A 124,615-nucleotide genomic window follows, 5' to 3' on the forward strand; every position below is an offset into this window, starting at 1 on the left:
TTCACCATTAAAATTTATTACAACATAAACTGATCTTCTGGATTGTCATGTACATTTCATAAAATAGTTTGCTAGTCACGCTACCACTCTGCAGGGACCCAAAGAAAATAGTTCTTTCAAAACGGTCTAAAATTGCTTACTGTTGTTTCAAAATTATACGTTTTGTCTGGTGGCATGATACCACCTACTTCTTTTTCCAAATATAAAATATGAATGGGATTAGATGTTGGTACATTTCCAAAAGGTTTTTGCTGATTAAGTTTTTCTTTTTTTTGTCTGGCTGCACTTTCTTTGACAATGTCGTTTGATTATAGGTTATACCTGTGTTATTAGTGTGTCTTGTTTTCTTGTGGATGTTGACTAGAATTTCCTTCTTGCTGTTACAGATTCAGAAGAATATGTATTTTTTCACTGGGAAATATTATGGTATTGTTTAGTAGATGTTTTTCCCATAATTTCTTTGGCTGCAATGTGGGCCTGTTTATTGTTGATGTAAGTGCATTTCGGTATGCGTCTCCCAAACTGCTGAGTGATCACTCCTCTGGCTGTTACCGGATCAAGAGACATTGTCATTGCCAGTAATAGTTTAGACACCATTTGATCTGAAAGTAACTGAGTGCACCTTCCTGCATCAGCTATTTTCACTGTGCATCAAGTAAACACACATTTAACGCCAATATGCCACCAAATCATATATTGAGACGCATATTAAGTCATTGAGGCTTTATGATAAAAATCCAATTAAAAACAAGAGTGCACTGCTTTGAGTTGAGACATTGACTTTTCGGTGTACCTGTATGAATGTAAAGTCTAGGTGGTAGGTACAGTTTAGTTAATATAATTGGAGTAGAAATAGGTGAACTAACAATAAAAATTCTATTGTAATCTGATCCCTGTGACAAAATATTATCTGGGGAAATTGTCACTGTGATTATGTAGACCGATTTCTCTGTTTAATCCACCGGTTTTATCCCCTCTCACCATTCCTATTGTTTTTTCGCTTGTGTGCCCATTGCTAAACTTTATATAGATTTGACAAATTACCACAACAAATAGTGCTATTACCACCCATCATGTTTTATTGTTCATTATTAATTTAATTTAAAGTCACTGTAAGCTTGTAAATGGACATAAATGTAATGATTTTAACTGACCCACAGCAACCACACACAAAAGCTCTTCCTGTTCCCAGTGAAACATCTCGTGAGTTACTGTGATCCTCTGCCTCAAGGTTAACAGCTCATCGTTGGCCTGCAGTAAAACCATCCTCACACATTGGACACATTTTATAGTGTGTATGATTACAGTAGTGGGCTGCACCTGTCTTATTTTTAATTTAACATATGAATTATTTGAACACTGTGTGATACCATGTTGGGCAAGAATTGAGCAAAAAATTGTCCAACTTCTTCTAGCTTTATGTGTATCTGCCAATTGTAACAATGAAACCCTATTGACAGATTATTTATTTATCAACATAGCATATGCATGTGCAACCTGAGTGCAGAATGCGCCGCTGTTTGTGTGGTTAACATGAAGTAACACTAGCTAGTATTGTTGTCAGCACACTAAAACAGTTTATCGCTGTGTGATAAAATAAGCTATGATGCTAAATGAACATTAGTCAGTGGGATACGTCTTAATGACCCATATGCGTTAAATGCAGGTGAGTGCGTAAATGAGGTGAAGAAATGGTTCAAAATTTTGTAGTTGGACATCCACTCATACCTGATTGATACACCTAGCCCCGCCCCCCAGGAGAGCCTGAAATCTGCTGAAATCCTACAAGACACTGACATGACACAAATAGAACGGCAGCTCTTTCTACAGAAGACATGCACAGAAGACATGTTTGCCCTTCTCTAGCTTCTGGTGCTGGAGCCTAATTAGCATTAGCATAGCATTAGCACTGCAACTTGTTAATGTTTACTTATTCAAATAATGTATTTTGAGTCCAGTTACAAGCTGCTCTGTTCATGAAACTTATTAACCCGAGCCTGCTAGCTCCGTTGGCGTTTCACTGTGGCTAACTGTTTTCAAAGGTTCTGAAACACACAGCTCTCCTCAGTGGGAGGAGGCGGCCTGAGGATGGGAGCTGCAGACTGATGCATGCTCTCCTCAGGAGCTGGCTTCGGAGTGCCCCCTGTTGGTGTGGGGCCTCCGAGCACAGCCCCAAGGCCATATTAGAATTGAGTGGCGATATTGTATGAATGTAAATGGTGCAATGATATTTTCTTCTGAAAGAGCTCCAAACACATCTAAAATCTGTTAAATGTAATAGTTCTAAGCAAGAACAAATCTGGCCCAGAGTCCTGATCCAACTGTTAACAGTGGAGCTGTTTCCAAATATCGAATATATTAAGTGCTGTGCTGTAGTGTTATAATAAAATGTATTTGTAAAATGCATTTAGCTTAATTCAAGTGTTGTTTATTACAATGTTTTAGACAGGCACAAAATAAGAATCTTAGAATTAGTTTGGGATTTGGTACAGAAAAGTATTTATTTTGTGGGGAAAAGTTTTTTTAACTGACAAAACTGATACTGTTTGTGAACAGTGCCACTACTCTTTTGCTTGATTTTACTTGAGTTAATTTGTGCTGAAAGTACAAAATTGCAAAATTATTAAATTTTTGCCACCCAAATGAGTTCTTTATTTCCAAATAATTGAGCAGCCCTACTCCTACCATTAAAATTCCCATACATAATGAGTATGAATGATTGTCTGTCACTGTTGCAATGTGTAATCAATTCCCTCTTTGTACCCAACTCCAAAGTTGCACCTTTGACCTTTGTATGTGGGAAAAATAAATAATGAATAATGATTGATGAGATGTAATGTATTGGGCATAGGACGCTGAGGTGAACCGTTATGTCCTCAATGCTACCTAAAACAGTCCAGTCAACAGCCATCAGTCTTTATGAGTCAAGGGCTTGGACAGGGACAGGGCCTGTGCCTCTCGTGTTACTCTGCTTAGTCATACAACCAGCTGATGAGCTAGAGTTCGGGTCAGGCAGCTCTGTCCATCTCTTAATATCCGATTCCATTTTGTGACCTATCATTAAGCTTTTGTAACAGGACATGGGGGCATGTTAAACTATACAGAGATTTAATGTACTCTGTCCGTTGTATTGTTTTGAATGTTGTGGGTTGGTTACAGTTAAGGCTTGTGATTGATATCCCCCATGCCAGCAGATTATAACCACTAAAGTCTTTGGCTGGACATCGTGTGCCCACTCTTCCATTATAATGATTATTAGCACTCTGGATATTGGCAGATCATGTTGTGCCAAATGGCAGTTTGAACATGATTTACTGCTTTTGGTTATGTATAGACGATGAATCCTGTTCTTAAACATTGAGTCGTGGGGCAAGAATGGGAAACTGTTTAAACATTTTGAAAAAAAAAAAGGTCATTTTAAGTTTGATTCTTGACATGGCAAGGACAACAATGAATAAGTACTAATCATCATCATCATCATCATCATCATCATATTTTTATGTTATTATTATTTTGTATTTGAGCTATTAAAAACTACTCAGTTCTAATCAGTACCATTTACCAAAAAATCAACACAAAAATGTTAAATCTTTTCCTCCAAAGTGTAACCCTCTGCTCCAAACCAGATGTTTATCTTAACTTATGGATAAAAAAAACACAAGTGTATCATTGATGATTATTAATTGCACAGTCCTACTTGCAAGGCTAATATTCAGGTATCACTTTGAAGACGGATGTTGTTTTAAAATGTTGACTACATTTGGGGCATGTGCTGTTAAATATACTGTTAGAAAAACTATCTGTAACTCCAGGGTCAGTGTGGTTTATACATACTTGTTTTGTGAATGTAGTTACAGAAAATGTTCCCATTATGCAAACAAGATAGGGGCTTATTATTTTTAGGCTACGACCTCCTTTTTTTACTGAATGAAGAAATAGAGCAATTTATTTCTTTAAAATCTCCACAGAATTGAGATGGTATAGTAAACAGACAAAACTAATTGATTAACTTTGAAACACCAATGTTTGGGTTGGGGCAGGCTTTCACATAGACTACTAAAATCCTTGGGAATAGGAGAAGGTGAATGCATACTAATATGGGTAAATTGACTTCTTGCAGTGAGTATTATTCTTCTATTGGCGCTACTTCTTCGGGCTGAGAGTTTCAGGAAGTACACTGCTCCTTTGTGTGCTCTCATCACGTTAATGAAAGTGGAGAGATTTTGAAGTCACTCAAAGGAAAGCCAATTAAGAAGCCCACATGAGTTATTGTCTGTTACAAATGCATTTCTGGCTGCAAATTCACACAGATTTTACAGCTTCTTTTAATAGCTCAGTTGATTTTCGCTATAGTTCTGAATGACGCATGTCCCATCCATAAAGCAATTTACAATTCTTTGCTGTATAACATTGTAGCTACACAAACTCACATTGCAAATCTGGAGCTTATCAAATGGTGGTATATCTTATTGTAAATATTCTGTATTTAAGCTCAAATAGTCAGATAAAGCTAGTTGTGTATCTTTCAGTGGTGCGATGGAGCGCTAACAGAAAGTCAACAGTGTATTTTAATGCCTGAGCTAATAAACAAACATGGCTGGGTTCCTCTGGTCTGTCCTGTGTGAATATTTAAAAGCTCTTTTCATGGTCAAATGTTGAATACAGATTCAGAGTTAAGCAGGTAAACAATTTCTGTCCTCTGAAATTGAAAAATAGTTGTTTCCCAAGAGAAAATAAGAACATGTGTAGGATTCACAATTATATATATTACAATTCCAGGAATTAAGCAAACACTTTTGATGTGTACCTTTATCAGTCTATGAATTATTTTTGTTTGCATACATTTTTGGTTTCTCTAGTGTAGTCACAACCTCACTTTTTGTAACATCTGTTCAAAGAAAAGGTCTTATTAATAAAATTAAAATCTACACTAAACAACATTTTTAGTAAAAAACACTTGGCAGGAGGTTAAGGCACAGCAATAACAGGTGACGTTTGGTTCTTCAGCACAACTGATGGGGTCATGAACATGCTTCTACTCTCTGATCTGTTTAACCCCCTTGAAACCATTGGTCATTTCTTTTAAAGACTCCACACTGACCATAGGGTCCAGCACACACATCCACATTGATCAGATGTATTGGGGGTCCGCCTGCTCCTGCTGTGTGACGAATGGACCTATTAGAAGAGAATTATGCTCCGATTAGGCTGATGGAGGTGGTGACAGGGTGAGGGATGTACTTCACTGAAAACACACGGGGGGCATGGCTAATAGTGTTTTAGCTCTGAGCCTGTGCTCATGACTGACAGCTCAGATCAAACAGAGGATTCGTCACAAAGAGCCCACAGTCGTAATGCCCCCGCAGAAATAGATAGTTCTTAATAGCCTTTCTGGTGCACCACTTTGCCCAAATAATTGGTTGTCTGGGGTTTTCTTGCTGAATAAGATGCCAATCCAGTGGGCCACGAACTACACAAACACAACTATTTGTTATTTTGACCTATCAGAGATTTGGTATGGCAGGGGAGGCGGAAGGTAATTGAAGCTATATGAGCTTTTCCTGTACTTATTCAGTTACGCATAATACGTAATACTATTGAAAATACTAACAAAAAGGGATTGTTTTGTGTGTTTTGAGTCAAAAGGGAAAATTGAATGGTATTATTCTGTGTTCAAACTGCGGCATTAGAGGTGTCGGGTTTATATGCAAAGTCTATGGGGCATGCACGTCTAGGCTGGTCTAGTGTTTCATGTATTCAGCCAGCACATCACAAGCGTTCATGAAGCGTGTTTGTGCTACACACAGCTCCTCATGATTGAATCCTTAATTACAAAAAGGCAAGTCTTGGTTATCTCAAAACTGATTAGTCCATCTTTTTACTACGCATCAGTTGACCCAGATAAGCATTCAGACCTTAACCTGTTTTCTGTAGGTGCAATATATATTCTAAATTACCCCTTGTTGCATAATTCTATGATGTTGTATTTCGTTGACCTGGGGAAATTCACAGAGAGTCACTGATTCACTAAACACTTAAATATCTTTGGCCAGTTTGAGCCTGAAGCTCTCTACCACGCCTCTGATACCAAGTTTTATTAGAGTTATTAGATCTTTATGGAACCTTTTTGGCAAACACTCATATTTTAACAACCTAACAAGTCTGGCATTTGTACTTTATACTCCTTTAATTTTGCCCTGACCAAAATCCTGTAGCGCTCCAAAACTATTTCCCCTCATGTGCTTACCTGTGCCAAACGAGCCTATTTAGAAATATCTGTGCTGCTGGGGCGCCGCAGCTGTGCCGAGTGGCGTTGTGGCGATGACTCTGCCTGCAGGAATTCATTATGTTGAAAGCAAGCGTGGCAAAGACCAGGGGCAGGTGGTGCGGGTAATTTCACATTTCTCTTTGCCCTGAGAGTGAAGATGCCACTTTGTATTACCGCTGTGTAGGAGTAGATGGTCTGTGCGGGTCGCCCAACTGTCAGTGCATTTGAGAGGAGCCAGCTTTGATAGCCAGAGCTGATTAGATGACAAGACCACTACAGTCATCCATCTCCACTCTGTCCAAGTCAAATGCCGGCTGCAAGAAGGAAACACTGTTCAGCTTTTATTACAAATGACATCTCAGGTATTGTGATGTCAAACAAAGAGGGGAACAACAGGCAGACTTGTTTGTTTTTTTACAAGGTGAGGTGATATGCAGCTTGGATGCTCAAACTGGGAGTAATCCAGTCTAGACAAGTAATAAAGTTGGAGACGTTTTACCCACAGAACTTTACTTATAATTTAAATGTGAACAAACTTTTCCTGAAATTGAAGAAAATTACACAACCCTTTGTCAGGAAACTAATAGCAGTTGTTTAGCTGTTTAACTTATAATAAACGCTTGTGGAGAATATTGATTTTCAAAGGCGCTGTACCTTATTTTTACTTTCTTAAAAACATGAAAAATAGAACTAGTTCATTTTAAATGGCTTGCAGTGGTTCAAAGTTATTCCTCACTTACTTTACACATTCTGAGTATTACAATCATTCACTGTGATGACTTTAAAAATGCTTTTCATAACTTTCAGAGAGAAAGTTATGGTAAAGTTAAAAACAACTACCATGGTAGAGCGCACTTCCTGATTATCAGACAAAACACTTAATTAGATGTAGACAGCTGTCATATTTTGACCTTAAGAGCTGCTTATACAATATATCTGTATGGGGTAAGACGCATTTTGCTCATATACATGGGGAAATCAGGTGCAGAGCCTCTACATTTGTTTGGCTTATGATCATTAACTGACCAACATATTAGTATTTAAGTACTTTGACTTTGGTAAAATAAGAATTCCTGGCATACATTGTACAGTAGTTGTGATACTGTCCCACCCAATATACCACCTGCAGCTGTACTCATACCTTCCTCTGTAATCTCTCATTGACTAAACTCAAAGATCCTTCACACTAATGCAGTTTGAGCTGATGGCCTCCTGCACCTGCTGCTCTGCTGGTGGTGGTGACATTTCTTATTCGAGACACATTTGTGCCACATTTGCAAGAGCTGATCTATTAACAGTAGAGGAGTTATGGCTCCTTCCAGACCCCAAAAATCATTTCCCACTACACATAATTTAGAATATAGGCTGCTGTCTAAATTCAATCTGTTAATATTAGAGAGATTCAGAATTATTTGATCATCAACAATCTACAAATATTGTGCAAATAATGAAGTTAGTTCTATTGTGATTGTGGTGATGGTGTTGGTGATGTGAGCATTACATTGACTGAATAAACTGAACATTGGAACATCTCTGTACGACTATACATGTCACTTTTCTGACAGAATACCTTAAACACCTCCGAAATTTCCAACAGAAATTAGCCCAACTTTACCATTTTTGGTTGAAAGACTCTTCACAAGGATTCCCTGTATACGATTATTCAAATCTCCATTTCAGTTATTGGGTGTAACTGTGACTGGGCTTATCATGTGCGCTATAAACTCTGCTGAGGAGTCAAATAGTAGATTAAAGAACACTGCGGCCAGCTGACAATGTTTGGAACGAATGAGAATCCAATTTAATTTCAGATAAATGCATTATTTATACTGTCAGTTTTACATAAACATCAATACAAAGCCACTGCTATGCATCACACAGCATTGTTTTCAGCAGTCTTTATTACTTGCCCTCTTTGGATGCCACTTCCACTAGTTAGAAATTAATAAATGGCATATAAAACTGGAGACGCTAAACAAGTATGATCAATGCATAAGAAAGATTGGAGTGATGACTGCTATAGGGCGCCATAAACTTTGCACAGACCAGCAGAAGTGAATGTGTTTTGCAAGTTTTCATCTTTTTAATATGGGCCTGAGAATGACTGACAGTTTTGTGATAAGAAAAAGTAATGTATGTTTGCCAAGCTGAACTGCATGCCTTCCATTCTTATAGATAGACTGGTCAGTAGTTTCTCATTTAGCAGCATGTGTCTGTAAATATGCAAATGAGAAGTAATAATATTGTGTTTTAGCAGCACAATTTTGGGTCAGAAATTAAAAGTGTTATCTCAGTTTGCCAGTAACCTGCAGTGTGATTTTACACACATAAACTAAATAATATGCTGCACTGGCATTGTAAAAAAAAAAAAAAAAGAAAAAAAAAAGATTGTTATTTTAATGCTGGAGCTGAAAGTTCTAGAGTGTATTTATAACAAAAAAAATAAATAATAAGTATAACATTTCTGGTAATAAACAAATATTTTAGGCAATGACTAATTCTGCCCATCTGTCATTATAAGTAACATCCTGTTACTTGAATGAAATCGCATGATAAATATGACAAATGACAACTCTTTCTCTGAAGTTTTAATGGTTACTACGACTGCTGGGAGTTGTAGTTTTTTGCTAAGTTGTCAGTATATAATGATAACAAATATCCGTATCTGTGTGACTCTGAGGAACTGTCATATGAAGATTGAAGAACTTCTTTGTCTAAAGTTTTCTGCATATAAATTAAAATGCCTTTGAGAAGGTTTAATTGATATATTCATTTGCCTTCTATGGCAAGCACAACTTATCACAAATAACTTCTGGGCCATAAGCAAGTCAACAAAGTCAAAGTTTAGTCTAAATTTCTGAATGGATAAATGCTGTATTTTCCCTACACCAAGGTTATTACAACTTTTAGCCAGTCAGATTTGGACATACAGATGTACTGCTCCAAATGTTATCTCTGTGTAAGTGATTTATTCAACATTTCTAACAAGGACACAGTGTCACTTGATATTTACTTGCCAAAAACGCCTCATTACATTACAGAGGCCATACTGTTGCGATAATAGAAAGCATCAATCCCGCTCTGTTTGTGTCCACAAGTGAAAAGGTCAAAGGACACAGTGGTTATGTCAGTTTTCCTTGTGATATGACAGCATTAAAAACTGGATATACAATATAGCCATAGCATTCACTTCATGATGTTAAAGGGCCCATATTATGCAATTTTCTGATCTGTTATAATGCTGTTATTTGCATATTTTGGCTCTTCTTCTCTGAAATGGAAAATATTCTGTTCCACCTTGTGATATTGTGGTGAAAGAGGAAATGCTAAACTGTGTTTTTAAACTCCATACACCTTTATTAGAATCATTTGGATGATTATAATCAACTGTCTTTTACCTTTAGTTCAGTAGAGATTGTCAATTCCAGGGCTGAAATTATACAAATGATTCTAGTGAAGAACACAGTGGAGCACTTCCTGTATTGCCGCATGACATCACAAGGAGGAGTGTTTTCTTTTGTTTCAGACAAGAACTCAACCTAAATATGCAGCGTTTGTGTGTTAAATGTGTGAATGAAATAAACCACTCCAGGTATGTTTTTTTCATGTGGAGACAACATTATAACAGATCAGAAAATAGAATTTGTATAGGCCATTTAAGTCTGGCAAATCACAATGGAGGAACTCTCTTTCATTTGCAGGCTTCGAAGTACCTCATATGACTTCTTTTATCTAGATTTTACCACTTGTGTCTCATCCTTGAATAGTAAATACAGCGTCTGAGTGCAAGGCAGGACACCGCATTCCTGGCATAAGTCACAATCTGAATATTTATACTCAAATACACTTATCTGTAGTAGTTAAAGAATATGTGAGTACAAAGTGTAATGTCTCAAAATCAGACATCATAAATCTGCTCTGGTCGTTGAATTCGCTCTTTTCTCATGAGTGACATGTCAATTATTCTCCACTCATAGACACCATCCAGCTGACACCTTATCTCCGCCATCTTGGGCCTGAAGACATCCCTCAACAAGGCAATGACACATGATTGATGCTCGATGCAGCCTACCTGTTCATCGGAGCCTGGGATTGCTCCTGATTTGAATTATTCATCCCGCCTGTTTGTAATCTCAACGCATTAACCTTGAGCTAGAGCTGTGGGCGCCAAATTGGAAAAGCAGTGACGACTTTAGCGCTGGCTCCTTCTAAGGCAGCTGTGATTACAATTACAGGTAATGACAAGTTGTTTGAAAGGTTGAGAGAGGTCTGTGTTATTGACTGCGCAGGGATACATCCGTCAGTACAGAGGTGAATGGTGTCATAGCAACCACACACATCAAAACTGGCCCCTCCCTATCGCAAAGGCTCTCGGGTAAAAAATTGCTGGACTATGCAGTTTGTAGTAAGCCTATGCACAGTGCATAGCTGTCAATTTGTTTGCCATGCTGACAAGGGGAATGGAGTTTAGCGCTGGGAAATTTAGAGCTTAATATCTCACCCCTCGACCCAGCCAAAATGCGTGGCGTTTTGTCCTCCATGATGTACGGAGGGGGTCATAAATCGAAGTTGGGCTTGTTGTTTTGTTTTTGGATTGGAAGTTGGACTAAATTGGAACTTTTCTCACGATGTACCACTTCAGAAAGAATATGCTTTTAATGTTGTTGTGCACATGTAGTAAATGGACTGGCACCTCATACTTCACATATTAACCTTATGGCCTAAAGTCCTGTAAATCTAGTGTTTTCAGTTCAACGGATCTGGGGGCTGTGACCAAAAGTGGTTAAGGATTTGGCTGGTCTCCAGTCTCCATTTGCATGTCCCTTGTGGTGGCACCTTGGGGATTACATTACATATTGCTTACAATTTCTGGGGCAAGATCATTTACACATTAACATTTTTATTTTAGAAAGAGTACATAATGAAACTGTTAAGACTTAGTAAAAAACTTACTAAAACTTACAAAATAATATTGTAGAAAAGTCATGGGCTTGTTATCAATCACTGTGGTTAATGGCAGAACTTTCTAAAGTCATTAAAAAATAATTTCAGTTCTGAACTTTGTGACTTTTTTGTTTCATACTGATAGGCACAATAATTACAGAGACATTAACTATAAACTAGGTCAACAAATTTGCAATCTAACAACAAAATCCACCATAGATTTCTGACCAGTCGTTCAGCTCAATGTTAAAATACAGGGATAGAAAGTTCCTATTACCAATTATAATTATGACAAACAGTAACTTGTGGCATATGTTTTTTATTACTGCGCAGCCCTCAGCACAACATTGAGCATATTACCTCATTTGATTCAAACCTCTCTGGTCCGTGAGCATCAGCAGTTGTTTCCTCTGGTTTTCATGAATCAGATACGAGGGGCTGTTTGTTGTTATTGACTGGAGCAGTGACTTTGTGTTACGTCCTGTGGCTGAGCTGTGACTTACAGCCTGAACAGGAGATGGCTCTGTGGATGAAGTATAATTAATATGTTGATGATGGCATATTTTATGCCTGGCCGGCACTTCTGCTGCTGGAGTAATCGATAGCCTAACCAGAGGGGACGTATATTACAGGACAATCAATACAAACGCACCCATATTTTGCAACACGGCCATGGAGGGATTTAAAAAGCTTAACTCTGTATTTTCTTATTTTTCTTTTCTGTAAATTTAGTTTTGAGTTCTATGTACCAATGTCAATTTTAAGTTAGTAGAGTCAATTACCTCAGTCCAAATAATCAACCATATAAATACAGGTTGCAATAAAGTATTATATTTATTGATGGCTTTTCTTATGATTGGGTTAGTTTGCAAATTTACAATAAAAAGAGTATTAATACAAACTGAACACACAGGGCTGATAATAAGTGGGCTCCATGTTGTATTATACCTGATTCATCACATTTAAGCCCAAACTCCAAAATAACCTAGATTTCTTGAGCCTGTATTAATCACAGGCTGAAGCTGAGGAGGGATTTAAAAAGCTTAACTGAGTATATTTTTCTTTCTTTCCTTGATTATGAAAGTTTAGTTTTCAGTTCTATATACCAATATAAATGTTTATTTTTTTAAGTAATTTACTTCAGTCCAAATAATCAACTGTATAAATATGAGTTAAGTAATATTTGCTGACAGCTTGTTCATATTTACAATAAAAAGACTGATATCAGGACTGATCATTTAAACAAGTGGGCACCATGTTGTTCTATACCTGATTTATCACATTTAAGCCCAAACCCCAAATTAACCTACATTTCTCAGGTCTTTATTAATCACAGGCTGAAGCTGAGTGAAGTCATCTGTATTCCCCCTGCCTCCTCCACAGCATTTCCTCATATGTAATCTAATACATAGACACCTGCGCTGCACTGTAACCTTGCCAAAAGGGATGGGAATATGTCATCAACTTTGACAGGGAGCTTCCTGGTGACTGTCAAATCCAATCTCAGTTTATGGGTGAATTCATATTCACTGTATTTAAGAGATAAACAATCCAATTATGTGGAAGAGTGTACTCTAATGAAGGGGTCCAGAGCAGTCCAGATTAATTAATTTATTTTTATGTGTTAAAACAAACATACTCAGAAGAGCATGCATTGTTTTTAACTTTAATGTTGTTACATTTATTCAGTTACAAGTTTTTTTGTTTGTTTGTTTTTTTTACTACAAATCTGTAGTAGTATGTTAAAAGGCATACTATGAAACATTCTAGGTCTCCATGGAGATGAGCAGATAACGGGTCCTCCAGGAAAGTTACACAGTGCACCTTAAAAATGTTCTCTGCTTATTTATATGTGGTGACTTGTTTTGTAAGAATTCCCTATTCGTATCTGTAAATATTTTACTCATTTCATTTACAGCTAGCATTTACTTAATTAAAACCAAAATTCAATCTCATCTTTACATATTACATGATTAATTTTTTTTTTCTGAAAAGCTGCAGTTATTCAAGGATGAAACACTGTTAATAGGCAGAGCTCTATTCAGAGGGTGAGAAATGTAATGCCAAAACCTGTCCTGAGCACATCATACACTGCACACAAACAGCTTATCCCTTCATGTGGCTGGGTGACAAATGGACAATAGCACTGCTTAGCCTCAGGGTCAGCCCCACTCACCTCCAGCGGACCGCCTCCACGTAACACACGACATCCTTCAACCCAGGGACACGCTTTACTGTCACATCTGTCAGTGCATTTTAGCCCAGGGTAGTTCAGAACAATGCCTAAAGGATGCCATTGCCTTATACTGCCAAGAGACAAACAGGCAAGTATACATCTAATGAAGCTTATGTGAATTATTGAAGCATCTGTCTGTTGTTACGTAATAAACTCTTCTCTTCACATGGAATAATTTAGGTCAGATTTGACTCCAGCCTGTTTTTCAAAAGGTTGAGGGCGAGGGTGAAAAGTCATTGGCCATCAGGAGATAATGGCCCTCATGAATAAATTATAAACCAAAGATTAGGAATACTAAAAGATATATTTTAGCTAAATGTCACAGATTAATGTGAATCATGAAACAAATCAGATCTCATAAATTGCAGCAATGCCGACTCCCCAAAGTCTAAAGTCTCGACCACAGTCAAAAAGAACATGGACAAGATAATTGGCATAACAAAATCTCACATTGTTGCTCCATACATAACATAAAACATAACTACACTGTCCAAAAAGATGGCTAAATATAAAATACAGGCAAAACATGATATTCACACTCCACAAATAGTATGAGAGAAAATGATCCATATAGAAAGTATTTGTGCAACTACAGTGTAAATGAAATCTACAAGAAACACCATAATTTGTTTGCTTAACATCAGAACTGCCAGAGATTTTGACTGCTGTTAAATTTTGTAGTGGAATTACTCATACTTGGATCGATTTTTGGTGTGCCTAACTTTTTGCATTTCCTTTATCTGAATGTATTTTACTTCTTTGTTGAGATTTGAGAAAGTATTTGCTGAAAGGATCTACTGGTGTTATATGAGAATACAAAGGAACCCAAAACATGCTACAGGTCTCCATGAACAGTTGATAGTCAAGGTCAATACAAAGGTAGGTAGGTAGGTAAATACAATCAGTTCAGTCAATCATTGTGTGCCCTTAGGCAAGACACTTCACCCACATTGCCTAGTATGAAAGTGGTCTGTGTGTGAGTGATGGTGGTGGTTGGAGGGACCGATGGCGCCAATTGGCATGGCAGCCACGCTTGTGTCAGTGTGCCCCAGGGCAGCTGTGGCTACAGTAGTAGCTTACCATCACCAGGGTACAGAGTGAATGAATAATGCTGAATGAATGAATGCTGAATGAATAATGCTCTGTAAAGCGTCTTTGGGGACATAAAATGTCTGTGAAAAGCGCTATATAAAGAAAGACTTACTTACTTACTTACTTAAAGGGACGTCCAATCTAATTACAACTGGTAGCTTTAAAGGATCCATATTTCAGTATTTTCTGATTCTATGTTAATATGTCACTAGAATCATTTGGATGATATTGACCCTGGAATTGCTTATCTCTTCTGATCTGAAAGGTAAAAGGTAGCTGTTAACTTGAAAACCACCACTACATTACATCACAAGGTGGAATAGAGCATTTTGAGCTTTGGAGATATGGATAGAATAATAAAGTTTCATTGAAACATGTGTGAATGAAACAAAACACAACTCCAGGTATGTTTTTCAGGAAGTAACATAACATTCTAACAAGGCTTAAAGCTCACAAGAGTCAATTTTGTGTAATAGAGAACCTTTAAATCATATAAGCTTCAAGCAATACTAATATTGACATCTAACTTGCTGAAAACCATAGACATAGACCAGCACCTTTTCAATATTTTCTTCACCCTTCAGTTACCTCTTTCAACACTAATGTACATAGACCTTATCTAATGGTGACCTGCCGATGCATTGACACAGTCTCATTGGCTGTCACTGATTACAGAGTGTGATCCACAGAGGTCTGCTGTAGTGGAGATCTTTAACATCACTATTGATTTTTTCATTTTGCCTGGATTTGTATGGGGACATATTCTCTAGGCTGGAAATGTGCAGAGAGGCTCATAGCTACTTAAACGCTGACACATGCTGAGTCATTTGCCAGCGCAATCATTAAACAAGTAGTACTTTAGATAATATTCAGCTGAAAGTATGCATTATAGCATTACCATTTAACAATTGAAGATTTACGCTTAAACTTGGTAAAATATACACACAAAACAATACAATTTGTCATTCAGATCAGAAAATTGGCAATATGTAGCAGTGGTGAAAAAAGTGCCATTTCCAAAATCAACCTTAATCTTTATAAATTGACAAATCAAGTCTAAAAAAAACTATGATTTTCTAATACTAGATATTTTATAGGAATTGTATATATTTGGGAGAAATAGTGGGAATTCTAAAGGTTTTATTCTTTTGTATAATGCCCTCTCTTTAAGTTTTGTATGGCCAAATCCCAGCATGCCGTAGTTTTACATATATTCTCTACGGTACAGTGGTGTGCGCGGAGAGCGTGCAGCCACCACGCCTCCTCTCCTTGACACTTCATTGCTGTTCACTTTGTCTAACTTATTTGTGCGAGAGAATCTTCTCAGAGCAGCTGTCTCTGTGCAGAGCTGATTCCCCAAACGAGAATAAATAAACACATATTCAAAGTGACACCGCTGTGGCCTGGCTCCAAATACAGCGGTCATGTTGGATTGAATCTTCGACTGGTAAATTGCAGCTGGAGAGACACAGGTCTCTGATTGGATGACACACAAGACTGGCTTTCCATACCTATTGATACTTTGCAGCAGATGTCCTCAACATTCTCTAGGGGTGTGAAGCTAACTGGAAGCACTACTCTGTTAGAAGCTCTGTTACTAAAGTTAGACTTAATCTGAGTTTTATTTTAACGCAATCTGAAAATAAAGAACTGACTTAATTGGAAGTACAACAGGTGAGAGGATCTGTGCTGTTAAACAAGTCCCTCTCAAATAACATTACAGCCACAAACTAACTAGCACTAGCCAGTAGTTTTTCAATAAGTCACTCTCACTCTTTTGATTGATCACAGGCTCCTGAAACGGTGTTGTTAAAATCCATTTTGTACTTTTTCTTGAGTTTTCAGATTATCTTAAAACTGTTTTGGCAGTGTTTACTAATGTGTGCATTGTGTCATTATGGTAACTCCCAGAGGTGGGACCAAGTCGTCGTTTTGTAAGTCTCAAGTCTTTAACCTTAAGTCCAAGTCAAGTCCCAAGTCAAATGCATGCAAGTCCAAGTCGAGTCTCGAGTCACTGGCCCATAAATCCAAGTCAAGTCCAAGTCGTCTGCTTTGAGTTTCAAGTCATTTCAAGTCTTTAAACCAAAATACAAAATATAGTTTAGATTTTTGCCATTTATATGACTTTTAAACTGAATTGTACTTAAAAAGTCATAGTATATGTATATATAAGTATTTATAAAGTATGGAAGAGTTGCAGAAATGCAAATTTTTCTTTTTAAAAGATCAGACAAGATTAGTGTGAATCATTACAATCAGAACAGAAAGAATTTAGATTTAAAAGTGCTTCTCAAGTCTGAGTCAAGTCCCAAGTTACTGACCTTCAAATCCAAGCGAAGTCCCAAGTCTTAGTCCATTTTATCAAATTAAGTCTCAAGTCCTAAAAATAGTGGCTCAAGTCTGACTTGAGTCAAAGTCATGACTTGCAAGTCCCCACCTCTGGTAACTGCAGACATTCCACCAATAGACATACATGTAGAAAACCCCCAGCGTAATGTCACTGCAAAGTATAAATTCATGTCAGCATCACATTCTCTAGTCCTGTACATTTCAGCAGAAAAGGGGAGGGACCAAAATGTGTTGCTCATGTTGAAAAATCTAAACCTATATACTAAGCAATCTGTTTCAATATTGCTGGAGTTACCTTTGTGAAATAGGCCATATTAAATTACAGTACAATCAATATGAAAAGCTAGAATTTGAAAATGACAAATCCTTCTCTTGCTGTGGGTGCCATTGTTGTTTATTTTCATTTTTTCTTTAAATTAATGTAATGTAAAATCAATCTGTGAAAAGATGAAAAGTCTGAGCCCATTGCATTTTCAAAAATATTTTACATTACATGACCCCTCTTTTTTATCATTGGCTCTGTGAAATCCCTCACCTACATCTGTCTATGTTTTATGTATTTAAAAATCCTGGCATGTTGTAGCCTCTAACATAATATTCTATGAAAATGTATGTTCCTGGTCCCTTATCACTGTTGCAGATCGTGTGACCTTGAGAGGTGTCAGTCAGTCCAGCCTAGTGTTTCTGAGGCAAATCTATCTATTGATCTCACTTGCTACTTGAATGTGGTAAGTCTATACATAGCTTTTGAAGGGCAGTGAAGTGAATGACTATTTAATGGTTTGGACTGAACTATGTGTCATTTATCTAGTCTTAAAGGGTATATGTTAAATGGGGGTGGGTGGTCCGAGGGTGAACTGGGAGTTCTGTCTGGCATGAAAGAGACCAAAAATCTATTAAGCATGCGTGATCAGCTCTATCCTTGATCATATTTTTATAGACTATGCAATGGAGTGAAATCCTGAGACATTTTTGACTAACTTCCCTCGGCATTAAAATCAATTTTAAAAGTTCAAAAGCCAATTTAATTTCATTAACTCAGCAGCTCCCAGTTGTCATTAATAGATGAAAATGCCAAACTTTAAATATCACTATTGCTACTTCAAAGCCGCTGAGACGATAAGTTAACAATTTCCCAAACAAATTGTGCAATGTTTTTAGGGGAATTAATTACAATCAAAATGAAAAGGTTACTTAACTTACTTAACTGTTTTATAACTTTGATAAAGAAAGTTCTGCATTTAATGGGAACTTAATATGACTCATGGCCTAAATATCAACTGAACAAAATAAAATGTAAGTACCATTCAGTTCTATTGTGTCCTTGAACCAAGGCTTGAACCTGGGCCTCTTTAGTTGAAACCAAAGTAATTAATAAATACTGCTGAATTTTTGGTCTCTCTTTAGTTATTTGTTTCTTCTTTGCTCACGGTGTCATCAAAATCAGTCAAAAACTGCAAACCAACATGATTAAACTACAACTTTACACTCCTATATAACGACTTGGGCTGGATCACAAATCTATTTTTTTCCCCTCATTTTGATCTTAAGTTTTTGGTAAATTCTACTACTTTCTACTTTCCAGAACATAAGCAACATGGACTTTTAACACAAAAATGTTACATTTATTCCTCTAAAGTCTGAGCTCCAACCCACGTGCTTTTACCAACAGAGAATTGACTGTAGACGTCTCAATTAAAAAGACCCAACCGTATCATTGACAATTAGAAACGGAGCTCAATTAAAATTTGATTAATTGCCCTAACAACAACTTTCCATAATACTTTTTTATTCCTCAACAGGTTTTCACACACAGTACTGCTTCGAACCTCTGCTTTAAATAACCCAAGGAGACCTCATTAATTACTCAGGGACTCTATTAACAGCAACAAAAAAATCAATAGTGAGGAGCTTTTTAGGTGTAACAAATGCCTTTTGCTGTGGACGCTCAGGGTGAGGAGGTGAACCAAAGAACACACGCCCCTGTTTTCCCCAAGATGCTAATTATGTACTTTGCATGATCAGTCACAGTCAGTCGCTAGCCAAACCTGCACAATGTGTACACAATAGGAGCGGCTGATTGAAGGGCCGTTTTCCTCTGGGACCTAATTATTAATTACAGTCTGTTGCCCAGACTCCTTCCACGTTTTCGATTTCATGGATCTCTCTGACCTCAAAGGCTGATTGGCTGATGTTGTGGTGTGTTAAGAGTGGTTGCGGAATCATCTGCCAGGTCATGTCTCAACTGAAGGGACCTCTCTCAGATGGAGACTGCTCACCTGTGTCCAAAGCGTGAAAAAATGTCATTTAAAGCTGTCTCATGCTCCATTATGCAGTCTCTTTGAAATAGTTCAACCTGAAAACATGACAAATGAGTAAACCAAGTGTGGTAATTATTAAAGGGCCCATATTATTCTAATTTCTATTCTATGTTATAATGTAGTTTCCACATAAAAACATACTTGGAGTTGTGTTTTGTTTCATTCTTATATTTAACACAAAAACCCTCCATCTTCAGGCTGAGTTTTTCTCTCAAACTCTGTTCCACCTTGAGATAATACAGGTGCTCCATTGAGTTTATACACCTTCCATACACCTTCATTTGGACATTTGGATTTCAACTCTGAAAATGCTAAACTCCACAGAACTAAAACTTGAAAACTAGCACTTCATGACATCACAAGGTGGAACAGAGCATTTTGATCTTTGGAGATGTAGACAGAATAATAATAAAGCATTACTCAAACATGTGAATGAACAAAGCACAGCACAAGGTATATTTTTGATGAGGTAACAATATTCTAACATGGCTTAAAGCTCACAAGAGTAAATTTTGCAGAATATAGGACCTATAAACTACACATTGAGTGAGTAATAGTAGTAGTAAGTAAGTAATTGGGTTAGTAGTAAGTAGGGGTGGTTGTAAAAAAAAAACAACAATATCAGATATAAATCAATACTAAAACTACCATCAAAACAAGATACTCAAAAAACTACAGAAAGAGGACAAAGTTTCTTTCCTGAACTATCATAGGACTACTTTAAATCGAGTTTGAAATTTCAGTACTGTGATCACATTATAGTGGGCGATATATTGTGAATGTTGTTTTGAAAATATGCAAAACTGGAATAGTGGAAGGGTATTTGTTTATAGTAAGAAACGTAAAATGCAAATAGAGAAATGAAATGAAATGAAATGGAACAAATATGTGTTCTAATATTTCAAACAGAAGTGCAAACTTATATTTTTGCCCCTCCATAATTTGTACAATCCTTTCATATTTGTCTACTTAATATGTCTATACTTAAAGCTGAACTAACATTTCAAGGCATTTCAGCATATATTTGAGGAATTGCAAAACATCAGCTGAATTTCATTAACGAAAAAAGAAAAAATTTGGAGATTAAAATTTTTGTCTATATCGCCTACCCAGAATTGTAAGTCTATGTGTTTACATCTGTTATTAATCAATATATACACTGTATTGTCTAACTGAGCACTATTAATAAAATGCAGTGTTAACTTATATCTCTTATGGACTTGTCTCTTAGTTTCTACAATTTGAACCGTATTTGTTGTTTGAAGATTGACCAATTGCTCTCTGTTGAAACTTAAGGTGCACTGTGTAACTTTTCTTGTAGAGGGTCCGTCAAATGCTTTTCTGTTATTGCTTTGTCTGGAATGTTTCACAGTATGGCATTAAACCTTTCTATCTTCATGGAGACCAAGTCAGACCAAATTACAGGTCAGATCTGAGGAGAGGCAACCCTGCTTACAGTCAGAATGTCTCTTTTTCTCTGTATTTTTGAACTATAAAACCACCTGTAATTGAATAAATGTAAGGTAGAGCTGTTTATTGTCATAATGTACTTAGAGTTACATAGTGCACTTTTTAGAAAGTGAAAAAAGTAAATGCACCTGTTCTACATTTTAACACCATTTTGCAGCTGCCATATGTGCAACAAACTCAAGTGATCAAAACCATCCCTGCATCTGTGCTGCTAAACTGTTCCATTAGCAGAGTCCTGGTGGCCCTGTGTGGAGGTACATGGAGCTTTTGTGGTACAAGCAGCTGACTCATGATGGCCACTTTTGCTGCCCTGTTCTTCGCATGGAGACAGATGTTTATTGAAGAGGACCGCTGACTTGTCTCACACAGCAACAGCAGTCAGTGTAATTACCATCTGCAGAGGATTATAACAGCATGTCTATTTCTGAAGAATCCATATGTTCTCAGCCAAACCAATTTGATCAGAATAAGCAGCAATTTGGAGTGAACAAAAGACAAATTTATATTTAAATTAAAAAATAAATGAAATCAATAGACAATAAACAATTCGCCATTGATTTTCTTCCTGTTTTAATATTTAACACTTCAAGAATCTGCAACCAAAAAGATTAGCCACAAGAAATTGTGAATTCCCATGTCCCCATTGTATGTCCATATTCAACCTTTATTAATACTGTAAAAGGAATAAGAAGAATTACATGAAGAATTACATGTAGCCACTGTACAGCTACATGTAATTTACAAGTTTGCGTCATGCATTTTGAACACTTTTATCAAAAAATATTTAACAGGACAATTAGCAGAGGCATTTCTGTTTTAAAATAATAACTTTATGAAATTTAATACTTTATTCATTAATCAATTCTTTGTAGCTTGTATGCCAACAGAAATAGAAAATATTAAGTTTGCTAGTGTAGTTCATTAGAGTAAATTTATTTATTTTTATTTAGTTTTCAGTTTGTAATCCAGATTGTGCCAGTGAGGCGTAACGGGCATACTCTAGGGATGGGGCATACTACTTTAGTCATCTGAAAAATGTAATAATGAGATTAATAATTTGCCATGGACTCGCCAATTTTAGTACAAATAATGAATTAGGATAACTTACTCTGCTTGTTAAAGCCACATTTTAAAATTATAATATGTACCACTATTGCACCATCTTTACACTAATCAGTGAAGTAGTAGAAACTTTTAAAAGCAGCAGACTTTTTTTGTCTCCCTGTGGCAGTCATGTCATACATTGCAGCTCTATCTTTGATCTGCTCCTGTATATTCAGTGGACATCCTAATTAGGTCTTGATAATTTTTTAGCTTTGATCATGTCCCAACAGAACCCGGACATGCAATGAACTTTAATCATGCACCCAAAATTTATACTATGCTAATGACTGTCCAAAAATTGCCCAAATTTTCTAACATGTCAGAAAGCGTGTCTATGTTTTGATCAGCAAGAGCCTGTTGACTCTTGGGAGGTGATGCTTGATTGTGAATGGTACTTGAGGGGCTCATATGGTCTCATCACAGCCTCTCGGAGAAATAGGAAACAAGGCTTGCTCGCTGTTGCGGATTAGTTACGAAAAGGTATTCTCTGAGGACTCACGGATGTCTTCTGCTGATGCGAACCACTAAGCCCCCGTCATAAAATCCCCTCCGAGAAAGCTACTGCCCAGAATTACGCTCACCACACTGCCTTATAGACCGATACAATGCAATTCATTTGACTGTATGTTGAAAATCAGCCAGCTATTGCATTTAAATCAAAATGGCGAGAGGAGATTTATCACAAGTAATAAAATACAATGGCTCTCAACAGCTTCCCAAGATGAGGTTTTTAAAGTGGACTGGACGCATATGAATTGATTAATATTCTGCAAGATGATCAAATATCATAAATATTGTCTGTTTGTAGTAGTATTTGTAGTATTTTAAAGATGCACTGCGCAACTTTTCTGGTGCATTTTTGCTTTGCCTAGAATGTTCTATGGTATGGCTTTAAACATATCCATACGTTTATTCATTTCAGGTGTTTTTATTGCTCAGAAATACAATAATTCATTCAGTGAACAGGGGCGACTCCACAGATCTGAACTGTGATGGAGTAGTGCTGTAACCTGCTTGTCTCCCTCGTGGAAGGTTTCATTTATACTGTGGAACATTCTAGACAAAGCAATAACATTTCCTTGGAGACATCGGGTGGCGGACCCTCCATTAGAAATGTTCCGCAGTGCACAACTGAAGAAGTAAGAAGTAGAACAATTGTGCATTGTAGCCAAAGTTGCTAAAACAATGCAGTGAATTTCATGGGCGATTGTGTGCTTTTGTGGAGACACCCAGCGAGGTGCTCATTCCAGTTTATGGCCATTGTGGATGATGGAGGATTGTTATATGATGTGGCTCGTATCATAAATGTTATGCGAGGCTTACTAACATTTTACAACTCAGCCATTTTGTATTTTTCCTGAAAGCTTCACCAGCGACATGATGTGGTAATGGGTCTATCCACATTCTGCTGAACCTGAAGTCATGGGGAATAAATTTTTTTAAGGTTCATCGTTAAACAGTTCGACTTGAGGAGAGAGACAAAAAACATGAACAAAAACTATACAATTTCAGTACAAGAGCTGAATTCTATAATAAACCCAAGAAATAGCTGTAGGCCTATTGTAAGCTGCTACTCTTCTCATCTCTCACAACAAGAAGGTTCAGGGTCCGACTCCGTGGCTGCATGGGGCATTTCCGTACACGGTTATGATCTCTCTGTGTCTGGGACTCCAATTCCCCATTATTCTAGCTGAAAATCTGGAGTAGGGATACAATGATCCAGCTTTTTCTGTTCTGATACCTATGTTGATACCGTGGCTTTAAGCATAAATAATCACTAGGGCTGAGACTGAAAATATTATTTATTTCCTTTAAACACAAATGGTTCATATTTATCTTATAAAGTAGCTACAGAACAGCTTTGAAAAAATATAAGTTCAGTATTACAAGGTGTTTTGGGCCAACGTTGGCAAGTAAAACATCTTATTACATCAATTTATAGATGAAAATGGGATATTGACTGAACCGTTATCTTGGATTTGATATCCGAGTCATCAAAATGTTTAATATCCGTGCTGATATCCACCGATATCCACCGATATCCGCACCAGTATCGTATTACTGCATCCCTAATCTGGAGATGGGTCCCTAGGTGTGGCTGCCAACTGCTCCTGACAGTGGAATATATCGCTCAAATGGACAGTTTTAATTTCCTTATAGGGATCCATAAATTATACCTTAACATTAAAAGAACACACAAGAACAAAACCTGGCAAGCATCTTCAAAAGCTCAGTTTGTCACTTTAGAAATCACAGTTAAAAGAGAGGTTTAAAAAGATGTCTGGGCTGTTTATATTGTACTTTTTCCCCTTTGCAAGTGAGATAAAAAGGCATTTCTGTACAAGTAATGACTTTGTATAGCTTTACTTAGACTTTGCCATTTGCAGCCCAGTGTGTTGTAATACCCTATAGGCAGATCGTTTGGGCAGTCAATTCAAACAGTTCAAATCCCTCCCAGAGACCTATGCGACCACGGATGGATCAGACGCAGAAATGAGACTGTTTATCAGGAGGACTTTGGAGATCAGTGGCCTTTGAAAGCAGCTTTTACACCCCCCCCACTGGGCAGGCGAGGGGAATTAGATGTCATCCAGTTTTTTTTTCTTCAAATAAAAACAGCTGTTAGACGAAGTTAAAGCTTTGTAAAATCAGCAGAGACATTCAGCTGAGTGCTACAATTGGGATTAGAGTTTATTAGGGATGCCATGACATTGTTGTGATTGGAGAAAATGTGCAAAACCTGACATTGAACTGTACATTTATACTAATATAAGAATTGTCGATACATTTTAATATTAAAAATGAAACTCTCACACACAATTGTTTAGTCTAAGTCGTACACCAAAACAAGGTACTCTTCAGTAAAGGAATACACCAATGATTTTAATGTTTACCCAAATGATATAAAATTCTATGGCATTTCATTTCCTCAAACATGGGAGTAAAAAAGTTTCTGTAAAATTATGACATTTTTGAATTGGTTGAGAATAACAGAAATAACAGAGAAAAACAAATAATTTACATCTTTCATTTTACTGTTTGACTTTTTAATATAATCACAAGCTGATTTTATATTTTCAAACTTATTAAACATACCAATCTATTTCAGAATATCATATAAGTCCCATCTCAAACAAAAACATTTCACAGAAACATCACCACATATCTGCTTGCCTGTCCATTCTAAGTCTTCCTAAAAGCTCCATTGTGCCTCTTTTCAGATCCTGACAACAAATTCAAGCGACGGCACATCCAATTTGTGTCCATCTGCTGAGGAAGCCCATTCTGTCCGCACTTAACATGGATAAGTGACCTCCTTTCTGCTATTTCCTGCTATTGTGTTCGAATGGCAAAATGAGATAGGGGTCATCTGGCTGCCTGGGAGGTGACCAACACAATAAATCTTTCCTTAAATCAATATTGCATATACATAACCTTGGGATTTCAAGATAGTGTGTTCGTGTGTAATATATGGTTTAAAGTATTTCATGATTTTGGATGAAGGATTGTCTAAGAATCTAATAATAGTAGTATATAACCTTCTATCAATAACCGAAAATGACTTGAAATGTTAAGATTGATGTAGCCATTGCATGTAATGATCACACCATTAACCTGCCAGTTCATGTGTTTAAAGTTAGATTCCCATTCTTTCAATCAGAATAACTGTCTCTGCTATGACCCCAACCATTATAAATGCCACTGGGGACAATGTAACAAACAATAGTAAAGCGTGCGGTGGAGTGATTTATTTGTTAGAAAATGCTGTGGTGGTAACATTGTTAACCGCATTCACATTTGTCTAGACGCTGACAGTATTCCTATAGGCGAGTGGCTTTCTGGCGAGTAGTTTAATAGGGATATGTTGATTTGATCTTTTCACATATTATTTTCAATTTCATAGCAAATCAATTTCTTCTTTAGGGCTGCACCTAACTATTATTTTGTTGATAAATCTAGCAATAATTGTTTTGTTCAGAATCAACTGTGATTTTGACTCACAAGATGTAGTACAGTAGCCAGGCTGGTGCCACCTAGTGCCACCATTCAATTTAATTTCTCTCCAGCAACTAGGTCGGGAATCAAAATAAAATAGATGGTTCGCAAAAACCCTGGAAGTGCAAGTTCGGGACATACATTCAGTGTTGTCAATGATTCCTGAGACTGAGGATTTAAAGCCGGAATAAAGAGAATGTTTGGTGAATTTCATCAAGGGGAAAGACGTTATTTCCCTTCTTCCTATAGGATTTGGGAAAGGCTTAATATATCAGGTAGCCCCGTTACCGGCACATTACATACGTCATGACCAAATATCAGTGATTGGTTAAATGATAAAAAGTACCCGCCTACCGTCGAGCGAACAAAATCTAAGACTGTGAAGACAGGCGGTTTGTACGAAGTGAAACAAAGTAAAACTGGCTGATGAATCAGGTTAGTAGTACAGTATATTTACAGACAAAATTTCAGTTTCCCACTAAAAAATGTTGGGGTATTTCAGTCTAAGTTATGGAAGATTGGAGAGAAAAATGTAGTTGAACTTGCTAAAATGCTATAGGCAAACCCATATGCACTGATGCTGTGATGCAAATAGAGGTAATTTCTCCATCAGCAGTAAAAGTGCATGACGATGGAGACAAATATAATTGCGACAGGTTAGAGCAGGATCAGAGTGTTCAGAATGGCACTAATTATGTATTTTTGAAGGAGCTTTTACTAATGAGGCTTTGTAAAGTTATGATGAAAGACACTCCCAGGGTTAGTCCATGAAGTTAGTTCCTACATAGGCAATGGCATCTGAGTACTGTATATTCAAGGCAGATATTAATTATATCTTTGGAAATTATGCACAAAGCCGAGTGGATAACAACTCAAATGAGGGTTCATTATTTGTGACTACCAGTTCTCTAATGTGGTAGAAGCCCATACCTTCTCCAGTTTTTCTTTATTGCAAATTTATGTTTTCACAATTTAAATGCTGATTTTAGATGAGTTCTGAGTAACTAACAATAATATGACATACTTCTAATAATGTGTGTAGATTATACACATTTTTTAATAATGATTGATGTGATATACAGTCAGGGCAGGAGATCTAAATGTTGTTCTGAGACATTTTTCAGGTATTTGTCATTCTTTGGGTTAGACCTGGTTTAGAACAATTTACTCATGGTTTAGATTTTAGACTTGCATGGTTTAACCCAGGATTAGACCTGTTTTACTCCAAATAGACCTGGTTTAAATTTGATCATAGCAAAATATACACTTGTGCTTTTTTGGTGAAAAGTTAACCACTGTCCTAATACATAAAACTGCATAAGCAAATGCAACAGAATGCCTCACACATATCTGCCCCTCATAGCCTGCCCTTCCTCTTATATAAAGCAAATATTGACATTTCCTCTATTGTGCCATATTTGTTGTGTGGTGCTTTGAGAAATCCATTTGTGATTCTCAACCCCAGGTCACGTCCCACTGCTGTCTGCGCTTGGCTGTAGGTGATACTCCAACTCTGTCACACGTGGACTCCCTCAGATTTTAAAAGGCGCTGTCACAGAGGTCAGACTGAAAGAGCTCTGGATTGGAGAGATTATAAATGCCATCATCGTGGTACTATTTAAAATGCTGATGATATTATACTGTATGAAGATTTATTGCTGTGACACAGTGATGTGGGAAAGCTGAGCAAGGTGTATCTGTTTCTCAATCAATATAAAGAAGCTTCAACACTATTATGTGTCAATATCAGGATAGAAGCTCAGTGGTATAGACTATAATCTCTATAAGTAAATATTTATTCTTTTTTTGGCTGTGTTGTTGTGATACAAAAATGTAAATAGACTTTTGATACAAATGGAAATGTTCAATTTAAGAATGATTATTAAAGGTGCACTGTGCATTTTTCTGCTGGAGGGTCTATCATCTGCTTCTCTCCATGGAGATATTGCCTAGAATATTCCACAGTATGGCATTATACTTATTTACCTCTACAGAGACAGGTGACGCCATAGGGCCAAATTATATATCAGATCTGTGAAGAGGCAAAATCACTCACAGTTAAGAATTTAAGTTTTTATGTCAATCAGACATAGTTTAATTCCAGTTGGAATGTTAAAATTGACTCTCACAGAATCAATTTCAATATTTTCTCAGGGTTTATATGAGTCCAATCTGTTCTAGAGTTAATTTAACACTTTTGGAAATGTTTATTAAGTAACACTGGACCAAAGTTTTTTTAATCCCAAAATCAAGAGTTACATTAATGTTTTGAGAGCAAACAGATAACACTTTGTAGGATTATACTGATTTAGCTAAACACACAGAGATGTTTTATTTTTACACTTCATTTGAGTAAATTTAACATTTTGGGGAGTGGTAACTACACATTGTAAAGTGTAAATTAAGGTGCACTGTAAAAAAACACACCAAGTGCATGTAAAGTTTTTATTTTCTTTAAAACATTGTAAAGGATGTAATTCTGTACAAAACTGGTTCAAACTGGTCTTCTCTCACGGGAGTTTGAAGTGGTGGGTATGAGGTGACAAATTAACACTAGGGGAAGTTGAATTAACTTCAACCAGATCAATCCCAACTTGAACCCCCATTTAACTTTCAGAAAGTTAAAATCACACTTTTTCATGTTATGACTCTGAAATATTTTACCTTGAAATTTTAACCCTCCAGTTTTTTCTGTGTATGAGATAATGTAACTTGCAACATAAAACATTTGTAGTTTATTTAATGTGTGGTCTTGGTATGATTTACAATAGTATCAGAGTATTGATTTTGACAAATTTTGTGGAATTGAACTCATAACTCTGCATTAGAAAACATAGCATGCACAGTGATAGAACTATTTAAACATGACTTAGATTTTTCACCTTTCTGTTGATGTAGTGGTCTGCTCTTCTCATTGACTTCACGTGTGTTTAATTGCAGTCAATTTTCCCATGCCCTTTGCACACGTCCCCGAAGCCATTTCTCTACCTTTGTGCGGGTTAATTGAAGCATAGGCCTCTCTCAGATCTACACTCAAATGACTCATAATTCATTTTCACCTGACCATTTCATAAGACCACTCATGTCACAGGGAAATGCCTCCTGCCCTTTATTGAGTTTAATAATGTGGAAATGGTTAACCAATTAGATGGCACGCTTTAGGACTTCACTTATTTATGTGTATTTATAAGCTACAAACAAGCAATTATTATTCAAATGTTGTCGTAAAACACAGGTGAGAGGAGGGATGAAGTTCCAATTTCAACAACATCATCGGAAAACATGCCCTTAGTATTTGAAGGAAAATTTATATATGCAATGAATATATAAGTCACCAGGCTACATTGCCAAAATTACAAATACATAACATAACATCAACCAAATTACAATCTTGCTAGTCAATCAATTTATTTTCCTGCATGTTAGCTAGAGTGCATGTCCCAGTAAATTAGCACAACCTCCCAAATGTGTTCATAATAAGATTGTACTCATTAACATCTAAGGCTCCTTTGACACATGGCATTTCAATGTAGGGGAAATTACCAGCTGTCATGGTGTGGCTTTTATTACTTTATTACATTTGCATTTAGTGGTTCGTTTACATCAGCTACTCTGTAAGACAAATTGTATTGATTATGGCCTTAATTCTTGCCTAGCCAACAAGCTTTTCATCTTCTCCAAGTTTAAACAAATCTGGCCAGTGAGTATATCTTTGTTATTCGAAGCAACTTTTTCAGCTTAAGTACATTGCCTTCAGAAAAGCAAACACGCCGACACAACTTTGGCAGAAAATGCAGGCCTGCTTCACTCTATAGCACCTTTGCTCATTACTGAAAATGGTCTAGTTTTGGCTTTGGTCTGGTGCTGAGCTGCCAACCAGACGACCAGTGGTTATTTATGATCACTGTAGAGCTTTCATTGCAGCTTAAATACTTAAATAGAACATAGCTTTTTCCAGTCAGCACTTTGAATTGACTTATGCTGTTACTATTTCAGGAAATCTGCATGTATGTTATATATGTAATATGTAGAAATGTCCTGAGGCAACAATGTCAAGTCCATCATGTATGTGTCAATCAAAATACTCCAGGGATACTTCGTGGATCATTTTTTACAGTGAACTAATAACATGTAAAGGTGTCTTTGTAATCCATCTGTCATCCAGGTAGGGTCCATAGCAAAAAACATTTTCAACCTTCTTTTGCTAAAGGTATAAATGTATATAACACTCAGAAATCAAAATTAAAATGTATTATGTGTACTCTTACATTTGTGTTACTGTAGTACTGCAAAGATCTGATACATGTGTGTACAATAAATTAAAATACACATTGTAGTTACTTTGAGCTTTGGGAGTGTAGGAGTGAGCTACCTTCCATGAAAACAAACCAGTGTCATCTTCTTACATGACATCTGCCGCTAATCTCTTGCCCTTTACATAGTGTGCGCTGACTTGAGCTCAGTGTTTGTGACATCTTTGGCAACCCTGTATTTGTTGTGTCCATTTCAGCAACATCTTAACCCCAGAGCTCCCAGCGGTGTGGACAGAAGACATGTTAGCAGCTCCCAGGTGAACCAAACTATTCTTACCTGCTCCACTGCAGATAGACAGACCACCACACTTGTAATTCCCAGTTAGAGCATGAAAACTCATCTCTGCAGGGTGGCACATCCGCTCCCCTATTGCACTACAGTGGACCTTGTAAAAATACATTCTGTCAGAAACCCTTTAGCTGTAAACTTGGGATAAAGTTTAGGATTGAGTTCTATATTAAAACTTTTGTTCATTTCATTTTAGTTCAAAGTGGAAGTCCTATGTTTATATGTTCCCCTAGGGTTTCTGAGGGGCATTAAAAAGAGCATTAAAAAGCATTACATTTCATTTTAAGTGGCATTAAAAATATTGGCAGTTCTTCCAAAAATATTTCTTGTATCAAGCTAACATTTATTACAATACATTCAAGGAAGTAAATTTTGCTGTTGTAAATATAGCCTACATGTTGCGCATAGCACGACCTGGAATGTTTACGTGCATACGCCAGTGGTGGGCCGTCATGGCCAGCAAGACCTTCTCTGCTGGCCTAAAAAAATATCTGAATCACAGACTGATGTTAATTATATTATTATTATTATTAAATAATTCCAAATGGTCTGTCCACTTCCTTTCATAGCTTTTCCGATGATTGTGCTGCTTCCACACATGTGTTTTCATATTAAAACATTTGACCAATCACATTTCAGCCATCATTTGTTGCCAGGCAGAGTCAAAGTCAAAGAAGTCTGCCTGAGGCCTTCACAATCCGTTCTGCAGACCCTCGAACAGAAAATAATTGTCGATCAGATTTTGAGTTGGTGTCCCCAGGGCCTTCTAGCAGGCGTACTGCATCACCATATTCAGACCCGTTTATTGGACAGTCAGAGAGCAAACCAGCCAAAGCAGCAAACTGGCTAACATACAGGTCCTGGGACCTATACTGATGGTAAATAAACTGCATTAAAACTCTAGAGTCATGGCTCTTCTATTCTACTCTTGAGCTACTACAATTTATTTTACAACACTGACTTTTTGACTTCTGAATTAAATTTACTAATATCTTAATAGTTGGGAAGTTAAGAGTTTGATAAATTGCCAAATCCATAAAGTGAAGTGGGATGATCTGTAACTGTATTTGAGTCTGTTTAGCTGTATTGCTTAAATAACATAGTCCTTTACTGCACATGACTAATTGCTTGTTGTTTTACCTCCACAAGATGGTGTTGGCTGGTGAAGCTTTTAAATTGTGTGTCCCTGTGGTTCAGTTCATTTCAGGTCAGTTGGTGGGAGTGGGACAGAAAGGGACGCTCCAGCAACACGTTTGGCCCGGACACTGCACTTTCCCCAAAGAGTTATGGCTTTGGCCGAGTGAATGGACACGCTCTCAGCCTCACTGTGGAACAAAGACAGTATACGGTCTGCTCTGTTGTGTTTCTCAAGATAACTGCTACATTTTGCCTTTATCTAGACTCCAATTCTTCCCCAAAAGTTTTTATGTAATTATTCACGAAAAGTCTTGTCTTCAACAGTTAAAGACTTTGATGACATTTCCACTATCGGATGGCCTCACTGAAAGAAGATTGGCCCACAGTGAGGACCGTAATCCTTGAAAAGGTCAGTGACATATCTGTGCTCTATATGCTTTTCCAGCATTTACTTAAACTGAAAGAAAAGTGAGTTAAGTGATGTGAGGCTATTATTCCTTTTGGTGGTAAATAATCTTAAACTCAGACTTAACTAGACAGATATTTTGATCTAGTATTTTGATCTTCTAGTATTTGCAACTGTGTTTTGAACCAAAATCAGAGCAAAATAAAAATGTTATTATGTGAACTGGACAAAAGTGGACAGAATTGCTACGGATCATACTACTAGACAATTACACAGACAACCCAAATCATAATTTTCTGTGTAACTTCTACTTTGGAAATATTAACATAATAACATAATATTTCAGTACATACATACTGTTTCTTACAGTACTCAATACTTTAATAGTATTTAATAGTATTTTTAATAGTTGTACTTTAAATTATGGCTATGTATCTCCAATAGAACCAAGTTAGTATTTCTGTTACAGTACCAGGCCGACTCATATCTATAAACTTTAATAGTTTCTTGGCAACCAGTTAAGTCAGAAGTACTCGCTATTTCTGTCCTGGCCCTGCCTTTGTGAACCTCAGCTCACTCACCTCAGCATCAGGGATAGCTCAAGACTCTCCCTCCTTTCATCCACATTACTTGTACAGACAGAGAAGGCTTAAAAACAAGAACTACTGCTTGCTCGAAGTTCATGCTTCTCACTGGAGATTCAAACTTGTGAATGTGAACTTGGAAAAAGGAGGGAAAAGCTTTTTGTTTATTCACTCCAGGTTTCTGGAGGTGAATCTTTAGTTTAGTTGTATTGATTCAAAGTGAAATGGGGCAGTTGGGACGGCCAGATAATTTTGACAACGTGAGAGGTGCAAATAAGGATGTGTGTGTGCAGTGATAAATTATGATGAGCCTCAACCCAATGACCAAGCTGTAATCTGTCTGTCAGAAGAGTAAATATCATTAAAATAGAGTTGTCCATCAGTCAATGTAATAGCATCATCATTGAATTGAGTAAACAGACAGAGGTGCAAGCAGTAAATAAAACTGAACTTTACTAAAAGTAAAAGAGACAATTTGACTTTATGCTATGATAGACACAAATATACTCAACTCAGCCTAAATAAAATAAAGAAATCTATTTAAAATATATATATATTTTTTTATGTATTTGGTACTAATATTTAGGGATATAACAATAACCGAAATATCGTGATATCATTTCATCAAAGTTATCACAATATATTGAACTACAAGTCTCTTTGTTTAAATTAAGAGTTATGGTGCAGCAATAGAGAAGAAGACAGAGAGAACTACATAGACCATGATCCTTGTTCAATTTCAATGTAGACGACATGAAGAAATAACAGTTCTAAGCACTTTTAAGTCTTAGTTCTTTGGATTAAGTCTTGTCAAGGCATTTTAAGAGGAAAACATAGCATATTAACAGTTCTTTTAGCCTCTACAAAATATCGCAATAAATATCGCACTGTGAGGTTCATACCATGAGAATATCGTATCGTGAGACTTGGATATCGTTACACCCCTACTAATATTATTCTCAGGCAATTACTATAAAGAGTTACATGTGACTGACTTAAGAAAAAGTATTGAGTTACTTCTGACAGATAAACAATACACTTGACTACCTAAGCTGACTCAGAGGGCATCCAGTATATTCTTTAATCAACTGCATGTAATTTAATTTTTATAACTTGATTTGCATTGGCCTGAGACAAAGGCTACAAACATCTCATCATATTGTCTCTGAACAGGCTGCCTATAATTAAGTATTTACACAAGCCACAAATATGTTTCCATTATCCAGCTTCATTATCCAAAGATGTACCAAGATAACTGACTTCAAAAGAGATTAAGACAAACACAGCACAATATAAAAAAAACATTTAATGCATCTGTTTTAAAATATGTACATATACTTTTTACGACTGCTATATTGGAGCTATACAACTTTTGATTAAATCTATGGCCTATGACTGCGTGGTAAACACAACACAATGTTCGTTATACACACACTTTATTAATGTGAATGTAGTACACATACTCTAAATCTTTGCTGATTTTTATTTTTTTTAATTTAAAATGAAATTATTGAAATGGAAATTAAAGCTTACAATGCCAAATTTCAAAGAAGATTTCCTATTCTCACAAACTATCACTCATCATTCAGACAGTGTTGCTTTTATTTCACCAAATAGGGGAAAACTAAAGGTACTCCAACCCGAACACTCAAGATAGGCTGAACTCAAAAAGTACAGATAGTTGATACTCTTACCGCATCTGTGTCGTGTGTGTGTGGACCATTTAGCAAAGACCATGTGGTAACTAAATAGAAGTGGATGCCACAGTCATGACAAACTGTTCAGATGAAAATACATGCTAAGAAAAAGTATTGCCCTGCAGCCTCCAACTTCCTCCATTGCTCCTCCATTTTGAAGGAGTGAATAGATGTAAATGGCATAGACTGGAGTTCTGATTTATGACATTTTGCTCCGTCATAGATTATGGCCATAGCTTATGTTGTGCTCATTTCTCTGTGCCACTGTGTAATATATGGTGGAGCATATACATGGTAAAGTGCCCGGCTGCTGTTAGCTGTGAATTATCCATACATCAGGATCACATGATGCCAGTGGTTGTAAATTCACACACATTACTTGGGCCTGTCCCATTAGACAAATGTCAGCGTTTTAATCATAAAAGTGTGTTTACACCATGGGCTCACACAGGCTGGCAGTCTGAGTAAATCACATGCCCGACTTTGCTGTGCTTCCAATCAGATAAACATAGATAGAGTCTTATATTCTAAATTGAATGCCAAGAAAGAACTAAAAGGAACCATTAAAAACAATGATGTGCATTATTTTTGTTGATTAACAATATTAGGCTATGACTACAACATCTGCTACTGATATCTTTGCGTGCTATCTGACCCTGCACTGTTATAAAAGGAAATAGAATTGAAAATTGTATTTGTACTATCGTGCAAAGTTATTATGATTTGAATTTTTTTTTTTTTTTTTTTATCTCAGATGCCCTTCCTGGCACAATCCTCATTTATTCAGACACAAAGAGCATAATGTCTTGTGGCACTGTCAAGCTAAATAACACATTTTATTATTAACACTATTGCAGTTTGCCTGTCTGAGATCCAGAATACATAATTGTTCAGTACTTTACGACGATGTGAGTCTGGTCAGAGTGAGTTGAATGTCTGAGTTCAGAAGGGCATGATTGACAGGTGGATTAACCAATCAGGGACATGCATGGTTTGTCTGTATAAAAACATATATGGTTGCTTGAAAAAAATATTACTGGGGATTGGGGACTGGAAAACAGATTTATGCAGAATCAGTGACAAAAGCCATAAACTCTGCTAATCTGAGGTGAGAGATGTTTGGTTTTATTTGTAAATGATGGTGACCAATAAAGAGATATTCTGGATTTAAAGGGCAAAGAATTTACACTACACTTAAATTCTCTACAAATTAATGTACTTAAAATTTTGATTCTTGTTGTAGTTTTGTCTGGTTTAAATGGTGACATGTAGTTCTAATTTACAATGGGACCACAGCAAACACAAGCTCCAGCCCAGTGTCAGGAGATGACACTGATAGGACACACATGACAGTCCTCATGCTACGGACACTTAAACTTAAAACCCAAATGGTGGCCTCTGTTTCTGGGGAGTTTCGACAAAGCAGTACAATTGGAAATCAAAATGTCACATGGCAAAAGACATAGAAGAGAAGATTAGAATTTGTAGGAAGCAAAAAACCAAAGAGGTTTAAAAGAAGCCAGCACAGATATTTCCAGGAATCCTCCAAAAATGTCAAAGTGGCATTTAAATTGGATTCAGTCAGATCAAATCCACCATAAATGGTTTTGCTCCACACAAAATACACCAAAAGTTACACTATTCCCCAAAAAGCAATTCAAACAAACGCGACATTTTACCAGAGGAGTTATTTTCAACAGCCTTGAACAAAAACATAGGAAATGAGACAGAACTTTGAATTTGACTAAAAGCTCCAAAATGTGACTCATTCAAATATGTTTTACTGGAATACAATTTTAAAAGTCCAGACAAACCATGAGTCATTATTGGCTTGATTATCTTGGACAATCCCACAACTTTGTCAAATTTTTACACTTCAGTGCAAATGTTTGTGAGTGTGTTTTCATGACCTTTCTGTCCTGAGTTGACCCAAGAGCCCTATGGTTTTAATACATTATCAAACTGTTTTTTTTTTTTTTTTCATACAGTCATGATTTAAAATAAGACACTGTTGCCCCCAAGTGGAGCTGAGAAATACTGTTGGGCTGGTCTAGTGAGGTTTATAATTCAAATATTCAAGTTGGAGACATAATGTTTAAACAGAAATGGTGCCAATCACTGATGTTGGGTATTGGATTTTTGAATGTGATGATATCATACTCTAAAATGTTCATTTACAAATGTTGAACCTGATCATTTCTATTTGGGACTAAACCCTGTAAATCACTTATTTCAATACTTGTATTTAATATAATGGCATTATTGGCCAATGATGACATCTGAAATCCAACAACTAGTCTCAGATTAGGTCATTATGTGCTAATTTTTTAATTTGTGCATATAAAAGTACAGTGGAGCTAAACACAGACTGGTAGTGTTGTATAATGTGAAAGGAGTCAGATTTTCAGACAAATAACAGACTTGTCCTGCCCCTGAACCATTACTGATATAGTACCAGAGGTCTCTAGCATCCTCGCACATAATAATTTAAGAAAAATATAAATACATAAAATCTGTGCAAAAAAAAGAAAAGAAAAAAAAAAAGAAGAAAATTGTAGTGCACATTTTAAACACCTCTGGAAGCATTAACATTTTGGATCACGCTGAACTCAATGAAGTTCAGCCAAATGTGGTTGCCAAAAATGGGTATTTTGCATTTTATATTTTATGTTTTTTATTTAGTCCACTATTAAAATGCTTGATAGAAATAGTCAGTGCCAAAAACACTACAACATTAAAACATTTTACAGCCTCTTTATGTCCTTGTCATTTTAAGATCAACTTGAACTTTTTTTCCCCCTCAAGCCACAAAAATATATACTCCTACCCCAGATACCCATACAGTATACAAAAGAGCACAGTGGCTTATGACAGTTGTAGATTGTGCTATATACATGAAGTTGTAAATTGCAGTTTAAAGGTCCTATATTAAGCACAGTTTACTCTTGTGAGCTTTAAGCCATGTTAAAATGTCAAAAACATAACTGGGATTCTGTATTGTTTCATTCACATGTTTGAGTAATGCTGCATTATTAGGCTGTCTACATGTCCAAAGCTCAAAATGCTCTGGCCACCATATGATGTAATGAAATACAAACAGCTACCTTTTACCTTATTTTTGATGAGATGAGCAATAGAGTTTTTTCACAACAGCTGGAAGTGTCGCAATGTAGGGTAAACATCTCTTACATTAATGGTTTTCTATGGCAAAATATCTGTGGAAATGTCTTGCGTATTTTCTACCAGCTTCATAAATCTGCCAACCCCATCAACAAATCTTCATCCAACAAGGTCGACAATTACATATTCTGTCCATGAAGAATTTATCCACAACTATTAAGGTAAGAAAGATGAAAACGTAAAGGCTAACAACGACGACGCATTAGTGAACTACTCCTGAGCAAAACTAATGCTATGGTCATGAATAAAACATAAGTAACTTGTTAACTCAGACTGATTCTCCAATTAAAATTAAAAATCGATTTCATGAGGTAGATATTAGCATAGATAGAGTTGTGCAGCCCGAATGCTACAGATATTCACTGATTACATGTCTCGCATTTAAACTGCACACATCTCTTTTTCAATGCTAATATTTACATCATGAAATATTTGTTTTATTTTAATTGGAGAATCAGTCTGAGTTATCAAGTTACTTATGTTTTATTCATGACCATAGCATTAGTTTTGCTCAGGAGTAGTTCACTAATGCGTCGTTGTTGTTAGCCTTTACGTTTTCATCTTTCTTACCTTAATAGTTGTGGATAAATTCTTCATGGACAGAATATGTAATTGTCGACCTTGTTGGATGAAGATTTGTTGATGGGGTTGGCAGATTTATGAAGCTGGTGGAAAATACGCAAGACATTTCCACAGATATTTTGCCATAGAAAACCATTAATGTAAGTGATGTTTACCCTACATCGTATCACTTCGGCACTGTTGTGAAAAAGGTCTATAATCCATCTCATCTAAAATTAAGGTAATGTTTTCTGTTTGAGACAAGTACTCAGCCTAAATATGCAGGGTTTGTGTGCTAAACATATGTATAAGAAAAAACATAACTCCAGGTATGTTTGTGAAAAGGAAACAACATTACAAAATAGTGTTATAATAGTATAACCAAACCAGAAACCAGGTTAATACCAGCACTACTGCCTGTAATTAGGCTCATTACTCATATGCAGACTTAAACAGTGTTATGTGAGTGTAGAGTGGTGTGTAAGAGGAAGGTGACGGCAGGTGCAGACAGCTCAGTGTGGGACAGGGTCATGAATCAGAGAGGCTGACAAAAGCACACACTGTCATATCCACTCGGCTACATGTGGAGACAGAGCAGACTCAGAGCAGCAGCTATTAGACACGAGACATGTTTGACTGTGACATTTGTACAAGACAAGCTTTCTCTAGGTGGTGAATGCAATAATATCTACACTTGAAATTTGAAGCCATCTGCTACTTCTGAAGGCACATTCCTCTTTGAGATTATGATTGTCATTGTGATTCATTGGTTAAATCTGTCTGTAGGTGGTTGGTATGGATGTCGAAATGATCCATACCAACTTAAAAATCGATAGAGAACGAGTATCAACATTAGAATGAAGTATCCAGCTTTCTTTCCTGATTAGTTTTAGAAGGGTCTCTTGATCTAGATCTTGGAGATCACAAGCAAATTATATTCTTAAAATGTGCTTTTATCACTGTGGTATTAACATTAGAGTATTGGGCATTTCCAGTTTGATTTGATTTTAATAAATTGGTAGGTAGTGGAAAGTTTGAAAGTGGAAAGAGAGAAACACAGAATCATAATTGGCAGTATCACTAAAATAGCATATTGAAAACATATGTCATATCACCAGTCATATTTCAACATGTATCAATACTTAATTTGATTTGTTTTTATTTATGTATTTATTTTGTCTGTTTGTTTCTGATCCAACATGGACCCACCCTCTTTTATTGTCCTCATAGTCAGTTCAGATATGAAAGATTAATGGCTCCTTTCAGATATATGGAACTTCATTTTCATTGCCACCATATTGATTACTCTGTGTACATTTCTATATCTTCTTTACATATTTTATTAAGAATCAGCTCTGTAGCTACTACCACTGTGCAGGTTGTGTTCCCCACCTAAGGCCCATAGTAACTCAGTATCACTCTAGACACTGGAATGGGAAAAAGACAAATTACCTTTTCTGATTTACCAAGGTTGCCCCTTTATTCTTACCTTTGGTCCGTCGTGTTCACTTCTGAGAACCATATATCATGTTTTAAATTGTGGGCACTCTATTTTTATCTTCAGCAGTCTATGGAACAATCTGCTACAAATACAACCACTTCCTCTTTCACACTCACTGCACTTTAACGCCATATCACAAACATCTCCAAAGTTTTATCAACAAACTTCTGTTACGAAAATTGCCTGCATAGATTCAGATCAGATCTACAGACACATGTTGCACGTGACGGTCCCTTAAGTTAGGGACAAATAACTGTATCCGAGCAGTAGCATTGGTTTAATTAGCGAAGAGAGAGAGAAGACAGATTAGATTATAATCTCCAAAGATCTCTTGCAATCAGGATAAAACGTCTGGGAATGCATATGTTTGATTTGTATAAGAGAATATTGAAGTTTAGGTTTGGTGCTGTTGAGACTTGAACATCTTTGTTTGAAATGTAACTTTATTATTGACCACGTGAAGAATTACCTTCAGATTTAAAGGGGCAACTGTGTAAATTTTCTGGTGGAGAAATCCTTTTCTCTATGTTATTGCCTGGAACTAGACCTAGTTATAGGTCAGATCTGTGGAGAGGCAACTCCGCCTACAGTCAGAAAGCCTGTTTTTCTAGGTATTGTTGTGCAATAAAACCATTTATTAACCATTTATTCTGTAATTGAATAAATATAAGTTAGAACTTTTAATGTCATACTTTGGAACATTTCAGAGCAATGACATATCCATAGAAACAAGCAGGTGACAGATCCTCCACCAGAATAGTTACAGAATGCACCTTTATAGTGTGCTGGTATCAGTCACAGGATATTATTAATGTTACTGTTAATAAAACAGGGTTTATAGCAGATGCCCTTTCTGACATGACTCACATTATTAACATTTGCTGTACTATACTGTAGTATATGTACTCACAGCCACTAATCCTTTGGCTTTCCAGGGACTTTATCACGTTATCTGGATGGATGGATTAATCAGGGATTTTAATTCAATAACATGCTCAAGAGGTCAAATTCTCCAGCTTCCTAAGCTTTGTTAGAAAGTCCTAACAAAGCTTAACTTAGTCCTAACAAAGATTAACTTAGAATCTAACCCCAAGACCTAGAATGCATTTCATTATGGCAATTGATCAGAGTGAGACCCTTTTCACTAACAATAGAAATATAATTTAAAATGCATTTGTTTTACAGGGATAAGAGAACATTTTGTGTCAGGTGGGTGGACAGCGGACATTTGTTTTACTGTCTATCCAGCCTAATGATGATCCGTGACAAGCTACTCATCACCGACACATGTCCGTGCATTTACGAGGTACCTGAATGCACCATTAGACAGCAGAGGCTCACACCACTCAACAATTGTCCTGACAGGCACATTTTCACTCAACATATATATGCATGGTCACATTGCTATTACAGCAAGCAATAAATGCCCACAAAAAGTGACTGTTTTTTTTTAAACAGGTCACTATTTCATGGTATTGTCAAAGAGGTTTCTAGGTCAAATGAATTTTCTGAGCGTGCTTTGTTCCAAGTCTATTCCAGGGTCTGAAGTAATAGCTGTAATTGAACCTGCTTTGTGTTGTGTGTGTAGAATGTGGATAGAGGGAGAAGTGGCTCATTTGTAGTATAAACTCTCTCTTATTGCAAAACCAAAATGTGCACATATTTCACCAATGACAGTCCAACAGTGACCATTGTGGAGCTGGCAGTTTGTTTACCATAATTTTATTAGGAATATATTTTGTTGTTTTATTTGTGTTTGCATCATTAGTTGAAAAACATGATAACAAAATGATAATGAGCAAAGACCATGGTTTAATATTGAACATTTCACCTGTTAGGGTTATCTGATGGAATAAACTTGATATTAAAAGTTGTGGCTGTGTGTCAATTTGAAAACCAGTAAGCATTTTCAATTTACATTATTACCACTAGTAAAAGTCACAACTAGGTTATGTCTTAAGGCAATCCTGCATCTCAACTTTAATGACTATTTTGCCCTTTACATTTAAGTATATAATAGAAAATAATGAGGTGTATGGAGGATTGGAGCCCTGACATTTGAAGCATTATATTTCCCCATGGGCAAGCGCTTAATATTACAACTAATTTTCAAAAATAAAGATCAGGTGGACATTTACTACTGTTTACTTTGCCGTTTATTCTTTCATCCTATTACAAAGCATGCAAAATGCAAATTCAATTAAATGAATACACACTATACTTTCAACATTTATTCATCGGTTTTGCTGTCTCAAAATGGAATAGTTCAGTTAAAATGTGTAACACATGCTATATATGTGAAAATGCAATAGTTCTGAAACTGACTGGCACACTAGTTTTGCTTTTAGATCAAATGCAGATCTGTGGAGAAGAGAGCCCAAGAATATTTATCTCAAGGCTTTTTTAGCCCTCAAGAAGACCTTTAATTGAATAAGATATATAAGTTTGATGCCATATTTGTTAAAGAATCACTGGTCGGACCCAAATATGCAGTAAAAGTATTAACAAAAATAGTCGTGGACAGGGGGATAGATTCCAGGGGAGATAGGACGGGTCCAGGTTGGCTGAAGTGCAATGATGAAGAGGCTGACCAGAGGCTTGCGGAACAGGTGGTAACGGGATGAGGCTGGCTCCAAAACGGTTGAACTGGGGAACAGACAAAAGTAAACAGATAAGAGTCAAAAAACCTTCAAAATGCTCAAAAACACAAAAAGCCTGAGTAGTTCACCACTTGGTTGACAGAACGATCTGGCACTGGGGAGCAGGTCAGCAGGTCTTTTATTGCCGGAGATGATTACTGACGAGAATCAGGAGTGGAGCTCAGCAGGTGCATGATTGGGGCCCGCCCAGGAAATGCCAAACAAGGTAAGTAAATACAGAGAGGGAGCAGGGAAAGGAGGGGTAGGAGGAGCAGGGAGAACCCTCACAATATTGTGGAACATAACCAGACAAAGCAATAACATCTCCATGAAGTATCCTCTACCAGAAAAGCTACATAGTGCACCTTTAAAATAAAGCTTCTTAAACACAGTTTCTTTTTGATAAATCCCTTAAAACGAATTATGTTCTGAGAAATTCCATGAATACTAATGATTTTTTTACTTGGTAAGCCCCCTCGCTAAAGCCCTTTCTGGAATACTCCTCATCACTTGATAGGATTAAACTTGTGAATTTAGCAGTTCTGAGAAAAGTGCAATGACTGCATTAATCTACACGTTCACACTATTTTAAAGCCTCTAATATCAATCGAGTGCAAAGGAGTGGCATGGGAACCTCTTTAGCACGTCCAATAAAAATGTACACTTAGTGACAGTAAAAGCAATTACATAAATCTGTCATGTGAAATCCAATGTGATGAGTGGATTCAAATGGAGACTCTAAAGTGCACACAGTTTGATTCATTTATCAATGGAGCTGAGAGAAAATATCAATGATTATGCAAATGTACTTCTGTACTTTGTCACTTATGTTTAACTCATTTTGTAAGTACAGGAATTAACACATAAACTTGACAAGCCTCTTCACAGATCTGACCTGTGACCCCGCCACCACCAGAAAAATGGCATATAGTGCACTTTTAAACAGAATTTTAAATGCTGAATAAGCACTTATTTTGTCAGTGGTTAATGGTAACTATCATAATTAAAAGGGCTTGAGTGTTTCGTCAAGATAATCATATAAATTAATTGATATTATGTTTAAAAAATGCAAGAGGGATGGGTGAACAATGCTGTGCTAGGCAGTTTTCAGTTCTTTGGGCTTCCAGCAAATGCCAGGAAACACATTACTCTAATTCTTCTTCATATATAATCAAATTTCTATAAAGCCTATCACCAACTTTTTCCAAAGTTATCCACATAAACACAGAAAAATAATACAGCATTAAAAGTATGAGTTAATAACCTTAAGAGCAATAAAGCCATCCACATCTCATTATTGGTTGGAATATACAAAGTGTGTGAGGATGTGTTGGCTCTGTGGCCCCCTTTGGTGAAGCACTCTGCACTAATGAGGAGGTGTCATGTTAGCCTGACCAGTGATAGATGGAGCAAACACAACCTTGGGATACATCTTTGGCATAGCTCCTTCCTTATGAGTGGCAAAAAGAGGTAGTGAAGAAAGAGGGGTGCATATAAGTGAAAGAAGGGAGAGAAGAGAGAGAAAAAAGAGGAAAAATGGGGGTGAGAAAGAGAGGAAGGGAGGTAGGGTAAAGACAAAGAAAGAGAATAAAGATAAAGGGAGAAAAGTCGAGAGGGTAAAGAGAAACAGGGGAATAAATAGAGACATGAGAGAGACATAGACAGAGGAGATAGTATAGAGAGAAACAGGACAAAAGTGAAATTGGGAGAGAAATAGAAAGGTAAAAAAGACAGATATGAAAGGGATAAGGAGAGAGCAGAGAAAACAATAGAGGAGAATAGAGGAGAGAGAGATGTGGTTGATGCCATGGTGTCCAGGCAAAGCACAATCTGGATAAGCTCCTCACTGTCAATGGAGCCAAAGCCTGTGTCAACAATTTCACGATGGCATCTGAATATACTTTGTCATTTACAACATGAGGAGAATCAAAAGAAGTAATAAAAATAGATTCAATATAAAGCAAAATGTTTGTTTATACTTATGAATATGAACATGTTTCATCTGCAAAATACACCAGAAAGTAAAAGTATTCTAAATAAAATGTTATATGAAATTTACTGCATTCATTTGTTTTCATTCTACCGGTAGTCTTCTTTGTGTCTAGCAGGAAAAGATGCTGTTACTTTTGGATGGTATTCTACTTTAAAGCGTTGAGAGACTAATAAACTGTGTTATAGATATACAACTAATGCAGTGGTCTTTTGTGGTTCGAGGCTTTTTCCCATGTACCCTACCCGAGCCTGGAACATCCTAATTAGATTTCCAGCTCCGTAACTGACTGCTGGTCTTAAACTCAAATCCCTGTGAAACTTTGGATTTGGTCTGTTCACTCCTCTGCAGAATTTCAGAGCAAAGACTGGCATTGTTTCTCAAACTCAAACTTAGTAAAGTAATAAAGAGTGCATAATATTTGCTTATCAACCTTGACCACCCACTGACAATAAGGCTGGAGATGAGGACTGATACGAAAAGAAAGTCTTGCTACACAGATCTGCTTGTGAACTCTGAAAAATTATAAAGTTATTGTTATTGGTACATGGCAGACTTTTATATTTGATGTTTCCACTATTAATAACTTTAGTGCCATGATGACATTTCAGACAATTCCAGCAATGACATCCTCGTAGAGATAAGCATGTGGCAGAGTTACGAGTCAGGTCTGTGGAGAGGTAAGCCTGCCCCTAATTGAAATAAATGCTTTTATTTTAACCTAGAAATATGGAAGTTGTAATAGGGCAACCTTACATTTTGTGTTTTACTGATAGAAGCACCCGCTATGATTGACTGTAGTGTATCATTTGGCCATGTGCCACATTAATCGCAGTGTAATGGGAAGACAGGCCTATTGACCTGTAGTCCAATAAGACAGAGGGCCAGCAGACACAAATCAAAGCTGTCCACTGCATATTGACCAGGCTGTCCACACTGAGAGATTCATGTGTGATGTGAGAGAAAGATGGGCCAGGAAGGGGCTGCCCTGGTCACAAGAATGACTGCCCAGATAAAGAAATGTGAGTAAGATGTGCGCTTATTAGGCTAAACATGAACTCAAGATAATGTAATTGGATTGGTCTACATTAATGAAATAATATCTAGGTCTGTTTTGTAGTTTATTTTTGGATAGACACTAAGCCTTACATAAAAATACAAAAACTAGTCATTTACTTCCATAACAACAGCAATAATTCTGCCAAGCTATGACGGTATGTTGTGAGTATTTGGTTTTTTTTTCACAGTAACTCAAGAAGAACACTATTACATTCAACTCTAAAACTACTGTCTACTGATGTAGTGAGAAAAATCACAACCCAACCGCCACAGGATGCTGCACACAAAGGACATGAATGCTGAACGTGACTGACCCCTTGTGGTCAATAAAGACACTTCTATAATGCAAAAAGGAGTATTAGAGTTCTGGTTAGTGAGAGCTTACAGTAGGGCAATATATTTTATAAACATTAATTAAAACTTCTATTTTTATAAACTTTATTCTATTCTGTCTAGCCATACCCCCTTAATTTAGCCATCCACGGCATATTCTTTTACACAGCCAGACGTTTTAGTAGGCCAGGATTTGTAGAATAGCGGCTTGAAACCCTTTTACGCGTATGCCACCCTGACAGTTCTTATTGAATTTAGGCTACACTGAGTGACATTTTACTGATGCAGTGCTATTAATTTTCACAATGATTTGCACAATTACAGTTGGCCACCAGAGTATGGAATACCCTATTATTTCTCACGGTGTGGTGAGGAAGGCGGGGGTGGTGCTGCCTGAGCGCGTGGAGGAACCTATGGGCGCGGGGGGCGTCGTTGCCATGAGACCTGTCAGACGATCAGCAGCAGCGACATACACGGCAGAGCAATAGTAAGCATTTTTTGTTCAGCCTTGTTTTTGCATTGTACATTTCGTTTTGTGTGACTAAATACGTGACAAGACCAGTGCTACAGATATTAGACAATGACAACAGGCTAATAGTATTCAGTGCGTCAGTAAATAGGCTACAACGCCACATCTCCAGGATAATGCATTTTCTGTCGGTGCGCTAAGGTTCCCTTAAGGATAGTTTCGGGACCATTCAGTGTACAGATGTAATTGCCACGTTACGACGGATGGGCTTCTCTATAAACACTTAATTCACAGCATCTGTCAATAATCAGACCTGTGTGTACAATTCTTAAAAGCTCATGATGGTTAATGTTGATCCGATTTTAAAATAGATAATCTATAGACTGCAACGACTGAACAAGGGGCTGATTAGCCTTTAATTGAAAACTGACACCAGATATTTTACACATGTAAGGCCAGTACATCACACACATAAACACCAGGGAATTTTATATGCAATAAATAGGATAAACAAAACTGAGTAGTATATTTGATTCTAAATGTATTTAATATGTGTTCTCTTTATGCTGTTTTGCATAGGAAACAATGGTTTGATGCTCATATAAAACCTCGATGACCCTTTACACTGTGAAGATGCTACTTAAGTGTCAGTGTAAATACATGAGAGAAGACTACTCATTTCCATCTACTACTGCTGCCTTAGCCGTGAGAATGTTTGTGTGACTCATGAGTTGTTAAAAAAAAAAATGAAAATGATTCTCAGTGTCAGCTGTTGTGTGTAGGTGTGAAGCCTGAGGTGTAGCCATGGGCTGTGGGGGGAGCAGGACGGACGCCCTGGAGCCCCGGTACCTGGAGAGTTGGACCAAGGAGACGGAGTCAACATGGCTGACTGGCACTGACACGGACATCCCCCTGTCCTCCATTCAGAGCATCCCCTCTGAGAACTCTGAGGCGGGCTTCTCTTCGGAGAAAACCATCAGTCCAGGTATGAAAGTAGGATTTCATCTGTCCAATAGCATGGAGTAGCATGCTACTAGTTCTGTAAGCAATAACATTGCATTAGTTAGTGCTGTAGTAGTGATTCTTAACTTATATCAAGTGCACTGTAATCAGGTATAATAATATCAACACTTGGTGAAGTGATTTAGTTAATTTCCTCTTGACATTTTATGGTTGTGTGATTCTTTATGGTAATTTTTAATGCACAAATCCTGTGGGTGTTCCTGACCTGCAGTGCTCAAGTGCTCCCTCAGTAATAGGCAAGTGGATATTGTGTTTTACCTAATTAATTGAAGTCCGCTTTCTGTTCATGCCTGGAACTTTCTGTAATGAGTGCTAGAATCTAAAAAAGGCAAAAACAAAACAGGAAAAACTATGTTCTTATACACTTGACATACTCAGAGTAGAGCATATATTATAAGAGGTAGTTTGTTACTCTCACATACAAGTAGGCTTATTTACATGAAGTTGTCCTTGTCTCTATAAGGTGCAGTGCTGAATGTGACTAAGGTTTCTTTGAAGCTTTGAGGAGATGAATCAGTAAAAAGCTACTTCAAAAGCCACTGCTCTCAAAGGGATTCGGCTCTCATGGCAACAGATCCAGCTGTTAGTTAATGCAGAAGAGATCTGATGATACATTTACCTAGAATCTTTCAAGATCGATGAAACAGACGCACAGGAGGCCAAAATGAAACACCCACAACTAACGCAATTGTTTTTACACTACAAGTACAAGTACGTACAAGTACATGTCTAGTGGCACACTAGAGTCAGGTTGTGCAATAATTAATGTAATAATTTAATTGTACAAATATGTTACAGGATGTTTTTTTGAAAATATATGTAGGCCTAAAGTAAAAAAAACAAACAAAAACAACTGTGATTTTCTTGTACATTGCGTTTCTGGGTGCACAAACAGAGCCTGAATAGATCTAATTTCATGGGTCACCAAACTGCTCCCTGACATTTGAGTGACAGCCACTCATTAACCACCCAGATGCAGGGCAATCCCACTGTCGCCTGACAGCCCATAACAGGGATTTGAAGAGCAGTTTAATACATGACATACCTTCATTTAGGATTCATTTTATTTTGAGATTTTATTTCATAGTCACATGGTTTGTTTCAGTTCCAGATTTTTTTGAAGACGGCCTCCCTCCTCCAGCTCAGGCGTACCTAAAGGTTTGCTCCGCTGTGTCTGAAGCCAGTTTGAATGATGTGAAGCCCAGCAGTCCTTCTACCATTCTGTCCTCTCCACAGCAGGAGGTATCGCCCCCTTCATCAGGCACCACAGTGCAGCGCAGGAGTGTTCTGCACACTGAAGAGATTGTAGGCCTGTCCAGTGATTAGATAAATCATAAACTTCATGCATATTTTGATGTTATTGTCTGGCTCTTTTTTTCTTTAGACAAAATGGCAAGACAATCGAATGTCCACAAAGCAAGTAACTATCACAGTGACCCAGAGTATTCATCAAGTGGATAAAAATGGAAAGGTGAAAAAGTCTACAACCACATATGAGGTCATGAAGCCGGTGGAGTCCATCAAACAGGTGCCTACACAGAACTCTTGAACAAGGCTGGAGCCAGTTGAAGCCACTGGATGAACTGGGAATGTATTTGTGACCGGCAATGTGACAAGCACAAACTTTGTAAGATTTGACTTGTCAAAGTAGAAAACCACTCCTAATGTTTCACAAAACGGTTCCCATTGTAAAAAAAAAAAAAAAATGTAAAATGTATTTTGAAGCTATTGCAGTATTTTTCTGTACTTGGAAGCCAAACATGTAAAGACTGGTTTATATTTAAAACTTGTAATTTTTTCTTAAATAGCTTCAAAGCATAAGAATTTAAATGTTATAATTTGTATATGTATAATTTTACAGTGTCTACATGGTATTTTACTATGGTGGTTAACATTCAGTAGCTGCTGTGGCTCAGGAGATTGGTTGCACTATACACAATGAAGCCTGAACAGACAGAAGATAAACAGAGTATTGTGCTTCTCTTGGTATAAAAAAAAAAAACTTTTTTTTAATTATACAATGTGTCTTTTTCCAATGCAGAAATAATTTACACAAATGAAAAACAAAAAACTGTACATATATATGACAGTATATTAAATATAAGGCAAGGATGAAAATATAAAAAGCAATCTGGCAATTGCGGACATTTGAAAGTAAAGAGAAAGTTTCATTAGATGATCTAAATCAGTTATGGCATCAATTCGGACATGACAGTGTATGGATCAATCTCTGCGGATCATAATAGGCCTTTCCAGCTCTATATGAGGGCTCCTCTTCTTCCATCCATTTGCTAATGCAGAAATCAGGAAAGAAGAACTTTATCTCTTTGTGTGCTGACTCCACAGAATCTGTGTTCAGAAAAAAGACAATTCATTCATTTACTACTGTTTAAAAACATCTCTTCTGAATAACATTTAACAATAACATTTCATGAATAATGTAATCCATATACTGGTACTACCTGAGCCATGGGTCGTGTTTCTTGTGTCTGTGAGGCCAAACTGACCCCTGATTGTGTCAGGGGAGGTGTGTCTGGCCCTGAATACTTTGGTTGGCCCCATCATTTCTCTCCAGTGATGTATGGCATCATCTCGAGCTAAAACATATGCCCGCATTGGACCACTGTAGAAGACAGATCATCTGTGAACAATCACTAACCATATTATTCATTATACTGCTTTATGGTTACCATTTGTGATGAAAGACAACTTTAAAATTAATGCATTATCTAGGTAAACCCAAGTGGTGCAGCTCAGAGCTGTGATTCTAATTAGACCAACAGGTTGCTGTAGCAACTGCATCTCCACTGCTGGGTTGAAAGAATAACAATCATGTGATTGCTAAAACCTCAAAGGGATCTGCTGTATGTGGAACTGCTGAAAGCTTTTGTGAGCTGACTGTAATTTTCTATAGCATTGAGTGTGCCAGCTTGAGGACTTCTGCTGTGCATGTGTGTGATGGCTAGGCCCTTACCTTGACATAAACTCAACCAGTCGCTGATAGAAGAATCTCCCTGAATAAGTCAAATTGATAACATTTTATTTGTTGTTTGAACATATGTGTTTTTCTGGTGTGTTACTGGAGTGTTCTCATACCTGAATGTTCAGCATAAAACATCTCGGAGTTCTCCTTTTTCCAAATAAGATCTTTGCGCCTGACAATGATAAAGTTATTTTCCAATATTTTTTCATGAAGGGTCTGGAAGGCAGTGCATAAAGTGAAAAAACAAACAAACAAGGAAACCACATAGTAAAATAAAGCATAAAGTGTTTGATGTAGCTCGTGAAGGTGGGGCTAAGCCCGGAGTTATGTAATGTTGATATACAGTAATTAGTAAACAAACCTCTAAGATTAGAGGATGAGCAAAAGCATCGGGCTTGATGACCGCCAGGGTGAGCTGCAGGACTCTGGACAGTCGAGACGCAGTTATAAACATCTGAATGAGAACACCATCTTTAAAATGGAATAAAGCTACTTACATTACTAACATGATATAAATAACTTAAAAGCAACATTTTCACATGACAAGGACTTAGAGTTTACTAACCTTGTCAAAAAATCCTTTGCAGAAGTAATTCAGTGTCACCACGCAAAAGATTTAGCGTCACTTAAAGAAGGCGCATCAAAGTCTGTAATAAAGATTGCACTTTAAACATCGCGCTGTGATATTTAATCAAAGAAAAGATTAGCAAATATGTTTTTATCAGGTGAATGAACGTCTTACCCATTCTGTCAGATCGGCCCGTCATCTAATACTGTCCCTGGAAACACTTGCTCCGTTTTGAGTTCCTGGGCCATGAACTGCACTAACTGGTTGGGTGGTGTATATTTCAAGATTTATTCAAACAAACAAACAAAACAGAGGAAAGGCATACGTAGTGTTGACTGTGAAAGCTGTTTCTTATTATTCTCTGGCTTTAGCCAGGTATTTTTTTTAATGCGTGCATTTTTCAAGGGCCTCGGTAAGATTTTTATCGTAGAAGTTTTTTTTTTTTTTTTTTTTTATAGTTTTTATAATTTACTCTTCCTAGAATTTAAATTAACCTGGCAATTTCCCAACACATTTTTTCATACATTTATTACTTAATAACTAGGACTTCTTATTAGTGATATTTCATAAATGATAGAAGCATTGGCTAACATGATTACACAGTTATTCCAACTATTTAAAATGATGACCACACCCTTGTAAAAAGATGTGGATAGGACAGGAGAGAGAACAGTAGTAGGCCTAGTACTGGTGTTCCACCTGCCTGTGTCATGTGACCAGAGTCAAACCACAGCTGTTGCCTCCCATGAGGCCCAAATAGTGTAGAGACATTTTGGGTGGGGGTAATATTCAAATGATATAGCAGAAGTTCTGTCTGGAACTTAACTTTGAATTTTTAGATTGTATGATATTTAAATTACATCTGAAAACACCGCCAGGCCTACTAGAGGTCTAGACTGAAGTCTAGATTGAGAAATCATGTATATAGGTTGATATACTGCAAAAGAGGGAATTCAAGAAACAATTCTGTTCTACATTTTGTTCATTTATAAAAAAAAATTCCATGTAAATGTTTAATTAAAACTTTAGACTTTACAGAGACAATTACAATTAAACTAAATTGAGACTAATAATAATGATCTAAATGACATGGCATAACATAAAACCTATAACAGCCTTCTAGACACACCACTGCGCTTATACTTGTGTGTGCATTGTGCTGGTAAAAGGCTGCTAGGAGAAGTGTTTGAAAGTAGGGCAGCAGCAGTAACAGTGCTGGGCTGATTCAGCTCCTGCTCTGTGCATAGACCTCACGGCTGCTGTATGTGGGGCTCTGCTGCAGTTGTCACTCCCTTTTGGTCGCAGCGGGCAGCTGACTGACGACCCCCACAGGCTCCTGTATATTCATTCATGAATCAAGAGCGACAGTGGGCTAAAATGCTTATGAAAGCATGCTTCACATACTATAGCAACATGAGATACTTTCATTTTTTATCTAACATTTCTGACAAAATATTCAATTTTATATCTTTAAAACTAGTCTAGTCTAGACAGTAATAAACAAATCAGGCAAGTTCAAACTTGCTTTTATAACATGTGTCTTATCTGAGAATAGTAGAAAAATTATTATCCACAACAACATAAATAAAAGAAACCTGCCTCTGTATTTATCACTTGTGCTGTGACACTGGGTGACCTGGTGATGAGGTGAGCAGAACACTGTGTCTTTCATGTTCTACTGTATTGACTTGAGGTGAGAAAAGTAGAGGGATGAGTTTCCTGTTCTAGCACCTTTTTGCTCTTTACTAACAGATCAACCTCTTTAGACTTTTGAAGTAAACTTTTGGCTTCCACACCTCCACCTTTCACACATCTGTGGCTTTTTGACAGTTTAACTAACATTTGTAGTCAAAAAGTGCAAATGAAAATACAATGATTCTGGGAAGAAAGAAAAAACAGATATATGCCAGGTCTCACATTGAACAATATTTCTTTAATTATTTTTATCTGAGAATGTGTAATAATGACAAAAAAACCAAAAACAAAAAAACATTAAATTACATCTATTAAGGATTTGTTTGTGCATCCTGATCCTATCTCTTTTTCATCTCTGTAATAATTATGGTGGAAATGGCCAAATGTCATGGTTGAGGTTCAAGTATTGCATATAATGTGAATACACTGTAACATTTAAGTGTGGAAATATGATATTCTTTGTATTCTTATTGTTTTTACTTTTAATCTGCTTTTTTTGCTCCTTATGGTATACACTTTTCCCTTGATATGCAAATCATGTCTTAGCTTTAGTCTTTCATTTGTTGTACTTAGTATCTTCCATCACTGACCTCAAAACATCCGCTCTTTGTGTGATGCACAGGAATGAGATGCCCTCACCTCACTGTCACCTGTTCTCTGTTTTAGGCTAAATGCTGGTGACCTTTGACCTTCGAGCTCCATTGCTTCGCCAGCACACGGGAGCTGGCTTCCTGCAGCAGCTGTGTCAACCTCAGCCCTGGCAACTGCTGTGCCCATGCAAGGACACAGACTGGCATAAAGACATTCCTCCTAATGAGTCAGCATCACATCTCTAAGTGCTCTAATGTATCCTTTGTTTTACACTGCATGGACATCACGTGAAGTATTTAGCTGCTCTAACCTTGTTCAGTAGGTTCATGGCATGGCTGGAAAGTGGCCACATCTGCCTTGGGGCTAACTGATGGAGATGTGGAGTCAACAGTTTCACATAGTCATACTGAAACACATTCATAATAACCCAAGGTTGCACAAGGACATAATAAAACTTGCCACTCCATAAGAATGTATATGAAGTGCATGTTGTTAATTGAAGTCTCTAAATGACCACAAGTGTTTGGTACATAGTATATTTTACTAGTAATCGGCGCAGCCGTGGAGGTACCATCATAATAAAAAGAAAAAAGTCATAAGTACTGTAAGTACTGACATAATTTAAGTAACAGTATGTATGTATGTATGTATGTATGTATGTATGTATGTGTGTGTGTGTGTATATATATATATATATATATATATATATATATATATATATATATATATATACACACATATTGTTTTTTCTCAGAACTGTTCATAATACCAGTAACTGTTATTTACCAAACTCAAAAGATTGGATATGATCCTGTTGATCTTGGATTAAGGGAAGTCTTCAATGTCTGTGGAGAATTGTTAGCTTTTGCTAAGGAAGTGAGCAGTGTTGTGACCTCCCAGACGCTGTGGGTATGACAGAAGGGAACAAAGTCATTAGCAAATCAGAGCCCGCTATGGGAACACCAGACTAAAATAAACTCATGGCCCAATTTGTAGACAACAGCAGTGGCAGTCAGAGTTCAGAACTTGTGTGTGATTTCACCAAATGTGTCTTGAATGACAAACAAGTCATTTTCACCCAGGGCTGGGACTAATGGCCTACAGGCCACATGTTCTGCATTTTTCGTATATGACATCGTAACTAAAAACAGAGAGTTTGTTAAAAAATAAACATTTGTGATGATGTTAAATGAAAAAAAATGACATGATTAGTTTGGATACTTTGATGGATGTGTTTGTTTGAAAACCACTGGCATTGCCGTGCCTAACCGCCAGTATGTGCCAGTGATCAGCTGTCCAGTTAAGAGGAACACACGGATTACAATGTGTCTTAACCATTGTGAGCGACCAAAAGAATTCACTCAACAACAAAAGCCATCTGATATTCCCAGTACCCAGATATATACTTGATGAGGCCTTGGCACATAGCTGACATTATTGGAAATGTTGCATTTGTGATACACCCTGGCTGTGAGCCATGGGAAATATTGAACAACTGTCGAATTTAGATGACATCCTGTGGCAAGACAAGAAAAAACGGGAGCTACAAAGATGCAATGGGTGCTATTTGTGGACAGCGAGTGCCTCCAAAATAGCGAGAGCATTGGGTTTCAATATAAGCCTCCTCTCTCTGAGCTGCAGCTTTCTGTGAATGAGGCCCGGGTTCCTATCACACCCAGCCCTGAGCTGATTTTAGAACACAGGTGTTGACCTTAGTGGAGCAGCTTGTGCTTGCACCAAAGGAAAATGAACCCTCTTTGCCTCTCCAGTATTACCAATCACTGTATGGATCAGGGCTGCACAGTATTATAAACAAGATATACACGACGATGTAAGACAATATCTGCATGAATGTAAATATTTGGTTATTAAGATGAAGGCTATAGGCCTTAGCTGAATAAGAGCAGTTTAATTGAAACATATGAGGAGCTGAAGAATAAATCAGCACCAAAATTAAAAGGCAATGTATAATAAAAGGTGTAGCAATTAAGCAAAGAGGGCACTTTTAATTGATGGAATAATTTTTAACATAGCCCTCCCACCATCCAATCCTCATCTTCTCTGTTGTTGTGAAGTGCCGCAGTGGTGAGATACTCACCTTGAGAATTTATTGCTGGCTCTGTAGTGCCACGAGAACTCATATAACTTATTCATACCTGTCACATATCACTGGTTGTTCTTATATCATGTTTTGCATTGTCACACTTACATATAGCACATTTCAAGCAAAGAATAAATGTGGCTGATGAAGTTTCAACTACTTTACTGTGAAACATGACTAATGTATTTTTGCCAGTCTGGACAAGTGGATATTTGCCATTTTACACGAGGCTATAGTAATATGAATGTGAAGACTTTTTTTCATTAATACTATCGCTTGCCTCCCTTGCCTTTTTTCTATTCCAGAAGAAGAGCATTGACATTGGGTGTAAAATGGAGGCCATGGAGGCTGGTACGGGGTATGTTGGAGGAGCAGTAGGAGGGTGTAGGGTGTCTCGAGCCCAGTGCGAACAGCTGAGAGGTGTGATTTCACAGGCTGGCTCCCCCCTGTCAGGGTCCTGATTGGGCCGGACAGGAGGCGCAGGAGAGGCCCGGGGCTTCTAAAGGACACCAACAGGTGGGAGGCCTCTTCGGAGGGGGGTGCTCCTGGCCGCCATAGAAAAGGGCCGGGGACCAGGCCTGCTGTCCACACAAGCGCCCCAGCAGTTTAGGGGAGGCATCACGCTGGAGCTTCCAAAGAGGAGTGGGAGGTTGGAGGGATAGTGTGTTTGGGGTTTGGGTCATGTTTAGGGATAAAAAGAGCCTATTTTTGAATGGTAGTTAACCAGATCTTTGTATGGACTGGCAGTGCTTTTTTGTGCTTTACAGGGATATGTACTGAAGGTGTGTTACCTCTGTGTCAGTGCTCTTAGCATTCAAACTAGTGGCATTGTTTGTAAATTGTTATATTTAGGCAAGGAGTTGAATAGGAGTAAATTGGGATGTTACTGACCTAGAGTGTCTAGAAAGTCTATCCAGATAAACTATCTGAATTGTTGAGCTCCTATTAATCCAACAGTTGTCAGGAAGTATAAAAAGGACTAAGATTGTAGGGTAAAACTTCTGTGGCCTTCATTTCATAACAAGACATCTCAAAATCTGAAGGTGAGTAGAAATTATTCAAGCTGTTTTAGGAAATTGTTTAAATATGTGTGGCTTGTCTGTACAGTTGAAGTGTGTTTTATAATGTTTCAATTATTTCTAGCTCTTCATCATTCTGTTCACAACATTCAAGCACTCTCTAGCTTTAAATGAACCTAACCTTTTTTCAGTCAATATCAAAATTCAAAAGTGCTGGTTAATGTATCTAACATTATATAGATTTCAAATTGTCTGATGCCATTGCTCCATCAATCACAGTTAACTATTGTCAAGCTCCCGGTTCCCGCTTCTCTGCATCTGTGGCTATGAAAGGGTGCTTTGTGTCCTCTGAGCATCCAGTTGTTGCCCCTTGCGAAGACATGCTTCCTTATATCCCCATATTAATACGCCTCTTATGGAATGTAAGGAAGTGTGTGGTTGCAAGGGGAAGTATGCACAGATCCACCACAGAAGAAGAAGCCTGTTTTTAGACTTTTTAGGAGTTTGTAAGATGGAGGACAGCTTGTGTGTTTTATGAGAGGGGAGGGTGCGCGTCTGTGAGTGTGGCCAAAGACGACAGGTGAAGGGCCTGGTGTGTGTTGCTTGAGCTCATGGACATGTACAGTTAGCATTACTCTCGCAGGCCGCTGCTGTTGCTGCTGATCGAGTCTCAGGGTCCCTGCCCCAACTGCTGACCGTCAAAAAGGATTGACAGAGCACAGCTGTCACCCATTATAGCAACCACAGGGCTCTCAAAAAAGGGAAGGGGGGGGAGGAGGAGGGGGGCTGGGATGTGGCACTGTCACTATGGACTGGGGTTTACCCCTATAGGCTGCTTCGGGAACAAACTAGGCTTCCCCCAACCTCAAAATAGGACCTGTCTGCTTGGTAACATGTCTGAGTTGTTCTGTCTTGCAGCAGTACTAATCATGACTTTTTTGTGTTTGCAGGTAAGAACCACATGACGAGAAGATGAAATCCTTCTTTTCAGCTTCCTGTGTTTCTGCAATGTTTTCCTCCTGCTCCTCTCTATCCCTGGCTCTTGCAGCTGAAGCAGCACGCCTTGCTGTGGCTGGTCAAACGGAACCAAGTCAGGTGTTACTGTGAGGTTTGGTCCCCTTCAACCAGCTACTGCGTCGTGAATTCAAACAGCAGACACCCACGTGGAGAGACAGGGGCGTTGTGCTCTGAGGCTGCATTCTCTTCCTTTTATTCTTACTGCTTTACACTGCTTTTATGATGTTGTATAACTGAAAATATAATAAATACCTGACTATTTCAAAGACTGATTTAGATGTCTGTACTCTTGCAATAAAATGTAAAATCATGTATCCAATATCCACTTCCCTCCTCCCATTTAAAAAAATCCGTTCCCAATACCACCAACACTGCATGCTTGCAATCCCCTCTCTGTTCAGTACTGGCTACAAACTAATACATTGCTCTATTTGTACTGAGCTAAATTACACACATATATACATTTTTAATTTGTTAAACACAAGATGCGTAATATGTAGCCTAGTGGCCCTAACTCATGTTACTCCACTGACACAGACCCACAGATTGCTGAAATGTTTAGTAGGTCTGATCCATTTATTCTGCAGTGTCTTTGTAAAGTAGTCTATATAAATAAAACTAAAATATATATTTAGACTATATCATTACTCAAACAAGTGGACAATCCAGTAGTCTAGTAGCCTACTTAGATAATCACTTTGCCTACATGAAATGTAAAAAAGTAAATAAATTAAACCTCTTCCAGGCTAGGAGTTAGAATGTCGTGTAGTAGTTAAGTGTGTAGTACTTCTGAACTAAATTTGTACTATTCCTATGCCAGAAAATGTTGACACTGATAAACATTTTCATCATTTTAACATTTGTTGAAGCAGTATCCAGCAGGACTTTTTTATTCCAGTAGGGGTCAGTATAGTTTAAACTACCCCCTGAAGAACAGGAAGTAGAGAGATTCGTAAACATGGCGGACAGTGGAGTGACAGGTAAGGGTGGCAGTGTGTAACAGCTGCATTTTTATTCAGTTTTCTTTGTATCCTTATAATTTTGTAATCAACGCTACCCTTTAAAGTCTTTATCCTCATATTCCGGTTTGAGCCTTTGTGGAAAAAAGTAAGGCTGTATTGTTATTATGGGCTACTGGTGCCAGCCTTAGCGGCGGAATGCAAAAAGCCACTCTTCTGTCATTGGGTTTGTGAAACCTCTGTTGCATCATCTTATTGTTGTGAATTTCATGTTAATTTAACGTGTAGAGGACATCTGACAGTCAGTTGGTATTATGTAGAGAGTGACAAAAAGTTATGACCACACCTGAACCAGAACAAAATACCGAGACACTCCAATGCGATTTAAAATGCACAACATTTGTTGTTTCAGATGGATCTGAAAAGAAAGATGAAATTGAACGAGCAAAGGTTTGTGTATTTTTGCATTACATTTTTGGATTTCAAGGCAAAACTAGACTTTAAATGTATGTTTATTTTTCTTAACAATAGAATGAGGGCAGAGAGTTGACCAAAGAAGAAAAACAGCGTCTCAGGAAAGAGAAGAAACAACAGAAGAAGGGCAAGGAGAAGAAAGATGACAAGACACCAAAGGGCAATGAAAAAGAAAAGTCTGCGCCCTCTCCAGCTCCAACTCCAGCTCCAACTCCACAACCACCAGCACAAGCTCCATCACAGAAAGGTTGATTTACCATTGTCTTTATATGATTTGAACTAAAAATCACAAAAGAGTATTCATTACATTTCCCTTTTTTGTTAATCTCTATAGTTCCTTCTGTAGTGCCATGTCCTGTTATGGCTGGATCTGCTACAGAGACGACTGCAGCTTCAGAGAAGCCCACCAAGAGCAAAGCTGAGCTGAAAGCCGAGAGGAGAGCTCGTCAAGAAGTAGAGAGAGCTTCCAAACAGGGCAAGAAAGGAGACGGTGGCCCACAGGCAGCACCCAGTAAATCAAAAGTAGCACCAAGTGAATTACAGCCGGGTATTGAACAACACTGGTGGAAAAGATAGCATTTGGCATAATTAAAATTTGATAAACCCTTGCCTTCCCTTTTCAGTGGTTAAGAGGCTTCCTGAACATGTTCAAGTTGATAACCCAGAAGTTTTGAAGAAATTAGCCAAAAAGTTGGAGCGACAACAAGTAAGCTTTTATATTTTGCTATTCTAAGACGTATTGGATTGTGGAGTTTTTGGGAATGTCTTCACATATATTTGTTTTAAAAGAATATGATAATAATTTTATAAATAATATTTAAACAAACGCTAAATGCATGTGGTTGGACCTAACATTTTTTCAGACACCAGGGAACATTGCAGTTAAAAAGGTACAGATGTGAAGTGTGTCTTAAAATTGCTATTTCAGTGTTTTAACATTTATTTGAGCAAAAAGATAGCAGTATGTATTGTGTTGAAATTTTGTTTGAGATTGGGATTTTACACGCTGTAGTAAAATAGGTGTGTGGCCATAACACATTTTATTTGCAGTTATTATTTTCTAACATATACTTAATATAAGCAATGTTTGATTCTTTGATGTGTAATAATTATGTCTCTTTGCACAGATTCCTCTCCGCTCTGACTATGGCTACAAAGTCAGTTTATTTTCTCACCTTCACCAATACAGCCGAAAAGCTCCACTAACACAGCAACTTAGGTAAAGCAATGATCTTTGTTATATAACAGTTTTTAACACATATATTCACATATTTGTAAATATTTTTGTGGCAGCATTCCTTCCACAGTGATCCATCCTGCTATTGTACGACTTGGACTCCAGTATTCACAGGGGATTGTAGCAGGATCCAATGCCCGCTCTGTGGCTCTATTACATGCCTTCAAACAGGTACACCTCAGCTACAAAAGTTGGCACATATCTGTATTTGAGAATAAAAAACATGATACTGGTTTATAGTCCCAGTTTATGTAATTCTTTGCAGGTGATTAGGGACTACACGACACCTCCAAATGAAGAGCTCTCGAGGGACTTGGTTAATAAGTTGAAGCCTTATATCAGGTAATGCATTTTTATATGTTTTAAAGAACAATGCTTTGTTTAGAGGTGATTGACTTTTCTTCCTAAAAACTTTTTTACTTTTTCCCCACCAACAGTTTTTTGAACCAGTGTCGCCCTCTATCAGCAAGCATGGGAAACGCAATCAAATACATTAAGAAGGAAATCTCTAATATTCCTAGCCAGTGTAAAGATAAAGAGGTATAATTTTTTAAAAATATTTTCATACAATTATTTACAGTGCTAATACCATTTGTTATTTTTCAGGCTAAAAGCAAGTTACTGAACTGCATTGACTGCTACATAGATGAGAAGATCATTCTTGCTGCTAAAGCTATTGCCAAGTATGCAATAGAAAAGATCAGTGATGGAGATGTAATTCTTGTCTATGGATGGTAAGCACCAGAAACACAGATCTAGAACACTATAACACTATATACTATATGTCACGTCTTGAAATTCTCTTGTCAGTTCATCACTGGTCAACAACATCTTGTGCGAAGCCTATGAGAAGAACAGAAAGTTCCGTGTGATTGTGGTGGACAGTAGACCACGGCTGGAGGGACGAGAGGCTTTGAGGCGTCTGGTTCAGAGGGGCATCAGCTGCACCTATGTCCTTATTTCAGCTGTTTCGTACATCCTTCCAGAGGTATCAGTATCAAATACGAATATGAAAGCTATGTGCATTATTTTTTAAAATATTTCCCAATCCTACTTGTGCCTTGCAGGTTTCAAAGGTGTTCCTCGGTGCTCATGCTTTACTCGCCAATGGGTATGTTATGTCACGAGTGGGAACATCTCAAATTGCTCTAGTGGCCAAAGCCTTCAATGTGCCTGTTTTGGTGTGCTGTGAGACCTACAAGTTCTGCGAGAGGGTTCAGACAGACTCATTTGTGTCCAATGAACTTGGTATGTTACAACAATAGATATTAATAGTTAAACTAAATGCTGAAATAAAACTGGAACATGCTTTTTTTTTTTTTTTTTTGCCAGATGACCCTGATGATCTCATAGTTACTCGTAAAGGGAAGACACAATTGGAGAATTGGCAGGAGGTATCTCTCTTAGGCCTTTTGAATCTGGTCTATGATGTGACACCACCAGACTTTGTGGACCTGGTTATCACAGATCTGGGCATGATCCCTTGCACCTCGGTCCCTGTGGTACTCCGTGTGAAAAATGTGGACATGTAAACTGCAGAGTCACACTTAAGACATAAATGAAGAAACACAATATCATGCTTTTACCATGCAATAAATGTATTCTAAAACTGCATTCACTTTTTAAACTATATTTTCATTTTCTATGGGAACAGATTTTATTGCAGATGCCAGAATACTTCATCATCATACAGTATTAGTCACTGAATAACAAGACAGAGTTTGTTATTGATGTCATCTTGGTAAATTCAAGTTTACAATGTCTTAAACTGTTTATTAGTTGCATAAAGAAAGACATTGTTGTCAGGACATTTAGTCCAAAACAGAAATAAAACACCTCAAATACTTAAAAATAATAACAACTACAATAAAGTGTAGCTTTGTAACAGAATGTAACTTTCTCAGTGCAGGAAATATGTAAACTCTATCCCTTTATCATTTTTTGTCAAATTTAAAAGAACCAAAGTGGTTTTATACAGTTGAGAAAAATGCTTTTCTTGCATGCTAGCTTTAAAAGACAATCCATTTAAAAATCTATAAAGTGTAAACTTGTTCCCGATCCCTTCACATGCCAACTTTAAAATCAGAAGTCATTGTAAAAGATTATCAAAATCAGAGTGGTTTGGCCTTGCGCCTCTGTGTAACCCATAGAACAAAAGATATGACCACAGTTGATACTCCAAGAGGCCCAAATACCTGAAGAAATGGAAACTCCCCCTAGTGGAAAGAAACAAATTTTTAGACAAAACAAATGTTAAAAAGTTAGCTTGTTACTGAGGGACTAACCTCCCGCTGACACTTGTACCCATGGTAGTTGTCAGCACAGCTGCATTCGAAGAAACCAGGACCAAAGGGAGCACACTGGGAGTTTTCAGGACAGTCTGTGGCTTCAGAAGAGATTTACTAATCATTATAATGCGTCTTTATCTTGAACTCATTGATGGGGACCTTTGTGTTATCAATACTTACCCATTTGTCCAGTCTGATTGCACATACTGTTCTGGCCTTCACAAAAACGATTTCCTCTCTTCTCTACAATTTTCTTCCAAGCTGTGGCACCCCCAGGACAAAGTACTTTTACTGGTAAGATCCTGAGAAACACAAAGCATAGTTTCAAAACACTCAAAACAAGATTCAGTAATAAAGAGACATACTTACAGAGAATTTAACGCTATAAATCCTTGAAATGAGAAATCACTGATGTTGGCAATTGGGTTGAATGAAAGGTCTCTGCAAAACAGCATGCATTATTGATGGCCTACACATGTCGGTGACAAAAAATAAGATTTGCATACATAATTGTTGCTGTAGATGCTTCCTGAAGATTTCCAACCAGAGCTAAAGAGCAGTTGGACAGGTCCAATCTGCCCAAAACAAAGGTAAAAGGAATTGGATGATAATAGGACTCATTGTGATAACTGGTTTAACGTTATTTATGTTTAATACAACAATCTGACATCCAGAACACAACATAAATTAATGAACAACATGAGACAAGTACCCAATAATTTTATCGTTGTAGCCTGCGGTTCCATTTTTGAGACAGCAGCGCCCCTCGATCCGACCTGCGGACGAAGAGCAAAACTGTCCTACTGCGCTGTCGCTCAAGACCGTCCCGTTGCACAGTTCACATACCTGTCAGGAGACATCTGTCTTACAACAAGCGTATGTCGAGTCAAACACGACTTACGTGATTGGTCTAAGCACACACTAACAAAACAATATGGTTACATCTAACGGCGTCTTACCTGCAGCTCACTTGCGTTAGACAAGCCATAAAAACATAATTTAAAAACTAAAACAACAAGCAGCGCAGAGTTTAGCTGGCAGACCCCAGCTTTCATGTTTGTCCTATGATCATGTGATCGGCCAGGGCTGACATGTGACAGGAAGTAGCCGCCTCTAAATGGCATCTAAAATTATTTAATAACTAAAAAAAACCAACAAGAACAACCAAGACTGGATAAAGTATCGATTTGATATCAATAGTATATTTTAATAAACTTTTTATTTTTAATTTAAGCAATTTGAACTTTGCTACGTTTTTTGCTGTCACTTTGGGTCGTACCAAATGAATTTACTTATAAACGCTCATCTTTTCAACATATTAAAAAATGACAAGTATTTTTTTGCCAGAAAAGTCTTACTGAAGATATACGTCACTTAATAGTTAGTTATTCATTTATATTTTTATTATAGGTGAGTATCAAATGTACAAAACAACCCCGCAAAGGAAGGTGGTTCCGTCCAGGGAAATTGTTGCAATGCCTCTGTAGAGCTACCACAGCACAGACAGATTGCACAATGGGCTGGTGGCTGTAATTTGTCTACACTAGTTGTGCTTTTATCCTTACATATTTTACCTATGATCTCCTATGTTGTTCAAGATATATTTGGCCAAATGTAGGCAGGTCAAGAGCCACGTAAAACCACAACACGTGCTGCTAGTTCCAATCTTATCTGGACAGATTTTTGCGACGGCTGTGCGACGCTGCTGCCGCGGGACTCGGATCCCTCTGCACCTCATCCTGAACTTCATCTGGCGCTGCTAAAAACCAGGCATACTCGGACACAGAGTGACTGTGCGTATCTGATCGCCTTTTACTCCAAAAGTGGATTATATCATATCCAACGCAAACTGGCAATGTGTATCACTTAACACACTGCAACATGGCTGCTCCTTGGACACCAGTGAGAAAAGTTTAACACTGACGCTGTGGAGATTTGCCGTGAAAGCTGGCTGGTTAATGACTTATTTGCCTTGCACAGATTTGGTAGGACAATTAGACCAGTGGGCACGACGTGACAGCCGCGTCCTGCGCCTCTGAGGGTCCCCGCTCATAGTCACTGCAGTGGGCTTAGTGAAGAAGAGCTGCTGCCTTGAACGTCGTGGACTGGTGGCGTTTAGAGAAAGAAACATCTGGCACCAGTCTGTGTTTCAGCTTAAAATGCATTTTTCCATACCCGAAACGGAGGTGTGTACGGGAGAAAATGGATCAACCTTTGTGGTGAGTATTCTTTGGGTTGGGGTTGTTAAACAAGCCAGCAGACAGGTATTGCCAGCTGGCTCGAGCCTGGATCTTTCCCTGGTATCGCAATAGTGCACACGAGTTTGTGAGTAGGCCCATCTATCCCACTGTTCGCCTCTTAACTAGAATACTTACCTGAGATTGTTGTAATAGTAAGTTATGTTTTTCATAGTACAGCTAGTTAATATTTAAATCATGTCACAAGCTCGTGTAATATACTGTGAAAGTCACTTGGAGAAACCTGTATATGATCTTGCTTCCTTGAGTTTCAAACACCATTACATTTAGGCTTACAAACATGAGGTGTACGTGCAATCTGATTTTATAGGCCTTTAGTTCAAGGTATAATCTAATGAAGAACTGTAGAATTAACACTGGGTTGAATAAGTCTGCGTACACACTTGTGACCTATGCTGTGCTCTTTATATGTGATGATTATAATTTTCTTTCTCAGACTGAGCAGAGATTGGACTATGCAGATAATTCATGTTGGCTGTTCAAGGACAACTGTAGTACAGTATCATCATGCTGATCAAGTGAAGTAAATTCAACTACCCCAGAAAATACTTACACTGTGAATATTTAGTGCCGGGAGGAGGTTATAGTCACTATGTTGGTGTGTGGATATGAGGCTCCCCACTTGTGAATACACTGATTATGTTGCTTGGAAATGACTGTGGTTCAAGTTTATGTATCTATCAGCCATTGATATGTGTAGTGCATACCTTTATCTCAGTCTCCTCAAGAACTTTATAATGGCATGTCATCTGGGTCTAAATGGAAGTTACGTAGTGCTAGTTTCACCCTCAAAGATATTATATTTTAACTTTGAGAGTTAATCTATTTTGCTAAATAAATTTTAACTTCATGCATAGGAAGAAACAATCAAAGTCAAAGTGACACAAAGATGTGCTGAATGTGAATCAAATATGCATTGTGAGTAGACTTAAACTGGTGTTTGTTTTGGGGAGGTTCAGGTTATGTAAAAAATATGTATATACATGAAATATGAAAAATATTTTTCAGTCGACTTGTTAAGTGCACCATGCTATGTTGTTATTATATAGTGTAGTCAGAAGAAAGTCACCTGTTTTGCCCTCTCTAGCTCAGCTCTGTGACCTTCCTGCGACCCGCCCACAGGAAGCTCCTCTGTTGATTATAACGCTGAACGATGGCTTGTGTACCTTGGAACTAATGCTGCCATTCAATTTGCTGAGTTTGCACAGGGTTTTTTAGAATAACAGCCCAGCACATTTTAAATATAGTCCTGTTTTCACAGACACATTATTTCCTGATACAAGCACGTAATATTGAATGAGATGTTGGCATTATGAGTTTGACCCACAAGGTTTGTCCACAAGGTTTGCACAAGGCATATATTGTTTATTTTAACTGGCTTTTAGTCTGAATTATTGGAAAGATTGCAAACATCATTTAGATTTTAGACACATTGGAAATTACATGGAGTTAAAGTCTTTTTCCAATGAAGAACTTGTCCTGTGTCTTATCAAGCTGCACAAAGCCTGCACTAATTCATACTTCCTTCCTGTGTGAATTCTGCCCAGTGCTCACAATCACATATTTGTCCTTTTGTTGGCTTTTCTGTAAATGCTCCGATCCTCATCTTTAACAGTTAATTGCTATTATTATAGTTAGTGTGGATTGGAATACTTTTGCATTGGGTGGGTTACTGTTTTTGATAGTTTTGGCTACATTTTGTTTGTGAATATTCATAAAGGACAGAAGAAGAGGAAGACGAAAGTGCTGACTCTTTGTCTTTAAAAGGCAGATGTCTATTGCAGTATGACCACCACATACTATTAACAGATTTTTATGCTGCTGAGTATCTTATTTGGCTCTGATGTGGTGTTAACTTAGCTGTCAGATGAGCAAAATACAAATTGCACAATGCTACCACTGTCCTTTCATTAACTTTATCATCTGTGTACCTGTTATGGCTGCGAAAAAAGCAGTAAAACATATATTTTTATTGTATGTTAATTTTATATTCTCTTTTCACAGGCTTATAATATCCATGTGAATGGTGTACTGCATTGCAGGGTCCGTTACAGCCAGCTCCTCAGCCTCCATGAACAGGTATAAACCATCGACGCATCATCAAATCTCTCTGGGCCTGACATGAAAGGCCCCTGTGTGCTTCTGCTGCTAATCCAAAACACTCTTTAAATGTCACCACATCAACATAGTCTGACTTTCCCTCCTCTGTGTAACATGCTGTCAATATGGCATATTTGCCCATCTAGAGATATACTTTATTTTGGGGGAAAAATGTAACCCATTTCATATGTTCTTAGTGTGTAAAAGCAATGACTTCTGTTGCTGCCAATGTCGGTGGGAACTAATTACGTGAGTTAAATTAGCATTCATCAGGTAGAATAATGGTAATGAGTTATGAGTAATATCTTCAACTGTCTTCACACTAAAATTGGTCCACCTGACAGCTGTCGCTTGGCAACACTGTGACTCAGATGAAAGTGTGACCCCCAAACTGATGATTACACAAACTCAAGTTAATAGTTTGATTAGTATCTTTAACATTAGGGAAGTATTGGTCTGTATGTTTGAGAGGTTCTTTTTATGTGATATTAGATGGAAACACATGAGTCAAAACCCTGGCAGACAGAGTAGACTTGGAAAGGCTGTATTCCCAGACCTCCAGATGTGTCTGTCTGAAGGCTCTGAACGGAAACTCCAGCAAATACTTTTCAAAAGGGCTCAGAATAAACCTGTGATTCAATTTTGAGTCTATGAATGTACATATTCCTTTTACACCGTTCCACTGCTTCTTTTCACAATACTCATTTTGTCCATATATTTATTAGTTGAATGATGAAAGAGTTAGTTCAACAGTCATTGTCGGGTAAACAAAATGATACACGGCTGTAGCTCTGAAGCATCTGTTTTACATTGGCAGATAAAGAAAGAGTATGGCAGTAATGTGGTGCCCACCTTCCCTCCAAAGAAGATTTTCACACTGACTCCCGCCGAGGTTGAGCAGAGACGAGAGCAGCTGGAGAAATACATGCAGGCTGGTAAGTTATTCACATACCACCAAGCAGTTACAAGTACCACATCTGAAAAGTTTTTGTTATTCATTATAGTAACATTTGTCAACAGTGCACCTAGAAGGTGAGAGATTGCTTTATTAGACGTCTTACTGCTGTTGTGGATGCCTAAAATCATTACAACAAATATAGTTTTTCCTTATTATGTTGTAACCAGGGTAATGCACTGTATAGACAGAATTTGATTTTATAATAGTTTTATAATTTGGGTGAAATTATAAAAGTCAGACCTACACATGCACTGCTCAAAAAAATATTGACAGAGGTTGCTGGTGTTGGCCATGAAAAACAAACTTAACTACAACACACACACACAAAAATGGCCAAACCTTAAAAAAAAAAAAAAATCTTGATCAGTAGCAATACATAAAAATCCATTATATTTACAGTAATGTTGCAAACAAAGTAATATTCATGCCAATAGTTTTTGTATAACAATTAGGTGCTATGCCAGTGTGTTGTTGTTGGAAATAGCTCATATTTAGCAAACAGTTTACAGTTGAAGTGTCTTTAGACATGTGAAACTGGCAGCAGAGCTCAGTTTGTTTTAATCCTGTCGAGCTGCGGCAGTTAGAGCAGAACAAGGCTCCGTTGTTCCTCTGTGTATTTGCTCATAGTCGCTGCATACGCAGGCAGGGTGTTCTTGGCCACAAGTCCACTCTGTTACATCATGGCTTTTTACATGGTTATGGAAAATAAACTACCTCACACACACAAGTGTCTCTAACTTTTGCTTTTTGATGAAGGTCAACTTTAGTGACCTATGTATGAGGAAGTTCAATGTTTGTTTTTTGGTTTTGTTTTTTCTGTGCAGAGTTGACAAATGTTAAATTTAGAATAAGATGAGAGTACACTAGGCTGGTCTATTTTAAAGGCCACTTTAATTAAATGAAAAATGCAATGGCCATGAACATTGTAGGAATATCAGTGGATTATTTGAGGAATAAATCTTAATTGAAGATACAAAACTGTTTATTTATTTATTTAATTTTTACCATGAATCAATCAATTTAAAATTCAATTTGTCATTGTTTGGATTGTGTCATTTGGCTATGTTTTCTTTTTTTTTTTTTACAGTGAGACAAGATCCGTTGCTTGGATCTAGTGAATTGTTCAACAGCTTCTTAAGGAAAGCCCAACAGGTCAGTAACACAGTTAGTAATACCTTGTGTACCTCAGTGTGTCCTGACAGCGGGCGTGAACCATTCCTGTCCAGGACAGTTACCAAACTGTGTGGTGGTGAGGTGGCTGCTGTCGTAGGCACTGTACCCACACTGTTATTTTGAGTGTGTCATCAGTTTGAACAGTAAGTTTGTAAGGCTGTAAGCTCTAATGTGAAAAACCACTAAAACACACTGGACTACAGATGAATCAGCACTTGCCAAATATACAGTATTTCTTTGAACTCGCACTTTCCAAATGCTGCACAAGGATTTTTACTTCCTTTTTGACCGAATCCTACAAAAGCGAAATTAGGTTCTGAGTGTGGCCTCGTAAATACACTAAACTCAGCGAAATGCATAATGTATCTTGTGGAGTATTCTGTGATTTATTTTCAGTACAAGAGTTGCCATAAAATGTTTTTTTTTCTTTTGCTGCTGGCACATTAGTTATTCAGTGTACACTTGCAGCATGTCGACACTGATGATTGGCTTATGACTTATTCAGAGCAGAGAGTGTGCGTTCATTACTCAAACTGTGACCGGCATTTCCCTGTGTGTAAATCCAATAACCTTCAAGGCCAAATACGTACGTCACACCCTTTAGTCTCACTCCCTTCTCCCATCTCTCTCCCCCCTCCTTCCTTCTCTCTCCCTGTACGAAACAGCGGGCACAGAATAAGAAATGACTTACCACCCGCTGTTATTTCATCTGCACCTCAAGTAGTTACGATGTACCCACAGCCCCCCGCCTGAAAACATGCAGGATAAGAGACGATTTAGCAGAATAACTGTGGGACACAGGAAGCCTGGGGTTACATGGAAAATATATATTTTATATAATCATCTTAGAAAATTAGTATTACTGTAAAATATTCATATAATCTAGCATTTTCTTTGTTCTTTTGTTGCCATTTTTGGTCATGTTGCTTTTTGCTTTGATGTAATGACTGGTTGCAACAATTATGATGAAATATTAGTACCCAGTTTCAGATTCTTGGTTGTTGACAGAATACACATTAAAAGTTTATAAATTATAGATTCAAGATGCAAAGTCTGCCATCAGTTTTAAGATGACATTGTGTTTTTTTAATGTTTTTATTAATACATGGAATTATATGAAAAGATGGCCTCATACTGTACAGTACTATTTTCTCATCTCACTTTTGAGTATTCCATTGGTGTCTGAAAGATAATGTGTTGTGTGCTTCCACAGGAGACCCAGCAGATTCCCACAGAAGAGGCTGCTCTCGACATCTGCCTCTCCAATGGTCAGAAGGTCACGGTCAACATCCTGACTTCAGATCAGACCGAGGATGTGCTTGATGTAAGCAGCACTCAGGGTGGTTCCTGATGCTTTTAACATCTTTTGATACAAAAGCAGAAGATTATGGCTATGACTGCATTCACACTTGTACACACACATCATGGTTGGGACTAAATTGGGGCTAAACCTGGACAACAGTTAGTCCTGATATAGACCAAAAGTCCTGGTTTGTTTCTGGTTCCACGCCTGTTTAGTCCTGATATAGACAAGTGTGTGAATGTAGCTTAGATGAGATATGTAAGTGCCCCTATAGACGGAACAGGTGTTTTTGTTGGCCCTGTTGGCATAACACAATGGCTGTTTGCCTTTTAAATTGTTATACTAACAAAGGGAAAGGTGTGACAGTAAAAAGTAAATGCTTGGTGTCACTTGCTACCTTTAGCAGCACAATATTAGGAAAATCTTTTGTTGTTTATTTATTTTGACCTGAAAATGAAACATGCCCTTTTTGTCTTTGGCTAGGCTGTTGCAACAAAGCTCGATCTCCCAGAGGACCTTGTGGGTTACTTCAGCTTGTTTCTTGTTCGTGAAAATGTAGATGGAGGTTTAACATGTAAGTACCTACATACAAGAAACAAAATACGTACTTAATACTTAAATACTAGCTGTCACAACTGTTAGCAAAAAACTGTATTAGTTAAATTGTGCAACATTCCAGTAATGTGTTTCCATAAAATTAGCTTAGGCTGACAACACCACTGGTAATGACACAGGATGATGATTTGTCCACTTAATATTTACTAGGTCTAGAAGTCTATTTATAAATTGTCTCAAAATATGCAGCACCGTGTAGAGAGACACTGGAGTGTGGCTGAGAACCCCACTGCTGTCTGTCTTATGTGAAGCTTCCCACAGTGTCTCCAGCATGCCCAAAACAAATGCTCAAAACATTTATAAAATTCACATTGTATATTTTTCCTTGTCTAATAGTGTTTGCCTGCATATCATGTAGCCATCTAATGATAAGGAGGAGGTTTTCCCATTCACATGTGTCACACTAGGGACCAGTGCATATAGGGGCCATCTCTCCTCGTATGTTGTTGCCATTATCCACATGTTTTTGCACTCTTGTATGACTCTCTTCCTGTGTCTCCCAGTTGTACGGAAGCTGCAGGAGTTCGAGCTGCCTTATGTATCCATTTCCAGTCTTCAAAGCTCAGAGTTCCACATACTACTACGAAAAAGGTACTCTTATAACATGTCCTTAGCATATTTTTTGTTATCGTTAAAATACAAAAAAATTATATTCTGCTAGGAATATGGTGAATAGATTCTGGAAAGGCCAGAAATAAGAAAGCTGTGTTTATCAAAGAGGATGAATATATCCAAGCTGCATGAAGATGCCAGTTAAACAGGCCCGTAAATGTATGCCTTTACAACTCAGGGCTGTGCAGTTCATTGAATTTTAATCTTAATTGCAATTGTTGCAATCAAATATAAAGATTGTGTTATTGCAAAAAGTCTTAAAGTTCTAAATTATTTGAGTGCTCATTCTGTCCTGCTAAATCTGCAGCGAGCTGTAATGTCTAATCTACAGAAGCTTTTAAAACATGAAACACAAAATGTATTATGTATATATGTAAAACTAGGTATACTGACACAATACGATAATAAGCAGCCGTAGTACCCTAATTTTTTACCTCCTGTGGAACCTCTTAGGCCACATCGTTCAGGATAAAGAACGATTTTTTGGGTTGATTACTCCATCCACATTTCATTATCCTTAGGTGACTCTGAATATTAAACTCAAGTCTTTGCCAACTTCAGCGTTTTATTTTGTAATCTTTAATCCCTTGTTTACAAAGTAGCCATATTTAACCAAAGACCAAACTATTTTGGGAATCAAAGATCTTAACAACCTTCTTTTATAAGCAGATACTAATCAGATATGAATCTCCCAAGAAAATCTGCTTTGATTATTAAAACAGTTAAGAGCTATAGAAAATGTAGAAATGTGTAAAAATTCTCCTAGATGGGATAATAATTTCTGGGGTAATTTCCACCTTCAGATCGGAGACTGTTGCGTTTTGCCCATTTCTTTTGAGCTCTTTCCTCACCCTGCCCCCTGCTGACTGAGGTACACCGGATGTTTATTTTCTTTCTGCCTGAAGGAAAGTGCAAGTCCTCCTGACCTAGTTTTTCAGTGCTGAGTGAAATGAACCCAAAAAACTAGGAACTGCTAACACAGCCCCCTCCAGAGTACAAGATCCGGGGGAGGACTGAGTTGTTTGTTTTGGAAAAAAGCATGTTGCAATTTAGTAAAACACAGACTCCAGCAATGCATCTGTCAACATTTTCAACTTTTTATACCTACACATTATCCCACAACTCATTTTATGGGCTGTTGGGCTTAGTAGCAAATATACAAGGTTTCTTAATTGAGGACTTAATGAAACTTTCTTACTATAGTAAACCTATCCTTTTCTTGTTGTCTGCTTTGAATTACTGATGTGGTCAAGACGTCTGGTTTATATCAGTGTGAACACTTTTTTAAAATCTCCAAAACACAGCTCTCCGGGACTTCTAGCGAAAACGTGTTAAATTTCATGCCCCTGTAACGCCTGACCTCATAAAAATAACAGAAGGCTCTTATAAATTGTGTCAAGTAATATTTCACACAGGATTTCCAGAAAGAATAGAGTAAACATGGACAAAAATAAAATGCCAAAACAAAGCTTATCCCAACTACCAGCGCATGGGGAAGTTATGAGGAAGTCAGACACAGATTTTGACCTTGTAGTAATAAAATGGACACACAATAACATGGTAAAAGTGTGACTATACAGATTTCAAATTATGACAGGCCAATATGGGATTTCTTTGTGTTGATTATTCAGTATTTCAGTATTTAGATTTTAGATTTTCTGTGGTGAGTGCCACCAGTTTACACAAAAACATTTATTTTTCAATCTTTCAGAACTGACCAAATCATGTTTTACGAATAGAAAATTGGTTGTAGACTTCTGTAGTTATGATAAGCAGTGGGCATATTGACAATTTGAAATGATGTGATTAATTGCACACTTCTACTTTAAAAAATAAATTTAATCAATTCAACAGTTAAATAATTATCTAGCATTTTACACTAAAACTCCTGTTCACAACTATTTGTCCATGTTTTTCTTGCTCCATTGTCAATACCATGTACTTAAATATTTATGTATGCACTGCAGTCCTAGTACTGAATCTTTCACTCTGTACAACCTATAGCTCTGACTGTCACATTAGATTTTCAGCCCTCTGGAGCACCCACGCGTCTCTGTGCAAAATGCACCAGCACTGTGACTACAAATATCCCTCAGCCTTTTCACAAATACTCCCCAAGATACACACTCTAATCTGATTATCCCACCAGTAATCTAGTTTGCAGCTTTTCCATTTGAATAATAATACTGATTCTATTGTTCACACAGTAGATGCAGCTATCTCAGGCTTTTTTTCTGTCCTTTGTGCAGCTACTGGGACATGGCATATGACAGCGATGTGATGGACAACAGAATTGGCCTGAATTTGCTGTATGCCCAGGTAAATTGTGTATTTTTTTGTTTTATAATACAAATAAATTGGATCATCTTATTTATTTTGTAGAGATTGAAAAAATTATATTGATCTTTTAGGTTCTGTGTGTATGGTACAATTCAATTTAAACTAAGGGCACAATGAGATTTTTGTTTCCATTTCTTAATAGTATTTTCTAATTTAAAAAAATAATGTATTAATCTAACTACTATCAGATGGGTTGCTGTTGTGTTTTTGAAATGAGATTCTTAAAGCCATCGTTTGGTCCTTGCATGATTACTGTTTTGTGCTTAATATCTTGGCATGTTGTCATATCATGAACGTAACCACTTGATGGAAACCATAGGCTTTAAAAGTGTTAGTTTGTCCTTTTGACCACTGCCTTATCCCAGAGCAATGGCAGCATGCTATGACTTTGCACTACTTAGAGTGTGGAGGCTCTTTGTGTTCCCAGTGATCCTATTAATAGTGTTTTGTCTTTGACGTATTAAGCATTTTTGGAGACTAGTTGTATTAAAACTCTTACTCAGTGCTGACTGAGGCCATTAGTGCACATTTAGTTAACCTGTACTATAGAATGAAAGGACATGGCATAGGATTTCACCAAATACCTATTCATTTTGTTCATGCGCACTATAAAATCTGCACTCTGCTGATGCTGCTGTTGTTTGTGCCCCTTCAGACTGTGGCTGACATTGAGCGAGGCTGGATTCTCGTCAACAAGGATCAGCACAGGCAACTGAAATCCCTGCAAGAGAAAGGCTCCAAAAAAGAGGTATAGGTTTCTTATAGATGGATTTATATATTTAGTTAGTTTTAAAAATGTATTGCCAATCTCATCTTGTCTTGTATTTTCAGTTTCAGTAGTTTTCAAAATGAATATGTACATCTTGCAGTTTCACATGGCAAAACATTGACATATTAGAAGAAAAAATGGCATTAAACCATATAAAAACAAAAAAAAACAAAAACACTTTATAAAAACTTGTACTGTAATTTTACTCTATAATGCACATTATATTTTTGTGACTTCTTCTGCCTTTTCTTTCCAGTTCATTCATCTAGGACAGACACTAAAGTATTACGGCTACATCAAGTTTGACCCATGCATAACAGACTTCCCAGAAAAGGGCTGCCAAGTGATCGTTAGCGCTGGCAACAATGAGCTCAACTTCCACGTCAAACTGCCCAATGACCAGATGAAAGAAGGCAGCTTCAAGGTCACGCGCATGAGGTGCTGGCGAGTCACGTCTTCTGTAAGTCACCCTCAACTGTTAAAAAACATTACTTCATAAAACTTCATAAAATTGTCCTCTAGTAGCACCATATTTATAGGTCTCTTCTTCACTGTTCTACCAAGACGTGCCAAGTGATAGTTTTTACTCCCGGCAGCTTGGTAAAAGTGCTGACGCCTGCTCCATCTGTTTTCATCAGCCCAATTACCCCAAACAGGAGAGCCACCCAAGGAATGCGCTGTATTGATCCACACAACAGCAGCTGCCACTGTTAGACTGATAATGACTTTTGGATAGCAGGGACTGTGTGCTATTCTGTGCATTTATATAAGAAAGCTAGCAGTGGCAGTCAAGTCATCATAGAAGGAGAAAGAAATTCATGGATAAAGTTGCTAGACCTGCAGGCAGTAGCACAAACCCACTTTTTATTTGTCTTTATATCCAACTCACACATACAACACACATTATTATAGTTTCAAAAATTAATAATAATGATAATAATGTAGCATTTCAGAGTGCTACATTATTATTATTATCATTATTATTATTAGACATTACAGTAACATGAACTCTTGAGTATGTTGACTTCTGTTCTTCTATATACACTGCAAAAGTCTGTGCTATAAAGTAGACTCCACTACAAGACTACTCAAATGGACTCACAAAATGCCAAACAGATTTTTGTCTAGATTTCATCATGGCTGATTTACAATAACATTATATCTAATTTGTTCACTGTAAAACTAGTTAATAAATAAATGAAACCAATGTTCATTATCCATCTGGCTTAAAACTAAAGCAAGATGAGCGGACCAGTGACCGCCTTTCACGTCTCTATGAAATATATTTACATTGACATCTTTACTCTTGGGCTGAAAGCTGTCTTGGTTTGTGTGATTACGGAGTATGCATCAGCGCTGCTGTTTGCAATTAATTCCTGAGCCACATTCTCCGAGGTGAAAATCATTTTAATGGGCCTTCTCCTCTCCTCCAAACTATTCAAAACATTTCATTCAAGCCCCATGTTGCTCAATTTCAAATTGTATCCTGCTCTGGAAATCTTTTTTTTTTTTTTTATTGTCTACCTTTGTTTCTGTAAAGCAAATAAATAGAATAACGGCACCACTTTCTAATGACACAAGCTCTCAGGCATGAAGGTTACAGTGTTTAACTAATTACAAAGAACTACCCTGTTATTTCAGCAAGTTCCAGTCTCCAATGGTACAAGTAACCCCTGCAGCTCATCCAAATGTGACGTTAAACTGGAACTGGCCTTTGAATATCTCATGAGTAAAGATCGTCTCCAGTGGGTCACAATCACCAGCCAGCAGGTTTTTGTAACAATTACTTTTTAGTTAGTTTTAGTTGATTACCTATAGACTTAGTAACATATGGACTCTATACAGTATTATTTGTGCTCTACATTGTCAAACTCGACTGTGTTTTAGGCTATCATGATGAGCATCTGTCTCCAGTCCATGGTGGATGAATTGATGGTGAAGAAGTCTGGTGGAAGCATCAAAAAGGTTAATAAAACTTTTTTTTTTAAGTGCACTATGCAACTTTTCTGGGTCACTGTGACCTCATTGTCTCCACAGAGATGTTATTGCTAGGCCTGGAATGTTCAACATTTAATTACAGGTGTTTCGTTGCTTAAAATTGCCTAACATGGGGACACTACTCCACAGATCTTAGCCTGAAAATGTCTCCATGGAGATGGATAAGATTAATGCCACATTGTGGAACATTCCACACATAGCAGTAACATCTCCATGGAGATAAACCGGTGGCGTACGCTCCTCCGTAAATGTTATATAGTGTGTCTTTTAAGTTGACAAATATGCTTTTTAATACTATTTAAATATCTTTTCACACATTTGCCCTTTTCTTCATTCAAGCATTAAATCCTTGTGTTTCAGATGTTGAAAAAACGACACAACGGTTCCTACCACAGGTCTGATAGTCAACAAGCTGTGAAATCACCCCCTCTACTGGTAAGATATGACATGACTTATTCTAGGTTGCAACATTAATCAGATTTAAGTCCCTCACATTCTCTTTATCTACACATTTCAGGACTCACAGGAACCCAACCGCGAGCAAATTGTCAAACTCTCTGTAAATGTCTTTTTTTTTAGATTAGAAAGAAAAAAATACATTCAAAGTTGTTATTTCTTTCTACTGTTTGATCATTTTGAAATTTTGTTTAGACCAAGCTGAGTTCTGTGTCACTTCGAGGGATCAGCGCTTCCAACTCATCCAATGACATCAGCGGTAATGATTTCCATGGTAACTATGCTTTCGAGGGAATCGGGGACGACGACTTGTAACTCCCATTGGGGCCCTGGCTTTTTCCATTCCACCCTCACCCTGCGGGACGTCCCAGACCACACGCTGAACTGAGCCGAGAGCCACACAAGTGTTTAACTCTGCCAGATTGTAGCCTCTTTAATGAGATAGGTCGCTGCCTTAAGCTCTCTCTTCATCTCAACTGTGCCCTTTGAAAACATTTGTATCATGAATTAAATAGGAACATTAGCACAGTTGTTTTTGATTAAAGCTAAAATAGCATGAAGCTGCAGGTATTGAAAGAACCATTCCATTTAATATTTGGCATCTCTTTGATACAGTTGAAGGTACAAAGGTTGATTTTTCTAGCTTTCAAGTGCACGTTTCTAAGCAGAGAGCCATATATTTAGTTAGACCTGGCACTAGTGATAAAACAGCAGAACTAAGCAGTGAATGTGTTTAAACTGTCAACTTGTGCAAACCAAACTGCTATTTTCTTGTCAGTCTCAATGTGCACCAAGTGTCTGGACGTCTGTGTGCAGTCTGTAGTTTGAGCTTGTGGATACTGCGTTCAGAACTAGCCTTAACTTTATTGTTTTTGCCTCATGTTCACGTCGTCCTTGGGTCTTGCAGATGTTGGTATGTGATTGGCCGGGCTGCTTGCACTTGCTTACTCTGACATTTTGCACAGTATTACAGGTGGAGGTGAATGTCTTAAGCATAATGTTTCCATTGTGTGGAGATTTCTTTAGGGCTCTGGAAATTTATGTGATTTGTTTCTTTTTTAAAAGCATTTTTAAGGTTTCTCATAAATGCCAAATTATAGTTTACTAAAGCATTTTGCACAAAATGACAATAAAAAATAAAATGTCACTTTTTCTATTATGTACATGTAATAAAGTATTCTGAACATTTACTAATAGCATAATTACCATAGCCTATTATTGTAATCAAGTGTAATCTAAGTTGTATAGAGCAAATGCTTAAATGGACTAGCATTTATTGTTTACAAATGTCTATTAGGGGACTTTTTAATTGAATATTTTTGTTTACAAATTATGATTTCTGTGTCTTGTGTTTTCGGGCCTCTGTTCAACATACATTGTGCCAATCATCTCAGAGAAATTAAGTAAAGGTGCTTTGAGGTGGCTAAGGTGAATTGCTGGAGTGAACACGTCTTATCAAGAGCACATAACATAATCTGTTCATGATTATAATCATTCCATATATTTTCAGCTTTATAAGTTATGTTGCCCTTAGCCATTAATCAAAGCCAGCAAATCCCTCTGGTTTCTAGAACTGTAAAATTATCGATTATGCTATCATTAATGCTATGAATGTCTGATGATCTTTAAATATTTTTTTAATTGGTCTCAAATCGGTTGACTGTGTGATTTACTGTGTATTCTTATCACCAGCATCACAAATGTAAGATTGTATTGACTGTTGCCAATGCCTGTCTGGTCTCGTCATCAAGCTAAAATAAAACTTAAATTAGACCACACCTGTTCTCTTATTTTTATGCCAACTTTTTGGCCTCACCATTTGACCATTTACAAAACAAATATTACATTCTCAGATGAGACGAAAGCACAAAACACACTTAGGAAGTCTTTACAATGGATGCCCTACCTCTAGCAACCCAAACACAACATAGCGAGGATTATTCCATGGTAAAATCTTTATTTGACATTCATCAAAATACTGTGAATTTTTCACTTAAGGCATTTATGAATCACTGCATAAAACAATGGTAACAAGGAGCATGTCAATGTCCATATAATGGCATGTTGGCAACCTGAAACCTCTTGCATAATTCCTCCAATTTCTGTGATAAATTTCACAATAAAACAAACTTTCTATACTAATTAACAGTGAAGTCAATGTAACAACTAATAAAATACCACATACATGCTTTACTGTCATTTCAAGTAAAACATGGTGTAAACAGATTGCTTTTCTGATCAAATAATACATTCATTTAAAACATGTCAGCTGCATGTTCATGATATGGTAAGAGGGGAGGGGTTTAGGTCACTGCTCAAATAGTCCAATTAACAACTGATGTGCTTTGAACAGTTGTGCATGCCTGGTGCTACTACTTTATATTGTAGGTAAACCTGAGTACTTTGGTAAAAGGGGCTGTGTTACCATAGATACAAAGTAATTCATTACAAATAGAACACTATGCACATAGAAAAAAAGTATCACTATATATGTTTGTTTGATGAAGGACCAATAGTCGCCACTACATTCAGTAAAATTCAATATGTAATTGTTACTACATTTCACTGTAGTACTCTACAAATGAGGTATTACAAATCTACACAGTGCTGCTGTAAACATGCATGACAATGAAACACCACTAAATAAAGAGCTGATCAAAATAACAATTTATAGACAAAACTCAAACCTCTTTTACAGTGGTTCTCAAATTGTGTCACATGTACCACAGGTGGTAGCATTTCTTGTTTCTAGTATTAACTTTAGTTTGATACGCCTAGCAAAGCTGAAAACTTAAGTTTGACAACCACTGTCCTAACAGTTTCTGAAACAAGAATGATCAAAAACATTAGCAGCCTCTGGACATGACAGACGCACATTTAGGATGGACACTCAGTAATAACAGTCCCTTGCTGGTAGTTTCTCTTATACAACCTCCAGTTTGTAGCATGAGTGTAGTGGCTGGCTCTCTCTCGGCACATACTGCATATTGACAGTTAGATCCTTCCTGTGAACTCCCACATTGTCCTGTGTCCCTTCCCTATCCTCCTGAGTACTGGGGGGCACTTTAACCCAGCCGTCCGAGGCCAGGCCGTGCTTCTTCTGGTGCCGTTTGTAGTTGTCCCAGTGGCCCGTGGTGTAGCCGCACTCCTCACACTTGTAGGGCTTCTCCCCTGTGTGTCTCAGCATGTGTCTCTTGAGATTCATACTCTGGTTACAACTGTAGTTGCACACAGTGCACTGGAAAGGCTTGGCACCCGAGTGGACTCGCTGGTGCCTCTTGAGGTTGGCCAGGTTCCCGCAGGCGTACTCGCACAAATGGCACTTGAATGGCTTCTCGCCCGTGTGCACGCGGTGATGTCGTTTGAGGTTGTCAAAGTGCGCCGAGGCGTAGTCGCACTGAGGGCACTTGTATGGCTTCTCACCACTGTGAGTCTTCATGTGGCGGGCCAAATGGTTGGGGTAATGTGTGAGGAAAGGACAGGCCGAGCAGGTGTATACTTTGTCACTGCGCTCCCCAGGGCTGTGGGGGGAGCCAGAGTCTTTAGTCAGCATCTCCAGAGTACATTTGGGACATATCTGAGCAGAAGTGCCATCCTCGTCCTCCAGAATAACACCACACAGCCGACAAGTGAAGGGGAACAGGGTGGAGGGTAGACTCCTGTCAGTAACTCTGCTGTCTGTGCTGTGCTGTGGGGCAGCAGTTGGAGGTCCTGGGGCAGGATTTATGGCAGTTATAGGTGGTGGTGAGGCTTGCTTCAGGCTTTCAAAAGCAGACAGATAGTCATCATCTGCTCTAGAAGTCACACTGGATGTTGACCTTGGCACCTGTGAAACTTAAGTGTGAAGAAAAGGTCAGTGTTTGTATGATAGATCACAAATTACTAAGAAAAAAAATGTAAAAAAAAGTATGCTTGTTACAATGTTTACCTTTGGCCGAAGAGAGTTGTTCATTGGCCCTTTGTCCAGTCGGGTGCCTCCTCTGAACTGAGAGACCAGCGGCAGGGCGATTCAGGAGGGGCTGACCCAGCCCTGAGACCATGTGCATGCGCTGGTGGCGCTTCAGGTTGCCAAGGGAACTGCAGGCGAAGCTGCAGCGGTCACATTTGTAGGGCTTCTCTCCTGTGTGGATGCGCAGGTGCCTCTGCAGGTTGACCAGCTGTGCAGAGGCGTACGTGCACAGCGGGCAGTTAAAAGGCTTCTCACCGTTGTGCGTCTTCATGTGGCGCTTGACGTGGTTGGCATAGCGAGATGAGAAACCACAGAGGTGACAGGAGGGCAGTTTGGAGGATTTATCCTCACACGGTTGTGCTTTGTCAGCCATGCTTTTTTCACCGTCCTCTTCAGTTTGGGAGTGAATGCCACTGACTCCACCACCAAAAGGTAAACAGAAGTCTGTTGTTTTAGCTTTGCAGCATCTAAGGCAGAAAGGACCAACTTGATCCATCCCAGGTCCCAAAGGGTCATGCCAGAGCTGACCACAGCCTCGACAGGAAAGGTAAGGTGGGAACGAGTGTTCAGTCTGGACCCCTCTGCTCTGGTCTCCCCTCAGACTGTGTGAGTTGCCTGTATCACTTTCCATTGTGAGTGGGCTATAAACGGAGCTCTCCTCATCACCCAGAGAATACACAGAGAAACCGATCTCAGCCGCCACGTCTAAAGGGCACAAACAAAGAAATTCATAAACAAGACAGAATTTTACTACTAAACAAACAAAAAAAACCTAAAGACAATCAGATAAATTACATTTAACATGCACTAACCTTGCTACATCCAATGTGCTGCTGTGAACTTAAGAACCTTTATTTAAGATAAAAAATAAATTTTAAAATAGTCCATCTGTAAATCTGCAGCCCGACAGCAAGAGCTTGTGAAAGACTGCGTTCCTCCCCAGGAGCTGAGGACATGTGAGGAGGGCGAGAGTGGAGGGCTGGCTTTTTATCCTGGCCCCTCCAAACCCCTGGTGGATGATTACAGGCCTAATGATAATGATGATGACTGTAATGGTGAGGCTGCTGCCGATGATGATGATGATGATGATGAGGCTACATGATGATGATGATGATGATGATGATGATGATGATGATGATGATGATGATGAATAAATGCCCTCTGTAATGGGGTCCTTGATGGTAATGGCCCCATTTTATGACCTTATATAATAATGGCGCCTCAGCGCCTGTCTCCACTTTGCCATTTTTTGCTCACTTTATTTGACTGAGAAACATGAATTGTAAGATCACTCTATTCGTTTTGTGTGAGACAGACCAGAACGCCAGTGGGGCTCTCCTCCAAAGACCATTTAAAACAATGAGGGTTTACAATGATGAAAGAAAGACAAAAATATATAACATTAATCATAAAATTATTATTTTTACACCAATGCACACAAACGCTAGGCCTAATCAAACATACTAGGGTTGGGCGGTAATACGGTATTACGGTATACCGCGGTATGAAAAAATAGCAATGGTATCAGTTTCATTACAGTCATTAAAAAAAAAAAACTGCAGCGCGTAAGGACCTAATATAATACTATAATTTATTGATATCTACATTTGTTTGGCTGTAAGCGCTGATAAAAACAGTTTGCTTCTTGTGCTGCTGATGCTGATGTTTTTTTCAGTGGAATATATGTTCTTTCTGTGACAGAGGATGTTGCAACTGACGGATGAGTCTGTTCTGTGCATGTCGCGTTGGAAACGTTTCGTGCTTGAACTTTTCAGAGATTATGGGCCTGGCTCCACTGCATGCGAAATTCACCCTACGCGAGCGTAAAAATTGCAACTTTTGGACATGTAACTTTTAGAATGCATGGAAAGTGAATGAGGGCGGCTCCACTGCACGCGCTAGACTCGCGTATGGAGCAGCAAGTCCTGCGCACGTAGATTTCAGAAAATAGGATCTATCCTTTTTTTTTTTTTTTTTTGACGCTCTACACGAGCGTAGGCGGGTATCCCCATAAAAATACACAGAGAGCATGAATCTTTGGTTGTATTTGTGCGTTTACCATCAGCACAATGTGCTCCTGGGGCAGTTCTGTGTCATGTGAAAGAGCCCAGGTCCAGAAATACTGTTAATTAGTGCATTAAAATTTAAATCCTCGCGTTTGCCGTGGTGAGCCTGTACAGAAGGTAAATACAAGTCTGTTCAGCTGTTAGTTTCACTGTAGACATGATACAAGTGGCTAAACGCGCCCAGTCAAGTTTGATCTTCTTTCCCATTGACAGACATGGAGCCAGTGCTGCGCGTTTACATCCTGCTGCAGCTGCCAATGGAGCTGCCCTCGCATTGACGTGCGGCTACACGCGTATAGTCTGCAGGTCATAGCGGTGCGGCTTCGTAGTTTACCAAAGTTGTACTAAAACATTTTGGTAATACGGTAATACTGTATACCCCGGTCAAAATTTGGATACCGCCCAACCCTAAAACATGCACATATATTTTTACAAACCTGCAAACTTCTCCAGGCCTAAAATTTTCTCATGATCAGAATCGTCAAAATCAAGTTCAGGTCCCAGGAGGATGTCGGTATCTAAGGGAAGATGTCCAGGAACTTCAAAAGCTAAAGCATCTTCAGAATCCACTACAAGGGGGGAAAAAGTAAAATAATGTAAAATATTCTCTTCATCACAAACCATTACAGGTATTATACTATTTTCTAGTCTTACCATATCTTGCTTTAGATATTGCGAGATATGGGGAAACAACAATAAATCTATAAAATTCACAATATGTTCACAATAACATGTTTTTTGTTTAGAGTACAGCAGAACTCTCTACCAATAAACAATACATAATACAAAAACATTTTCATCAGCAACACAGTCTATAACCTCGGGCAATGTTGACAAATATACTATACACAAAGTTAGGACAACAATGAATAGCTTTTGCATCTCTGTTTCTGGTGTTAAATTATGGAATGACTTAAGTTTAGATTTGACATGGTGTTCAAGTATGATAACATTTAAAACAGTGAAAAGTGCTCATTTGGGGTTAGGGTTACATTTTAAATTTAATCATTTTGTAACACATTGGAATGTTTGTTTTTTTGGCATTGTTGTGTTCACATTGCACAAGTCCTTGCCTTCCCAAAAATATGTTGTTGTTATTGTTGTTGTTATCATTATTATTATTATTATTATTATTATTATTACCTATCACAGTACAACTACATCTAATTATATAGTACTGTTTCAGATATTAATGATTTTAAAAGTAATTTTAGTTGGTATGAAATAATGAATGTACATATTTAACACTGAAATCCAACACAAAATAACACAAGTATTATAAAGTCATTGTTGACAGATGGTGCTCATTTACTGCAGACATACTTAATGAAGCCTGATTCTATCTCAGTAGCTTAATGGCAGCCAAAGCACTGCTCCACAGCTGTCACAGACAGATTATGAGAGTTCAAGGACAACATTGTACTTAACAATCCTGGCTTTATACTACCCTCTACTGGACACCATTACTACTGCGACAATCTGATTTGTAATTTGTTGAGAAAATGTTTGCAGTTAATTAAACAGATTAAAAAGACAAGACTTAAAGTGTTGTCAGTATACTATAATTTCAAACCAGATATTTATACAAAGGAATGGGCTTGGTACCAATACTAATTTTCATACCACAATGACTATGAGTTTTTATTTTCAACTCAGACAACAGTAGTCCTATTAATGTGATATATATATTTTTTTTTTTACATTATTGATACTTGTTTAAATGAGTATTATTTTTAATTACAGTTGTAGAATAATTGGTATTTCAGTTCTGAGATTTTTTAACAACCCTAAAATAAACTTAGAAGATTTATTATGCCAAACATAAACATCAACAATCATCAGTTACAATCATATATGGCATAGTATGCATTAGTAAAATACGTACACTTGACTGGTTGTGGATTCTGCTGTTTTTTTCTGGGCATCTTCTGGTCAGCCTCACTTTTGTTTGTGGTGTCCCTCCACACACCTTCACAACCATCAGTGTCTGTGTTTCCCGTACAGACCTGGAAGAAGAATATACATGTAATACACATAATAATGCCGTAATATTTATTATGTTATCTGACAAATTACTGTTGTCATTTTTTATTTGTATTTTGGCATTCATTAATATGAATTAATACATAATAGCAGTAGTTACATTACCATCTACAGGGATAATTATATGCACTTACTGAAGAAAATAATAAACAGGCACTGTATATTAATCAGAGAGATACTGAAAACGCATATGAGGCAACAGTCAAACCCACTGCACACTGTTATGGCAGGGGGCAAAACACTAACTACAAATTCAGCAATTTGCTACACAAATCGTGTTTAACTATGAGATAATTTCAGGTTTGAAATGTTACGCCCTTATTTCAAACGGACATATTACAGATGTTACTGCTGATGTAACTGAAAACGTGAAAAGCAAAAGATCTACTGTAACTTCAACACTGAGCTAACAAGCTAACTTACCAAAAATAGATAAATATTCCTCGCGGTCTGGTTAGCGACGCAAGTAGCTATAAACCTGTTATAACCAACGAATATCGTCTTCTTTAAAGGTCCATCGCGAAAAGATCCGCCATGTTTTCAGTGCTGCTGTGACAAAGAAAGGCAATTAATGGTATTTTTCATAACTTAATTGATTTTCTACTGCTCTTTAGGTTGTCAACAGCAGTAAATAAAGAAGTTCCGGAAAATACCTTCAAGTGAAAACAACCAAATCGTTTCAGCGCTTAGCACCACAGCAATAAAAACAAAAGGTTTTTTGCATTAGTGTCTTAATTCAAGATAATTAAAATAAAAGTCACAAATGTATTCAAGATATCTATGATGCCACTTGGTAAACGTGTACGAAACTTTATCTTTGCTTTAAATTGAAAGATTTATAAACGAATGTTTCCGTTTCCGCAAAAAAAAAAAAAAAAAAAAAAAAAAAAAAAAAAAATGCCAGCAGTGGATTATGGTTAATGGAGTTTATTATTTAGCTTTTCATTTTAAATTAAATACTTTAACTAAACGTAATGTTGATATATAATCTGATAATAATGTGATAATGCATTAATCAATTTAATTTATGATTAATTATTGTAAGGTGCTAAAAAAAACAAAAACGAAAACGTAAACAGGGTCAGTCTTGATGACAAACAGCAAAAAACATAAAATAGCCTATATAAATGAATACATAAATAAATAAAATAAAAAGATAAATAGATAGAAGATGGTTAATGGAACGGAGATCCTGGCGTTTTGCGTGTTCCCATTGGTTAAGTGACTGCAGTGAAGCCCTCGGCAGATCCATCAGTCAGTCGCTGTACTGGCTGCCTCTTCGTCTCTGCTGTTCTGATGTACCTTCCCTCTCTGCGGTTTTCCCGGTCACATACACTCGTCGTGCTGCAGTGAGCGCCAAGGAGACTGGGGATAACTTGGCTGCTGTTTGGTCCTTCAGGGGAGGAGGAGCCATTGGTTGATGCTGCGCTTCAAAGAGAAGACACCGCACAGAGGTAGAGCACCCTTTTACGCACTATTTAATATGTTTTCATTGTTTGATAACCACTGTACGATTTGTTTTTCCTCATCTCGTCTTTTCCTATTTCATCCTGTTTATGGTTGTTGTTGTTGGAGGTTAATGCTATTAGCCGTAGGCTATAGCGACTAAACTGTGCCACTCCCTGCAACATTGATGCTATGAACAGCCCTGCTTTAAAAGGATGTCATCAGGATCATTTAAATCCATTGAGCGTTGAGTTGTATTCTTTTAACTGATTTAAAAGAGCATCAGTCAGTACCCACGTGCTTTATGTTGTTCAGTCATGAATTGCACAACCTTATATTACATGGGCTGTGGATAAACTTAATGTTCTAGGCCAGAATCAACAAAATCTTATTACTAAGCTAAAGGCAACAATAATAATTTGGGAATTCTATGTGAGTAAACTAGCTATACAATAATGTGTTGCTTGGGTGTCCCATGCCACAACCTACTTGGCCATATGATGTATTTCATCTCTTTGGAGTGATGTCAGGGATGCCTATAGGAGTAAGGCAGTGTGTTTATATGCAACAGACTGAGGTCATTCTCATTCTCCAGGACCCGCAGTGCTGATGAGGGCTGCTGTCCAGTGAAGGGGAATTTAATAGGCTTTATTCTAAGCTTCACCTCTTGGAGAAAAAAAAAAAAAATCTTTTTATTTTTTCACTTTGAACAAGGCTACTGCCTAGCAACAGTTCGTTAACAAGTTTCCTATCTTCCAACACCTTTGCACTGAGGTGAAGATGTTTCTCTTTCTCATGATAGGCTTCCTACAGGATAAACCTCAGGGCAGATGCTAGTTGTGTAAGGCCATCTGTCATTTTATGTCATATGCTGTAAATGGTTAGGACATCTCGTTTCTAACATTCAAAAACTTTCACTTAACCTCACAGATTATTTCACTTAATTTAATCAAAGGGTACAGTATGTTTCATTAAACAAAATGTTTTATATCAACATCTGATCAATGCTCTGTTAATGTCACTTCTAAAATCATATTGCATGCTGATTTTCTTAAAAATATTCCATCACTGAATATTTTATGTCTCATAGGACCAGAGTCACTACAGTAAATTTTTCCCTTTTCTTGTAAAGAGGTTACTTAACTTTACCAATAACTTGACAGTATATGGCCGCATTTGTAGGCTAACTGAAATGCTACAGTTAGTTCAATATAACAAAAATAAAGTGGTCTGTACTGAACAAGTTACATAAAGTTGTTACAAAGACCTTGTTATGATTGATACTATTAAATACAATCCGTTATATAACAGCTTTTGTTACTGGCCCTTTGGCCCAGCTGTTATGATAAAAGCCCAGGGCTGTCTGTTACTGTTAAACATCGTCTGCTGTCTATCACTATCCCTGAGTCTCCTCAGTCCACTCTGTCACTCAAAGCTCCACAGTCCATCTGTTTAGAGGCTTCATTGATAAATTATAATAGTCTTATTTATTTTTTAGGTTTTTGGTAACTAATGTATATCTTAACATGTGATTGTTTTTTCATACAGTGGTGGTATGAAAATTGAATTAATTCCTACACTCACAGAGCAGACAACACAACCATGTTGGGGAGAGGATCCATTTTAGTAATGTCCCCCTCAGGCAAGGATTACCTCCTTCGACTCATGGCTCCCCCCCTCGTCCCACACAACAGAGGCCCGGTTCACTGAGCTCCCCCTCCTTAAAACAACAACTACTACACACAGCGTTAGCGTACTGCTAACAACTCATGCTCGTTGGTCTCTACTCCTCCGCTGCTGCCTCTGCCCCAGTTCTCCGTCATGAAGAGGCCCAAACAGCAAACAGGGCCCTTAAGTTTCCTAAACTTCTTCAGCCGAAAGCCCAAAGCTGAGCCAAGGCCCGAGAAGAATGTGGAGGTTAGGACCAAAGAAGAAGTGGCCATAACTCTAACCCCGAGTGAGCATCCAGAGCAGGTAACACCCATCAGTATCAATATTTCAGTCTATCAGAATGTACTTTTAAAAGTGGTGTCTTTGTGCACAGGAGCTCAGAACAGAAGAAGCTGGAGAGTCAGGGGTTTCTGAGGCAGAGAGAGGAGATGGAGGAGCTGCACTGACAGTGACTGAGGCAGGTGAGAGTGCTGTTGCCACAGCGACTGCTGAAGTGGGTGGAGTCAGCACTGGCCCCACGGGCGTGCTGTCCTTCTGCTCGTCCAGTCAGGAGCAGCTGTTGGATGAGCACCTGGAGGAGTGCCCGCTATGTCTGCTCAGTCAGCCACGCTGCGACTTCCCGCACCTGTCGTCCTGCTCACACCGGACCTGCACTGACTGCCTGCGCCGATACCTGCGCATCGAGATCTCAGAGAGCCGCGTGGGCATCGCCTGCCCCCAGTGCCCCGAAAGCCTGGAGCCTCTGGATATACAGGCCATCCTGGATGACCAGGCCCTATTGGAGCGCTATGAGGAGTACCAGCTCCGGAGGTTCCTGGCCTCTGACCCAGACACGCGCTGGTGCCCTGCCCCCGACTGCAGGTATTACATTATATAAAGCATCAGGAAATAACATCTACTATTTTATATACAGTAATGCCAATAAAACACCATTTATTTTTTTTAGATAAGGGTTTTGTATTGAAAAGTTTGTAGAAAATAAATTTTTACCCCTGGAAGTCTGTTGCATAACTATAGTCATAGCTCAGTTACATATACATGCATTCCTCATGGTCTTTGTGGTTTAACACTTAGACGGGAGATTATACATTGTCAAAGTGCATGTGTGGATTAATTTTTTCTAGAAAATATATGACAATGATATCACATCTAATTATTTACACAAGCTAAACAAAATACAAGTATATCTCTGAGAAGTAAAACACTTCAGAAATAAGTTCACTCACATACACATTCGTGTTTATTCCTCAGCTATGCAGTCATAGCCTATGGATGTGCAGAGTGTCCTAAACTGAGCTGTGGGCGGGAGGGCTGTGAGACAGAGTTTTGTTACCACTGTCGGCAGCTGTGGCACCCCTATCAGACCTGTGACCAGGCTCGACGCCAGCGAGCTCGCCACACCTCAGGGGGCAATGACGCCTCTGCACTGTATGTCTTCAATGAAGAACCTGGAGGTGGGAACTCTTTATACTAACCAGAAACCTTTTTCATAATTTCTCAGGCCCTTATTTTTTATAGATCTATTGATCTATTGCTACAGAGGCAGAGGAGATTAAAGCCTGCCCACGCTGTGGTGCTTACATCATGAAGACCAATGATGGCAGCTGTAACCGAATGAACTGCACTGTGTGTGCCTGTCAGTTCTGTTGGCTCTGTATGCAGGAGATCACCGATGTGCACTACCTCAGGTCTCTCATCCACAGAACGTAGCTCTATAATATAGAATTTACTTTTATTTGATTAAACAAAAACATGATTGATAAGTGGTATTGAACTTAAATCCAGGTCAGGACATATATAAGGTAACTGAAATCAACTTTATTTGTCTCAGTATAATTCCAAATTTAAGTTTTGGAGAAGATACACGTTAGGAAGGCCATAAAGTCAGTATTTTGTAGATCATATTACACGTCGACTCAAAATTAATTCTTAGACCCATCCGGCAACAGATTTAAATGGTTCTAAATGTTTTTGTAAATGTTCAATACATACAACTTCAAAAATTATAAGACAAAGGAACAAAGAAAGACCAAAAGTCTTAATCCACCAATGTATTTTTAAAAGAAAGCTACATTTCAACTGTTTCCATATCTTGCCTTCACACCATTTCTGACTCACATCGTAGCATCTAGTAGCACATCAAAACTGTGAAAGTCAGCATTCAGCTTGTCATTGTTCAGAAGCTGCATTACTCTACACTCTTCGTCTGGCCTCCTATTGATTTTTCCTGCCTGGGATCCACTGCTGACTTGTCATTATTGCTCAGCTTGGTTTCAGCTCCATATTTTCTTGTGGCACCAGATGTAAATCCACCGTCAATACCAAAGGTTTTCTAGCATCATCCAGAGAATGATATACACATTTATACATTTATACACACAATTATACATTTTTATAATATTTTTATTTCTTTGACAGGATGTAATGTTCTTACATATATATATATATATATATATATATATATATATATATATATATATATATATATATATATATATATATATATATATATATATATATATGACTTTATTTGTCTTATACATTTCAGTCCCTCAGGATGTACCTTTTGGGGGAAGAAGCCATGGTCACAAACCCGCAAGGTGTTGTGGCAGGTGGGCATGTTGCTTGGAGCACCAGTGGTCATCTCTCTAATTGCTGGTATTGCCATTCCAGTTATTATAGTGGGAATACCTATCTATATGGGCCGCAAGGTACATAATAATAAAACCATTTGTTTTCATTACTATCAGGATAAAAGAACCAACTACCTAATGTTTTATTTTAACCAGGTCCATGGTCGCTGTAAGAAAAACAATATCTCAGGAAGTAAGCACTACTTGACTGTGGCCAGTGGGGTGATGATGTCCATGTTTGTGTCGCCTGTTATAGCAGCTGTTACTGTGGGTAGGCAATTGCTTCTTCACCAGCACATATACATATGTGTACAGCTCAAGAAATAGAAATAGTGAGGTTAAGCAGGTTATACAGCAACATTTCTTACTGTAAGTTTACTTGGTGTTATCCTTTACATTTCCTCATCAGATTAATTCAAATCACCGAAACTTGCTGCACTTTTAAATGCCTGAGCAGGTTTTTTCACCTGTCTTTCTCTGTCACTGTTACATTTTTGCTCCTGCTCATGCCTGGATCAGACTGTTTCAAATACATTATCTGTTCAATGAGAGGCTGGCAGTGACACAGGCCGATCCTGCTGCCCTGGTTTTACCCGGGTGATGAGTCAATTGTGCTCCACTCTCCCTGCTGTGTTAATAATGTCCCTTTGTCTCATCTGTGCTCAGCATTGTGTTGCCAGATTCCCAAAAATCTCCATTATTCAGTATTTTAACACAAACAAAAAACTCAAACGCTAAAGAAAATTGGGGTACCTGGTACCTGTCCTATAGAGGTTAAGTTGTGACTTACAGATGCCGCATTATTGCTAGTTCTCGTTTCATAGCATTGAAATAAACTGTTCATTTTGTGCTTTTCCTAGCATAAAGTTCTGCACAGCCTACCAAAAAATACAGGAACTTACAATAAAATTTTACTTTAAACAGAAAGTCATACTGCTTAGAGTCAGTATACCCAGAGTGTATGCTGCTGTAAATATATGTTGTAAGTACAAATACAAAAATATACAAATACAGTAAAGTGAAAATCTAAATTTTACATATTTGCTGATGGTTAATTAGCCTGCTAACTCTACTTTCTTGTTTTTTTCTGTCTTTGCAGGTGTAGGAGTTCCACTTATGTTGACTTATGTGTATGGAGTTGTTCCTATGTCTCTCTGTAGGAACGGCTGGTGTCGACCACAGAGTGACCCTCCAGAACCTCACAATATTCAATTGGAAGACCTGGCCAACTGTTAGTGCATCGTTTACCTTGTCAACAGATTACATCGCAGCATTTTTGAAAGCCTATAGTTTAAAACTGAGCTGGGGAACAGGCCATAACTCTGTGGTGGAATTTTCTGTTTTAACTGGCAGATTGCAGATTTGTTGTCCTGGTTTATGGTTAATATCACTGTAATTAATGGGTCCTTCTGGCACAGAGTTCTATATCTTCTACTTCAGCATGCATAAATTATTAAACTCTAAAAACTGGATTGGTTTCAGTAAAAGAACTTTCATTCATAAGCTCAACACGGAAAGTTTGTGGAGCCAATGCCTTACTAATACTGAAATGGTAAATTCCCCACAGGATTAAACAGGCCCCTGCCCTCCACCTGAAATTATGACATTATCTAATCCTAGAAACCAATAAAAATGATTAGTATCTAGAACCAACTGATCTGAATTACCCTTTATTTTACAGATCTCCTATTCTCTCATGTAGTCAGTGACCATTGGACAGGCCAGAGCAACCCAACGCCTAATGACACCAGCCTTCAGGAAGTGAGGGTCAGTGTCCAGGAAGTAGGTGTGCTGCCCAGTACAAGCAGCACTCCCCAACAGATGAATACATATGAGGCTTTAGATGAAGCCACCAAACGCCATGGATACCACCAGCAGGACAGCCAATCAGACTGCGAGGTGGTTATTGTGCCTGATAGTAAGCTTACTGACCAAGAAGATGTTCCTCTGAGGTAATTAGATATCAAAATAGTTTGGGCTATTGGGGATTGTTTTTGTTAGAAATAAATATGTATAGAATGTTAAGGTGTACTATGTAACTTTTCTGGCAGAAGGTCCTGTTCTTGCTGTTCTCCATGGAGATGTTATTACTTTGACCTTAAATTGATCCTCAGTATAACAACCTATCTGGCATTCATTTCAATATGGGTGCTTTCATTGTACAAAAATATCTTCGGCTTTTTCAGTTCTGATGCTGATTCCAAAATTTGGCAGTCAATATGTGATTCAGCAAATTTTTCAGTGCCAGTACCAATATCGGATCAGTGCATTCCTAGAAAACATGCATTATTTGTGTGGGTAGGGTCACATCTATGGGACCCTTCACCAGAAAAGTTGCAAGTTGTGCAGCTATTTTAACATAATCAGATATCCAAACTGCACCAAATCCTATGATCCTTCTCATGACAGAAATATATTCTTTCTTAATTCGTCAGTCTCAAACGTATACCGGTAATTATGACACTATACACAGGAAATAGTTGAAGAATTATTATTTACATATTAATAACAGTCAGTGTATGTTTTATATCTCATGTAAGCACTTGTTTCTGTTGTTTTAATCAGGGATGGGACCAACATTGAAGTTCGTGTTGAGATTGAGACCCAGCCTAGAGGAGCGCGCCAGTCCAGCCTAAGTAGCATCCTGTCTGTCGAGTCTTCGGGACGGCCCCAGTCACAGTCCCAGGACCACGTGTGTGCCTCAGAAGTGGAAGAAAGCCAAAAGAAAGAAGAGACCAGACCAGAAGGGGCAGCAGAGGGAACATTTTTACCAGTTTTTGAAATGGATACTGTATGAAATGCTACATTTTGACATTTCATTGGTTATAAGAGATAAACAAAAAACAGGATGTTATCTGAAATTGAAAGGCCAAGGTTGTCCTCCTGCTTCCTCGACTGACCCTTCCACCAGATGCCTTCTAGCTCCAGCCTCTAAGGACAAGTAACAGAGATTGTGTGTTTGAATGTATATGACACAAATACATTTTAGCATGAGACTGGACCGAGCAGAAAGGATAGCAACTCCTATTAATCTTAAAGAGAGCGCATGCCTAATTCAGGGGGTCAGTTTGGCACTACCTAACCCCTAATGTTATTAATGGACTCTTCTAATTGGACTCCCCTCTTTGTCTGGCTTTACTATTAGATTGACATTGTTTGCCAATAAAGAGGCCCCTCAAGCATGAGTTGTTTTATGGGAAAATCCGAACAGTTTAATCTTGTGTAGATAGAACACAGGTATTTAAATGCAAGACCTTTTAAAAGACACAACTGCACAAATAATGTTTGTAGCTAAACTTTTATTTTCCATACGTTTGGAAGAAGACGCAATTAAACTGCGATGACAACCAACGGCCAGTAGATGGAGCCAAGGTACCATAGCTGTGTAAAATTTGTTTGGTTTGATGATTGCGGTTTTGAAGAAACAAACTTCTAGCACAACTATAATGTATTTCCATATCAGCCAATTAGACAAAGCTTTTGTTGTAGCTAAATGATAAGCTGTAACTCATATCTTTCAAGGAAAAACAACAAAAAAAAACGTATATATATTTTTTATTTGATAGAAATTATTAGACTCCATTGAAGAGAAAAAGAATCAGTGCAACCATTTAAAATCTGACTTACAGGTATTCATTTAGGTCATAAAGTAAAACTAAAATTACGACCTACTGAATGCCTCTTGAGCCAGAACACTGCAGAATAAGCTCAGCCTATAGTGTTATTGGATAAGATCGCACCTAGAAAATGGATTACTTCAACAAGAAGCCCATCCTACGGGTGATAGGACACGCCCTTAGGTTTAGGAGCGATGCTGTGAGTACAGAGGACTGGGCTGCTCCCGCTCAGTTTCCTGCAGGATTGGACCGTGACAAACTGCAGCTCGTTACCACAGTGTACACTTATTTGGCGCATCCTCCACGCTGCACGCGACTGTCGGTGCTCGGGACTGGGCAAAGTGGAGAGAGAGCAGCGGAGGAGAGCACACACGCCCCGGGATGGACGCGCTCAAATCCGCCGGAAGAGCCATCATCAAGAGCCCTGGAGTTCCACGCCACACATGGGGAACTTCCAAACACGAAAGTGAGTCAAACCTTTGCAAATAACGTTTTATGAATTCAAAGTATTTTACATAGCAATGGCTTTTGGTATTAGGAGTTTTTGCTTAAAGCTAACGTCTGACTATATGACTTAGTATTATGCGAACAAATTAAGCATAATTAATGGCAACATGCCTTTCTATGCATATTTCTTAATTTTGGTAACAGACATTAAGTAGTACGTATGGTAACTTTTTGATTCATAGATTTATGCATCCTCACACTGGACAGTGCATTGTAGACTTACTCTAAGTTTCCATGGTAACCACATCGGCATCACTTGCCAGTCAGCCCATTAGACATAAGAGGAAATGAATCAGATTAGGTGTGTTTTGGTTTATAGCTAGATGTTAAGTAACTTGGTTATGATAACAGGAATATGAATACATATAGCCTACAATGCTACACTCACTTTGGAGTCTTTATTTAGGTCTATATTTATTGAATCTGTTCATATTCCTCTCTAACACCTTTAAACAGTGTGTTAAAGTGCCCGTTTGCACAGAGCAGGAGCTGTAGCTGGAGGCCTGTAAGTGAAGGGTCAGTGCAGTGGCCCTTGTCTCCATCAGTGCGCTGTGCTGCTGGGGCTGTGCTGTCTTATTGATGTGTGAAGTGCTGTCTGAATACCCGCTCTCTGGAGCCACACAGCCAATTACTACAACTCGCATTGACAAAAACGCGAGCATGCGGGTTCGGCCTCAGCCTGAATGTCTGCTCAATGAATAATGTGCCAGTGCCAATTGGAGGATTTTCATTAAAGGGCACTGATATGTTCTTGTTCATTATAAATAATTGAAATGTTTCTCTTTAAATAGTTACTGTAAAGTATTTCTGATAATGAGTTGTACTTCATTTGGATATTCAGCCCTTATGGAATTGAGTTGATTGACCATAGAAGCTCATATATAGTTACTATAGTTGTGGAGAAGTTTTTTTCTACATTGAAGATAAGGAAAGTTGACATTTCCTAACAGCATACTCTCCTGAAAGTTATTGTCTGTGTCACTTTTGAAACCGATGCGTTGCGCTTTCTCTCCTGCTTCTGATTTCAAAGTGAAAAGTGTTGACTGCCTCTCAGTGCAAGTTGTCAAAGGTGATTTGTGCTTGGAATGAACAGGATGGAAAAGGTAAGCAGATTGATGTTATATACAGTTTTTGATTAATAATTGTTTTGTCCAATAATTGTTAATAATTGTCTTTATCTAGCTATTAGCATAGTTTAATTTTACCATGGGGGCATCCTTCTGAAAAACATCAAAGGTATCAATACCAGTTCAGCTCTAGTACTTTTGAAATTGATTATTTAATATTATTTAGTAGTATTGATTTATATTTGGTGATTGAGCTACTGACAATCCTAAATTGTACACATTTAAAACACAACATGAATCAGAGTAAAGTTGTGTTGCAGAATACAGAGCCGACATGGACTTTTGGGTTATTTTAGTGATACACACACACAGACATGTTCTGTAATCCCTCGCCTCCCCCGTGCTCTGCCATTGTCGTCTGTTGGGGTCAAAGGCAGTGGATGGTACTGAGGAGCGCACAGCAGGCGTCCAGGGACCCAGCCTTCCCCTTGGATCCTGTCACCGCTCCACAGACCTCACACTTGCCCTTCGCGCCAAGGACACAGTCCACAGTGTACAATGTGCACCACTTTAAAATCAGGCTTTGGAACAGGCCCAGAAGCATAAGGATGCCTGTGACATGAACTGAATTGAAAATAGCAGAGTTGTTATTGCGCAGGTCCTTAGGTCCTCATAACAGTTTTAAGATCACTTCTGAAATCATCATGTCTGCTCCTCTTTTATCTCTCACCCTCATGGTCTCTGAAGTGAGGTCAGCCAGGATTTGATTCTCTTTTGCACCAGTGGACCTTCTGATATGACTTTAGAGTCACCTAGTTTGGGAAAAATAGTGAGGTAATCATGCATAGGCCAAATATAATTATAAATGTTGACCATTTCTGCCATTAGATGATAACATGATTTTTGTGAGTAGTGTTTTTGTTGTGCGAAGTGTCAATACTTTAGCCTCCCTCATGTGCACCCCCACTGACTAGAATCACTTTAGAGTGTGCATCTACCTGCCTGAAGGACAAAAAAAAAAGAAAAGTGGACTTCCACTGAACTTTCTTGAAAAATAAAAAGTATATGCCAAAATTTCTGAACTGACACATCTGCACTGACACTCATAGACTATTTATGAGACTTTAGCACTGCTATGTTGCATCACTTACTCCACCGCTCTCCTGTCTGACGCTAACTAACTGCTGTTTAAAGTGAGAATGTCAAAACATGGCCTCTCGTGTCTCACTGGAGGCGTGATCTGGAATGAGTGGTCTGCATTGACTTGCTGTTGTCGTTGTTAGTCGTGACAGCCACAGGCTTGTATCAGCGCTGACAGGGGCTTGACAGAGTGACATTCAGGAGGGGGCAGGGGGTATGGGTTAGCCCGGGACCCTCCAGGAGCAATTATCTCGAGATGGCTCGTTAAGACTCAGCCGCCCGTGAGTCACAGAGAAATGCATGCACATGAAGCAAGGCTTTGTGGGAATAGAGCAGATAATGACGGAGAGGGTGTCAGTCGTAGAGATGGAGCACTGGATCTCTTATGGGGGGATTCCTGAGTTCTTCCTCTGTTGATAGAGACGAGGAGGGGATGATAATTGGTGGTGTTGTGGATGTGTGTTGTGATGGGGAATTAAAGCACCTTTTGATATTGGCTTAATACTGGATTACTCTACTATAACCTTCAGTTAATTTGTGTATCCATTAAGCGATTATCATACTTCTGATGATATTTAGCACATGAGCACATGCTGAAGTGGCCGCTTGAAATAAACTAACAGTAATAAGGATCAGGCTTTTTGCATGAGGTGCAGGAAAGGTGAAATTAGCATAACTGAATATACATTATAACTGTGTACGAAAGGTACCATGATAGAAGGAGGCTTAGCTTATCACCAGGTATGATGCTGTTATCTTTTCAGGTTGTTATTTTCACATGTTATTATGTCTTTATTAATAGTTGGTGTCCATACAAACTGGAGCCAGCACAGGAAGTATGCCTTAGTATTGCCAAGTATTGTTAATGTTAGCAACAGCACCTCTGCATTTTATACACCCTTCACTGCAGCTGGGAGCCCTATGCAACTGTAGTGCAGCACTGCCTTGGGTACCCTGCTCTAGATCTTGAGCCAAGTTCATTGTCAAGAGGACCTAGCTGGTGGATTAACCCAGCATTTACAATATATGTGTACTTAGGCCTGTCACGATAACATTTTGAAGTACGATTGCTTAAGAAAATATCATTGATAAACAATAATCTTTAAACTAATTAATGCCACTGACACAATAATCCTAAAGTACTCTCCCAAGAAATTTTCTAAATGTATGATATTAAAAAAACACACACAGCCATAAAAAATTGGCAGAAAAAACACTTCAGTAGTTAGTTTGTATCTTAAATGAGTCACAGAAGTTACTTATTAGAATATAGAATATAACAAAAAGTCCCCACTAGTACAAAGAAAAAGGAGCCATGATAAATATTGACTCTCAAAAATTATTGTTCCACCTCACATGTATTGAACGATAACTCAATATAGTAATTATTGTGACAGGCCTAGACATACTAGGGCAAGGCAAATTTGACAGTCTATTACAGCCCCTTTAAGGTAATACTTCATTCAAACAAGAAACAATAACATTCGTATTGCTAGTAATTACTGTGCAGTTCTTTTGGTGGAGGATCTGCCATCTGCTTGTTTCCATGGGGCTATTATTGCCTCACCCGGAATGTCCCATGGTATGACTTTAAACATTTCCATCTACCATTTATCCATTATTGGTGTTTCTATTGCTCAAAAATACAATAATTCCTTCTGTGAATGGGGCGACTCTGAACAGATGTAATATAATTGCAGGTGGTGAACCCTCCACTACAAGTGTTATGGAGTGTACCTTTAAAGCGGATTTTCTTGCATTTTAGTTTACAAAAATTAAACCTAAAGATATAACCTTGACTAAGTGTATGCTTAGCTTATCTGCAGTCCGTTACACAGTGATTTCACAGGACAGACTTCTCATCTTTACTCTGCATAATTCACGCTCACATCCGATTCAGAGTGAGCAGAGATGTAGTGATAAAGTGCTGCTAATGAGTTTTCACGGTGCTGGGAAACCTTTCCATGTCCAATAGATTTAGTGTTTCAGAGATCAGCAGATGTCTCATGCACAAATCACAGGAAAGTTTGATGGATCCACCTTTAAGGTAAGATTTACTTTTAACTCTATGGGAAATGATACTTTCAAGTCAAATATGAAAGGAAACCAACTTGTTTATTTAATGGATGTCAAAGGATGTATGGTGCAGTGGTAGAGTATAATGTAATTTATATTTGGAGCCAGACCCTTATAGAAATCTGGGGGCTGATGATGATAGTGGGAGTTGGAAATGCCATTAGATAATCTATTGGGCAATATGTTTTATTTAAGTAGTAACATTGTTGGGGTTGGACTTGAGGTTAATGAATAGTGTAGATAATAAATGATTTATAGAATTTGTTCTGATGCCGAGACCTACAATGAAGGAAATGCCAATATCATATACTGCTAACACATTTTATTTAGGCTAAAGGTACACTGCGTAACTTATAGAACATGGAGATGCTATTGCTTTGCCAGTAAAGTTTCCCAGTAAGATATTAAACTTAAATTAGATGCATTTACTCAGTTATGGGTGTTTTTATTGCTCAAAAATACCATAAAACATGCATTCTGACTGTGAGTGGGGTCACCTTTTCACAGATCTCACCTGTAAATTGACCTGGTGGTGTCTCTTGCTTGTTTCTCTTGAAAAGTTTAATGCCATACTTTGGAATATTGATGGTAAAGCAATAGCATCTCCATGGAGACAAGTAACTAGTGGGCCCTCTACCAGAAAATTTACACAGTGCACTTTTGAGTTACATTTAACCTTTTGTGTAAAAATGTCATGTGCAAATTAACTAACTAACCTGAATAATACCCACAGTACAATCACTACAGAAAACCACTAAGTATTTGCATCCCAGACTGAATCAAGTAGCTTTTCTTACACCATTGCACAAATAATCCAGCTTGTTTCACTTTCACTTGTCTGTGCCTGTTACTGTTGGAGTGAGTGTATTTTCCTCTCTGTCACATTGATTTTAAAGCCTGAGTCTGGTGTTATTAAAGCTGCCCCACGTCATATTCTCTATTGATTTTGTCCATGGTACTTCTGGGAGCTGTGATATATGGCAGCTATATAACACATTTCATGGCTTATATGTTTTTGATATGCTATGCTACGCCATGCTACGGCATGGTTCAGTCTATGAACTGTTTACCAGAGCCATCCACAGATCTTAAGTTTTTGAACCTGTGTTGGCCTATAATGATCTTGGATGCTGTTTTCTGTATAGCTCTAAAGGGGATTTGACAACAGTAAGGGAGAAATAAGTTATGCAATTCCAGGAAATGTATAGGGTCTGTCTCTGGAGTGTTCACAGCTCTGCAGGCAAATATAATCTCCACCGTCTGGAATCAGGTGTACATTTTAATATCACAGTTGATATTGTGTTGCTTTTTTGTTATAAAATTGCTTGTGGTTTAAAGAGCTTCAGTAAATATAGTTTTAAAATGTTATGATATAGATAATACACTTTAGGAAAACTGGTCTGGTCTGACACTGAACGTCACATGGAGTTGAATCCATATATCATTTGTTCATTCGTTTTTCAATATAAAACTAAAAATAAGAAAACAAAAACGTAACTATTTTTTTTCACTATTTGTCTCCAAAACCAAAATGAAAAAATGGATAACGATTTGTTTTTTCTTTCTTTGCGTCATGATTTCGATTTCATCACAATTTATGTATTTTTCTATTGAGATAATTAATTATTTACTGTTTACCTGCTCACCCTATATTTCCAGTTTTGATCACTTTATTTAAAATAATAGAATTTGTTATGTCAACCCGATGACCCCCAAATATTTTATAGGGCAAATACAGCATATCTTATAATACAATAATACAGCCATTTCTATTTTTAGCTAACCACTTTGCTCAAGTGTATCATGCCTCAAATTCAATAATGCCTACAAACCCTGTTTGTGTTTGCCCTATCTAAGCTCTTCCATTGATTTGAGCAGGTCCAGGACAGGCCTAGTCCAGTGAGGTCAAGTATCCAGCGCTCAGACACACATCCATCACTGGGCTGGATGGCTCTAAGTGCTTCATCGCATTAAAGGGGATCCTGTGGGATGCCCTCATCCCTTACACAAGTCCAAACAACATCAGCATCTTTGGAAGGTGCCCTCAAAATGGGAAAGCAAATCATTACAGGAAAGTGTTGTCTTTCTATAGCTTTGCACTGAGATTCATGATGGTATTTTCACTCACCTTTTAGTACAAAGCTTTTTATCGCCTTACCCTTAAAGTTACACTGTGTAACTTTTCCTGTCCCTTGTCTATGGAGATGTTAAAGATTTGCCTAGAATGGTGTAGTATGGCAGTAATCTAATCCATCTCCGTGGATACAAGAAAGACTAAGCCAATGGACTGTTGTGATCTAGGGACAGACAAACTATTGAACATAGATGCTTTAGACCTGCCTCATTTGCACTGTTAGTTTAAGTGTGTGGTTTTATGCAAACCCACAGCGCTGAGTCATACTGTGAAAACAAGCAGGGACTGATAGCACTGCAAGTCACCTCTATTTTAGCACTCTATAATAAACTATTTCAGTGGTTCCCAAAAAATGCCAACCGTGTATTTTGAAGTGGAAAGTGAGTCAAATGTATGTGTGAAGAAAATATAGGCCGACTGCTTTTGTCATCATACTAAACATCAGCACAATGTTTACAATGGCTGCAGTCTTACCATTTCTTTGGATAATTCTAAACGACTAAGACTTTGCCATTCTCATAATTAATTATACACAATGGCTGGTGTTTTGCATAATAACTACAATATACACTAATTAGTATTCAGGATATAAGTCTATTTTACGATGCCTGATTACTTGCTATCTCTTTATACTGCTTCCATAGCTCCATGTTCTTATCAGTAAAAACCAGCTTATGCAAACATGAGGTAAAGGAAGTAAAGAAGACACATAGTTCACTTCAGAGCCATCCATTTCCACCACATAAATGAAAACATACTTTATTTACAGAAGGATTATAGGATAATTAGAGTGTATGGTAAATAAAGTATAACATAACATTAAACTGACTTCCACTGATTTGTTTACAATTAATAGTAATTTTAGGTCTATGTGACTTTAGTGACAAACATACATTACAGTGTGCAGGCAGCTGCCATTCAAAGGGTTCTACCTCCTATCAGTCCAGTTCAATGTTTTATTAAATATTATCGAGTATTGGCAAATTAATTATCTAGCACTTCAAAATTTATTGTTGTGACAGGTCTACAAGTAGGTGGTGGACCTTTTTAGGTAGACTTTTAGTAGACAGCCAACATGTTCTGGGTTTGATTTCCCAAATGACACCTCTGTATTCTTGGATATAGTATCTTGAATTGAATGGAGAGTGACAGACAAATGATGCACGTGTGATTGCCAATCATGAAACAAACCAGAGACTTGTCCCTTTAGGCTGCATGTCCTTTCATAACTCATGAATTATACTGTGATGTTATTACACAAACAATGTCTGTGTACTGTGAACATATAGCACCATAGACTTATCAACTCACAGTGTAAATCTTTTCATCCCAGATTTAATAGCATTAGAATGACAGGAATTTCAGGAATGTTATGCAAATTTTAAACATTACTGAGTCAGCTAATGTGTTTACCAAATATGTTTACATAATGTAGTAGTAAAGTTTTCTTTCTATCCACTTGTTTGTAAAAGTATCCAGGCCAGTGGGTGGTATTATATCACTACCATAGCTTCAGGTGGGTACTCAGGTTTATAATGTTTAACTTGAGTGGTCTGGTTGGCCCGTTTTTCAGCTTTAATCATTCTACTTCACACTTTAGGTGCTTTGTAGTTCCCTTTGAAGCTGGGCCAGGGCGTTCAGTAATAGAATTTGCAGGTACCGCCTCCTGCTGCCGGATGAGAGTGATGGAGCAGCAGCTGGTCGCTATAGCAACATGGGCTGTTTGATGCATTGACTTGTCAAGATTGTTTTCTGTGTTGTTTATAGAATTGTTTGTAATTTAATTGGGAATAAGTGCTGCTTAATGTGAGCTATTTAAAAAGTACTTACTGAGTGATTAATGTTTGGTTGGTCTTGTGTTTGGGAGAAATTGTGGTCTATCAGAAGTGGTGATGGATGGGTTGGAGAGAAGAACTAGATCTTGAAAGGAAGGGCCAGATTAACTCCCCTTAAGGCAGAGTCTGAGAGCCAACTAACCATACACCCCCACCCTCGCTGCAAACGCCCACTAGCTCCCTTCAATCTGCGCCCTATTTTCTCAGTCAAGGTGCTGTCCTACATTCAAAGTTCTGTTGCATGCGTGAAACAGTAAAGCCACATTCTTGGGGAGAAGTGTTTTGTTGTAATAAAAATGCTTCCTTTTTTTCTGGTATTTGCGTATGAAGATTTGCCATGTTGCAGTATGTTTTACCCAGATGCCACTGCTATATTTATTTTAGTTAATTTCGTTCCACATGCAGTTCCAAAATTACAAATGTCAATTCTCAAACTATTCCGCATTAAGTGCAACATTCAAATTAATCTCCAGAATTTTAGGGGCCCATCTTTGTTCTTGATTGGTCTGAGAAATGTATTGGTATAAATTTATATTAGGAAAACAATGAAATCATCTTTGTTTCCCACAATTCGAAAACTGCACCAAAACTATGAAAGAAATGCTGTTTTGCAAAGATATTCAGGAACAAGTATATGAATGAAAAAAATGTCAGACTGAACTTTATTTGTGTATTTTCAAAATAGTTTAGCAAAGCTCACAATAACACTCCATTCTATTGTTTGTGGCAGAACACATTTCGCCTGGTCCAATGCCTGTGCAAATGAACAGAAGGCCCATGTAGCAGAGGGAGACAGCTGGTGATCACTGCATGTCACTGAGGGGGGACCAGAGAGAGCAAATGCAGCCTTTTCTCTGCACTACAGTCAGCTCTTATGACTACCAGATGTTTGTGAAGCTATGTTAGTCTATAGATTCTTTTATCATTTATCTTGTGATTCATTTTAGTAGGGTATTTATGTGCGTGTGTGAAAGCATAATGTAATCAGGGTGCTTTCAGATGGAGTGGAGGTGTGAATCGTTGCCTGGCGTCTCTATATCGTCACATCATCAGAGCAGTGGGGCCCCTCTGCCTAATCCTGTCAGCGCTTTTTAAATGAAATCACCTGCTGCACTGCCTCCCCACACTGTACACAGGTGGGCTTTACAAGCATGGGTTTGACTGCAGCTGGCTATTTTCAGATTCATTTCATTTTATTATTTACTTTACCATTATTTACTATGCAGATTGTTAGGGTAAATAACTAGGCTTGGCTATTTTGTATAATCACTTCTATAGTCCATTGTTGTACCAAGGTCATTTGAAGATAATGGCTCACAGCTGTGAGACTCATAGATATATGTCAAGACAAATGCATGATATTCCAGTTTATCTAATGACAAACTAACTAAATAGGACAAAAACTACTGATAGGGATGATGTCATGACTTGTTAGCCAGTTAACACCCCGAATGGAGTCTGATTTGACTGTGCAACGTGTCAAGAGGCCTGGCTGGCCTGTGCACCGCTGAAGAAGTGCTAAGTCTAAACCATTGGGATGTAACAATAATCAAAATATTGTGATATCGTATCGTCAAAGTTTTCACAATAATATCGTGGACCATCACAATATATCAAATTACAAGTCTCTTTGCTTAAATTAAGAGTTATGGTGCAGCAATGGCTAAAAAAGACAGAGAGAACTACATATCCTTGATCCTTTGCTCCATTTCAGTGGAGACTACAAGAAGAAATAACATTTCTAAGCACCTTTAAATCTTAGTTCTTTGGGTTAAGTCTTGTCAAGGCATTTTAAGAGGAAAAATTAGCATATTAACAGTTTTGTTAGCCTCCACAAAATATTGCAATAAATATTGTACCGTTAGATGTATATTGTGAACTTATCGTACCAAGAGATTTGGATATTGTTACATCCCTAATAGTGAGCCTCCCCACCATTTCGTGAGCTTTCCCACAATATTGCAATAAATATCATACTGTGAGGTTCATACCTTGACAATATTGTATCGTGAAACTTGGATATCGTTACACCTCTACTAAACCATGGTAGCCTCCCACTTTAGTTTACGTATAAAAGTCGCTGTATAGGCGTAAACATTGAGCCTCTGCATGGGAATGTCGGCACAGACAGTATGGCTTTCTAATATTGGAATAAGTAAATTATCTGGACTTTATTTAGTTTCAAGTCTATTTTTTATCTAAGCAGAAACTAACGAGCACGAAAGGAAAAGGTTGTTTTCCTCAACAAGATCCATTTTAAACTAATCATTTTCAACATGGCAGACAGGAATGTGGCGGTGATGTCATGCACTCAGATGGAGTGCAGCTCGCTATTATTGTACACTGTAATATTCATATGAAAGAATCAAATGGAAAATCCTTAAATGGCCCATATTACAGTATTTTCTGATCTCTCTGATGCTAAAATGTCTGATGTTAAAATTAAGCATAAAAAACCTGGATTTGTGTTTTGTTTCATTCACACATATTTGAGTAGCCCTTTATTATTACTCTGTCTACATCTGTGCCACCTTGTAATCTCATTTGTGGTAGTTTTCAACATTTTAACATGGCTTAGCTCACATCCATCAGTTAAATATATTATACTAATCCTAATAGACAATAGTATTAAAAGTAATGTAACTTAGCCGGTAATTTCTTTATAGTATAATGCATTGTTCCTCTCCGCAGCTTATGTTCTTCTTAGTATGCTTCAGTATGCAAATCAGACATGCAGCCACATTTCTTACGCAACTGTCCTTTCTATCTTTGGACCCCAGCCGGACTCATTAAACATTTAGTGATTTCTTTTTAGGGACAAATCCATTGGAAACCCTGTAGCAAAAACATGGTTCTTCTTAATTATTAATCTAGTCAAGTCAAAACATGGACATTGCGTATTTGACCATGATTTGTTCCTCTTCACATTTACATATCTTAATACTTGCTCAACCAAACCTCATCTCTGACCTTTCTAATTAACAAGTGTGCTCCACAGGAATAAATGAAGTTTCTAATTGAATCTCAGAAGAACAATTAGGACAGTTTCTTTGCACAAACAAAACACAAGGCCCCGTCGTATGCCTATGACTCCACAGCACGCATCCACAGCCACATTTAATAACATCAAACGGCGTCTCTGGGTTTGAAGCAGGCCCCCGTCGTGTGATTGAAGATGGTTTAATAATTCAGGACTGTTGGAAGCTGTGTAAACGCTGTCAGGCTCTGTACAGCTGCATAGGACCTGCCAATAACAGATGGTCCGGTCCATAGAGGAAACCAGCGGAGGACTGGACTCTGACAGTTTGTGGCTTTTATCCTGTGTATTCACTTTCTTAAAGAGTGAATGTTGTGAGTGTTGCTTGTCAGTCTAAAGCTCTCAAATCAAGCCAACAATATCAGTGAGTACTTGACGAGAGGTACTCAGGTTTTGAATGGATATTAAGCTTTGAATACAGTAGAGGAAGGCTACGTGCTAATGGAAATCTCAACAGGATAAACCCCACTAAGAACAAAACACTTGACTCTTTTATTTTAGGCTAATCCTGATATCATGGGCACACTGTAGTTTGTGATGTTAATGTGAACTGAATGTTTGAGCTATAATCTTCTGTCTTTATTATAATATAGTAGAAGGTTATGATTTGAGTTAAAGTGACACATTTTCAGCAATCACTTCAACATTTGTTGTGTGCTGGCTGTGTTTTATACAGTAGATCTTTATCAAAGCTCTATCGTCATTCTCCAAGCTTTTGTTTTTGTCTCAAGTGCCTCTATTCATAGCCCTGTCTGCTTACTTGTTATGTTTTTATGCCAACTTTGTACTGCACAGAGCTTTGTAAACAACATGCTCGATATAGTTCCTGTGTTTTTATGGTGTCTTATTGTTTCTTTTTCTCCTATTAGTGAGTGCAGGCTGTTTGCCATACAGTGTAATAGCAAGATGCAATCTTTCATTCCCAGTTTCCTGGGCATGAAATGCTTGATGGTCTTCACAAGCCAGTCAATAACTGACTGCGTGTAACCCCGGACTGAGCAATATGGAAAAAATAAAAAAAATAAATTTCTTCTATTGATCAATCTCACGTTTTTTATAAAATTTTATGTTCATCTTTTCAACAACAAAATATGAATATAAACAAGCAAGTCAGAGTGGTTTAGCACAATAGAAATAAACATGTCTTTTTTTCTGTTTTTATGTGAGCAGAGCTGCCGGAGAACTGGACTGACACTAAAGAGACTCTCCTGGAGGGCATGGTGTTCAATGTGAAGTACCTGGGCATGACTCTTGTGGGACAGCCCAAAGGAGAGGACATGGCCTCTGCAGCCATACACAGGATCGTGGCCACAGTGAGTCAATAATATGCACTATATGGAGTTTCTTAAAATGTTTGTTGCATTATTCATATAACGATAAACTGGATAGTAGGTAGTCATAGGCACTTTGGAAGCATATTCAAGCATGTGGTTAAAATTTTGAATGCAAAGAGTGACAAGCTGAAGACATCAATTACACTGACTCTTTTTATAGACTGTCCCTTATGGATTTGAGTGAAATGCCACCCTCAAACTGCAATCTGCTCTATCTGGTGGATTTATTGGAAACTAGCAAATGTAAAAGATGCAATAACTATAACTTTTCTGAATGAGATGTTACCACTCCCACTATAAGTGTATTTTCAAAATCTATGTTGTTGTTTTTTTTTTTAGCAAAAAACCCAAACAAACGAAAACTCTTTTAAAGAGAAAACCTTTTTGTGTAATATGGGACCTTTAATTGAGTCAAAGCAAGGCAAAACACTAACATTTCTATGGGGACAAAAAGGTGGCAAACCTTCCAACATAAAAGTTACACACATCTTAAAAAAAATGTTAACATCAAGAGACGTTATTATTATGTATGCATGCAAAAAGTACAAAGCCCCATCAACATTGTTGCTCAAACAACTACGAAAGCTGAATTCCAATTATTACAAAAAGCATGCCAATATCCTTGAAAATGAAGTGAATAATATTACAGAGACTTTCCCTTATGGGTGGGTTAAGACAAGACCCAAGGACCAAGTGTTAGACAGCAGCTCCATGTGCTGTATCTGAATCTGACAGACTGTTTTTTTTTCTTTGCCTTGTGGCCTGACACAAATACAGCAGAGAACGTCATTATCACTATCACATAAATGAGCTGCCACAGTCTGTCTTCACATTGTCGAATACTATGTCACTTGTTTTAAGTGTGGCACATTTCACAGTTCTTCTCCAGGGCATTAAGGCAGCGTGCCGTCCTTGAAAAGTCCTAGTTTTCTCTTCTGTTTCAGTTCATTGTCAGCAATTCTACTACCATTTTATGTGATGATAGCATAAATGTACTAAAATACTATTTACTTTGCCCTACTTTTTAACAAAGTAACTCATTTTCAATACAATATGGTCTTTGTCAATGTTATATATTCCAGAAACCAGTGGCCACATGTTTTAAGTTTTTTTAAGACAAGCCTATACCTCACTTACAGTGCACAGCAATCAAAAAATAAGGGGCACAATTCATCTAATTTTAATTGCACATCAGGTTTCAGTCATTGCAAAATGTCAGTGATATACTTGGGTAACTTTAATTTGTCAATAAGTGTGTTTCAGACATTGTGATAAATGGCAAGGATTAAAAGTCTGTATGGTTTATCTTCAGGAAATTAATATTGAACGCCATATTATGGGATTGGAGACCGCTGGGAATTCCAGGTGCCACAGTGGGGCACCAGTGGCAAAACGTGGTGTATGCGTGAGTGATGGTGGTGGACGGAGGAGCTGATGGCACAGATTGGCCGCCTCGCTTCCGTCAGTCTGCCCCAGAGAAGCTGTTGTTACAGTAGTAGCTTACCACCACTGAGTGTTGAGAGAATGAATAATAAACTGTAAAGCGCTTTGGGTATCTTGAAAGCTGCTATATAAATGCAATGATTAATATTAACTTCACAAAATAAAATTGGATGGTAATTGTTGTCAATCTATATCGGAAAGAAAATGAAAATGAAAGTGATTATTTTTTGTCCTGTGGCCCAGTGTACTTTTGAGCTGAAAATAGCAAACCAGTACCTGGTAACACAGACAGGAGAGACTTAAAGCCACAGGAGTCCAAATACTGTTGAATTGCTGAAATCTTTCTTTCATTATCAGCTAATTGCATACTAAAGAGGTCAACAGGCGCTCCCACAGACCGCTAGCTCAGCACCACTATGGTATTAATGTGTTAGCGCAGATGGAGCAGAGCAGCAGGGGGACACGCTGCCTGCCAGATCCAACCTCATTCTGCCCACTGTCACTTTTCATAAATCCAACGCTTTTCTGGGACTCACTCACTGGTTGGTCCTTTTTGCTCAATAGCTACAGTCACAGTGAAGAAGACATCACCAGGGTTCAGTAGTCATGATTTTCTGCATTATTACTAAAGCTGGTATAAAGATTTATGTGAATTTGCATTTGATCTCCACAGGCCCGAGCCAGCGCCAAGAAGTTCAGAAAAGTGACTCTGACAGTTTCACCCAAAGGCATCATCATCACAGACACAGAGACCGCTGACCTCATAGAAAACGTCTCGATTTACAGGTAATTTTAAGATATTATTTTAGATAAGAAGGCATTTTAGACTGGTTTTCTACCTACCTAAGAGCAGACTTGTCACAATAACAAAATCTTGAAATGTGATATATTGCTGAAGAAAATATAGACAATAGTATTTTGAAATGAATTTCTACCACTGACACAATAAACAAAATCAGGATTATCTCATTTTTATCCTAAAAATATTATTTATGTACAATATTGTTAAAAAAAAGTATGACCAGCAATAACAGAATGAAACACTTGAGTAGTTAGTAGTATCTTCTACAGCTGAAATATAATTGTAGTACCGAAAAATAACTACACCTTTCCGATAAATTATTAAAAAGAAAAAGTACTCATGATAAATACTGGCCAAAAATATTTTCTATCTATCATTTATTAAACAATATATGCCCTATGCATTAGAGTAACACATTATAATTGCTGTGCTCTCTAAACCTCATTAATAAATTAACTCTGTAGATTAAGATATGACTGGGAAAACTAATCTTAGACTACATTGCTGATGAGGAAAAAAAACTACCGTATAATGGTCTTGTGTGTACAAAGATCTATACAGTCATCTTCAAACCTGATCAGTCCAGTTTGTTTATTCTTAGGTCTAATATTGGTTATTTTTGCTCAGTCTTTTGTGTTGGATCAATGTTGTTTCAAACCAATAACACAAAGGCAGTGAGGGATGCTGAGAAGCTGGCCTCTCCGCTTTGATAACCTTTCCCAGCAGCATCCCCATTGATTCAGTTGAACCAAAGGCACTGTAGCATGTTGTATGGGGTTGCTTTTTCTGCTGTGGAGATAGCCTCCTCCTGTAACATAGAGCTGGCTTTGTGTCATGGAGGCTCACAGTGTAAACATCATACAGCTGCCCCCTGATCGCACTATACACAGACTGGGGCAGGAGGTCCACTCTGCACCTTATCAGTGCTAACACTACAGGGTGAGGGAATCAGTGGTGCTTTTGAAGTCTTGTTTTCTATTAGGTCTGGTAGAATTTAACTACCATCAGATTTACAGTGTTTAAAAAAATACTGATGATCAAAACAACTTTATAAGCTTATCTATAGGTTTCAGAAGTTGCAGTTGACAATTTTAAACTTAATATTTCATCATCATTTCACATCTTCAAAATGTCACCTATAACAAGAAGCTGAAACCCTTGTGGATATTTTGTGAATTAGATAACTGTATATGCCTAAACTCTATATGTAAAACTCTGATCATTTGGTTCTGTTATATTTAATTTTATACTCTCCTTGTTTATAAATAATTCTCATACACACAACACTTACCTTTGAGGATTAATTTCCATAAACCGCTTTCATTTTATCTTTATTTTCTCACTGTTCGGCCTTTTAAAGTTGTTTATAACATTCAACTAAAAAGCATTTCCACTGGGGGTTGATTTATCCTCTTCATGATCCCTTCCCCCTTTTTAGACCACGCTTCTTGTCTTATTTTTTGTGCATAATCCAGTTATTGCCCACGAAACCAATTGAAGGGTGAAAGAAAGTTGTATGGATAAACTCAGGAGGTACACAATATTTCTACATATGGTTTGTGTATGTGTGTGTGTGTATGCAAATGTGTGTGTTTGTCAGGCTAATTGTGTATTCATACTAGGAGACAGGCGGTTTCCCTCGGGCAGAGCTTAGTGGGGGAGAAAGAACAAGAAAAAGAGACTTTGTGCATTAGAATTGGGACCCTCACATGCATGACCCAGCCCCTCCCCACAACACACACACACACGCACTCACGCGTGCAGGCACACACACATGCTCTCAAAGACAATGGGAAATGCAGTATCATCCAGGATCAGTGGCATTTACGTCGTCCCTGATCTTATCCAGCAGACTCCACACACCCCATAGCTGTTGACAGCGCATTAAATTTGCAGCATCACTTTAGATTATATTATAACATGGCCCCAGTTTCAGTTAAGTGTGCAGTAGCAGGACAATAATATAACATTATGGGTCTTTTTGTTATTGAAGGATTGAGTTTCCCCCCAGGCTGGATGAGTTTCCCCCATCAACCCAAAAAAAACATGCACCATAGTTAAAATCTGAGGTAGTCATTGCTACTCCTGACAGGCTGCCCTGGTGGAATTGAAGGATGGGTCAAATGCAGATCATCTTAATCCTAATTTAACTCCAGATCAAGCTCTGGTGATGGGTCCCCTTACCTGATACACAAGTCATCAAAAGTAAATAAACTGCATCTATGGAACATGGGGAATATAATATGATGGAAAATTATTAAGGATCAATTCGTCCTCCAGACATGTCATGGTGAGCATGTGGGGTGTGAGTCAAATCCATGTGACCTGTTTGGTTTGCGATGCCCCCTGGTCCTGACGTGTTACCCCAATGGCATTGAAATATGGGTCAAATGCAAAGGTCAAATTTCCCAACAAGCACAATGAAATGTATCTAAATCTTAACCTTAAGTGATGTTGGCACAATCCATCCACTTTCTGAGATGAGTGAAATATGAAATGTAAAGATGTAAAGAAATGTAAAGAAATGTAAAGATAAAAGGAATTACCAGGATGCAATTATTAAGATTATATATTGTAGCAAACGCAAAATTCTTACTCCTTGTGAGAGAAATTAACATAGCAACGGCTGATGACTCAACTTCCGAGCCACTGAGACATTGTGATATTTTTAAAGGTTATGTTTTAGCAGAGCATATTTAGCTTTTTAATATGCACTCATCGTTCTTCTTTGCACATAAATAATCAGGTCTAATTATTCCCAAAACACGCAGGTTGATCCTAATGTCTGCCAATGATCAGAGCATGCGGTGGATCCATCTGGCTTGGTTGTTGTCATTCACATTCTGTCAGGAGCTGTGAGGGCCTGAGCTGCATCTGAATCGCACAAATCAAACAGGTCACATTGGTTTGACTGACACCTCGCCTGTTCACCATGACAGGTTTGGGAGACGAATCGCTCCATAATATTTCTCCATCAACTAAATCAGATAACATTCATGCCACATAGATAAGTGTATTTCTTTTGATGACTTTTTGATGAATTGGGTGAGGCAAAACAACATTGCGTTTTATTGGTGTAGAAACCACACCGGCTTTTGAAGTGAATGTATATTAAAATATTTTCATGGCAGCCAGTAGATCAAAGTGATGCCCCCCTTTGGAGATGTGATGCTCACTGACAGCTCGCCTTGTGTTGTTCAGAGTCTGTCAGTTATTTGTATCAGATTTGTGCATCATTGGTGGAAAAAAAAAAGAAAAAGTACAACAGTAAAACATTTTTAGAACGCCGCTTGCGAGTTAGATTGATTTGTCAGTGTTTTGTGCAGAATGAATGCATAGATTGTCTTTGTCCCAACTCTGATAAATCCATGACCTTTACATTCTTATTGTTGTGTGTGTATTCTCCTTTGTCTCTTTGCCTGCTGCTTTTGCTAGTTTCCAAAAAGAATTGTTTGGAAAAAGACTTGCAGAGAAAGGAAGGCAATTTGCATCAACACAACACAAGACAATACAACACAAGACTACACTATTATATTCTCTTTAATACCTTTATTAATCCAATGTGTTTGTGGGAATGGTTTGGTTCTCAAACTGTGAGGAAAATTGGTGCAAATGTTTCTAAAAGCTTATATATGTTCTAGTATCGCTCTGTGCCCGCTTCTATGTTTAGACTAATATATTTTCAATGTCTAGATGACCATTCTCAATTTTTAATCTTGCTTTACTTAAAAAAAAGCTAATTTATATATCTACTGATTTTGTCTTTTAAGTCACATGCACATATAAGAAATTATTGTTGTTATTGTTACTTTTTGAAAGGACTGGGCAATATTGACTAATCAGATTTTTTTGTTCTTATCAATAAATAAAAATCTGAAAATAAATATGGAATATATATACAACATATGAATGCTGAAATTTTTACTGTGACCTATAAATCTTTACAATTCTTGTGAAATATGCTGATGAGACCATTATTTCTCCAGTGTCTCGATCCTGTTTTCCACACATAAATAGGTCATGTCTTTTAACTTTCCCTCTGCTTCTTTTGGTGCAATTAAAGTCCAAATATAAGTCCAAACTGGGGAGATGCTCATACGAGGCAGAGAGGCGTCTGGGGCTTTGCAATGTGGGTCAATCATCAGTGGAACGCAGCAATAAACAATGTACAGTTCAAAACAAGCAGACTTAATAACACCATTACACTGTGTCGGAGAGGTAACAGTGAGAGCTGTGTGTCTCATATAGAGAAAACGCGTGTAAAATTCACTATGATCTGAGCTGAGATTAAATGGAAAGAAATTTGCCTTACTTGCTTTAAATATATTCCAATATTATAAACAACATGACAGACAAATGTTTTGTAACTATAGATTGGCTTTGTAAAAATACAAGTTTGAACCTATATTTTGGAAGCTGATATCCGATCCAACTAAATTTTCATTATTGGAGCCAATATTCGATAACAGTGTCGTATCAGTGCCTCAGTAAGATATGTAATATCAACAGAAATCCTGCAAAAAGAGCTGAATAAAATAAAGTATATTTTTCTGTTTGGATTTGATAGTATTCAAGTTAGTCTGTAGTTTGTTATTTGTTGATTTAAGTATGCCAAATGTTTTTCTTTCTTCGTTGTACTGTATTCTTATTAACAAGTTACCTTGTTAATAAACAATTTAATCAAAAGACTTGTAGCGTGTGTCCAGTGTTGGTGGAAATATAATTTCCTGTAACAGCATTTTGCAGTTTTTGAGGTGACACATGAAAGAAGCAGTGTGAATTTTAGCTGGTTAAACAAAATGCTCACATCATCATTTACAGACGAGACATCAGCAGTGTTCAGAGGGAATTTAGCTTATGCTGCAAGAAAAAAAACTATCAAATCCCAGTAGCTATAGGTTTGTCCTTTGTAGGTTTGCTCTTGTTAGGTCAAAAAATGTGACATAATTACTAATATCTGCATGAATGTTTGTTTATGATATTAATGTATAGTTAAAATAGGTATACCTGAATCTTAGATTGTTGTTTAGATTACATAAAAATGACCTGTAACTGCAACAAAACCAAATGAAACTACATACACAAAGCTAACTGGGTATGATAATCTTATTACCGGTAAGTTTATTTGCCATTTGTACTTAAAAAATGCATGATGAGACATTAAAAGCAACCACATGAACAAACAACAGACAGTTATTACAGACAATATATGACACTGTGAAATAAACCAGCTACTAAGATTAAGTGGCCATAATATTAAAGTGTTACATCAAAGTTCAAAGTACATTGTCCATGTGTTACTTGGGGTTGTCTCCATTATTTTAGATAGCTTTAATGCCATTCTGTGGAACATCTTCATGGAGACAAGCAGGTTCCTCCACCAGAAAAGTTACATTATTCACTTTTAAATAGAAAGTGAAAATGAAACATACTGACATTATATCATTGTCTCATATTTCCACTAAACTAAGTAAAAAATATAATTCAATACAGAATAATCCGGAATAGTCCAAACATTAAAAGTGACGATGCTACAGATTAAGAGTCTTAAAGTAAACCCTCTCCACCAAACTTTGATGAAAGCTTGACTCATACTTTGCATGTTGCTGCTCCTCATTAATCTCACTTAACTCCAGTAGCTTCAGCTGTGAGTCTTCATCGGCAAAATATTCATGAAGTCTCTTCCTCCATCCTCCACTGATTACCTCCTCTATGCAGATGACAAAGAAAAAACCAAGAACTTCTTCACTCTGTAGATTTGTATATTTCATCTGTTTTATAGTCCATATTTGCTTGTTTGTAGCACTTATTAAGGTGGGCAGATTACTGAGATATGAATTTGGTAAATGTACATTTTAGAGGATACTGATGTCAATTAAATTTTATATTTTTAGAAGATAATAATGCATTTGAAATCTTGCATTTATGGTTATTAGTGGTTATTTTAAGGATAACTGTTACTGATGAAATGTTGTTGTTGGAGTTGGTCTAATGTAAAAAGTTTCTTTGATTTATTTTGTACCTGCTCAAGGACTGCAGATGGAAAGTAGCTTGTAGCTAAATCTGGTACAGGGCATCTTTTTTTCTCTGCGATTAATGTGTACTGTCCTTGTTTTAAATAAATAAATAAAATAAATGACAAGAGATGCAGAATTTCATTAAAAAAAATTAAGATGGAAAATGTGATATTTCTGCACTTTTGTTAGTTTGATAGCTTATTTTCTTCAGTCAAATAATAATCATTAATCATGTTACAGTGATTCATGAATAACACAAAAATAACTCAGGAATAACACAAAAATAATGTTGAACACTTATTCTACGGACTGAAGCGTTTTAGGCACATTTTAAGAATTTTAAGACATATTATAGTACTTTTCTGTTGGATTGACATAATATCATCTGAATATCATCGCTGAGCATTGCTGGGATACAACCAAAAAATAGTAGTAGTTTTTCCTCAGTATCTGTCCTCAATATAACTGTCTTTGTGTGTTGTCTTTGCAGAATCTCCTACTGCACAGCCGATAAAACTCAGGACAAAGTGTTTGCTTATGTGTCCCAGAGTCAATTCAATGAAACCCTGGAGTGCCACGCCTTCCTCTGCCAAAAGAGAAAGATTGTGAGTAAATGTACCTATGTTTATTTTACAGGACATTGTAATATATCTTATTATTTATGATGTAGCTCCATATTGCACTAGTAATATTTTAAGTGGTGTTGGGCTCCATCTAGTGGTTGAAGCTGGGAAAGATCAATACAGCAGCCTTGAAAGTGCTGATAATTTGGAAAAAAAAATGTTATTTAGTGCAGCAAGGATATATATATATTTAATTGTTAAATAATGTGATTAATATGCTAATATTCTTAAATTTTTCCTTATAGGCCCAAGCAGTGACATTAACAGTGGCCCAGGCTTTCAAAGTAGCCCTTGATCTCTGGGAAATCGCTCAGGAAGGTAAGCTCAAGAACTTTCCTGCTACTTACCTATAATTTAATGCCTTAAATAGTATAATTAATGGCTAAAGTACTGTGAGCTGACAGGTAATCTTCTGAGAAGGCTGACTTCAGTTCAGAAATGCTTTAAAATACTAGGTCAGCCATTATTTGAACACTCCTGTTCTTTTCTAGAGGGTCATCTGCTGATTTTGCACTGAAATTCTTTTCCTGAGCCAGGCCATGTACAGTGTAAAACTAATGATTTATGAAATGCAACACTATTTGCCATCAGTACCTGCATAGTTATTTGCACTTCTGTCACAGTGTGGAATTTTCAAAATATAATTTTTTAGACCTATAACAACATTAAAATTTTATTTTTACTCATCTGTACTCTAATAATTAAACTGAAAACTGTTGCTCAGATGTGACTTGTTTACGCTTGTTTTTTTTTTTTTTTTACAGACAAAAACAAGAAGTCGGGGTCATGCCCATGTTCATGTTCAGGCAGTAACAGTCAGACTGAGACGAGTGCTGCAGAAGGTAAGTGTCTCTGAATGTCAATGAGACAACAAGGCACCATTTTTATTTAACGATGTGCGGGCTTCAATTTACAGTGTCATGATTAAGGCTGTAAACTCCCCTTTATATCAATCATGGCTCTGTTAGAGGACAAATAACTTCACACCAATGGGCTCATTTGTCCTGGAGGAAGGAGAGCTAGAGCTGCTTCTAACGGCGCTGACATTTATAGGTCAAAATGTTTTGTCCCAATAAGGTCACTTTGGGCAAAGTGAGATCTAATCAGGCTCAGTGTGCTCCTATCTAATGGCAAACTTCTTTCAATTAAAAGTGCCCAGTTCCTGAAGAAGCAGTCTGTGAACCAAAAATGAAAGATGGACTCGCTTTTCAGACTATACTGCCTCAGTAAAGAAAAGGGTCTTCAGACACTGAAAGAAGTCTCTATTATTTAAAATATATTTAAACTAAATATCTTGTCCATTTCTTTTCTGTCTTTCCCAAAAACAGAGGTACAACATAAGCCAGTGCAGACAGAAGAGAAGGTGCGGAGACCCTTCCTAGCTGCTTTACTCCACTCTCCTTTACCCCGCAGTAACCCCACACGCAGAAGACCCATCAAACATGACTCATGGGTAAATAATACAAGCAACTACCATTTACAATTATGAGCATATTTTGTATTTTCTTGTGTGTATGAACTAGGCATTTTGTGTTACTGCTCATTTTTATGCAGTGGCAAGTTGACCAATCCCATATGACATAAATAAACAGAACACTAGATGGCAGTATAACTGTAAGCTCAGAAGGGGACTTCTCTTCTTACCCTGTCATGAATTGTACACAGTTATTTATGCACTGTGTACATACTAAAATAGCAACTATCCATACCCAGAAAACACTCTTGTGCCATTATTGAACATTACAATGATTGTGTATCAAGGGAAACAAGGAGAAACGAGCTGGCATTGATGGATATTGTTTTGTTGACAGGATGTGGACGATGGTCTGGAGGATGCATTCTCAAGGTAACGTTTCTTTGTACAGGGCTACTGTGTACACAGAGGTGTTATTGTGCTGCACCAAGAGAATTGATTGGAACATATTGCATCTTGTTATATATACTTGTTTTTCCTACAAGAAAGACAATACTATGTATATCACAGTCACCAGAGAGGCAATCATCTCTTTATATTGCCATTGGCAATATACATTGCCATTTAATCCAATAGAATTACTGACAATATATACAGGACCTGGCTTGTCTGAGACATTGTGCATGCTCTTTAACAATCCTGTAAACTGTAAAATGATGACATTAAATTATGACATAGTGTTGACACAGCATAGCCTACTATTTAATCCACAAATTGCACAGTGAATGTGTTAGCTGCCTTTTGTCTTAAAATGTATAATATGCAGTAAATTAACTTTAATTAACTTTCATTAACATTACAATGCCTGTAGGGGTCAGTAGCACTCCTTGAAATGTACAGTGCTTCATGGTGGTTGAGTTATTTGGATTTCTGTGTCATAGAAATTAAAGATAAAACTATGTGATAGTCAGAAACAAAACTGCATGTGGGAACCAAGAGTGTTCAAGCTTAGGATCTGAGTAAAAGATTTGAGAGCACATGGTCATCTTCGAATCCAGAGATATTTTTTACCTGTGTGTTGACTTGGCAGCACTTAACCTTTCGTCCGGAGTCACATGGTCTTGTCTGTCTCACATGCAGCAACATGGAGGTGGAGGACATGGATACTGGTGAGTAATAGCAGTGTTTTATGTGACAACCACTGTTTACTTTGAGATGTTACAAGAAAACCAAACATGAATCATTCACTGTGCTTCCTCCTTCACCCTGCTCATAAAACATGAATTCATGGTATGGTGTGCACAAAAGCTAGTTTATGTAATTTCTTGACATAGTAACAGAAAAGGCAGTTAAGCTAAACAAGGTCTTTGTTTTACACCTTACCATATTTATGCAGTTGTGCAAATTAACCTGTTTCTGTAAGCATACATTTCATTAAACAGGTTTTATCTTGTCAGTTTTATTATGTAATATTAAAGATTCAGTGACACTGAATTCAGAGTGTAATTACACTGCATCAGTTTTATTGCAACTATAATTATTACACTTGAATTAGCCTTAATAAACCATGCAAAAGACTAATTCACAATGAACAAATACTTTTTTTAATAATGATCCAGGGTTAGTAACGTCTTAATTAAAGGGTTTATGATTTAGAGTCATGGTATTCATTTATTTTGTTCTTGTTTTATTAAGGCCATTACAAGTGTAGTTATTATAAAGAATTATCTTTGTTTATTGCTCATTTGTAATATATAGAGTCATAGTTATGAACATACCCACTCTCTTCTCTTCTTAGACTGCCCGAGTCCAAACCCCACCCTGACGATGCAGCTTTGAGGTCTCAGACACAAAACGCTCCTAAACCTGCACTTGGACATGGTGAATCTGAGGCTCTTCTGTATTCTCCTCCTGCTGCACAAAGGCCATGGAGAGTTACCCTTCTTTTAACAAAACTTATTTTTCTTTGAGCAAGTGCCAGCTCACACACTCTCAATGTAAACAGACATTCCCTGCTGTTCTCCAATTCACAAACTGCAAGATGAAAGATGCTCCTCACAGTGTGCGTGGTATCACTCTGGATTATAGACACTTTTGATTTTTTATTGAAGACTTTTCAAGATGTGAGAATCTACCTTTTGATCCTAACTTTTGAAATCATCATCAAACATCTCTTGTGATTTAACTAGAGTAAATATTTCTGATTTTCATAAGGCTCTTGTCAGACAGTTTGTTTGATGAAGCTGCCAGACCAGTTGGAGATGTTTCAGTGTAAAGGACTGGAGAGTGAGTACACATGAATTACTCAATCTGGTCCCGATGGAGTTTGATTCAGTATCTATTTTCAAGTTAGCTGGCGTTTCTTAGCACAAACATGGACATAATATTATGAAAAGACAGTTTTTCTTGGACAATTTTAGAAAACATTCATAGAAATCTTTTGTATATTTTTCCTTATTTGACATCCGCACATCCGCTCAGTTTATTTGCTTTGTTTTGAAGTGTGAGCTTTATGTCACAGTTTGCTTGCTTTATGTAAAAATACAATTACCCATCATGGCTATTGTCCATAATTTTACCAGTAAAATCTAATGTAAACAGCATAATATATTTATAGAAACACCGCCAAATTACAGTAACGTCTGTATTTTCTATCAATTGTACTATTCTGTGTTCATTTGTAAAATTGTAACCTTATGTACCATGAGATTAGTAAGAGACTATTATCAGGTCTGTGCATTGTTGTAATGCTTGTATTTCAATAAGACTCTTTGTAGAGTTCCAACACTCATTTAAATACAATACAGACAAACTTAACTTATTTTTTATTATTTCCAAACTGTTTCTGAAAACTAAACTCAATATTTTTCAGCTAATTGTTTTAATAAAATGCATCTCCAACTTTCCACCACATCAAACGCTTGTTACAACATCAGCTCCTATGCAACACATCATTGAGTTATATTTAGCCTCTCAATAATTGGCTTAATAATTGACTCAAACATTATACTGAGCAACATTCACAGGAAAGATACATTCTACAACACTTTTCTTTATTACACACGTACTCCTCTTCTGCTGACTGTCAAATCTCAATTCTCTTCTGATGGAGGCACTCTTAACTGCCTGTCTTCATGCTGTTTTTGCAAAGTATGACATTAATCTCATCTATCATGCACATTCAATTACAATTTCAAGTGTTTTGTTGCTTAAGAAATACCTTGAAAATAATGCATTCTTACTGTGAACGACGTCACCCTTCCACAGATCTCACTTGTAACTTGGTGTGTGCTGTCACCTGCTTGCATCCATGGAATCTACCTTTTATTTTTATCTGCTGGCAAGAATACATTTTTGTCCAGACATGCTGCAGTGGCCCTTGCTTGCCTTGCCCACACCAGAGTTGGGAATAATAGTGATGAACAGGGGGAGGCGGAGTCAGGGGATGCTGTTGTTGTCATGACACCCACTGCAGAGTAATTGAACAGCTTATCAGGTTATTGCCATGAAGCTTAAAATGCATCATTATACCCAAGATAGCAAGCAACATGGAGTGGAGTGCATAGATCAGATCAGATCAAATAATTATCCTCAAATAAGGCATATTCAAAGTCAAGGTCAAAGGAGGTCAAGGTAAAACTATTCACACACAGCAGCAGGTTCTATAACAGACACATTTTTCTTCTATAAACCACATTTGTCTGATCGTACATTGATGTGTGGATGTGCTGATTTTGTGCGAGCCTATCTATTACAGGAGGGGCAAACACATAGAAGGTCGTTCAATTGGTTTTCTATAATCATGAGCAGCAGACCGCACTTTTTCTGTTCATAAACCTTGGCTTTACTTCTTCTGTTGTTTTTCCACATGGCAATATTACTACTGTTAGTGCATTGACTCATTGTTTACAATAAAATGCCCAAGGCTGCATTGTGTTATGGAAATTAGATCTGATTTACACTCAAAAACATAATATCTGTTGTAATACGTAACTTTACTAGAGGGTATTTTTGGTACATTTTAAAGTGAGCAGAAACAATAACAATGGAATTAAGAGGTGCACAATGTAACATTTTTCTAAAGATAGGTCAAAGGGGACCCTGCTCACAGTATTTCAGCATTGAAAACAACTGTAATTGAATATAAGTTTAAAGCTATACTGTGGAACAATCCAAAGCAATGCAATATGCAATAATATTACCATGGAGATAAGTAGGTTGCTGGGTCTCCATTAGAAAAGTTACACAGTGTATATCTTTAAAAACTAACCCGTGCTGAATTGTGCCCTGATAAAATGGCTGTATTTGTAGCGACTGTAGTTTATATACAAATGTGTATATACAATTAAATCCTCCCTTTAGCAAAACAACCAATCTAAATAGCATACATAGCAATATTTTACCATTTTATTTAAAAAAATGAAAGCATTATTGGCCATAGTAAATTTAACTATGAGATCATGTAGCCTTTTTCATTTTAAATATATTCACCAGTACATTAGAAAACAAACTGGCTAGATACTTCTTGGTCCACTGTTTCTAGTTTGGCACAAGCTCACACCATATGGCTTTTCAGTGCTTTCTCAACAAAATGCTCATGGCTTCCAAAATCTGAAATAATTATTGTAATTCCATACGAAATTCATGTATACTCATTACCTGCTCATTTAATGACTTCTATATGGTTAGTAATACATCTGATAAACTACTACTTACAGTTTACAGTATTTGGTGCTTAGTTCTTACTATGCAATTAGTAGGTTTTGAACATTGTATAATGTCCCCTGAGTTAAAGTTGTACATAACTTAAAATATCATGGTTTGGTTTCTGCACAATAAAATTTCTATAAATATGTCAAGTAAAAGTCTTTTTTTCCACCTTAAAAATTCTTGGGGTACTTTTGGTCTTAAAGAACAGGCATGCTATGTGTCTTTCTGTAGAAATTGCATTTGACTCCTAAAATTGCCTCAAAATGTGATCAATAAAACCTCCTAAGGAAAACTGAATGGATTAACTCAGCGTTGCTCTGGGCTCGGACAGGCCATCAAAAATCAAATCTCTGATCTTTAGACCTTTTCCATCTTTAAATGAAACATGAAATCTAATCCATACAGTTGCTCTTAGAAATAGTTCCCAGCTCACAGTGGTCGATCAGGAGCAAGGACACGCTGCTGTTTGCTCACATCAATACTCTGCTCTGGACTTTTGCCCGTGAATGAATGACGCACATCTCTCTCAGAAATATGCACCATTTTAAAACTAGAACAGTAAGTAAAAGTGACCTGTTTCTGTAGTGCGCAAAAAATGGTAAAGAAAAGGGAAAGGGAAAAACATCCACAGGGTCTGTTCAGTGTCTGGGTAAGCCACTGCTGTTTGGAGCCAGGTCATTCTCAGTAAAGAAACTGGGGGAAATACAACTTTATTTTCACAAGAGACTCTAATCGCACACCTTCAGTTCATTCTGTGTCATCAAGTATTTGAGAAAGTGATACCAGAGTGCAGTCAATATAGTTCAATTAAATTTGACTAGTATAAATTGCATTATAGTATTTTTTTAAGATATAAATGAAACAAGAGATGCCTGGAATAGTCCACAGAATCTTATTTCAAATAAATTTTATGACACCTGCTGGTCACCTCTCCTCAGACCTGACCTGTAACTCAGCCCATTGACGTCACCTGCTTGTCTCCATGGAGAAGTTTACACATCTCCATTGTGTCAAGCAGTGACGTAATGTTTGTATGTTAATATTGATATAGGAAACTGTTGACCTTGACAGTTTTTCCATAATCAAACCAAATTAAACTACCTTAATCACAGGTTATAAAATATACATGTTGAAAGTGTCGACATATGGCTGTGTTCAAAGTAATCCAAAATACTTTATACTACTAAATATTAATTCTCTAAATTCTACACTGATATCATTGCCGCATTGCTCAGACTGTTAAAATGCACCTGTCTCTATAAGTATGAGATATGCCACTATTTATTTCTGCCTCATTGTTCTCTGCCATTGCCGTAATTGCCTGCTGTGTCTCGGGATCCGCACACAAACACTCCATTTAGGATTTATAAGTGTGTAATTAATTGCTAAAGACAATTTTGAAACGGTTAATTAGCTCCAGATAAGGTGCCTGGTTGCCTCGTCGCTTCATATTGTGAGGCTTGTAGCTTTTGATAATGACAATCTATGGAGAGGGCTTTGTGGAGGGCAGGCTCTTTGCATTACAAGATACAAACACTGGCACAGGTTTCCAGATAGGATCGCACTGATAAAATGTTACATTAATCTTCATATATCTTTGCAATTTTTATGTAATCCATAGGCCATATAACTTCAGATAGTAAAGACTGAGATTAAAGGCCATTATATCACCAACTCCCTGAATGCGCTAATCACTTTCTATATAAAGCTGTGTGGTATTCTCTGTGTTATATTTCTAATTAAAAGTGTTCTCATTTAAAGGCCAAGTGGGATGAACTTATTGAACTGGAGTTTTCTTGATAGATCTGCGTGGAGTGGTTTCATTTGACAAAAAGTGGCAAGCCATAGTGTGTGTTCTGAGAATTGTTATAGTGAAACCTGGCGTTAGTTAGTTGTTGTTTTTTTAGTGTAGACTTTTAGTTCTTGCAAATAATGATTTAAATGAAAGTAACCTTAAACCTCAAAACCTTTGAATAATTCATTGCAGTCATAATGTAGCATTAACAGCATTGAGTTCTTTCCTTTGTTTGTAAAAGCCATTCCTACAATTGATTCTTCCAAATGCATATCAGCCATTGTGATTTGGCAAGCAGTAATAAGACAATGCAATACTGTTGACTATTTGTAAAAGTGTGTTATTGAGTTAAGAGTGTGTCCATAATTAAACTACATGTTTTGCTTCAGTTCTGAGAGACCATTTATATGAAACAATGTGCATTATTCCTTTGAAATGGATAATATATTGTTGTTTCTTAATGGTTCAAGGTTAATTTTCCTAACTTTAAAACTGAGGATGCCTGGCTATCCAAAACCACACGCTTTCACAATATATTACAAAAAAAGTAGAAGGGACTGACTGAGCAAGTACAGAGGTCTAATGAGATATAATTCACCAGAATTCTGAAACTTAAATGTTTTCAATTCACATTTCACAGACATGGGTAATACTGATGCCACCACTAATAAATCAATATGCTCTAGCAACTGTAATAGCCAAGCATAAATCTGACACGTGTGCTATAGAGCTAATTCTTCTCTTTTCTATCTAAAATACATAACATGGTCTGACTCTCCTT

The 124,615-nt window shown here is 37.6% G+C and overlaps 8 protein-coding genes across 12 annotated transcripts; 5 read left to right on the forward strand and 3 right to left on the reverse strand.

Moving 5' to 3' along the window:
- The first annotated feature begins 45,925 nt into the window (after nucleotides 1–45,925).
- On the forward strand, nucleotides 45,926–48,640 carry baalcb (BAALC binder of MAP3K1 and KLF4 b). Its single transcript, XM_020919838.2, has 5 exons — nucleotides 45,926–45,956; nucleotides 46,518–46,643; nucleotides 46,721–46,923; nucleotides 48,067–48,266; nucleotides 48,346–48,640. Exons 3-5 carry the CDS (start codon nucleotides 46,743–46,745, stop codon nucleotides 48,508–48,510), a joined length of 546 nt encoding a protein of 181 aa, XP_020775497.1. The 5' UTR covers nucleotides 45,926–45,956; nucleotides 46,518–46,643; nucleotides 46,721–46,742; the 3' UTR covers nucleotides 48,511–48,640.
- A 312-nt stretch (nucleotides 48,641–48,952) lies between these two features.
- Nucleotides 48,953–50,748, reverse strand: nme6 (NME/NM23 nucleoside diphosphate kinase 6). 2 transcript variants are annotated; one of them, XM_020919759.2, is made up of 7 exons: nucleotides 50,687–50,748; nucleotides 50,510–50,591; nucleotides 50,306–50,398; nucleotides 50,058–50,160; nucleotides 49,936–49,975; nucleotides 49,424–49,584; nucleotides 48,953–49,310 (listed from the first exon to the last, which is right to left on the reverse strand). In XM_020919759.2, exons 3-7 carry the CDS (start codon nucleotides 50,396–50,398, stop codon nucleotides 49,159–49,161), a joined length of 549 nt encoding a protein of 182 aa, XP_020775418.1. In that variant the 5' UTR covers nucleotides 50,510–50,591; nucleotides 50,687–50,748; the 3' UTR covers nucleotides 48,953–49,158. The 2 variants fall into 2 exon arrangements, with proteins under 2 accessions (XP_020775418.1, XP_020775410.1); XM_020919751.2 differs by having other exon boundaries at nucleotides 50,306–50,415.
- A 7,059-nt stretch (nucleotides 50,749–57,807) lies between these two features.
- Nucleotides 57,808–61,219, forward strand: eif2b4 (eukaryotic translation initiation factor 2B, subunit 4 delta). 3 transcript variants are annotated; one of them, XM_020942062.2, is made up of 13 exons: nucleotides 57,808–57,915; nucleotides 58,307–58,344; nucleotides 58,426–58,615; nucleotides 58,703–58,915; nucleotides 58,992–59,074; nucleotides 59,496–59,587; nucleotides 59,662–59,776; nucleotides 59,871–59,947; nucleotides 60,043–60,145; nucleotides 60,212–60,339; nucleotides 60,416–60,593; nucleotides 60,673–60,853; nucleotides 60,938–61,219. In XM_020942062.2, the coding sequence occupies exons 1-13, from the start codon at nucleotides 57,894–57,896 to the stop codon at nucleotides 61,135–61,137; spliced, it is 1,620 nt and encodes a 539-aa protein (XP_020797721.1). In that variant the 5' UTR covers nucleotides 57,808–57,893; the 3' UTR covers nucleotides 61,138–61,219. The 3 variants fall into 3 exon arrangements, with proteins under 3 accessions (XP_020797721.1, XP_055005614.1, XP_055005613.1); XM_055149639.1 differs by lacking the exon at nucleotides 57,808–57,915 and adding an exon at nucleotides 57,938–58,120 and having other exon boundaries at nucleotides 58,715–58,915; XM_055149638.1 differs by lacking the exon at nucleotides 57,808–57,915 and adding an exon at nucleotides 57,941–58,120.
- A 138-nt stretch (nucleotides 61,220–61,357) lies between these two features.
- Nucleotides 61,358–62,978, reverse strand: atraid (all-trans retinoic acid-induced differentiation factor). Its single transcript, XM_020918577.2, has 7 exons — nucleotides 62,853–62,978; nucleotides 62,606–62,739; nucleotides 62,400–62,468; nucleotides 62,263–62,334; nucleotides 62,074–62,195; nucleotides 61,891–61,991; nucleotides 61,358–61,821 (listed from the first exon to the last, which is right to left on the reverse strand). Exons 1-7 carry the CDS (start codon nucleotides 62,946–62,948, stop codon nucleotides 61,717–61,719), a joined length of 699 nt encoding a protein of 232 aa, XP_020774236.1. The 5' UTR covers nucleotides 62,949–62,978; the 3' UTR covers nucleotides 61,358–61,716.
- Nucleotides 62,979–63,385: 407 nt separating this feature from the next.
- Nucleotides 63,386–78,253, forward strand: snx17 (sorting nexin 17). The gene is made up of 15 exons (XM_020917211.2): nucleotides 63,386–64,112; nucleotides 66,156–66,230; nucleotides 67,069–67,186; nucleotides 68,297–68,361; nucleotides 69,596–69,706; nucleotides 70,169–70,259; nucleotides 70,804–70,891; nucleotides 73,162–73,231; nucleotides 73,908–74,000; nucleotides 74,278–74,481; nucleotides 75,663–75,791; nucleotides 75,909–75,986; nucleotides 76,380–76,454; nucleotides 76,537–76,578; nucleotides 76,671–78,253. The coding sequence occupies exons 1-15, from the start codon at nucleotides 64,053–64,055 to the stop codon at nucleotides 76,788–76,790; spliced, it is 1,419 nt and encodes a 472-aa protein (XP_020772870.1). The 5' UTR covers nucleotides 63,386–64,052; the 3' UTR covers nucleotides 76,791–78,253.
- A 159-nt stretch (nucleotides 78,254–78,412) lies between these two features.
- Nucleotides 78,413–85,177, reverse strand: znf513a (zinc finger protein 513a). 2 transcript variants are annotated; one of them, XM_020918631.2, is made up of 5 exons: nucleotides 84,957–85,177; nucleotides 84,376–84,496; nucleotides 82,928–83,059; nucleotides 80,404–81,129; nucleotides 78,413–80,309 (listed from the first exon to the last, which is right to left on the reverse strand). In XM_020918631.2, exons 2-5 carry the CDS (start codon nucleotides 84,413–84,415, stop codon nucleotides 79,399–79,401), a joined length of 1,809 nt encoding a protein of 602 aa, XP_020774290.1. In that variant the 5' UTR covers nucleotides 84,416–84,496; nucleotides 84,957–85,177; the 3' UTR covers nucleotides 78,413–79,398. The 2 variants fall into 2 exon arrangements, with proteins under 2 accessions (XP_020774290.1, XP_020774299.1); XM_020918640.2 differs by lacking the exons at nucleotides 82,928–83,059; nucleotides 84,376–84,496; nucleotides 84,957–85,177 and adding an exon at nucleotides 81,237–82,919.
- A 2,623-nt stretch (nucleotides 85,178–87,800) lies between these two features.
- si:ch211-278j3.3 (E3 ubiquitin-protein ligase RNF19B) lies at nucleotides 87,801–93,122 on the forward strand. The gene is made up of 9 exons (XM_055149587.1): nucleotides 87,801–87,966; nucleotides 88,043–88,511; nucleotides 88,902–89,104; nucleotides 89,191–89,338; nucleotides 90,199–90,361; nucleotides 90,440–90,554; nucleotides 91,383–91,514; nucleotides 91,965–92,235; nucleotides 92,849–93,122. Exons 1-9 carry the CDS (start codon nucleotides 87,801–87,803, stop codon nucleotides 93,078–93,080), a joined length of 1,899 nt encoding a protein of 632 aa, XP_055005562.1. The 3' UTR covers nucleotides 93,081–93,122.
- Nucleotides 93,123–94,258: 1,136 nt separating this feature from the next.
- si:dkey-71h2.2 (low density lipoprotein receptor adapter protein 1) lies at nucleotides 94,259–119,168 on the forward strand. The gene is made up of 10 exons (XM_055149604.1): nucleotides 94,259–94,366; nucleotides 106,867–107,009; nucleotides 109,147–109,259; nucleotides 115,783–115,897; nucleotides 116,161–116,233; nucleotides 116,680–116,757; nucleotides 117,244–117,368; nucleotides 117,727–117,761; nucleotides 118,470–118,498; nucleotides 119,128–119,168. Exons 1-10 carry the CDS (start codon nucleotides 94,282–94,284, stop codon nucleotides 119,166–119,168), a joined length of 837 nt encoding a protein of 278 aa, XP_055005579.1. The 5' UTR covers nucleotides 94,259–94,281.
- The last annotated feature ends 5,447 nt before the right edge of the window (nucleotides 119,169–124,615 follow it).

Source organism: Boleophthalmus pectinirostris, unplaced genomic scaffold (assembly GCF_026225935.1).
Source record: "Boleophthalmus pectinirostris isolate CB_2022bp ecotype Guang Dong unplaced genomic scaffold, ASM2622593v1 HiC_scaffold_13, whole genome shotgun sequence".
Taxonomy (NCBI): Eukaryota; Metazoa; Chordata; class Actinopteri; order Gobiiformes; family Gobiidae; genus Boleophthalmus; species Boleophthalmus pectinirostris.

What these genes read in the sequence shown, in the direction of transcription:
- baalcb (XM_020919838.2), top strand. Translation starts at nt 46,743, where the DNA reads ATGGGCTGTGGGGGGAGCAGGACGGACGCCCTGGAGCCCCGGTACCTG. An exon ending in GGAGAAAACCATCAGTCCAG is followed by an intron (nt 46,924 to 48,066) that starts GTATGAAAGTAG and finishes GGTTTGTTTCAG; the next exon opens with TTCCAGATTTTTTTGAAGAC. An exon ending in TTCTGCACACTGAAGAGATT is followed by an intron (nt 48,267 to 48,345) that starts GTAGGCCTGTCC and finishes TTTTTTCTTTAG; the next exon opens with ACAAAATGGCAAGACAATCG.
- nme6 (XM_020919759.2), bottom strand. Translation starts at nt 50,398, where the DNA reads ATGTTTATAACTGCGTCTCGACTGTCCAGAGTCCTGCAGCTCACCCTG. An exon ending in GTTTTATGCTGAACATTCAG is followed by an intron (nt 49,976 to 50,057) that starts GTATGAGAACAC and finishes TGACTTATTCAG; the next exon opens with GGAGATTCTTCTATCAGCGA. An exon ending in CTGGTTGAGTTTATGTCAAG is followed by an intron (nt 49,585 to 49,935) that starts GTAAGGGCCTAG and finishes TGTCTTCTACAG; the next exon opens with TGGTCCAATGCGGGCATATG.
- eif2b4 (XM_055149638.1), top strand. Translation starts at nt 58,093, where the DNA reads ATGCAAAAAGCCACTCTTCTGTCATTGG. An exon ending in ACAAGCTCCATCACAGAAAG is followed by an intron (nt 58,616 to 58,702) that starts GTTGATTTACCA and finishes TAATCTCTATAG; the next exon opens with TTCCTTCTGTAGTGCCATGT. An exon ending in GTAATTCTTGTCTATGGATG is followed by an intron (nt 60,340 to 60,415) that starts GTAAGCACCAGA and finishes TTCTCTTGTCAG; the next exon opens with TTCATCACTGGTCAACAACA.
- atraid (XM_020918577.2), bottom strand. Translation starts at nt 62,948, where the DNA reads ATGAAAGCTGGGGTCTGCCAGCTAAACTCTGCGCTGCTTGTTGTTTTA. An exon ending in CTAACGCAAGTGAGCTGCAG is followed by an intron (nt 62,740 to 62,852) that starts GTAAGACGCCGT and finishes GTCTCCTGACAG; the next exon opens with GTATGTGAACTGTGCAACGG. An exon ending in CAATCAGACTGGACAAATGG is followed by an intron (nt 61,992 to 62,073) that starts GTAAGTATTGAT and finishes TCTCTTCTGAAG; the next exon opens with CCACAGACTGTCCTGAAAAC.
- snx17 (XM_020917211.2), top strand. Translation starts at nt 64,053, where the DNA reads ATGCATTTTTCCATACCCGAAACGGAGGTGTGTACGGGAGAAAATGGA. An exon ending in TGAATTTGCTGTATGCCCAG is followed by an intron (nt 73,232 to 73,907) that starts GTAAATTGTGTA and finishes GTGCCCCTTCAG; the next exon opens with ACTGTGGCTGACATTGAGCG. An exon ending in AGCAAATTGTCAAACTCTCT is followed by an intron (nt 76,579 to 76,670) that starts GTAAATGTCTTT and finishes AATTTTGTTTAG; the next exon opens with ACCAAGCTGAGTTCTGTGTC.
- znf513a (XM_020918631.2), bottom strand. Translation starts at nt 84,415, where the DNA reads ATGCCCAGAAAAAAACAGCAGAATCCACAACCAGTCAAGT. An exon ending in GAATCCACAACCAGTCAAGT is followed by an intron (nt 83,060 to 84,375) that starts GTACGTATTTTA and finishes CCCCCCTTGTAG; the next exon opens with TGGATTCTGAAGATGCTTTA. An exon ending in AGGCCTGGAGAAGTTTGCAG is followed by an intron (nt 81,130 to 82,927) that starts GTTTGTAAAAAT and finishes TGTGCCCTTTAG; the next exon opens with ACGTGGCGGCTGAGATCGGT.
- si:ch211-278j3.3 (XM_055149587.1), top strand. Translation starts at nt 87,801, where the DNA reads ATGAAGAGGCCCAAACAGCAAACAGGGCCCTTAAGTTTCCTAAACTTC. An exon ending in TGCCCTGCCCCCGACTGCAG is followed by an intron (nt 88,512 to 88,901) that starts GTATTACATTAT and finishes TTTATTCCTCAG; the next exon opens with CTATGCAGTCATAGCCTATG. An exon ending in CTTCAATGAAGAACCTGGAG is followed by an intron (nt 89,105 to 89,190) that starts GTGGGAACTCTT and finishes CTATTGCTACAG; the next exon opens with AGGCAGAGGAGATTAAAGCC.
- si:dkey-71h2.2 (XM_055149604.1), top strand. Translation starts at nt 94,282, where the DNA reads ATGGACGCGCTCAAATCCGCCGGAAGAGCCATCATCAAGAGCCCTGGA. An exon ending in CTGGAGGATGCATTCTCAAG is followed by an intron (nt 117,762 to 118,469) that starts GTAACGTTTCTT and finishes TCTCACATGCAG; the next exon opens with CAACATGGAGGTGGAGGACA. An exon ending in GGTGGAGGACATGGATACTG is followed by an intron (nt 118,499 to 119,127) that starts GTGAGTAATAGC and finishes TTCTCTTCTTAG; the next exon opens with ACTGCCCGAGTCCAAACCCC.